Source organism: Aptenodytes patagonicus, chromosome 24 (assembly GCF_965638725.1).
Source record: "Aptenodytes patagonicus chromosome 24, bAptPat1.pri.cur, whole genome shotgun sequence".
Lineage (NCBI taxonomy): Eukaryota > Metazoa > Chordata > Aves > Sphenisciformes > Spheniscidae > Aptenodytes > Aptenodytes patagonicus.
This window is the reverse complement of record NC_134972.1, coordinates 1,736,504-1,880,682: the sequence shown is the minus strand read 5'-3', so window position 1 is coordinate 1,880,682 and position 144,179 is coordinate 1,736,504. Positions and strand designations below refer to the sequence as shown.

The following is a 144,179-nucleotide window of genomic DNA, read 5'->3' as shown; positions in this document are numbered from 1 at the left end:
ACACAGATCCAAAACTTTACCAACAACACCGGGAACTCAACTGCTGCACCCAGCTTCAGAGGCCGGGCTTGTTGGTAAGAGGAATAACCCACATGAATTCCAGCTTTCCCACACCATAAGGAAATCCTAGGATGATCGTAAAACCAGAATGCTTTTCAAGGTGCAGGCATGCATTTTGTAGCAGCATGATTTGCAATGCCATGCTCAAGAGTATGACCAGTATGCTGTGTCTAGTGCTTTATGCATTTCCACTACCACCTGCTGTTTATACATCTGGATTTCACTCAAAAGAGCAGGAATTTTCCTTTCCTCCCTCCCACCAAGCAGCACAAAACACCAAGCTAAGAGCAAAGATGGAGCACAGCATCTGCCTTTCCTTTCTGTGCACACACAACACTGTACACAATAGTTACCTTGGTGTAATGAGTAATAATTATATCGCACCCACGTAATTACCCTAAGCAGAGAGACCGCTATCCAGAGAGAGGATTAACAGTTTCAGATGTTCAGGTCCCCTTAATGCTCAGTTGTTACTTGGCAGCCTAACTTCCTCATGTTTATTTAAAAACTAATACCAATTTACTCATGTTCGTTAGTGGTATCATCTCATTGCTGTTATAATATAATCCAGCATAAACTGTGGAATAGATGCATGCATGGATTGAACAACGTATCAATCCTTATGTAGCAGTGAGGATAATTTCACTTGAAGAAAAATTGTCCTATTTCTTAGCCGCACGGCTTCTCTGATGTTCCTACTTGTTCTAAAATACTCATTGAAATAATAGCCTGTTCTTATCTCTGCAGGATCATAACAGAAACGAAATTGCAGTTGCAGCCACCATGGCACATGAGATGGGACACAACCTTGGCATGAGTCATGACACCAAAGCCTGCACATGTAGCGCTAAAGTCTGTATCATGACAGATACTGTCAGGTAGGAGCTTGGATAAAAAGGCGAGGGCATTAATGCACAGGGCAGTTAAGGATGGGCTTTGAATAAGCTGCCAGTTTCCAAAATGGAGTAGTAATTATTTTTATTCTCTGAGATTATTCCATTCAAATTATACAAAAAGAGAAAAATGAAGAAATTCCAGGCCCTTGTTAGATATTCCCAGCCGGATTACTCCCCCAAAAAAATAATCCAAAACAAAACAAAAAAAACTTTAGTCACTTTTGGATAACATTAGCTTTGCACATGTGGTGGGGTCCTTCACATTAAACCGTAAGTAATTTCTTCCTTACAATGATGACAGCATGAAACCGCTGTGGTATCTCAGATGACAGAGCTTCCCCAAGATTTACCTAAAAAGTATATTTTTGTTCTCTACCCTGAAGATGCCTCCTGTGAAAACCACACAAAGTGCTTGCACCTTCAATGAACACCCATTAGATAGCCATTTAGTTCAATTTTCATCACTAGTTGAACACCCTGAGCCTCTGGGAAACTTAGGGAAAACTCCTAATACCTTAAGCATCCAGGCACAAATTGTGTAGACAAGGCTGAAATCTTTGAGATGTGGGATTTATTATATGCAGTGTTTACATTTAGTACATTAATTTTTTCTGATCTGTTTGTTTCCACTTTTTTTTCCTGCTATAAGTAGGAGATAGCCATTGTATTTATTAATATATATATATTTGGAAAAATGGTTGCACCCAATAGTTTGGGGGATGGTCACTTGTTTCATTTCTCTTGTAAAGGGTATTGCTCCTCCTTGCCTATGCCGAGCCTAACGTAAATCCTCTTGCTTTCTCAATATAGTTCTATCATCCCCGAGAAATTCAGCTCTTGCAGTCTCCAAAGTTTTGAGAAATACATGTTGAGTGACATGCCAAAATGCTTAACAAACATCCCAGATGTAAGCAGCATCATAGCACCTCCATCCTGTGGAAATGGCTTTGTGGAAAAAGGAGAGGAATGCGACTGTGGTACTCCTGAGGTATCTGCATAACCAGGAATAAAATAATACTTGGAAGAGGCAAAGAGTTTTATTCAGGCTGTACAGTAGCTGGTTTCTGTTACTTTCTGAGGTGGCCAGTTCAAAGCTAGCTGAAATATTTCTGTAGAAACTGTGGTCATCAAATTGCTGGTCTGCAATATAGTCACCCCTATAAAGTGCCTGCCAAATAGTGGGAAAGATGACTGCATGGTTTGTCATGCTGCATTGACAGAGGACCTGAAAATGGGGAAAAGCCATACGTACGAAACCACCTCGGCAGAAACAAGCAAGTTCCCTGCACAACTTTGATCAGCACTTTCATAATCAAACACACTTTGTATTCTTTACGCGCTCGCTCACAATGGCTGGCATAGCTTCTAGTGAAAATCGTTTTCAAAGAAGCAAAGTGCAGGTCCAAGATATCCTTCCCTCCCTTGATAACCAAGTACAGGATGGTTCGTTGAGAACACAGTACAGAGGGGACCAAACCCTGAAGCAGTGTACCAGAGCTCTGATTGCTGATTCTGTCACAGGAGTGCACAAATGACTGCTGCGACCCCGAGACGTGCAAACTGACAGCAGGTTCCATGTGTGCACACGGAGAGTGCTGTGAAAACTGCCAAGTAAGACTCCTTTTTATCTCTAGCTTCTCATATTTTCCGGAGTATATTTTTTTTTTGCCCGTGAGAAAGCAGTAATACACCTTTCAAAAGAAACAATCCTCTTTACTTGTAATTACTGACATAGCACTGTAACGACAAGCACGCTTTGTCCATCCCAAACTACACCACAACTATCTATTCACTCAACTATCCAACAATCCAAAACTACACCAACAACTATCCACTCAATCTTTCAACATCCTGGAGAAATGAGCGTTTTGATTACCTGTTTTCTCCTGGAAAGAAAAGCTGAGGCACAACCAGGCAAAAATCTTGTCAATTGACATAACCAACTTTACATTAGATAGGGATCTGGCCCCTCATGCAACTTGTACAGTGAGGATGAGATTCGTCTCCCCTAATTTTAGCCCTCTAGTTCAGTGTGATTTTTAAGTGGCATGGAAGAGCAGTGTGTTAACCATGGCATTGCTTTCCCCCCACTTCAGTATAAAAAACCAGGAGCTGTTTGCCGAGCAGTTAAGCATGAATGTGACCTGGCTGAGATGTGCACCGGCTTTTCTGGAAATTGCCCAGCAGATCGATTCCGTGTGAATGGATATCCCTGCAACCACGGCGAAGGCTATTGCTACATGGGAAACTGTCCCACCCGAGATAACCAGTGTAAAGCTGCTTTCGGACCACGTGAGTACAAGTTGGCATTGAAAAAAATCAAGTTGCCTAGGTTAAAGGAGAGAGGCAGAGGTAGGCTTTGTCTGCTAGCAAACCATCAAAGACCTTTCGTAAATCAGGAACGGTGTATCTATGTAAATGAGTTCTAGTTTGTAGCATAAACTTTATTATTATTTTTATATTTAACACTGATTATAATAACGTAAGCTGAAGCTCAGAGCATAGAATACAATGTATTTCTAGAGAAATGGGAAGTGGCAAGTGTATTCCTCTTTTGCACAATGCTTTTAAGGTAACTTTGGAACGGAGAAGGGTGAATATTCTTTGCTTGATAGAAAGAGGAAATGTCTGTATTTCAAATTAATGTCCAAATTTAGCATGCCTTTATGTTTCTGAAGGTGCATGGTGGCTTACCCTCTTCCCAGTCCTAAACCATCTCCAGTTCTGACTATGTCCCTTCTCTTAGGCAAGGTCTATGTTTGTACTGGATAGAGAGAGAACACACAGGATAGGTTCTGCTGTGTGTACACAGTAACGTTACAGAATTAATGCATGAAGTGCCAGAGAAAGCCATTTAGGCCCAGGGTAACTTCACCGGGAAAGGCCATTTCCTACACAGGTAAAGGAAATTGAGTATTATTAGTTTTCACAGGCAGAGAACCTAAACTAATCCCATTGCATTTTCCTCTTTCACAGAGGCTACTGAAGGTGCAGCTTCCTGTTACCGGATGAATGAGAAAGGGGTATATTATGGATACTGCAAAAAAGAAAAAGGTAGTCACGTCCCGTGTAAAAAAAAGTAAGCACTGTGTTACAGAATTTGCTGGGATTTGGGAAGAGAGACCATTCTATTCAAATTAAGAGACAGCAGCAAAGAGCACACTATTTTAGATGGCACATATGTCCATGTGTCACTGCTTTTTGTTCAGTTTGAATATTGCGGTAAAGACAATTCTGAGAAAACTAGTTTCCAAATCATGAGATCAGTCTGAGAAAGAGCAAGCACGTACATATATATGTGCAAGCCTGCTTGTGAGGATGACTGCATGTGTGTGCATGCATGTGCAGGTAAGTACAGGGAAGAGATTTTTGGACAGGGAACTTGAAACTCAGGTGAACCTCAGAAGCTGAGGACAGGTCAGTTAAATACTCATTACTGCAAATTACTGTGGGCTCCCTAATAAGCTCAAGAGGAATTAAGAACCTGCCACCTTCTACTCACAAACTGACCTGAAAACACCACAAACCAAAATTCCTTTCTGCAGCTATTTCTTTGGAATTCCTGTACAGACACAACAAATTCAAGCTGGAGGAGAGACCCGCTCAGATAGTTTTGCCGTGCCATGTCATTGTTCTAACAGCTCTTGTTCTTCTTCCAGAGATTTAATGTGTGGAAAGTTGTTCTGTACTGGCGGGAAGGAGATGCCTCAGGACGGGAGTCTGGTGACTTTTGAGTCCTGCAAAGCAAGTTTTCCTAGAAATGGAGAAGTGGACCCAGGGATGATTCTTGATGGAACGAAGTGCGGGAATGGGATGGTTAGTAGAGAAAAGCTTTTCTCCTGATTTTTTTTTTCCACTCTTTCAGTCTTGCTTATATCGTTAGCTCTTTTACCAGACAAGAAAGATTTTAAACAGGGAAAACGGAAGTGGACACTACTGCTGATCTGATTTGCCATACCTTCTGCCTTACATCTATCGCAAATCAGTAGCAAAGCAAACGGGAACTGCTGTCGTTCCAATTTCCTTATGCTTGACTGTTGTCTTATTTTTCAGTGACAGCACAAACATACCTTTGTATGAAGGATCAAAAGATCATACATATATTACTATTTTTAATTATTTCCTTAATGGATGTGTTAGGCATCACTGAGTGCTATGTCCAATTTCTTTGCTATATATTTCTACTTGGGGGGGAGCGGGGAGGATGAAGGATTAAAGAGGAGCGGAAAGCAGTGATGTCTTGTACACCTTTATCACTCCCCTTTGCTATAAAATACCCAAAGGTCAGATGAAAAATTATATCCACATATCAAACTCCTAATGTAGGTTTATGTGATTTGCAGACCTGTTTCTATGTCTCCTTTTACTCTTCATCACTTTACACAATAATGTGCAAGCTCTGCATGTTCTGAAGGCTATAAAATCACTTTGGTAACATTTTCCCTGTACATTTCAGGTGTGCAGCAATGGAGAATGTATTTATGCTGAAGATGTCTTTAAATCAACCAACTGCTCTGCCAAGTGCACCGGACATGCTGTAAGATATGAGCATTTGATGCTATTAACTTAAAAAAGAAACCCAAGATTATGCATATCAGCTACAAACCTTATTGATGACAGTATTTAAGTCATTGGGATAGGAATTTGCAAAAGTTGTGAGTCAGAAGCTCCCTATATTTTTATGAAAGCAAATCTAACCTGATACAGCATCAATATTTTTGCTAAGGAGATCACAGATGATGGACAAAGATTCTGTGTCTGGCCCTGCCTCTGAGCCACAGTATCACAGCTATTCTCTTTCAGGTCATCTTCTGTTTTGGGAAGATAATTGTGCTCATCTTATCTGAGCATTCAGAGACCTACAGATATAAAGACCAACTCTGCTGCTTTGTGCCTTGTACTGCAGCTTTCACTGCAGAAACACCTGCAAAAGGCACATGGTAGCAGACAGTCAGGCCTGTCCTTTACTGTGCAAAACTGCTACTCTCTGTGCTAATTTTTGGTCCAAGTGAAGTGAGAGGGGGTTTCCCGATCTAGCTTCAATAAGCTTATCAGGACCCTGATCCAGAGCCACTGAAATTTTATAACATCACAGCTTCACTCATATTTCCAACCTGAAGATATTCCCGGCTTTGTGCTTCCTTAGGTGTGTGACCACGAGTTGCAATGCCAGTGTGAAGAAGGATGGGCACCACCAACCTGTGACAGCTCGTCGGCAGTTACCAGTAAGTGCTGTATGGCCACACATTGGGTACTGTCATTTGCTGGCTGAAGTGAGCTGCTTTAACTCCACTGAAACAGCCCTAACTTGCACTGGGTGCCAGACTGTTTCTTTGCAAATATTGCATATCTACCTCTCCGATTTCTGCGCATCTTTAAGTTGCTGAAGCTTGTATGAATGACTAGAGCAAGCTATTTTTCTTTCTAACCTGACAGAAGTGATACAACCAGGGCATTATTCAGAGTAGCAGGTTTTTCCTTTCTCCATTCTGAGATAACAAGCACACTGTATTAGCTCACTGTCAAATTTGAGTGGAGGCAAGCTCCCAGAGGTTTTGCTGTAAGGGTGGTGGGCATGTTCATTTCTCTATCATCTGCATGGAGCTGGCCTTTAACTGATCTACCTCTGAGGGAAAATACTTTGTGTACAGATTTTCATGTGTTTGGGAGAAAAAAATTTTAAGCCTTTGCTATTAAATATTTTTGCCCTCTCTCCACATTCACCAGGGCACTGTCAGCCTTCAACATTGTGGCTTGGTTGAAGCTTTAAAACACATTTGCTGAAGGAAGACTGTGAAGCCTTAGTTGTATACAATGCCAAAGGCCTGTGCCCAGTTTTGGGTAACACCCTTTGAGAAAGAGGAGAGGAATGACAATGAAATGATCTTTGAGGATGGATAGAAAGGGCTAGGTTTGTTTAGCCCAAGGACAGCTCAGGCAGTAACGACAGTCTTCAAATATGGCAACGATGGCAGGAATACAAGCCTTCCCATCACCATTTGTGGCAGGAGAAGCCGCCATAAGCTTGAGCAATAGTGAGGACAAATAGGGTCTAGACCTTGTGAAAAAAATTACTTTGCCAATGGTCGTGATGGGAAACTGCTTAGTAATAGCGGATCTTTTAAGAAACAGCAACTTGTGTTCTCTCACCCTGACAGGCTTCGCTATTGTTGCCGGTGTGCTGGTTGTCCTCGCTGTCACAGCAGCTGCAGCAGTGTTACTTATCCGCTTCCGAGTATTCAAGAAGAGGTAAAATGCTTACTCCCATTGAGGACAAAAAAACCCTAAAGCCAAGCAACTTGTGAATACGTTTTAAGCTGGGGTTTTCAAAGGGGGTGGAAGGAATTAGACACTGGAAAGCCAAGGAAGTTGGTCCATGACCCTTGTTCAGCTGTTTCAGAAATCCCATAGTTGGGAGAGGACTGAAGACTTGAAACTGTAGCTCTCAAGATTAATCCTAAATAATTAAAATAAGGGGGAGAAAGAAAGAAAGAAAGAAAGGAAGGAAGGAAGGACATGGTTATATAACACACCAATAGGAGTAAGGCAGGCATTCAACTTCAGCAGCTTTTTTTACTTCAGTCAGGGTAAGATTTACAGTTATATGTAATATTTGCATAGCTGCCAGACCAGAAGGGGACCTGGAGCCACAAACCAAGTCTTTGTGGATCAAGAACAAAGACACAGAGAACACCCTGTCCTGGCGGTACCTGCCCAAAAGGTAAGAGCAGGGAGGCACTGGGTCAGCTATAGTCTCCCTGGGACTGTAACCGAGGGGTCGAAACGTCAAAACTCATCAGCCAAAGTGCTCTGCATTTCCAGGAGGGCTTCAAAACGCTTGTCTAAGGCTGAGAGGACAGTGCTGTGAATCCCAGCACGAGGAGGGAGTGGAGAAAGCATACAACACTAAGTCCCTGAGTGATCTGCCTGCAGCTTATTAGGGGCATGCAAAGATAATACACAAGATAAGGGCTCCATCCAATTTAACTGTTCCCTGTTTTCAGTTGAATGATAAGAAACTTCTCCTTCCTGTACCTCCACTGCAGGAGAACAAACCACAGCTCCAGAGCGTAAGTACTTCTAGAAAATTTCTTTGCTTTCATGTTGGCTTTAGGGAAGACAGTACATACCAGTTCATGGCATGGTGGACTGCAATGACAACCTGATTCCAAAGGCTGGGGAAATCACTGCACTTCAGATAAGGCCCTGTATGTTCTCTCAGGGCCAGATGGCATAAAGCATCCCTGCTTCTGAAACGAATGCATCCTTTTACCCCAATTAATGCACTTTTTATATAGAACACAAGCCTGTACATTCCCATGGGAACATGTGGATGCACACATACATGATATGTATATAGGGTCAATATGTTTTATGTTCTCTTCTTTCACAGCCTGCCGTAAGGCCAAAAGGTCCCCCACCTCCTGTTCCTTCTACCAAACCAACCTCTTCTCACAAAGAAGAGATTTTTGTAAGTATAACCCTGCAACTTTTCACATCTTTCATCCAAGTTGCAAATGACTATCAGTTGCCAATTAGTATTTTCAGTTTCTGACTATGATTAAAAAAAAGAGTCACAGACATTCAAACCACGTATTCTTTAGGGTAGACATCACCTTTTTTTCCATGTAATCCTAAACTGCACAAAATACTCTTAATCTGTGCCAAGGAGTCCTGTACACCATCACAAGCACATCTCATTAGCAATAGTACATGGAGTCCAAACCAAGAGGGATTTCGGGTGTAAACACAATGCAAATGATGAGCATCTTTCTACTACAGACATCTGCAATGGTCCCTATATTGTAGAGATCTGGTGGTCTCTAAAGATGTCACCTGTGAGGGGATCTCCATCAACATACAGAGAGAGAGAGAGAATTCCTAAAAAAATTTCGAAACCAGAAGAATACGAATATTTGCCATTAATAAACCCAAAGCATCCTACTTAAATGAAAATGCCTCCCTCAAATATTGACCATCTCAGCATTTGAGCCCCCTGCCCACCCGATACAAGGACGTAGAAACCATCTTCACACTAGCAACCTAATTGCCTGGTACTGCCTGCGTAAAGAATGATGGGTCAGGACTAAATAAGAAAATAATTTTTAAAAAACCCACACGCATACCGGCTTGATTATAAAAACACATTTAAATCCCACTGTCTTTAGAGATGCTTTCCTCAACACACACCCTGAGCATATGATCAGCTTTAGCTTCCCCAGCAGTCTATTTGAGCATGGATACTTGAGATACAGATGAATTTATACATTGAGAATAGCTCAGTGGTCTTCTGAAACAGGAGATCTATACCCCTTGTGTATTTGTAATATTGTGCCTTCTTGTATGTGGACAGATTAATCTAATTCACCCCAGCTTTTCCACTAGGAAAATGCTGTAGTAAATATATGAGATAACAGTAGCAGCAGCTGAGCTCTAAGGAGGTTCTGCAGCTGCTCAGACAGGAAAGCCTAATGACATTTAAACTACTTTTCTGTTATAGGCACCAGAGAGAAAACCTGCTCATCTCCCAGTTCCCAAAGGCAAACCTCCACCTCCACCAAAGGTAACCCTAGTTCAAATGCGAACAGCAATTCTTTCAGGATGCAATTCATTGAAACTGCACTGGGCACACTGTGATTTAACTCTTTCTTTTTCACATAGGCTTTAAAACCTCCAATTAATCCCAGAGTATGAAGCTTCTGAAGTAGGGATGATCAAGACACCTGAAATTTTCAGGGGCAATTTGTTTGTCCTTTGATTACTCCACTTTTGGCAAAGGCAACCAAGATAGTCTTCCTGTTCTCTTTTGAAAAAGAACAACTGATTGACAGCTGCTTTGAAAGAAAAAGTTTGGTTTTCAAACAGCGAGGAACTCTTTGGTGATGACATCAAGCTACTGTCCAAAAGGAAACGAAGTGGAACTGCTACTTGCACTGAGGTGTAGACTGGGAGTAAGTTATGAAAGCTGCTTAACACATCCTAACTCCTAGGCCACCACTGCAAGGTGTGGCTGCACTGGGATGCCCTGCATCTACACTGCTTTTCTGGGTACAGACCTGAGATCAGGGAAAGTATGGCTACTGTATGTTTGTAGATTGTAAACTTTTTGCTACATTTCTGGATCTTTGCCAGTCCTCTCTTCAGCAACAGACCGGACCTTCTCTTTCATGTACAAGTTGCAAGTTCTGGGAAAAGCAAAATCCTTCCTGCCCTTCGGAAAAAAGTTTGTGTCCTCAAGGCCTGAACTAGCCTTGGAATAATAAGATTACACACTGGAAATGCATTGATTCTGGAAAGATCCTTTTGGATTGGATTCTCTCATTAATCTTTAGATTACCTGTTAAACAAAATTCCTCTGGTGAGTAGGTAGAACTGGAGATACGCTCAAAAGCAAAGCACACAGGAGTCAAACCACTTGCTGCTTGCAAGTGCTCCCGGAGCTCAGGCTGTGCCAGTTTAAAAAGACCTCCAGCTGCCACCATTGCACTTGGACAGAAAAATTTAGAAAAGCACAGTCAACAAAATCCTTAATCATTTATTTAATTTGCCCCTCAGCTCCAGAAATACCTGAGTATTTCTCCCTTCCAGGATATACACACCTTGGTGTTTTCATTTAATTGCTCTTGCACCGGGGTGTGTTATTGTAAAGTTGCTAATGAGAACTAGGCTGGGCACAGGAGTTTGTTATTGTGGGACAGCATCGCAGCATGAGGCTTTGCACACTGGTTTATTACTGAGGGGTTCTTCATTCGTTCTGGCCTGTTGGCATCAACATTGTTGACACTATTGGCCTGCTGGCAGAGATCTGCATGATACTGTTGGCATTGATGTTAATAATACTGTGAGGGTGCTGGCACTGATGTTATTGTTACCGTTGGCACTGATATTATTCATGTGGTTGGCATCAATATTTTTAAGTTAAAGCACACAGAAGTGTTTTTCAAGGAACAAAAATTTTACCGGGGGAAAAGAAAAAAAGAAAAAAAAGAGAAAGAGAGAAACAAAATTGTCCTGGACCCAAAGTACTCAAGATTTTATAGGGGTTCCAGTTTGAACTGGATTTGGGTTTGGATCACGATCAAAATCGATTACACTGTGGCTCAGGAAGGCAGTTTCCAGCCCTTGGGCATAGTGGCTTTGCTAGAGAAGACCACATGGCTGCCAAACTACCAAAACAAGATCTGGGGCCTCGGGCCACCATTGTGCATACTAACCTTTACCTGTACTTTGTTCTGACCAGGGCCTATTAGGACTTTTATAAAAGCCCGATCCTCAGAGGGCCTGAAACCTTCTACTGAAGTTCGCGAACAAGCACACATCTGCTGAAATCCTGATCCACGTAATCTTGTTCGGATACTGAACATACAACTGTACAGTTACTTTTCAAATGCAGAGCCTTGTTATTTACAGTGACTGCATGTTGCAGATCCATCATCTCTGATGCAGAAATGCATATAAAAAACCCAATTTCTTCTTTTGGGCTAGGCTTGCTTTGAGGTTGCCAGTCAAGTACTGTATGCTCTGCAAAACACAGATGTGATGAAATTACAGTCTTCAGTTTGAGGAGTGAGGTGGGTTTTTTGTTTTAGGATAGATTTTATTGGAAGAGCATAGCTTTTTCCACTTTGGATAATTGCTTTTTTATTTGAGTCAGTGTCGTGGTTTAACCCCAGCCGGCGACTAAGCACCACACAGTCACTCGCTCACCCCCCCTCCCTTGTGGGATGGGGGAGAGAGTCAGAAGGGTGAAAGTGAGAGAACTCATGGATTGAGATAAGAACAGTTTAATCATTGAAATAAAATAAAATAGCAGTAGTAATAATAATAATAATAATAGAATATACAAAACAAGTGATACATGATGCAATTGCTTGCCACCCACTAACTGATGCCCAGGAGCAGCGGCCCCACGGCCAGCTTTCCCCCAGTTTATATGCTGAGCATGATGTCATACGGTGTGGGATATCCCTTGGGTCAGTTGGGGTCAGCTGTCCTGGCTGTGTCCCCTCCCAGCTTCTTGTGCCCCCCCCAGCCTGCTCGCTGGTGGGGTGGGGTGAGAGGCAGAAAAGGCCTTGACTGTGTCTCAGCACTGCTCAGCAATAACGAAAACATCCCTGTGTTATCAACACTGTTTCCAGCACAAATCCAGCACACAGCCCCATACCAGCTACTGGGAAGAAAATTAACTCTACCCCGGCCAAAACCAGCACAGTCAGAAATGTATTTTTATCTATCTGTATTTGACTATGGTGTAAAGATTCAGAACTTATTTTTTATGAACTGTAATTAATGTATTTACAAAGATTTCTGTATTAAAAGTATTCTATCTACACTGGAGGTAGTTGTTTTGTTTTTTTTAAAGATCATCATTCACACATGAAACATGACAATAGTGTAAAGTGGGATCATTTATAACATTGCCAAATCCCTAGAACTCCCAATTTGGACCAAAAAGATCATTCACAGGTATTGCCAAACCCTGCCAAGTTAGCCAGTAAAGCTGAATTAAGCTTATAATAAGGGTTGACAAGATACAAGATCACAATTTTTCTGCCACCTTAAAAATCTATTTCTTCATGGTTTCCAACCTTTTCCACTTTGTGAGCAGTCAAGAATTTTCGAAGGATATAGAGATTTGAAGCAAGCTAAAGTCTAGAGTCTTGCTTTTTCTTCATTATCTTTCTAAGATTCAACTCCCAAACCATGGAGCTTGGGCTTACTTTCTCCTGCAGAAAACCAGCACTCTATCTGACCTGTATGGGCTCAAACCTCCTTAATATCTGAACACTTTCAGTAAGCAAAGCCTGCACCCCAGCACCCAAGCAGAGCACGAGTGCTATACTGAGACCAAGCATTCATCTTCAACAATGACTTGCAGTAGAAACCTAAGAAAAATATATAAGAGCACACATTTATAGCAGTTTATGATTTACAGCTTTTCTTGGCCCCAGCATCCATAGGACAGGTGATAGTATCTCCTGGATGGAGCACATGTTCTGTCATTCCAGCCAGGCCTTGCACAAAAGGGCTCGTCTGTAGCTACAATCCATTGTTCTGTTATGCAAACGTGACATCTACTGTTAAAATGCCTCTACTGCAAGAGGAAAGTGAACCCAAGAAAACTGAAGACATCTTCAGCACTCCAGTTGCCAAGAGCCTGCAGTACATAGCCCCAGAGGGCTACTGCATCATCAGATGCATTTCCCTCTGTAGTCTCACACTTTTCACCGGATTGCCATAGTTTGATCTGGGTCCAGCTGTTCCCTTATTCCTGGCTCAGGGCCCCTTGCTCAGCACGATTTGCCACACAGACAGTACAGCAGAGCAGCAAGCCCACCTGCTGGCATCATATAGTAAGATACAGAAGGGATTTTGGCACAGTGCAATCACTACCAGTGAACTGACACTGACTGAGTTTGCATTTGCTGTGCAGGAGCCACGTGCCAGAACCTTGTCTTGCTCCCAGCCCAAAAGCAAAGCAGTTTACCACTGGTTTTGGGGTGGATTTTTTTTTTTTTTTTTTTAGTATGAGTGAGCACTCCACTCCTCCATCTCACCTTACTCCATGGGAAAACAAAAATGTCTTTTTTTCCATCTCTTTTCAATCTCTGAATTTACCACCCTCTTTCATCCCTCTTTTCCCTCCCTCCATCTGTCTCTGACGGATGGTGCTACCAAGAGAGAGCAAACCTTTTGCTCTTTGCACCCCCAAACCAATCTTCACTGTGAACAGTTTGGAGGGGTTCTTGAAAATAAGGCACACACTGGACCATCACAACAGACCAATTTCCTCAGTAGGTCCTATCTGGCCCTCTGAATTGTTCATTTTGCCGTGCAAATTCAACACTGGCCATTAGAGGGCAATGGGGCTTGGAAAAGAAGTTTCTCTTGCTCGCTATCGGATGACTGCTATCACTTCAAACAAATCAATTCTGAATTTACTGCATCCTCTGACCTTGGGTTATAGATTCGGGAGACATTAACAAGGACGCCATCAGCCAGGAAGAGTGGGGAGATTGGAGCGCATTCAGATTTTCAGACACAGAGGCACCAGACAACTAATAAATAGGCTAAACCCAACCCTTCAAACATGACACCATAGACAGTACATGTTTTAAGCTCTACACAGCAAGAGGCAGTCCTAATTGATTCAAGTTTTACTGACCAGGAAACAAAACGTTGTCCTACCAGCCCTTATCAAAATGAATAAGTGTCACTTGTAACTTGAAATTAAGAATTTTCTTCCCCTTTTGCTTTCTTATGCCAGTAGATCTTTCATAGCCTCATAGTACTGCATAAATCATTACTGCTTTAACAAATAAGTGAATAAAAGGCTGCAGGTTGAATCCACTGATGTGCAAACCAGTGAAGACTCATGGAAATATTGAAGATTTCCTAGCTGATAGACCCTAAGAATTCAGACCTTACGATCTGTCTACCACCCAACTGGGCCTAATGGCTCGCCAGTGCTACGAAACAAATGGCTCTTACTATGACAGCCTTTGCCACTGGCTGATAATATCAGTAAATGTGAACCTCAGCCATCAGCTACTTTAGTGTTACTTACCAGTGGCTGAGAAGTGCCAGTCTTTAATCATCAGTTTATTGATAACTTCCTGAGTACGGCATTGCTGGATGCTTCTAATCTTCCTCTGGTGCCAAGGAAATGGGAGGCCCTGGGAAAGGAGCAGGGGTGTCTGTTGGGTTGCCAGCAATTGCCCTGGCCCCCAGATCACTTTAAAGCAATCTTCAGAGAAGTGGCACAGATATTAACAGGCTGTTACTGACATTAGATCCATAAATAATTCCACATAATGCATGGCCCTGGCCTTTAGAAGGTCTAGGGGGAAAAAAAGTAGAGGCTGAAATATTGATAGATGTGTCTGCAAGAGCTATTAAAAAAGGGAAAGCAGTTTCCATGGGATCAGTCTAAGCCACCGCACCCAGGAGCGGAGAGAAACCTTGGTCATATGCCTGACAAAACAGATCTGAGTGCACAGCACCAAGCAACAGGATAAATGAAAAGAATAACACAACTTCAGCAGGACTTCAGAAATGGAGGTATCCTCCTTCAGCAGTCAAAAACCATTGTGAAAGACTGGAGAACTTTTCCAGCAAGCCTCATTACAGGTGAGGACAGAGCTCAGGTGCGCTTACTCTGTGCTGAGATACAGAAAAGATCTCTTACATCTGTTCATGCATGGAGAAAGAAATGAGCTGCTCTCTGCCATACACTGAATCTATCCTTAAGTGCACTGGAGTAATGTATTTTCCATGTTACTTTTTAGAGCTATCACAGAGACATGTCTTTGAATCCCATCAGTGGGTACATCCCGTTAAAGTGCTGCAGTGAATCGCTAAACATGTTTTATAAATGAGCTCATCCAAAAATTCCTGCTATCCAGCCCCATTCTGCAATGAGGCTTCATAACAGCAGAAAACCCATGAGAAGACTTGAATAGAAGAGAAAAAAACCCACCGTATCGTGGTCTCCCAATCAAGGTACTGAAACAGATGAACATGATTCACCCCCTTCAGAGACACCGACTGAGCGCCTACATACTTTGCTGCAGGCATCTAACTCTGTTACTAGTCCACCCCTCTCCATTCTCTGCTTATGACGCCTTTGCTCCTGACACACACACCCCCAAGAACAGCAAGAAAATTCCCACTGCCTAGGTGACTGCTCATGTAGCTTCGAGCCAGATTTCAAGGCAACAGTCCCTCTTAGATTCTCAGATGGTGCTACGGGATTGACTCCCACACCAGTGGTCAGATTTCTTGGCGCTTAGCAGCTGCAATCAAGGGTTGGCTTTTCAGAAGAGTTTAGCATCTTCCACACACCCAGCACCTTAAGCTCACCCACCTGGAAATTCAATTCCAGCCTTAAGTTCCTTGTGCTTCAGCTTTGCATGTTCAAAATAAGGACACTGGCTCCTCTCTCCTCTCCCTGTCTGCCTCATCTCTCAAAACTCAGAGGCCCTTACTTGCTTCCGCTGGCTGCGAAGGGGATGTCCAACCCCATTTTTGGGCTGAGCCCATTGGGACCAGTTATCTAACCTCGATGCTGTTTGTACCTTTGTGGATCCCCACTCTCTTTTTTGTGCCTTTATAGTAGCCCACACAAAGGGGCCTGTGTTGGTCTTTTCTAGGCTCTAATAGCAAGAATAACTTGCAGTAACAACACTAAAGCATATATTAAAAACCTCTGATGCCACCACCTCTCTTAACACGCAGTCTACTGACACACCGCTCTGCTGGGATTGATCTTTGTTTGACAATCCCTATGCTGAAGCCGTGCAAAGGAAAACAAATATCCCTGCACAGGTCCAAGTACACTGCAGCAGCCAGGCACCCAAAAAAGGGGAGAGAGAGAAACCGCAGTGGGACCCTGGGCCTGACTCATCCGGCAATCACTGGACCTCCGGATAGCTGTAATTTGCTGTGAATTTTTCATGCTAGAATCAGCTGTGTGCTGCAGGCACGTAGCTGAATGGAAAATAAACCTGAAATATTAATGATCCACTGCAGAGTGCAGGCAGGAAGAGATCTACAAATGAGGACAGGGAACCTTAGATAGCCTAGTGGAATTGCTCCCTTTTTGTCCAAAACACAGGTGAATTAAAATGAACATGCGCTATCCCAGAGGCACTAGGAAGAAAGCTGGATTCCAGGTTTTGGGGTGTTCAGCAGTTGTTCTGTGCACCACGCTGGGAACCCGGGTTAGCTAAACCTTCCAGGTTGTCACTGGAGCTTCTCAGCCACGTCTTTGCCTGGATTAGCACACCATGTGCCAAAAGTAGTCTCCTTCCTAACCACGGGTCTGAGCAGCACAAGTCACAAGGCAGACAAAGCCCACAGAAAAGGGGAAGGGGAGGGTCATCTAATTGTGCGCTTATCAATATACCTCGGCAGCTGTCTAGACATTATAAACCAGGAGACAGACTTCCCTCTCTCGCTGATAAGACCTGACCCAAAACTCTTTAAATTTAACCAGAGTGGAAACACAAGACCACTGTCAGAAATGAGCAAGAGCTCTAATTCATACCAACATCATGATTTTTGTTTCCCTTGAATGATTATGTTACTGATTTCACACCTATTCCTTATTCATGTCACCATTTCCTTGCCTTAAAAGCCATCATGACATGGGGTTAGAGTCATTTATTTAATCACTGCCATCATTAGGAATGCTGCAATCAGAAGAATAGTGCCTTCTCATTACTTATTTAAAATGTGCTAAGCAGCATAGATGTTTGTGAGAGATATGCCAAATTATGCCCAATGGAAAGGGCTGGGGGGGAAGCAGTTACATATATGCATCTTCTGAGCATCTGCAGAGAGTACCCCATGACACGTAGGAGTAGCATAGAAGCTCCGATATTAGTTTAAAAAATTCATGGGCCAGCAGTTGCCTCTCTAAACCAGGAATAAACCTGTTAGAAAGCGTTACTCTGAATGAAAAAAGGTGGTAATATTTGGCCTGCTGAGCTTATGCGTCATGTCTTGTTAGGAAATTCATGATATGATCCCGGGTAGAGGAAACTGTCTCAAAGTTGCATAGCATCGTTCACTTGGATTGATTTTGACATGTTTAGCAAACCATATTTACGCAAACCGTATCTCAGGAGCTGCAGTAGAAGGCAGATAGTGGGAGGTTTTGCAAAAGCTGGGGATTTGGACCACCCTTGCTCTGTAAAGTGAGAGCTGCTGGTGCTCGACCCTGCTGTGAAGTGTGGGTGGTGCAGTGGGTCCTGTCACTGTGAATCTCGGAAGAAAGAAAACCCCAGCTGGCAATGCTAACATTGCTCATTTTCCAGCGAGCTGTGGCTGTCGCTAAGGGCAGACCCCATCCCCTTCAGCCAGGATTTGCTTTGCAAATCCACCCAATTTTGGAGCAGGTCTAATCTAAGACTTTGACTTGACCCATCTTCCTATCTGAAAGTGGTAGCTGCAAGAGAGAAATCAGCACTTGTCCGTTCTCTGGCAAATTTTCCTCTCCCTGTGCAGGATTCAACCTTTGACCACTCTCTGGAGCCCACAGAACTGGGCTGTGCCCTCCCCACACACAAGTGAATTTTAAGCTGACACACAGCGATACATGAATCATTGACCTGGAACAGCACAGGACTCCCTGAAAGCTGCAGTGTTCCCCAAAATGGGGTGGCAGGAGACAGCCCCAGCTGCACAGGCTGCTGTGCTGGTCCCCAGCTCCCCGCCACAGCCAGGAAAGCATCTCCTCTCCCTCCCAGGCACCGCTGGGCGTGCCTCAACCCTCCCCGCAGCCAGCAGGACCTGCCTGCCAGGCACCAGCTCAGCTCATCTCACCCAAGGGCTAGAACACACCAAGAGACACTTGCTGCTGTCTCTGTTCGTGGAATAAAGCAAGAAGTACTGCTCTTATTATTTATAAGTATTACTCTGTTCTGGAGAGTGCTGTGTATCCCCAGGGTTTGAAAGATTCAAAGGTGCATTATGTATTCATGTGGAATATGTATTCATATTTATGCGTGGACCATGAAAAGAATGCTGTGTTCATTCATAGAATACTTTGGTACATGAAGATGAAGGCTGCTGCATGCACTAACTGCGACATACACATATATAACTGCTATAGACAAAGACACACCTATATAAACCGTGTGGAACTGCACGTGAAAGTACAGCACACTGGGTATTTTAATGCCATCTCTACGTATAGAAGATATTAATTTAGAAAATATTTAACATAGCATGGAAATCTTAATTTCAGAATGTTTTTATAGTGCTTTGCTTTTGGGTCAACCTTATTTCTTTCTATCACATGTATTATTCAAGTTTTTAATTCCTCCTTTATAGCCAGCTACTATTTTTTCCAGCCAATCCTTTGAAATCTGGCCAGTGGGACCCAGTGTGTTTTGCACATGACATTCATAAAAATGCTTCAACAGAATTTATTTTAAATTCTGCATTTGATTTCTCTGAAAAACAAAAATCTATAATCAGTTCTAAACCTGATGAGCAACGGAAGTAATTGTTACACTTAAAAGAAAATGGTCAGGAAGTTTTCTTTACTTATCTTCCCCGTGTGTATGCTTTGGCTCACTATATTCAGCTGGACAAAACTTACTTTGTCTCGTGGTATTTCTGAAATTAATATGGCTACTGATTTTTATCCAGTGAAAAAAATGGTCCTTTTTTCAACATGACTGTTGAGGCATTTTTCAACTGTTGCAGACTTTCTCCATTTTGAAGGGAGAATAAGAGCAGTTTTATTCCCAGTTTCCCAGGCTCCTATATAGACACCAAGGAAAGGGAAATATTTCTGTTTGTTTTTTTTTTTGTTTTTGTTTTTTGGTTTTTTTTTTTTTTTTTTTTTTTTTTTTTTACACAAAGAAAAGAAAGAAAGGAGAAGGGAGGAAAGAAAAAAAAAAATAGAACAAAACTGACCTCTTTCCTCCTCCCCAAAGAGATCACTTTTCATTAGATCAATTGGAAAACTCTAAATATTTTTATGGTGAAGTTTTTAAAAACTACATTTCCTAAGTCTTTTATGCTTTCCCAACCAGGTCTAGAAACTCTCTAACACAGGTCTGGTTTCGCATTATGATCAGGGAAGCAGAGGTCAGGGAGGAAAGCTGATCTGGCATTACACCACAAACCCACTAGTAGAAAACCTGCACTGGGTGTCCATCTCTGCCCCATGTTATGGGGACTCCAATGTAGCCAATGCCCTTGCATCTTAATATATGCTTAGTTTTAAGCACATACTTGCATCTTGTAAGAAAAAGTCTTCTCATTCTGTACAGCATCATTGTTTTTACTTGTCTTACTTTTTTTCCTTGTCTTACAGAGCACCTTCAGCTGTGACTGTATCCTGCCAAGCCCATGGTCTTCATCACGGCCAGGAAAGCTACGTGAGAAGTGGAACAAACCATGTCCATCTGGACATACTCCAGTATCTCCAGAAAGAGCCACCAGAAACAGGCAAAGAACGTTAGGGAAAACATAAGCATCTTATTACACATCAAACATACGACTTCAACCATAATCAGAAATATTTGCAGTGTCATTCTTGTTTCTTCCCTGGCAATATTTGAAACCCAGTTCGATCCCTGCTGAAGTCAGTGGCAATGTTTCCATAGATTTAATGTGACCTTCACAAATTCTATTTGTCCCCCAACCAAAGCATTCATCCTGTTTTCTATTTTTACTGTAACACTAAAATTTCATTTTCTGACTGAGTTTGTGTTGAGCTGCCTGACAGACAATAAATATAATCACACTTAAGTTAATGGGCAGGACACCAAACCCAAAGGCTTTTATTTTCATTAAACATCATTAGATGTGGCATGTCTTTTATCAAATCTGTCTCCGATATTCACTTTGTTAAAAAGTCCATCAACCCCAGACTGCATAATGTAATCTGCAAGAACAGACAGTGAATTTATATTAAACATGTTAGCAGGTGGGGACACAGACTCCTGAGAAAAAGTAATATATTCAAAAACCCTCTTTAGAAAGGATCTTGAAAGGACATGCAAAATGAAGAGAAATTAATAATACACACACACTTTGAATTATTTTGCAAACAGTAAGAAGAAATGACCTATTTTAGCTAAGAAGAAAAATACTATAAAGTCTTACAAAATCCAAATCAAAGGTATTTAGATGAACATGGTAGTTAAACATTTAGATGTCTTTGAATATCCGACCACAGTACACAGGTTATAAGCAGCTTCCAATTCTGCAAAGTACCACACATCAACAGGCACAATCCAGGGCCCCAAGGATTTCTCAGGATGGCTACACAAGTTACACAAAACGGATGGCTGCACTGAAAATTCACTTACCCTCACCACGCTATGCTAGCTTTAGGAGCCATGGTTGGGGCATATAGAAAACAAAAAATTTTGTTTACCTTAGACTATACTTATGTTTTCAGCATTTAATTTCAGGACATGTAAAGGCACAATTTTCAAGGCTGCAGAGATGCTACTGATCTGAAACACTCTGGCTGGGGTTAAGGGTGTTCAGGGAATAGAAACTCCTCCTGAATCATGTAGCTCATTTTCTACATGCCTTTGTGACTCCAAAAGCTAAAACCTGACTTCTTGCAGCTTCAAACTGCCTAGATCTGCAGGATTGTTAGTCTGTCCACATACAGAGGGAGAGACAGGAGAGAGATCAGGAGAAATCTGACCTTCCGCTCCCAAACTCCCATAGGCACAGACAGACTCTTGGCTGTAAGATGTTAAGACTAGACTAAAGCTTTGTTTAGTTTTTCCTGTGCCTTTATTTAGTTTTTCCTGTGCAGCTTTAAATTCTGCACCTTTATGTTCAATTTAAAAGCCTTGGGTGCAGGTAAGGTAACAGCTCTTTGCAAGCACCCGATCTAACTCTAGCTTGGAAGAGAACACAAGCTGCAACATCCTGAGGACAGCTTCTTTCTCTGCACAAGCCAGCTTGTCACCTTCCACTCATGCTGATGGTACCATTTGCCAGTAGGCAGCACTGCCTCACACGTAAGCCTTGTGAGACCTCAGTCCATCACACCGGTGCTGCAAATCAGTGGAGCACATCATTCCCAAAGCCAGGGAACTCAGGCTGTGCTGCAGAGAGCTCTCCTGCAAAGAGCCCCTGAGGCTTTAGCAGGAACGAAGCACTCTGTACGTGGATGTCGCCTGAATGATCTCAAGACTGACCTTTCGGCAAGTTGTACATGCCACCACTCCAAATTTTCATTGTTTGACTTGGAGCAACCTCAGGAATTTCACTAACTGATGACTGCTCCAATGGGTGCAGGGAGATGCGATCTCGCACTGCACTGAGCTCTACACCCCACCTGGATTCAACCTGAAAAATCACAGATGCACTGATATAACGCAAGTCTAAGAAGCAGAATCTATTCTCTGTCATTTTAACTCAGAGATACAACTTCCAGAACAGAGCTGGTCTGTACTTAGATGACTTGGTGCCTGGGCAAAAGAGCTTGCATCTACCTGAGTTTGTTCACATCTGACACATGCAAAGGTTCGCCTGTCCATAAGCTTCAGCACGCTGAAGTGTAGCATTTGCTGCGTGAGCCATTAATTGCACTTGTGACCATAGACTGATCTTCAGGAAAATATCTCCATTCAAAAAACGCAATTAAATAGCATCAATCTGTTTTCACCGATGCTTTACTTTGTATTGTTTAAGAGCGTTAGTTAAAAAGAAAAGAAAAGACAGATTTTGCTACAAAATTACATTGTATTTCCTTCTTTGGCAAAAAGCAACGCCCTCATCTTTCCCTGTCAGTTTGCCAAAAAAAAATCCAAACCCAGTAACTCAAAAATTCAAAGCACTTCACACTCATGTCACAGTTTTTAATCTCTGAAAATCAGTTTTGTAAGTGAACAAGGATAATCTGTGCCAGCTTTGATTTACTTGACAAGCCATTTGCTGTTTAAAAACAGGAATGTTTTCATGGGAACTTGTGAACCAACCCTCTTCATGGAGCCCTTGCTGACTAATGCAGCAGCAGCCACAGCACAAGGCCGTTTCTTGGTCTGAGGAGGAGAGACAGCTCCTGATGCAAGACGTAAGCGTGACTCCATGGCATGCAGAAAACCTGCTGGACTCTGCATATGGAGGGATGTCTCCCTTTGGTTAAGATTAACCCTTGCAAGTCTGCCATGCATGGCCTCTTAGGAAGGATGCTATTATCTAGGGGACATTCTTTTCCAGTCCCACCATGAAAATTCAATTGAAATAATATCACAAGGATTTTATCACACAACTGTCAGAGCCTCAATTTATTCCACCTTAAGAAATAAAGTGCCCCAGCATTGCCTTTCTCAGTCACATGTGATAGCAATGTGGGCTTCTTCACACACAAGCTGGAACCCAATCAAGACCACAGGCTCTAGAAATTAAGTGATGATTTAGCAAGAGGAAGCTATCAAAAAACTCACTTTAGTCCTGAACCATTATGTCCTATAAACATCAGTGTAAACTGGGTGTGCGAAGAGAGAAGTAGAAACTACTGTGCATCCTGGCAGATGTAAAAAGTTACGAAAGAACAACTCAATAATGGAGTAGCACATATTGAAGAAATCACAGACTATTGCTCGCTTTTGCATTGTCTGACTAGTGCATGGGATTTACAAAACACTTTGAAAACATTAACTAATCCTCCAAATAGGCCTGCACAGTCAGCATGTTAGAGTTTAGTATTGTAGCCTTCCAGATGGGGAAAGCAAGGCAGCAACTTTATGCAATCTTTCCAAAATCACAAGGGAAGCAGCTGTCAAAGGCAAAATGGGAACTTGTTAAAACCCAGGTTTATGTAACTATGCCCTGTGCAGCCTGAGGAAGAAACCTTTCAATGCCAATTAAGTCTGTGCTCACAAGACCATCTCCTCTCCTCTTTCATATGCAGTCCCAAATTCTTGGTCCTTTGACCTGTGGGAAATAAGAGTCTATTCCCAAATCTACACATCTAGTAAGAGCAGGAAGGGTGCTATTTGCTGTTGCTTGCTTTCTGAGTTTGATTTAGAGTTATTAACATTAGTCTCTCAGAAAAAACCTTTACTTTGCGAGAAAGAAATGCCGAGTTGGGTATTTGCCTGGTGCTGTGTTTACCTGCAAGCACAGGACAAGAGGGTACTTTTCAGTAAGGTCAGCTCTTTGGAGAAATGCTGAACTGCACAGTAGCAGTGGTGTGACCTTTCAAGCCATCAGTTAAACAACCAACAAGGTGCCTATACTGTCAATTAAGGGGGTAATTTTCTGTGACATCAGCTTTCAAACAAGGTATCAGTGGTATTTCCTTGTCTGGAAAAAAAGAATGTGTCTCACTGTAGAGTTGATCTAAAAATGACTTAAGTTAGTAGAAGACAGCAGTAAATTTTTGATTAGACTCTGACAGACAGGAACCGAGCAACAGAACGTGTATTGTTTTCTAATCAGTTCAGGGAACTGCTAGTATTAATTTATTTTGTATGATATTAGTAAGATATTAGTAAGTGATCTTAATTGCAGGCATTAGTAAATATTATGAGTTAAGTAATCATAGAATAGTTTGGAAGGGACCTCTAAAGGTCATCTCGTCCAACCCCCCTGCCCTGGGCAGGGACATCTTCAACTAGATCAGGTTGCTCAGAGCCCCGTCCAACCTGACCTGGAATGGTTCCAGGGATGGGGCAGCCACCACCTCTCTGGGCAACCTGGGCCAGTGCTTCACCATGCTCAGCATAAAAAATTTCTTCCTTATATCTAGTCTAAGTGTACCCTCTTAGTTTAAAACCATTACTCCTTGTCCTATCACAACAGGCCCTGCTAAAAAGTCTGCCCCCATCTTTCTTAGAGGCTCCCTTCAAGTACTGATAGACTGCAAGAAGGTCTCCCCGGAGCCTTCTCCTCTCCACCAGGCTGAACAACCCCAACTCTCTCAGCCTTTCTTCACAGGAGAGGTCCTCCAGCCCTCTGATCATTTTTGTGACCCTCCTCTGGACCAGCTCCAACAGGTCTATGTCTTTCCTGTACGGATGTATTTAAATTAAAATACACATGTGCCATTCTTTTGATCTGCAGCACACTCTTGCAATGGAAGCCTTGTAAGGAAGAGTAAATACGTGTAAAACTCGAGCTGTAAACACCACCATATGGACAGAAGGGGAGAGCACTCTGCAGTGCACAAGGAGATACTGTGCCATTGTGCTGAATCCCGAGGCGTTATCTACAGTTAGAGCTAAACTAAGGGTGTCACTCTGCAGGAAGCCAACCTTGGGTGTTTCAAAAGTAAGTGCAGAGGCACCCTTCTTAGCAACCTCTGTCAATGCACTTCAGGATGGGCTCAGTTCACAAAGCTAAGTACATGCTTAAGTGCTCTGCTGACAACAGAAAGATGTCCAAGCATGAGACCAGGTTTATCGGCAATTCCCTGTTTATTACAGCCTTTATTCAGACTGGTAATCATCCCCAGGAACAGCCTTACAGCCTGCATAGGACTAGATCCTCTCAAAGACAGCCCAGTGTCAAATCAGCAGCAGGTCACGCTGATGCACCCTGCTTCATTTCTGAATGCCTCTGACCAAATGAAACCCCTGCTGTTATTCAAATCTAGGACTGCACACACCAACTTCATTTTGCATAACAGGACTCACTCGACTACAGAATCTATTTCCCACCTTGCATAACCTTACTACATTACTGCATGATTTGGTATAACTTCCTTCCGCCTTTTCGCTGATTATATTGTCAGAAAGAGGAGTATGAGTAGCTGAACAATCTTGTGATGAGGGGGTTGCTCCAGCAAAAAGCAGTTAGATCAGGGACACCTGAAAATAGAGGTTTCACAAGCAGCCTTACACCTCTCTCTCAGCAGATGTTTCAACTTCTACAGAAATAACACATCAGTCACAGCAGGAAGGAAAGGGCTCCAAACAGATGGTTTAGAAATATAAGGTTTGTCAGTGTACATTGAGTCTCAATCCTCGAAGGAGGCTGTAGCCAAAAATACTATGAAGATCAGGTCATTCCAAGAGAAATACAAAATCTGGGAAGTTAGACACCTGTGCAAAGCTATGCATGGGGACAACGAGGGACCATTTCACTGCAAAGAATTACTTAACTTCCTGAAGCATTCACTTACCATACATAGCATTATCGATCACACTCAAGAAAACAAGTACATATAATTTCACACAGCAGCGAATCCCACAGCTTCACTACACAGTATTTAAAATACAGTGCTTTGTCTGACATGATGTTCCACCCACCCATCTCAGTGACACATTCAGTGTTGCTGTCAGCGTGTCGGTAAGGTGGGAGCCACTATGTCAATCAAATTATCCAGCCTGGGATGTTGCCATGTACAATGGCCAAGCCCTGCGTCTCCAGAAGCAGCAAGGAGCCCTGCTGCAGGCAACGATGGAGTAACACACTGACAAGGAAAAAGTCTCCTCCAGTTCCTGATCGTTTTGCAGCCAACACACATGGGTGTGAATTCCAAGCAGCAGTCCAAATTTAAAATCTTCGTATTGTTTTAATTCCAGGTATGTTCATTATTTAAAATAAATGTCCGTTCTATGAGTAGCACTTGATCTCTACAGTACCTTGTGGCAAATCTCAGTAGAAAGAAAATTGATGCCTAATAAATCCTACACATGAAGAACTTCAGCTTTGGCAAAGCCAGAGATGTTAAAGTGGAGATATACTGGAGCTAATCCTCAGTACTTCAGTGAAGTGAGGAGATAGAATAATTGCTATTATCTTACAAGTACATCTGTAACAAATAGGCTGAGTGTATGTCCTATAAATCTTAACAAGAAGGTTCATCTTTAATGAAATGCCTGCTGCAGAAGGGGCATGCATACACCTTAGGCTGCTCCAGGTCTGAGATGGAGTGTCCCCTGCTTAAATCCAACACCTTAAGCCTCTTTATTAATGTCTCAAAATAGCATGATTGATGAGAGTCCCTCCACAGCAGGTATTGGAAACCATTAAGAACAGCAGCTGCTTCATTTCAAAGAATTAATCTTTCTGAAATTTATCACATTATGTGTCAGAGCTGAAGACATTTCTGCTGCTCAAAGGTTACGTGGTTCACCCTCCATTCCCTCTTGAAAACAGTTTCACCTTTTAAACAGGATTTTTTTACAAGAAAAAGTGATATGCAACAAATAAGACAAAAGATTTCTTGTTGTCATATAATTCAGACTTAGGGTGAAATCTTTGATTATTTTACAAGATTACATGAGTATTGTAACTTAGAAACTTTGGGTGAAATCTTTGCTTGTTTTGCAAGATCACATGAGTATTATAACTTAAGAAACAAAAAATAGGTTCCAAATAACCAAGCAACCCTTTAACACCCTCCAAAATAATTTCCTTTTCAAGGCACCCAGGGAGAGACAGGATTTCAAGGCAGTCTTGTCCTTCCTATATGCAGTAAAAAAAAAAAAATTACAATGTGACCTCAAGGCATGCACCTCTTATGTTAACCTCAGTATCTGCTTTATTTTCAGAAAGGCTGACTCTGCAGAAACATTCCCAGAGGGTATTGTAGATTACACTGGGACAGCTGACACGTCCTGCTGCCAAGACAAGTAATTAAGAAAAACTAACAGAAAAAGGGGGAAAAGCAGCATCAAGAAACTTCATGTCAAGGTTAAAAATAATGGATGGATTAAATGGAACCACACTCCAATTACTTCATTTAGAGAATTTATGGTACTTGATTTCACAGTGTAGAGTGATAGATGAAGAATTACACAGATAAACACAGCAGGCTTATTTTCCCATAATATTTGTTTTGTTTTACACATTAATCAAAAGCATGTGGACACAGCTGACAAATAGAAATGTTGGGAAACATTTCCATTTAAAAGACCCACTTAACTGGAAGCAATTTTACTGCAAACCTCTTTCAACTGAGCCATAATTAAAAAAAGCCACTTGCTTCTTTGCTTACAACATAAAGGCAACCTGTAGTATATGAATGGTCTGGAATTGCTTCCCCCCACCCTGTAACTGCCTCCTGGCCTCTTATTAGACAGCGGGCTCTCATTTCCCCCCCTAAATGGGCACCTGTGTCCCGTAAGCAGTGCCTCCATGCAGAGTGCAGCCTGCACAGACTGATCAACAGGGAATGCATTTATTCAACATGGCAGCACAGGGTAATAAAACAAAAGAGCTCAGATGCAGAAACTCATGTGACTCTACAGCAGACTCTGTGTGTGTGACTGGAAATAAGTCACTTTCTGAATTACATGCACTTTTCCTTGCCTATGAAATGAGAAATACCCTACCTACCTTCACTATCTCTCTGACAGAGGTGGTAAGGGCTTTACTTATGTTGGGGTTGTAAATGCAAAGCACTGGTTGCAAATATTGTCCCAGTTCCCTGAAACTGCTTGACAGTACAATTTGTTTTTAATCCTAGCTGGCTTTTCCATGAACACACCCTTTTCCTTGGGCTCACTGGTTCTCTCCTTCCAACCACATCCTAACCTTGAAAACAGACTGAGGTCAGTTTAGTTTTAAATTGAAACTTCTAAAGTCAGTGTAGTATCTTAGCATGAATTCAACTTTTAATTAACCAGTATCTTATCTCACCCACCCTGAAATACTTTTCTTACTGCATTTCTCCCACTTGATCTCTGCAAGGCAGAGAGATAGCAATGCACCAGCTAAACGATGGCATCAGCATTTGTCCCTCACACCAATAGGACAAATGACATCATATTTCCATAGTCTGACCTTCCTAAACTACTGACTATTCTCAAATACACAGAACAGCATTTTCTTCTCCCAGAAGCGGGGGGGGTGGGGTGTTGGAACCTACCGATGCCAAACCATGCATTAATATAAGATACTCTGCTTTATAAGTAGAGGACTACACAGATGTAAATTAATTCTGAATAATATATCATAAATCATGGATTTTTTCCCCCCCCACTGAGTTTTCTTTTCTTCTGCATTGCAGTTGAATCCTTGCTAGAACTCGTAACATTGCTGCCTGCAACTCCAGGCAGCCCACTCCAGCTGTTCATTTAATTAATAATATTCTTAATGGAATTTAGAAACAACACATTTTAATTAGAGGTCAATTATGAACAACCATTAACTCTGAAAAATACACAGAAGTATTTTGAAGTTCATGAATCAGCTGTACTATATACTCCAGAAAGCTTCAGAACAGACAGTGACGCCTACAGGACGAAAATCAACATTTACCTTCTAAATGCTCTTCTCTACGTAGGGATTGAACATTGTTACCCCTCTGTGCAGGGCCTGGGGTCCTACGGAATGAAACTGCTCTACAACAACTCTACAGTCTAATCTCACTTGCTGTGAAAGGCACAATTCCAAAATGAGTCTGTGTGTTCATTAAATCTTTACACACTGAGTCTCTACCTAAATATTTCCTCCTAGATTAGACTTTTCCTGTTTCATCTTTCATGTGCACATCATATTTACTATACTGAAAATAAATGCTCATGAGGATTATATTAAAAGCTACAATAATGAAGACATTGAAAGGCATGGAAAGATATGTGGGAGAAAACGTAAACATGGAAGGCTCATTATGACAATAGTTTGGACTGTATAAAAAGTGGTATTGGTTTAAAAACTTAAAGATTGAAATTTATTTTTAAGAAGATTTTGGGTTTAGTTTTCAATGTAGATCTGTATATATTGTGAAAGTATTCTTTTGTGTGTGTATATATATGTATATATAATACTCTTATTAAATAATATATAGAATACTATAAAGATACTGTCACCTGATTTCCCAGTTTACTGGGAAATCAATCAGGCTGAAGTAGGTGACTCCATTGCACCTCGGGCTCTGCCTTTTACCAGCTCCATGTGGGACCAGCTCTAGCTACCCTTGGCTTGCCTTTGTGTTGCCAAAGGGGATGGCCAGCTTTACCTTCTCTTTACAGTTCCTGGACACACTGGGATGAGAAATGCTATGAACAGTTGATCTTACGTAGTTTCAGCACAAAATTAACTTTATTTACCAAATACAGCTTAAATAGGAGCATGTTCTCTATTATTAACAAAACCTCCAAGTCCCCCACTCAGTTATTTCCAGACAATTCACAAACTATGAGAAATACAAATGGGGGTCAAGCACTAGCGCTGGACACTGTCATGCTTCCCTGCACGCACATGAGACATGGAGCCAAGGAGCCCTCAGGTGCCAAGTTTTTCTCTCTCTGACCAGGGTAAAGCAAACCAGAGAGAAAAGCCTCTGTCTTCTGCCTCCTTCACCATTTATACTGGCATCACGCCTAGAAGTGACCTGGCAAGGGACTGCTGCACAAAGCAATTCTACGGACTCACTGAAAATGACAGTCGCTGCTATACAGAAGTCACAAGCTGATGAGAGAGCTGGGAACTGACCTTTCTTCTCCCCATTCAAGGGGCAAAAAGCCCAGATAAACTTCAATTAGCACAAAGCAATACGTGTGCTGCCAACAGAGCAATGAGGTTGTACAGGCTTGCAAAGGCATTGTGATAACACACACTGAACTTAGCGGAGCAGCAACATACAGGTCCCCTTCTGCCCTACGTCACCAGAAAACAGATCTGCTTTGGCAGCCAGCACACACACTCAAGACTGAGACACCCGGGTATTGAGGTCCCAATTGTCCGTCTCCTGCAGTTGCTTCTGGACTTGCAGCTGCCCTTTGACTTTTTATTTTTTAAATGGATGGTTGCTGTCAGACATGCTAATGGTTTATGCTGGGGTCAAACCACTACTGGACTTCCCTGTCAAGCTGATTACAAGCTGTCTTGCCATCAGCTAGGGCAAATACATGGGAGCAGCAGAGTGCTCAGTGTTAAATCAACATGTCATTGATCATCTAGGTGGTTTTTATCATTCTCCTCTTGATACCTGACAAAATGGGCTGTCATAGATGTCGGCATCTTCAGCAAAAACACCTGCAATAAAGGACCAGGCCACTGAACAAGGGCTTGGGTTACCAGATTGAGCCCTGGATTTTCAATCCTTATATTTGCATTACTCAGCACTTTGGCCCAGCACCAATACAGATAAGAGACAGGCTCCCATTAAGGTCAATGAGAAGTGTCCTGTTAATTTTGGGGGACAGGATGCACGTCCAAAAAATGCATAAGCAAGCTGTAGGAGGTACTTTTAGTGCCATTCCTCTGGGAGACAGTGACACCCTTCACTCAATGCCAACTACCTCATATTCACCTGTCCCAGCACACGGCAAAATCCACATCAGCTTACCCAGTTATGACCAGCTCCTGTGCTCCAAGTCTTAGTTCAAAAGTAACTTAACCAAAATGCTTCAAGTCTCACCGGTTTTATGTAAAACAGAGTTGCCTAAATTCTATGTTAAGATGAAACAGTGCTGGACAGACTGAGGGGAGTGAGAACTTACCATCCTTTCAGAGCAGGTTTCGGCAAGCAACTTGCAGGAACAGAGCTTTAAAAGGCAAAGCAGACTGGAATCCAGTAAGTCTAATTTCACCTTACCAATTTTCTGCTAAGGGTGGTATAGGTGGTAAAGAATAAGATGTACTAATTTCCTTCACAAAACACGATCACAAATTATCCTTCTACTGTTTTGTCTTTCATAGAGAGTGAGATAGTAATTTACTGCAATTGATGATACTGGGAAACTTAAAAAACCTGTTCTGAACAGCTAGAACCACTTCCACCAAGTCATTAGGGTTTGTCTGAACCAGGATCCGAATAAGGAAATACCACCCAGATGTCTGGTTTCCTTTCAGGTCAATGGACTGAATGAGAGAATTTAAATACCAGGTTCTGTTTTACTGATTATTTGGTTTAACATTCAAATTTACTCTCACTGAGCTCTTTAGAAAAAGGAGGCAATTTTAGATTATATTCTATAAGCAATAAAAGATTATTTACTTATCTGTTTATTTTATTAAACTGCTTTAAATATATTAATGCTCTAAAACTCAATTATACTAGACACCATTTGTAAAGTGAGGGAATGTCACCTGAAGGGCAACTGCAGTAAATTTGCTATATGGGCCACATCAAGAAACTTAGAAAATCTTTGCCATTTCTCAAATAAGGGTTTCCAAATCAGTAGGAGTCAAGAGTAATAAATTTCATTTATTGGGCTAGAACTACCTGAAATTATTAGATATCTCAGTCCATACATGACAAGCCAGCAAGCTCAAAGCCACATACAACCCTACTGACAGCTATTTTCTCTCAGACACAGGAACCTGTAGTCTTTAAACCAAAAATAAGGTGAGAAACACAACCCAGCAATGTCTTTTACTCCAAAGCTTCTTGTAGCTACCTACTCTATTTGCATGAAGTTAAACGGTGACACTTTGCTACTATGACTGCAGAGATGTTTACACATTGAACTACGATTTAGACTGGCAGGAAACCGAAACCAAATGTTGCACACATTAGTAGGACAGCACACAGCTTTGTCCTACTTTTGGATACTCTTGACAAGCTCTTGAAGGTTGAAGAGATCTGTGTTAGACAGAAGGTCCAGCCTTATGTACAAGAACAGATGAATAATAAGCATTGGCACTGTGGCAAGGGAAAGTCTCAGTTGCAGGAACAGTTGCATATCGCAATGTTGTCAAATACATTAAGTTATTCTGTAAAAGTTCTCTCACTCGTAAGCAATCTGGCAATTTGTTAAAATTACCATGCAAAGTTGACCTAACACATGTTCAGACTGTGAAAGCACATATACCTCCCCTCTTTAAATTTAATTCTTATAAGCTGTTTTCACTATAAATTCAGTTAGACCTATTGACTAAATATCAACCTGCAAGTTCCCATCACATGAACACAGGAGTATGTCACTAGGCAAGAGAGGGGTTCAGCTAGTATGGGCTCTGAGAATGTTTTCATTACAGTACTCAGCAGAAACAATCAATTTCTAACAAAGTTATAGTGGGTATCAGAAACCATTATACTCCAGAGAAGCTCCGTGCATCTAGTAAGTTAGTTTTTTCAAAGCTAGCTCAGCTATCCTTGCTTGGCACTATATTGTGCTGTGTAGACAATAGCCCCTTTGTCTGCAGAGAAGCAGGAAAAACAATCAACCCTGCTAGGAAGCAAAATGGAGACTGAGCCTCAAAGATGAATTGAGCCATTGGGATAAATAGATGCAACTCTGCTGAAGACAATGGCAGCAAGCCCACAAATATCAATGGTGAATTTTGTCCCTATGTTGGCTTTTTTTTGAGAGAGAGCGCGCGAGTGCGCAGTTTCCCTAGTAAGGGCAAAAGTACACAAAAAAGACAGGCTTTCTTAGCAGAAACGAATAGCACATTTTGAAGACGTGGATGAATTAGACAAGCAATTAGACATGCTTTCCATAGCATTTTTCATTACAAAAGAGTTTGAAAAAGAGGACAAATTCTCTGCAGTGGAGAACATTTAAACTGAGTGGGTTATGAGACAGCTCGCGCTCTACTACAGTTGAAGTTATCTAAATTGGAAGGTTACTCAGCTAAAACAACAGTTTAATTTAGGGGTATGGCTTGTAATTTTTACACACAGCTCTGCTTCTTTGAGAGATAGTGCAGCAAAACATCAGGTATAGATATCAATTGATTAATGCTCTGCTTCTGCAGCTAATTTTAGCACATGGTAAATTGTGGCAAACACATCAAGGATATTTATAAAACAACACATTACAAACAAAGGCTTAGTGTATTTACAGAGTAAACAGTACATGGTATGGGGAAACCAGTCTATCAAACACTGAAAGAGGCAGGTAGGTTAGAACAAAGAAGTTGCTCAACAGCAATGCTGAAAATCAAATTATAGCCAGAAATGAAAGCAAGTTATATTCCTAGCCCAAACTGCAGCATAAATGTACTTCAGCATTCAGATCTGCAATTCATTTTCTTTACTTTTTATTCTAGTATCACCTTGGCCACCCCAAGAGCCATTTCCCATTCTCACCCGTGCCAGCAGTTGCCCGTCTTGTGGCTTCAAGACAGACCAGCCCACAGTTTTTAGTTCTTTCTAGTAGTGAAAAACATTATCTTGAGTTCAAACTCTTCTTTCCAATGCTTCTTACTGATGCTTGGATTTCATTACAAATATTTACATCAAACAATAATCCTAAATTATATTCCGTATTTCCCAGCAGTTCCGGGGCAACTAACGCTCACAGAAGATCATTTTTTCTTCTACTCTTGTTGGATTTTCAATTTGCACACATTTAATAACAGGACAATAATCCATTAAGGATGGAGTTAAAATGACTGCTATTAGTTATTTATTGATTTACTATACAGAGTAGCAGGGTATGAGAAATAGACTTTTTGCTTTTCACTGGCCCATAAAATTGCAGTAATAGTCTGAAACAACATTGCTTGAAGCTTTTCTATGTTCCTCAGCTATTCTGAAGCAGAGAATCCTCCCCATATCATTTTGTCAATGAGCAGTTTAAAAGACGCTGTATCCATTTGTTATCCACTTAACAGCTGCCAATGCTAAGTAAGTATATACATTAATATATATGTCCTAAAATGACCACAGAAATCATTCCTGCTATCAAAGGCAATGCAGGGCACAACTGAAAAGATAACTAAGACAACCTGCTCCTATTGAATTAACTTTGCCATTGCTCGCCACTGAAGAGCTCTTCACTTATTAATACAAGGAAACCCAGTCACTACATTGACTTCGATGCTGGTTCAAAATCTGTGCCACTGAGATTAAATAAAAGCTCCTCTACCATTTACTTTTATTGTTTCAAGATCCTTTCTGAAACTACAACCGGCTCCGTTTCCTCACCTATCCTGTCAAAGAAAGTTTATTCACTGCTATTTTTCATCTTTTTTAACCTAAGGGAGTTTTACAACCATGCCCTAGTGAAAACATCATTATTAAACATCTCTAGTACTTAACATGCATTTTATGGGGCATGAAAGTTGCATAAAGCAGTACAAGCAAAATTAGTGTTGAACATGTTGATAACTTGGCTATGAAGAACATCAAACACTTAATCATGCAATTAATAATTATACCAAGTACATCATAAGATAGCACAGCATTTATAGTATCTCCCTAAACTAAATGCAGATCTCCCCTGTGCTCACTCCTTTTATCTTCCAAGACTTCAGGGGAAAATTACTCCCCATGCAGAGGGTTTGTGCAATGCCTACAGGCCCCTTATTCTTGCTTTTTCATCTGCATTCACTGGGGTCCCTAGTCCATCTCAAGAGCTTTTTTTTAGTACCAGTTCCTCCCCAGCCCAATTCTGTTGGAAGTCAAAGCTTTGCCAATTTAGACAAACCAAGGAGCTGGGCGTTTAGGGAACATGAAAGCACTCAAAATTTGCAGCAGAGCACCTTAGTGCATACAACTAAGCCAGCTGCAGTCACGAAGCACCATCTTACGACCTTCCACATAGCTTATTCTGAAATAAGCCACATAATTCAACAGGAGGTGAGGATACAAAATCTTGCAAGATCATGTCTGAGCGGAAGTGCCACTGTTAAGACTCCTCAGCACTTCAGCTGCTCTGGACATGCAGGTTTTGTAGGCTCAGCTGCAACAAGCATTCTCTTAAAACAAAACATGAAAATCCCATGCAGATGTGCAGCAACGGCTCCCCCCCCCAGGGTTATAAACTAAGCTGATTTTGTTAACCATAAACCAGCTCCATGGTTTTACAAAATATCTGTTACTGGCTTGCATCACGAGTTACCTAGACTCCTCTGTGTCCTGAACAAGTCCTGATGGAAGGTCCAATTTGAAAATGCAAAATTAACTGGACAGAGCAGCAGGTTACACATGCTCTATAGTCACTGGAGAAAGAAAATGTTCATTCAGTACATTATTACAGTGCTCCAAAGATAAATTTGCTCAGGACAAAGGAATTCAACAGATTCTGAGGAAGCCAATTAATTATTTCTGGAGGTTTTCCAAGCTTATCAGGGGAAAAAAAAAAAAAGAGTCAGGACAAACTCAAAGACAAACCCCAGCTGAAGTTTTAAGATGTTATCATCATCTACTTCCTTAATGAGATAATATTTGTCTGGAAAGAACACAAAGTTCCAGGCAGCCTGAATTTCTCTGCAAGTGGCTTTTAAATCAGTCACTCTAACAAGAGACTAACAAGAGACTGAATGTCAGTGTTCAGCAAACCCTTCAGGCAGACCTTGCATGTACACCATCAGCCAGGCCTGCAGTTGCAGAAATTGGCCCATGTCCTCAAGTGCATTGATTTACACTCCTGGAGAATTGGTTTCATGGGCTTGGCTCTCCAATACGTTGCACTAGTATAATTCTGAGTCATGCCTGCCAAGCCCAACTAATGTGAGAGCAGCTAGACCCATCCTGACTAATAAAAATATGAAAAATCAGCCAGAAGGAAAAAAAATCAAACTCAGCTATTCAGTTAATAGCTAAGGAAGCTAAGCTATAGCACAGTGGTTCTTGCCAATCCATATTCAAGAGAGATCATTCCCAACACTTCATCACAGATGTATCATTACATTATACATTACATGTATCATGCGTGGATTCCAGTAGGCATCTAATGTTGCTGAACTGCCTATATCGCTTCACATCCTTTTTCAAACTTTTTTCCCCGCACTAGGTTTCCTTTTGATCTTCAATTTTTACTAGATTCATATTAATCCACTAGGATGCAATCTAAAAAACACCATTAAGATAATTGGGTGCACAGATCGAGTTCAAGGATCAGGAACCATGTAATCTTTTTACACTAACTTTACAATGTTAAGGGCTCATAACCATTAAACCGAAAGTATAGACCAGACAACCCCAGATCTATCCCCATTTGTTTCATAGACTTTGGCTCAGACTTTTAAACAGATAATACATTAAGTTTAGTGTTGAATAAGGCTCACATTGGTTTGCCTTCAACATGACAACCAAAGCATTTAAGTGGCAGTGCTGTTTTAAGATGATTTGATATTGCCCTTAAACCTACAATGCAGAGGCCAAGCTCTACATCAGCTATTTCAGTGGAACGTGCTTCTTACAAACACTGCAGTGATGAAATGAGAGTGTGATGTAACCACAAATTAATGTCACTTCCAAAACGATCCGCCAACCTGAGACACTGCTGTTATGTGGCTAAAACTTTAAAACTGAAGTACAAGCCCTGGCCTCTCTCCCTGCATGCTGTGCTGCTCAGGACTTGAACCTTTTCCTTCCAACCCTCTATCTGCTCAGTCCAGCAGCTGTCTGGCACAGGCACTGTGTTTGCACAGTTACTAGTGTAGCTGGGGTCTTGCTGCTTGGTATTTATTCTGGCCTCACTGTAAAAGCACTAGCTCTACTAGAGTTACAGCTATCTGCTAAGGGACTGAGTCCAGAGATAAAAATTTTCTTCCAAATTGAATTATTTTCAGCTCTAAAAATGCAAATGAATCACATGCTCAAAGTCATCTTGGTTGCAATAAAAAAAAATAAAAAACCCAACCTCTTCTATTGAGTGACTGAAGCAATAGCAGCCCCAGCTGGATGCTGTCATTTAGCATAATTCCCCTCTTTCCGCTGCAGAGCATCAGTGCAGCCTGTTAGGAATATGGCAGGGATGGCCACATTACCTCATTGACTGCTACTTTGCACACTTTCCAGATTCATACACCAGTCCTCAGGGTCTGATGCACCTTATTGTCCTTCAGATTGTACCTAAGCATATCCCAGCTGCCTCCTGTAGTGTTGTGGGGGTTTTTCTAATTGCATTTTGTCAGCAGTGGTGATCTCTGGGCCAAAGAAAGAACAGTCTTAAGGATTCCAGGTTCATTTTTTAATGTAAAACTGTTCCTGTTCCTATTAAACAGTTCTTGAAACAAAATGGTTAAACTCCAGAGTTGGGAGCTGGAGGACAGCACTGAAGGACAGCACTAGGAGCTTGCACAGAATCTGGGATTCCTTTGGCATGGTTTCCAGTTCTAAGCTCTGTGGTTGTCTTCGCTTCATATATAGTGAGCAGGACTGGAAATCAGCCCCACTGCAGCTCTGGGTATAAGCTGGGTTTTCTTCTTCTCTCTGCTAGCTCACTCAGCTCTAGATTTAGTTATAATTCCAAATACAAACTTAAGAGGGAGGCTGAGTACATAAAAAAACCCAAGATCCTGGGATGAGATAGTTGCTTAATTCCCATCTGTGTACTATGTATGCTCAGAACACATCTGCAGACTAGGAGCACTGCTTTCAAATGATTTTGAAACATCAGTCTTCAGTTCCTGCTGCATCTTGGCTTTGCCAAATACAACTCACAGGGGCAAAAGAGACTAAATTAATGTTCCATTATTGTCAGGGAAGCATCGACTGACCCACCGTAGCTTGGAAAGGGCTGATATGAACAGCCCTGTGCCTTGGAACACAGAAGCCCCTTAGTAGAGGGTATAATTGTAGCTGCAGCACACTAATTGGGAGAAAATTACTCATTACTAGTTAATAATCTAATCAGGTCCTTAATGTTGTATCTATCAGTATGGTATCTTCTTTGGGCATATTCAGCCCAATGGACTTTAATACTGCAAACTAGTTTGCATGTTTTGCGTTCGTAAGAAAAATGTGCTTCAATTAGTGAAGTTTCAGAATATGAAATGGAAAAAGAGTTAATAGTCACACAGCAAGAAAAGCAAATACAAACACTTCCAGAGTGGCTTAAAGCTCCAGGTTGAGTCTAGGCACTTTACTCTAATTGCATCTATTAAACAGATGCTGCAAAATTAGATAATCCATATTCACTGTAGGTCAAATTCACCCAAAGCCTGGGAGCCCCAGGTTATGTTAAGTCACAGTGAGGGGCCTTAAAGGGGAAACTAAAAATATGGATTGTTGCAAGGATCACCATTTTACCACCTTTTCACTGCTCCACAGCAGAAAGACTTATTTACCTGCATGCAGAATTAGCGGCTTCATTTTCAAGCCTTGTGCGCTTGGCACTACACAGCTACTTGTGCTTCGCACACGCATGATTAGTCAGGAGGCACAAAGGAACCATGTTGTTGTTGTTGTTCTACAGTTGCACAGCAACTGCCACAGCCTTGTCAGGCTGCTAACTCATATCCCTCTCCCATCCTCATCCCAAAACTCCCTTTCCCTCTTCCAGTACCCAGATCCAAGACAGCTACATTTCCATTCAGAAGTAATACTTACGCTGATGCCCTAGCTCTTGTGCAAGCTTTTCTGGACCAGTTATTGCTATAAAATTATGTACCTAATCCTCACATTGAAGCATGGGAAACTAAGATTTTTTTGTTTGAAGGACTCAAAGTCATTAAAGACAGATTTCCTGTTCGATCTAGACATACAGAAGCTACATCAAGGTACCAACTATTGCCTTCCTGCGTTTCCATTACTGGCATGTAATGCGCAATGCATTGCAAGAAAAATATGCTAATGAAAGTCTTTTACAATCACATTAAATGCTTTTATTCCCCTCCCCCCCCAACCATAATCGGGAAAAAAAGAGGTTAGAAGAAAAGTATTAGCATAATTTGCTAGCTGATCTTTAGCTGCCATCTTTTTCACGTCATACTGGAATTTCCAAAAGAGAAAAAAGCAAGAATAAAGTTAGTGTATTGCATTTATAAAAGCAGAGAAACTTAAAAATATTTGTCTCTTCATACAACAGAAAGGTTATGGGTTTTAGAAGGATATTTAATAATTTTTTACTCTGTCCTTCCACGGAGCTTTCTATTCCAATATACTTCAGAACTTAGAATTATGTCCCAATTTGCTCTCTAAATGTCATTTTTACTGCATTCAAGCACTGGAAGGTGTTCAATTCAGGAAAATAATAAAAGAAAGTACTTATAGTCATCTCTAGCAGAAAATAAAGTCTGCAACCAAGTCCTCAAAGACAGACCATTTTGCCCACGGGAAGCTAATGGGACTCTGCAGGGGAACAAAGGCTCCTCTGGACAGTAATCCAAGCATGTCACCGTTCAAGTGACAGAAAGGCACTGTCCAGTACTGGCCCTTGATTAAGAAACAGCCATCCCATCTGGCTTTGATTTATTATTTATCCCACTATCAGCATAGCAGCATCAGTCTCTGCAGTTTAAATCTGGCTCTGCTATTCTGCATCTAGCAGCAGGAAAAGATACCAGAATACCTCACTAGATGATCAGTACTGCTGAAATAAAACAGATTAAGCCATACTTGTTTAACAGATTGACATGAAGTCACGCAGGTTTTCCTGTATAGCCCGTACATGAGCATGCTTAAGTTTTTTGTGCCCAGATCCAGGCACGCCAGTATTTAAGGTCACTAGAAATGCAGACATCTCTTGCGGCTTGTTGAAAGGACACAGATATTCACCAGGTGAGACACATGGGTAGGATACAATCAAGACTTTCTGTACTGGAAAATAACGGTTTGTGATTAGAAAGGAAATGCTACCTAGACTGTGTGAAAGCTCCCTGTGGAAAAAATGGATTTTCTTCTAATAGGGAGTGTGACTTGGACACTAGATGTGAATTGCATTTCCAGAACTGCCACTGATCTGCAGAATGACCCTCAGCAAATCTTTTCACTTCTTTCTGCATCAGCTACCTTCCTTTCCCAGTCTCTGCCTGTCAGCTCTACTTAAGCCATAAGCTCTCAGGCATAATGTCTCTACCTTACTCCATTTTTGGATGGCCCACAGTGAAAGTATAACACAAGTTCCCATTCTATAGGGAATATAGAAATCTTTAATGTTTCCATATCACTTCAAAGCAACTTGCTAGGGAACATGACTATTCCCAGCTGCTTTAACAACATCCTGAGGGATGAATTTTGTCCCAAGGTACAATGTGGTAAATTAAGGTTAATTCCAGTGAATTATACCGATCTATAATTGGGCTTAGAATTGGGGAGCTTGAGTTTAGTTTTACCCTAGGATACATCAGGCATAATTCCACTGAGGCCAGCATAATTAGAATATTATAAAAATAGCACAAGTATGCAAGAGACAGCCCCTGAGGTTGTGAAAAGCACAGGAAATTGGAGAATTCAGAACTATATCTTAATATACAGATCTAGGGAAGAAAAAATTAAAATGTAGGCAGGGCCTGCCTGGCAGACAGGGGACAGAAGCAAGAAGTGGTATTTTGGTATAGATTTGCCAATTCAGGGCAGATTCATTTATAGAAGTAGACAAAGCAATTCTGTGGAGCTGGTGGAGTAGCTCTCATTAGACAGCAATGAAACTGAGCACTGCGTCTTGGCCACGGCTTTGTTGCTGAAAGCTCTTATCAGATAACAGTTTCATTTTTCCTCTCTGCATCATCATCAGCTTTCAGCTTCCTTCCTCTTACATCTCTCTGCTGGGTTTCTGAATTCCAGTCAATGCTGCATTAGCAAATATACAGTATTGGATTATATATATTCTCTACACATGAGGCATGGGAGGCTTTTCTGATGTAAAGAATGGCATTTTGACAAGACTGTCTGCAGAGGCATTTTAACATTTCTTAGAATTGCCATTTGAGAATAATTTTTTCCTAGTACAAAGAGGGGGAGGAAAGAAAAACAACTGCAGCACTGTTGATTGTGGGTATAATCTGCAGGCTGATGTCAGATCTGCTCATGCTGACCTAGATGTCCCAATGGACTTTCTAATTCATGCTGCAGATACTGCAGAGATATGGGTGGGGTTTTCTATATAGGGAAAAAAAAATCTACTGTACAATGAAGAGATTTAAAGATATAACCACACCACTGCCCAGTCAGAGAGCTCATGGGCCTGCTGTGCCTTTGAAGGCACAAAAGAGACTGCTTTTTTACTTCTGTTTCATTTGGTTCAAAATAAATTGGTAGCATTTCGCAAACAAGAAATACAACAGAGCATGCAAACGTAGTATAGCAACCCCATACATTCACCTTCTGCTACAAGAAGAAGAAACAGAACCCAACCTTGCTACAGTGCTTTCAGTTTTAATGCATTTTTAGTAGGGTTTGTTTGTTTTAAAACAAGTGAGGCTTATGCAACCATGCTGTGTATGAGCATAGCCCTAAAGCTGGCAGGTCACCTTGTCAGACACTAAAGTGTACACTCTCTCCAAAATAGCCTTGCCCAGGACTGGCAACTTATGAGTGATTAACCAGCAATTTTTCTCATGTTATTGGCTTATAATCTTTCTGTACTCTGGGATAAGGAAATGCATGAAGCACTCAGTGCCTTGGGTGCAAAGCATTCCTGTTTCCTCCCGCTTCTATGAACATTGCTCTCCTGCCATCTTGCCCAGATTCTCAGTGGTCCCAACTGCACAGTACAATTGTCATACCTCAAAACCAGACTGTCTAGGTCAAACCTAATTGTGAGTCCATTAAATCTTTTGGCCAGTTGGCAGATTTGGCAAAAGGTGCTTATTCCTACAAGTTTTCAACATAATGCTGGGCAGAGATGAAAGATCTCATTATAATGCCTACACTGAGAGACTGACTACAGTCACAAGAACAACCCTTACAAGATCTTGCAGAACCTGCATAAAGGCGCATGAAGACAACGGGAGGGAAACAGGCTTCCTTAGCAAACCAAAAGCCTGTGGTTTTTTTTTCATGTAGTAATGATTGTATTTCCCAAAGCATCCTATGAAAGCTGAACACAGCTTTTAGATTCCTTCAGCAGACCGGCATACCTCTTCAGGCCCTTCGGAATAACAAACCAAAACCCTTAAACAAGCTCAGTCTCGCTTAAGCTTAACTACTCACCAGAAACCCTGCCTGGGACTCGGTCCTCAGGTGCTGAGCCACAATCAGTGTTATCTAGAGCAATTATTGGAACATAAAACTAGAGGTATCTTCTACATAGTGTAAGTGTTCCTGGGATTGAGCACAGGTGAGCATCAAATTTAATCTCAAAATTTAAACTTCTTCTCAAAGCTAAAATTCATTTGTGGGCAACTTCTCCGTTTTTCTTGTTTTGCCAATGTTATTTGCTAGCCTTAAAGTTCTTCCCCCTCCAAGCTTACCTCCATTCTATATAGAACATCCCTTCTTATCCTTAAATTTCCTGGATTAAGTAAGCAAGGACTTGACGAGCACAGTTTAAGATTTAAGCTTTCCATAGAATAGGATCTCCATTCCCCTGATTTACTTCATAGCCCTTTTCTGAACCTTCTCCACTTGGTCTATGGAGTGAAGTGAAAGCAGCATACCATGAATATCAGTGACTGCAGGGCATGACCCAGAATTTGTTAGCACGAAGTCCCATCAGTTTCAAAAGGCACTGAATGAAGCTCTTAAAGCCCTCTAGAAACTTGACCGCCAGAAAGACATTGCCAGTAGAGATACGAGCAGGTAAGCAGAGTTTGCACCTTCTTATTTGGGCAATAGCAAGTTCCCATTTCTCATTCCCTGGATCAGTGTTCCAGTCAGGACTGTGTATCTCCTTTTACACTTCCACTGGCACCACACCCCATGGAACCAGCAGTGATTTACACCAATGCAAAGCAGAAATATAACACTACCTTCAGAATAGCAGCATCCAGCATTGAGCTTGGGTTTCATTTTACCAGACAAACAGAATACTACTCACTGACACTCAGGACCGATCCAAGCCCATGAGAATTTCTTGGCAGGACTGTGCAGTGTTAATAACTGTGCAGTGCTAATTACAACAACTAACGGGCTGACACCACACTGCCTTTGTGTTCCAATTAAATTCTACCACCACTTTGTTTATTAGCACATATATATGCACGCTGTATTTTGTTTTTTTTAAAACAAAATGCAAGCAAAGAAACAAGGCCACACCAAGATATGATGAGGAAAAAAATACAGAGGAAATACCATTAGCAAATCCCCAGTATCATCAAATGAAAACGCTACCTTAAAGCAACAGAATAACCTTACAAACTCAAGCAATATAGGAGCACTGCTGTTTGGTATAGTTTATTGTGACAGAGGCTTTTTCTTGTTCCACTGCAGAAAAGAGATCCTGCTGGAGTGATGCAGCAGGTACAGAACATGGTCAGAATAAACCAGGATGTTTCTCCAGCTTGTTCACTTTCTGCCCTCAGACCAGGCATTTAAAAAAGTAGAGCTTAGCAATAACTGCAATTAATGCAGCTGAAGCGATCACTCACTGCCTCTAGGATTGAACTGGGTTATTCATGTCTGGATATCTAGAGCCTTATGGAGTGTTGTTTCATTCCTTTATAGCTAAGTAATGGTAATTAATCACTGATTTTGTGTGTGTGAAAAAACTGGGCAGACAGATGAAAAGCAGTATGTTTGCTTTTTTCCTAGGTGCAGCTAAATCCTGCTTTGCCAAGAGAAATTATTTTTAAAAATTGCCATGCAAAGTCCCAATCATCCCCATGTTCTAATCCAGTGTGCAAATTGCCAAAAACATATGGTAGGAACAGATGGGAGGGAACTTCCTGTAAGCCACAAGGGGGAGGGGGGGGGGGAACTAAAGATAAAAAAAATAAAAACACTTATTGACAATTTACACTCACGAAACAGCTAAAAAAAAAAAAAGAGAGAAGGCAAGAAGACATCCATACATGGATGTGCAAGTAGAAGTTGCAGCTGTATATATCACAAGAGGGTGGACATACCCAGTGAACAGTGCAGTGAAACCCAGTCAGAGAGACAGGAATTTCATCTTGCACAATGCAGAAGACTTCTGGATTTCACCGTCTTCACTAGAAGCAGAAAGCTCTCATACCTGCAGCGTTAACTTCTACTAAAGCAGCTGATATAATTCTTACACTAACATAACCAGCTACCTCCCACCTTTGTATTTTCCACCTTAGATTGCTTTTTCTGGTCCTAAACTTCAGTTGCATAAAAAATTTAGGGCTAATCTTTGCAGATGTATCATCCTTTCTGTTGGCTAATAATATAAAAACTACAAAGCATGAGACCGCAGATCCATTAGTCCAAAACTGGTCACAGAACAAAGTAAATTATGCAAGACCTCAGGCAAGCCCCTCCACACTCTGGACAGGACAAGTGCTATATCTCAAGGACACAGTTTAAGACCACTGCTGACTCTCCAGGAGGTTTTACAATGATCCCGGGGAGAGGTAAAGATTGAAAACTGATGTTATGAGAATGAAGGTGACTTACCCAAGTGCTAGAGTTGGGAATGAACACAAGATTCCCTTATACCTGAAGTCACTGCTCTAGTCATTGAATTACACTGCCTCCGATTCATTTATTCATACACCCAAATTAGCAGAACACCATTGGATCCAAGGACTGACATTTCTTAACAATAAGTGCATCTTATAAATAGGTATTCTAAAAGATGTGCATATGACAGACTCCCTCCACCAATCTTACCACAAAGGAAAATAAGGTTTAAGATCTTCTACCCAGGAGTCTTTCCATGTATTGTCTCTTCATTTTGGCAGCTCTCATCCAAGAGAGCATTACATCACCTGGCTGGATCCTTTAGCCATCAGTATGGGAGCAAGCATCCCATAGATCTGAAAGTCTGCAATACCTCTTAACGGTGCCTCTGAATATGCAGTCTGTTCCCTCAGACTAAAATTAATAGCCTTATTGGCAGGATGACTCAGGGAGCTGTAGTTAGGCTTGTCTCATCTCCCTGCATTTGCAATGAGATTTCCCTGATTTATTTTATCTGCAGTAATTAAGGCAGCCTTCTCCCTCACTACCACTACACTGTGAAGATTTAAAAATAACACAAGAAACAGCAGTAGGCCAGACGAACGGATCAGCAAGAAAATTGCTCGGGGCAGTTAAAATTTCACCTTAATATACACAGAGCAATTTCTGCTGCTTAGGAGCCCTCCTTGCCTGTAAGACAGCACAGAGCTCGCTGTGCTGGGGCAAGGAAGCTGGCTAGAGCCCACCCTGCAAGTGGAACTAGCCCCAAGCAGCACTGCTTTTATTTTGGGGTAGCAGTTCTCAGCGTCCTGTTAAACAAGGCTGCTGTGCCAGGCAATCCCAAAGTCTGAGCCCTTTATTGCAATAGCAACAAAAAAACTTCAAGGTGTCGTCTACAAAGAGATACTCATAGGTTGTAATTTCTGCAGTATTACAAGAGTTTTGTCATTGTAGGGGAAGAGTCACTCCCTCCCTCTGAGGCAGCTTGATGCTGGGAAACCAGAGTTGCTGCTGCAGCAGTCACTGATTTGCTCTGTGCTTTGGGGAAACTCCTTTTCTCATCTTTGCAGCCCTGTTTGGAATACGAAATGCAGCACGAGCATGACCGAGCTGCCTGCCTCCCCCGCAGACACACCCATTCAGAATAAGGCTGCTTAGGTGCAGCTCCCACTGCACAGGACCTGGTGGGAACCTTGTTAGTAAGAACCTGCTTCAGCTTAGACCAGCCCTGGGACAAAAGTTTGCACAGCTCCCCTCCACAGACTTCTCAGAAGCAACGAGGGAAGGTAATACAGTGCAAGATCCCCAACCAAAGAGTACCGCAGTTGTGCTAAATTTTACACTGTGCTTAATGCCAGCAGTAATTTTAACCCTTTGCATGCTTTCTGGGCCACAGAGCCATATGCAATCCAGTGATGAGCTCATAGCCTCAAGGCTATACATTACAGATGTTCCTACTGCACCAAAGCCTAGGCAAAGCTCTGCAGGGCTGGATCCCACCAGGAAGAACAGGCATGTTTCTACCTGTTTTGCCTTGAAGATGGGCTCGGGATTTGTTTCTCTCATAGCCTTTTTCCCCCCATTAGTTCCTGCTTTCTGCTACTTTCTTCACTCTAAAAACTATTTCAGTGTTAACAATGCAGCTAATCATGGGAAAGAACCACACCGCAATCTCTTGTGCTAATGAAGGACTTCGTAGTTTTCTGGAACTCTGCTGTGAATGCTGCAGTATCCACTCCCTGTCTAGTATAAAAAAAACCATCTTCCTGGATAAGTACTGACTGAAACACACACTTGCTTATTGCTGCTAGTCAAGGTCAGGCAGACTGTAATAAAAATATAATCACCAGGAACTAAACAATAAGCACAAAATGGAACACCGTAGACTCACAAATAACGTTGCCTCTTACACTCTGCTCTGCCTGACTGATATTTCATATCCCAGAATAGACCACATTCAGATCTCCAAGGGAAAAAGGCACTTAGAGTGCTTGCCTTAATTTTCATACTGACTTCACAGACATATCCAAAGCGTCTCCAGGAAAGAAATGATTTATAAGGTTCATTACAAACTCCTCCACTCTGTGGAACTGATTCTTCACTGCTCTGCAGTTTGTGTTGTCATTTACACCAAAGCAATGTGCCATTCTACTAATTCAGTTCCCATTGACTCCCTCCCTACATGGGCTGATCAACTTTGTAGAGTGAGAAGACGGCAGCAGTGGCACCTCCAGACTCAGTCAGCTTCACCTGAGCAGTTTATGATTTTTAACACCCTTTTGACTCACCAAGATGCACATCCTGTTTATGTGACAGATGTGGCTGAAAGCCAGCATGCAGCAAGTCAGAGGAAAAGAGACAACTTCCCACCATTTCGGTTTGTACGACTCCACACCAAGCACTTTTTCCTCCATTTATTGTGCATAGCACTGAAGTGCAATTTTAAGTAGTGTATTAGCTACATGGGCCATCAGTTCTCTTGCTTCAAGGCAGAGTTGTCAGGAAGGCAATGCCTACCTTAATAGAGTTACATACAAAATTATGTTCAATGCCTGAAGGTCTGTTTGTCTCCAAAAGAGAAGCAGCAAGTCAGGTGCACAAGTGGAGTTTGACCCTGCCTTGATCAGTCCTCTGTGGCCAGAATGGTTATTTCTATTCTATCTATGCATGGAACCATACTAGAATTCAAAGCCCACGCTTTTACTCTAAACGCTCACTGCACCCGTACAGCAGAAAGCAATCAGGAACCAAAATAGGAACTGATAATAAATAGCTGAGTGAAATTATTTCAATAAAAGGGTTCATAACAAAGAGCTCTGGGTTGTATTTCATTAGTCAGCAACTAAATATGGATTAAAGTAGCAGCAAACTAAAAGATGCCCAGTATGTCATCAAGCAATCTCACAGGCTGCTAGAGGATTATTATCCTTTCATTACAGTAATTAGTTTGATACATAGAATAATTTAATATCTGCACATGTATCACAACTGTGGAAGGTAAGTGCCTGCCTTTCCTATTTCTTCTCTTTTCTTTTGCTCTACAGGTATTTCTGCTTGTTAATTTATAGCTTAAAAAGTCCAGAATTATCATGATGCATTTTGTTCAGAAAACTGACTTGCAGTATGCGTCTCTGATGATTTGCCAACTTTTAGAAACACAGATTCAGCTACAACATTTTCTAACCACTAAAGCTGTTGCCTCTGGCAGCTTCCCCATCCCTACCACATCAGCAGAGCCCAGACAACACCAAGAATTTTGTCAGCAGAGTACCCAGAACCACAGGAATTAAGGCCAGCAGAGATGGTGAGGAGGAACAAGGGATGCAGGTGCTTGAAGACTCAGACTGTGTGTTTTCAGTGAAGCAACATGAATATACCTTGGTCACTTCTCGTTTATTACTTTCCATCACAAAACAGTCCTCTGCTGGTATAAACTGATGGAAGTCCCTTGTGTTCAGTGGAGCTATATTACTGACGCCAGTCAAAGAAACACTTGTCTATATTTAGCCACTACAAGATGCAAAAGTAGTAGGTAAGGCAGCTAGGAGATTTATACCCAGCCATCTGCAAAGCATCATGCAATTTTTATAGCATCGATCCAAGGCTCTGTATTGCCTTTAGTACCCTTCCCCCGAGCTCGCTAAATTCTTCCAGGCTTTAGAGTATTTTTAATTTGTACACTGCAAAAGCACAAATGCTTTCCATGAAAGTTGTATTACATGGATTAACATTTCCTAAGATCACTAATGATGAAGTGAAGCATAGCCCCAAACTCAAGGGAACAACAGCCTCAAGCCTTCAAATTCCCATTACAAACCTTCAATTAGTTTCCTGGAATCTTTTTCTTCCTCCCAACCCTGACAAATAGCAGGAGTTAGCCCACTTACTGAAAAATATGTCATTGTAGCTTATGCAACTCTGAAACCTCGGATGGCAGCATTAATCTCTGTATGCATGGGAGACAGAGATCTGATGATGAACTAATCTGCTGAAAAGTGAAGCAGACACACTGGGCTGTGAAAAGGTACCCCTTAAATCAAAGGAATTATGGGGCCAGATCTTGAGACTAGGGATACCTTTCAAATCCCATTGACTTAAAAGGCATTTGAAGGCACTCCGCACTTAAGAGTAGCTTTACAAAAGGCTGATGGGTAATAAACAAGTAACTCCCTGCTGCTGGTGTTGTGGAGTTCACATAGCAATGCTTTGTTTAAATAAGAATTAAGCACTAGCCAGAAGTTAATGGTTAGTATGTAGAGCTTAGGACCATGCCTGCATTATTTTATCTGAATACATTGTTAGTGTTAATTGGCATAGCTACATTGACTTTAACTGTACAGTGCCAATTAATTCTAGCTGATGTTCTGGCACCCACATGCTGGGATCCAAGCAGATGAAAGAAGTAAGAATTAGGGTTGTCTGATCCGCATTTGAAAAATACACCTTTCAGATTAAGACTTTGGACGTGTAAAATGGAGGTTCGTGGGACAAAGTGACATTGAAGTCATTAAAAGGCAAGATTTAGACTTGTCTCCAATTTAGACTCATGCATTTGAAAAATGGCCTTGTTTATATTTGGGACTAAAGTAAATCAAGGCATAAAGATATCCATGGCATGTTGTATCTCTTTTCCCCAGCCAAATGAAATTAAACCTAAAAAGTCATTTATTTACAGTATATGCTTATCTACAATATCTATTTATTGTAACAATTACATCAGGGCTTATAGAGCAACAAATCTAGTGCATTATTAAAGCCTACAGGTTTGCAATTTCCATAAGTAAATACCATTCCAACACATATTACACGGACATTCGTTTGGGTTGTCACTAGACTTTGAAACTAGAAGGAACCCTATGTATTGGCAGCCTTCACAAGAGCTGATGAGAGAGGAAGCCTGTAAAACAGAACACAAAGGATAGAGCTCTGGCAGCACTGCTGGGTAAGATACATCATCATGGCTTCCAATAAGAAATACCTGCTATTTTGGGTTTTTTCTGTCTAAAAATATCCACTTTGAGGATTGGGTAGCTAGTAGAAATCACCTTTGACCATTCAGTCCACACTGTCTGAAAAGGCTGTCTGCCTATCCAGGGATACCGATAAATGTTTTTTTTGAGAGGTGAATATCAGATCATCTCAGAGAGGCTACTAAGAGGCTGTTAAGGACATACTGGAAACATGAAAACCTCATCCAAAACCATCAGCCGTAAATAGAGTAAAATCCTATTTTGCAGAATGCTGGACATTCACAGGGAGAGAGGCAAGTGCTGAGGTCAAGCGCTTACATTCAAAGACAACCAGATGAAGGAGAAAGTATTGTTATGCTTGGAATACAGAGGGGGAAATGGAACATACGAGACAAAAGGTAAAAAAGGATTTAAATACTAAAAGCTCATTGAATTTCCTTTAGATTACTTTGAAGAATTCTAGGCTAATGATTGATAGCTTGGGCAAGCTCAAAGCTGAACAAAATGCAAACTTACATTTGCACCAATATCCAATATTTACCTCTATCTTGCATAGTACAATTCAGACATGATCCTGGACTATATGCAAGTCACATGAAGCGTGGCTGATTACAATGTTACTGTATTTTCTTAGCCATTTACCTCTTAAATAAAGCTGTTTGTTATACAGCCTTGCCAAATAGCTTTACATACATTTTGTCTCTCTTCTGTGGGATACGTATGCCAGAGTTTCTTACACACTATTCAAAAAACCTAAAGAGAACAGATTGTGTTTGAAACGCAAAGCAAAACCAGATTAAGCCTTGATTTTTTTTTTTTCCTTTAAAATATGACTTGACCTAAAGGCCACCAGTTTACTGTGAATTGCAACTACATATGGTATTGCGTGAGCCATCCAGTAAGAATCCTCACAGCAGCGCATTTGAACCGAGCCCTTTGCTTGCTTTGTTTCAGAGCACCTCCAGGAATCTATGATTTTAATCCCCTAATGTAAGTGCCTGTCACATTTTACCAGTAAATTTGATTGATTGCATTTGCTTTGTTCTAATGAGCTCTCAGATGTGATAAAGAGATCTAAAAAGCCTAACTAAACATTTATAATTCATTCATAGCATACACACATACCTAGTACCCACAGAGTTATGTAGGTTTATAAATGCACACAGAGAAATCGACATACAGAATTAAGATTCACAGCATATGCAGACCTTCACATCCGATCACAATAAGAGAAAAGCTACAATTACTTCCTCTTGAAAGAGACTGGAGGATCAGGATCCATTTCTTAAATATATGGTGATTGCTGTCAGATACTGCTTTCTTGCTATACTCAGGTGAGTGTGAGAGTTTTCACATGCAGCATCCTCCAATTTTATGCCCATTTTTGACTGCAGTTAGAGCTTTTATCAACAAAAATACAGACCTGCAGTGGGCAAATAGGTATATTATTCCTAGTTGAAAATGTGAGTAAAGGATTAAACAATGGGCTTTAGGGCAGATCTCTACAGCAGTAGTTAGCACACAAAAAAAATCAGAAATAAATTGGTTAATTTATGGCAGCATACGCAACTTTTCCTTCTTTATGCTAATTTAATCAATACAGAAACATTTGAACAATTTTTTTCAATGATCAGATCATCAGCAAAATGCTCATGAATAGCCACCTGACATTTACTTTATCAAAAGGAACTGGCTACGAGTAAAACAAATTATTACATGACAGATCCTTATGGCACCAGAACTAAACGAGAATGATTGAATATGCTTGGGCATAGAGGGCAACTGCTAGAATGAGATAATTAGGTATTTCTGCACTCTAATCTGGGGGGCATCCATTTTCTTTCTCCACTGAGGAGCGGTCTCCATTACTGATCAAATTAGTAAGTTCCATTAAGTATTTCCAACTGTTGAACTAGTAATGATGAGACTTATCAGAGATAGCCTAGCTTCACCAAGACAGTCAGGATTAGTCAGATGAGCACCAGCTAACCTGCTTTTCTGCAGTGTTCCCCAATTTCCCCAATCCCCTGAGTTCCGGCATCTACTTTGTCTCAAAGTTCCAGCCAGATGACATATGACTCTGCCCCATTTCTTCTTTACTAGTGCAAATATGGACACTGGCACAGACACAACTGCACAAGTGAAAATCAGAAGTCAATCTTTAGGACATCGACCATGCCATGCTCACTCCCTATGTCTCTCCTATCAGTAAGCAAAAGGTAGTTTCCTCCCCAGTGAAAGAAAACAAGCTACCTCCCATCTATTGCAGGATAAGCATGTACACAGAATGGCTGACACTACAGATTTACCCCACATAATCTAAACATGCACATAAATCTGAAGCCCCTGAGGCCTGGGAAGATAATGCATTAATATATGGGAGTCTTGTTAGGAGCCTGCAGCAGGGACACGTGCCCCGATCAATTATACATCCCCAGCACGGAGCGGGCACCAAATGCAGAGGTTTCTCAAGTGTCCGTGCTGAGCATCTGCACACAGATTTGCTGCCTACAGGGGACAGAAGCCCAGAGCAGCATTTTCTACCTGAGCAATTTTACTTCACCTATGCAAACATGCCCTGCTGCTGTAAAACATAAATGTTTTATTGCATAAGTAAGTCAGAGCTCTAGAAAGAGGCAGTCACGCAATATGTCAGAGCCACTTAATCCAGACAGGCCTGCCTTTACCCTAGAAAACCCTGCTTGCTTTTTAAGCGTCAAAGTTAGGTTTTTCAATGTATTTGCATATTTTCTCAAGTTTGACTTGTGTAACCTGAGCTCTTAAGTTAAGTAAACCTTAAGAGACAAACCCCACCAGGACGTATCCATCTACACATGCAGCCCTCGTTGCCAGCATGCTGGGATACCTGACAGTAATGAAGGGATTATGAGTTTAGTGAAGAACTACTTGCGTTCTACAGATGAGGAACTGGCACAAGAAAATGAGGCAGGGAAAACCAAGGCCCAGAACAAGCCAAAGTCATCACCGATTCAGCTACGGAGCCAAGAACATAGACTTGGCAAGAAGAACTAGATCTATACTAGGAGGAGACCTTCCAAGTCAAATTTCCATTTGCGTTATTAATAAAAAACCTCTTAGCAAACAACTAGAAGAAAAATTGATTTCATCCTCTAGCAGAGTAAAATCTAATCAAGTTACACAAGGTGACATCTCCAAAAGCCAAGCATTTGATTACGAGGATGGGTGTTTAATTAAAAGGGCCATGTACTGCATCTGTAAAGTTGCAGCTCAAGGAAGAAGCTTCTGATCAGCGTCTCTGTGGTCAAAATAACCTTTGCTTACATTTCTTCCAGGACAAGCAGAAACTGGTTCATCATGGAAATAATGGGAAAGGACAGTGCATTTAGTAAACTCTTGACTTTGTTTCCACTTGTAAAGCCTTGGAAATCTCCTTTCATAAACCAAGTTAAATGAGCAAGTGGCTAGTATCTGGGTTGGTTTGTTTGAATTCATAGCAACATGGACTGTTCCATAGTAATACCTGTAATTATAACAGCCAGATGTCCAGGGCTTAAGATGAGATTAACTAATTTACTACACTGAGCAAGCGTTCATCTTCCAGTGTTCCTTCCCAAAGTACTATCCCTGTCTAACAAAGACCTTGACTATTGTACTGGTCCCACATATATTTAGAAAACGGCCACTGTGTTGTTACACTAGCAGTTGCAAACCCATCCCAGGTGGGTCTTCTGAAAAGGTCTGGATACCACAGTGATACATCAGAAGCTTGTACTGAGACCTCCCCAGATAGTATTATGTTGTAGAAACTCAACCAAGCTCATCCAATCCACATGCACTGCTGAATAAAAGTTGCTGAAAAATTGCAAACCTCGAAAGCTGTCTCTACCTGCCATTCCCTTCTCACATTCAACAATGTTTCTTTCATCTCTGCTGATCATCAGAAAGGCAACAGTTTTACAGTGTCACAGTATAGTAATACCCACAGGTCAGAGGATAGCATGACAGAGGGAGGCAAATATTAAACTAAAGAGCAGCAAGCAATGAAGCCATTAGACAACACAGGTTTATGATGCTGTTCTTACCACCCTGCAGCCAATGCTCCTAGAAAAAAAAACACTGTGGTTTTATAAGATAAGGAATAATCATGGCAAAGGCATCTTACTGTTTCCAACTGCGAAGAAGGAGAATCAGACCTATTTTATACTCCCACCCACACTGAGCTCCTTATCAGAGCGGAGGAAGATGATAAACTCACCAGGATTGTGAGTTTGCCCCCACTTGTGCACTTGGCAAGTACCTTTGCCATGGCCCCTGCAGTGCCTTGTCAGTATAAAAGGACGCAGAAAAGAGGATAAAGCAAAGGATGGGACAGCAATAGTGGCATTAGGACAAGGTTTGCTCAGGTCTGCCCACTGTGAATGGGTATGTGATCCCTCAGGATAAGAAATCAAAGGCAGCCAAATGTGGCACCAGCCATATCCCTGTCGGCTATAGAAAGTCATATGCTTTAATCAGACTTCCCAAAAGATTACTTTTCCATTGGAAAACTACAAACATTTTGATCAAAAAAAAAAAGCAATGAGTCCCAAGGAAAAAGCTAGGAGCTAACTCAGCTATACATCATCTCTGACATCTTGACCTAAATAAGACATCCCCTGTAGAGTTAACAAGGATATAATTTTATCATGTGCAGAGGCACACAAGTGAGCCTTTTAGAGATCCAGAAACAACTGTCCCCAGGCTAGGTTGATGCTAATGTAAGAAGCATTCTTCATTGACTGGATTATTTTAGTTAACACTGAGTTTCTCTGATGATCCCCCCCAAATGTTGAGACTAAAGGCAACATTTCCTCTGGAACTAAGCCACCAGAACAGTTTTCAATTAGAAATGAGTGTTAATCAGGATAGCAGATAGCATCCTTCATCCTTATTCACAGGGCAGCTGGATCCTTTAGAGAGGGACAAAGCAAGCAGTTTCTGGCTGCCCCTGAAGAGCACTATTTTGTTAATGCTACAGCGCAGCCCTGATGCTGAGTTGTCATACCAAGATATAGGAGACGCTCAGCAAGCTCCCAGCTTTACCATGCACACTCCTTTCTGATCTCAAGCCAGCACTAGACCTATGAAGTGGAAATAATAATCCTGCCTTGCTAAGCAATTTAGGACCTTTGCTTTTGGCTGAGGCAGGAGTGCCTATAGTTAGAAGCAAAAACTACTTTCTTCTTGTGTTTTTATTTCAAATAAGAAAGAAAATATTTTCTTCAAAACATTCCCATTCTAATACATCCTGTTTCTTAACACAATGATACTCTTCGGTATTTTAAAAGTAAAATTTAAACAATGACACATTTTGAGAAATGAGTGATGGAAGTGACTTTCGATTAAAAAATACTTTGAAGTGAAATTTCTATTCAACTCTAGCTGAAGCTTTCATATTCTAAAGTTACTGAAGCAACAAGCCTCAAAATAATGGTATGGGAAGCATAGCAGTGAACTCCCAGAGCAGTTCCTGCTGTCTACTTCGCAATCTCAATTAAAGGTCTTGCCCCAGGACTTCAGGAGCTGGTACTTAGAGTACTTTCATATAAACAGTTTACAGGATTAAATGATAAGATTAATGGGCATGGCTTTGTCTAGGAAAATGTAATCCACAACATTCACTGAAACAAGCAATAACAGCATTTTTGCAACCATGCAAAGTAAAATGAAATTAGAAAGTAATTGGCTGTAGTTCAAAATTAATAATTGCTTGAATGAACACATTATAAATACAATGTATAATCAAATCCAAATGACATACTATTTAGCATGAAAAGTAACTACAGAGACATCTTTTAAAGCTTTAATATTTTGCAGCAGCCTGACAGTCTATGAAGCTAATCTTTCTTTCTAAATTTCATTTTTAATACAGTGGGGTGTTGTGGGGTGTTTGTTTTGGATTTTTTGAAGATAATTAGAGGGAATTGCTTAGAACTCATCATTTGTACCCAAGCGGAAGTTATATAAATTTTGAAAACAACTATTCTATAAACAACATTTTCTTTCATTACAGCTCCTGATCATAACGTCAGTTTAAATGGAGACAAAGGAGAAGAGTCCAAGGAAGAGGAAGTGAGGAAAGTTTTATTCTCATTCCATTTTCTTCCTCTTGCCCACATTTCAGACATTGCTTAGAATACCACAGGGACCTGCCTTGAACTTGCTTCACAGTCCAAGCTTTCCTGGCAAACAGCTGATTACGTGAATGAAATGCAATTGGAAGAGGGCACGAAGTGTGCTCCTGAAGAGACAAGGGTGAAGGTGCTCCTGGGGTATCGAGTAGGTCTACTAACACTGGCTTGATTTGAGCTGGAGGACAGAGGTAGATCAGGGTGTGTGTTACCTCTGACCCCTCATCAGCCAGGCTGGCAGAAAACCGCCCAGCAGAAAAAGAGAGAAATACAGTGCATCCTGGGAAAGCTGTACGATAAGTAACAATCCTTTGCTTCTATTATTATCACATCTTTTTTTGTAGAGATGTAAGTACAGCCTTAGCATTAAGTGTGTCCAAGTTTTTTCCTGAATTGGTACTTTCGCGGGTGGTCTAGTGGGGCTCACTCATTTAATGGGAAACAAAATTACAGCACAATACCATGCAGCTGCAAATACTAAGTGAAACATCTCTGCATAAAATCTGAAAAATTACTCCTTGTAATTACTAATGCATCTTTATTATTTATTAATGATGACAGGATTTCTTCTGGAAAGACAATTTATTCCGCCAGCTACACATTAAGGCACTGAGAAGAACAAAATGCCGTGTCATCGCTTCTCAGTCACGCATATAAAGGTGAAATTGGAGCATAAACCTGAATGGTGATATACCCACTATGTTCCACCCCATATATTCTGAACTTCAAGACCCCCATTCCCCCTCAACCCTTGTCACCAAATCTCTCTCTAGAGGCATTGCTTGCGACATTAAACTTAGTGAGCTGTATTATCCAAAGGTCAGCAAATCTAACTGATACTTCCTCATACATTAAGATAACGTAGATTCTAATTATTATTTGGGGAGTGTGATATTTTCATTTTTCAGATGATGCAATGAAATAAATCAGTGTAGCATGTCTCCACAGCTGCTTTTGCCAATCCTACTTTAATTCTCTTAAGTGACTCATCCTAACTAGGAGCATCCATGGATCTCATCTTCCTAAATCACTCTGGTGTTTTCAGAAATCCTCAAACAAAAAGGATGAGTCAGTTGTCTAAATCCATCTCCTACTCTTCTGCAGGCTTACACTATGATCACAAGCATAGGAGAGCACATCTTCACCACAGGACTTTGCTACAGCTAAGATGCTTCGTATCCCATGCTTCCAAACCAGGGTATGGGAGGCAGCATGATCTGCCCTTCCCTTATACAAGGCTAACTTCACAACACAAACCTGCACTGGCAGAGGGAGGAGGCAGTGCCTGCAGTATTGAACAAGCACAGCGTCAGTCCCAAGAGAGTAGGTGGCAGCAGTGGGGAATAGGACATCTATTTGGAGAAAAGATGCAGAATTTAGCAGGCAATGCAAGAGCAAACTGTGATTTTTGAAAGTTTATTCAACTCGGATTTAACCATCTCTATCTCAGTTCTGGAGCTGGGCAGCCATTTGACATCCAGAAGAAGGAAACTGTGTTTTAACCTTCTAATTACAATGATTGGAGAAGTCACACAATTAATTTAAAAGAAAATGCAAAGCAGATTTACCACAGGATGTCCTACATAGCCATTAGCATCCCAGAACAATATTTAGTTAAAGGAGTTTAACAAAGGCTAATGCTTGATTAACGTGCATGTATCCTGCCTTCCAGCTGTGCTGGGATGGAAAAAACAGTTTATAGATCATATAACAAATCACCTCTTAAGGACACAGCAACATGCATTACTACACAAAATACCATAGTGTGACTCTGCTTTTCTTCTTAATCGGCAATTCTGCTTCTGCAGCTTTGGTACCTCATACATTTTTTTTTTAAAAGCTTCCGTCTTTCTCCTTCTGTGCTCCACATGTCTCCAAAATTACTTTCCAAATGCAATTAACAAGTGTATTAATTAATAATCATTATTGTAACTTCAGATTTTTTTTTTTTTAATATTTGCTCAGGCATATAAAACCAGAAGATTGCTTGTGGCCCCTAAACAATCACCTCTAGTCTCTGCACTGCTTTCACTTCCCCAAATCTCATTAAACATGAGCCAAAAAGATTCACTTTCAGGTGATGTAAACTGGTGCTATTCTGCAGCATAGCAGAACTGTACTCGCTTCTGCCAGCTGAAGTCTGACCCCTAAAGCATATTAAAGAAAACCAGGAGGCTTCCACATGCATCGAGTCTCAGTTTCATCTATTGCATACCAGCAGCAACCCTGCACTTGAATGCTTAATGGAGGATGAAAGTCTCTGCAGCTCAGAGAAGAGAATTTCACAAAGCACTTCCCCTTTTGACCCAGGGACAGGAAGCGTGTCCTCCTCTCTACTCTCCTTAGTCATATTAGCAAGGGCAGAATCTAATCTTCTGCCTGCCCTGTCACAAAGTGTGCCAAAATCCTGCTCTTAAAAAAAAAAAGCAAAGAAGGGACATAAAGACAGCTTTACATTTTATGTTTCCTTCTACAATGCCAAGTGCAGAATATGGAGGAATCGCAGATATTACTACAAGGCACAAGACAGTTGTATTACACTGACCATTGCAGAGTAAAGAAAGGAAACGGGAAACTCCAGCCTCTTTATTCCAAGCCAACATCAGCCCATGCTTGAGAGACTTGTTTTATCTTACTGTGAGATCATTCACAGTCCTAAGGATCTTTAATTGCTTTTTCTAATTTATGGTACTGGCTGCAAAAGCAGAAATGTGCAAGAAATGTTCAAATACTATAACAGCTACTGCTACACTGACTTTAAAACAGGGTCAATTTCCCTGCCACATCCATGGCAGTCTCCTTTGGGGATAAGAGGGATAGTTTCCTCCAGGGTCTGAAGGCAGGAAATCTTTTTGCTAAAGACAACCCAGGTCCTGAAATGCAACAGTTACAATCTGCAGACACTAAAAAATTATCATTGTTTGGAAATAGCTCCCGTTTGCTCACCTAACTTTAGATACTTTTCCACTGTTTGAGTACTTTAGTGTATTGCAAAGGAAAATCTGGCCAGCTTAATGTGGGCATATACTTTAGTTCTTTGGGTTTCAGTGGGACATAAAGTCAAGCACAGACTTGTTTGATTCAGCCAGCTCTCAAAGCTGTATAATTTCCCTGTGCAGCTACTATTGGGAGAATGAGTCATGCAAGAAAAGAACTCATTTTCCCATGTCTTCACTTCTAGTTTGATATGAAAGGTTTTTCTTTTCAATTAAGGAAATAAGAGCAGTTTACAGCTGTCTTGCAAGATCACATAGCTCTTGCGTACTCACCTTTGATTTTTTTTTTTTCTTTTTCTTTGCCAGAAGAAACAAGGGAATATTCAGGATTAAGTTACATCCCTTGTTACTTACACACTCAAGGCTTAAAAACACAATCATTCTACAGCCATGCTTAACCTTTCCTAAGGGCTTTACAAAGAACTGGACAAACATTAATGAATTTTGCTTTACAGGATTACCTAGGAAAGAAAAAAAAAAGAAAAACTAACAGCTTAAAGAACACAGTGCATGTAAAAACGAGTTCTCCAAACCCCTAAGATTTCTATCAAGAATGCCCTTCCCTGCTGCTCATGCATCAGATGTTACTGGTGCTCAAAACACATAACTGGGGCCAGATCAATCGCCATATAGCCATCTCCCTGCAAATCTGAGTTTCAGCTGCACGTACCCAACAAGCTGCCTAACCCTATTAATGGGCATCCTTCTGAAAATGCAGACGTTGAAGGCTTGCCTTTTTCCTTGATTATTAACCATGTGGGAGAGTCAGCAGTGTATAACCAGCTTATTGATTTACAGGGGTTCCAGGGCAGCTCCGAGGAAGCTGTGAGCCAGCTGTGTTCTCCTCCACTTCTGGGCTTTGTTGGAGCAAATTAAATACCACCCCTGCTGTAATGTTCAGGCTGCTGTGCTTGCACAACCGTTGATTCTTGGCTGACACCCATGGCTTGGCATGGCAAAAATAAAGGCAAGATTTGCTACAGCATCAGCTGAACAGCCAGGGCTCTATAGCTAGGGGCAAAACCAAGTCATACCCTCTGTGATTTGGAAAGAGAAAGGGACTTAAAATACACCTTCACCAGTGCGTTACACATTTGCTCTCTGCCAGACTCTTGTCCTTCACAAATCATAGCTGAAAAGAGCATAAGAGATAGCTATATGCCCTGAAATAAAGACATTAAGCGTGTGCTTTATCTTTAAGCAAATGAGTAGTCCCAACGAAATGGATTCACTTAAATCAGTGACTCCTAATACAAATGTCTAGTTTTCATTACTATCATTCATTATTGTAATATGGTTAAAATCCCAAACAAAACAATGAGCTTCTGCATCATTGTGCTGATAAGAACTGTCACCATTAATCCCAAATTGTCCTCATGAAAAATAAATATAATCTTTGACACCAGTCTTGCATGCCAATCAGAGAGCCATTTAAGCCCATGGGAGAATTCTACATTTCAGCAGGGTTTTGTGCAGGACCACAATTTTAATAGTGCTGCTTTGAGAGATTTGCATAGTGATAGCTTGTTTGGGCAAGGCAGCATTTCACCACTGTCATAACCTGCTGTGTCTGCCAGCCACTAGGTACCATTCACATCCATAACTAGAGAAAACATACCTCAAATGTTTATAGACTGAGGAAACTAGATGAACACAAGAGGAGAAAATAAGACTACACAGCATGTCAGGGCGAGGCCTGGAGCTGAACTGGTGTTCTAGCTCCCAATTTCCTGCATGTGCTTGAAAGCCTGCATTTGATACCCGTTACGTGTATAACAAAACACAGTCAGTAAAAACAAAAAGGCACCTGTGCGCATGTTTCACAGAAATAGCTGATCCTGGTGGGTTTCATCTTCATCATCACTTGTCTTTTCTGAAAGTAGCATTTTTCTGAGCCCATTTAAAAAAATATTTATGGCCTTCCTCAGCCATTCTCATGAGAATTCCTGAGACAGTGACATTGGCATTTATTAAATGCTTAAAGAGTTCACTTTAGCTTTGTATTTTGTGTGAATGAGCATTTTTATGCAAGAAAAAAATGCCATAGGAGCAGTCTCACTGCCACAGCTTGGCTCCCTCGTTAGACAGCCACTGGACTAGCAGTGAGGCTCTATATTACATGAGCCATTGGTGATAAGAAACAGGTACTGTTCATCATCAGTTACTGATGAACAGTCTGTTGACGGTGTGATAACAGATCACAGCTATAGCACCTCTTCCTGCACTGCCATCTCTGTATTGCACATTTTGAGCTTTATAAGCTTGGAGAAGCGGCCAGAAACCTGTCTGCTCTCTTTGGTCTAGCACCAGGCTGTACCCTGAACATCAGTTCCTGCTGAAAGGCACCTGATATACAAAATTAGTTTCTTGGCCTCACTCCAGTCTTGAAATGGTAAATGCTTTAATCCACAAGAGCCACTACGATAATTGGCACCTGTGTGTTAATGGAGAGCACACAGACCAAGCTAGTCACCTCCTTTTTTCCTCCTAAAGGTCATCCAGGAAAAGAGCTGCTGGGGAACAGCCCAAGAGAACAGCATGGGGGACCTTGCTCCCTGCCTGCACCCAGCCCGAGAACAGAGATACTGCCAGCCCAAAACCCTTCATCCGCCTTCCCCAGTCTTCCCTTGTTCAGCCATGTCTGCTCTTCAGGCACCCCAAACAAGGGGGAAGATGCAGCTCAGGCATTATCTATATACTAAATTGCAAACTGCAATTGGTTTAAAGCTGACTAAGACCAAAACAATGCTGAAGCACAAGCGTTCAGAAGAAACTGAGTTGTCTCTGCTATCTGAAGTTACCATGCAATCTGCATGTAATCTCCAGTCTTCTAATAAACCCTCCCCATCTCATGCACATGCACACACTCCCTGCTGTGCTGAGTTTTTGCAATGACAGCAGTGAAGACCTGACTTTTTTTTTTTAGTTGATGCATTGATCCCAGCAGAGTTCTGGTAAAACAAGAATGATTCCATTTACAGATGATAAGTAGCCAGTTAAAGATGAGCTTTTTTTGTCTCCGGCAAAGATATCAGTTCCTAGATTGTGGCCTGATTCATTATATAGAGTGGCCCTATGATAGGTCCCTTTAGGCTGGTAGCAAAAAAAAAAATCCATCCCCTGTTACAAATTAGTGTCACGAGCTAGGTATCATTCCACATTATCAAAGCACTGAATTTCAGCTGAATATTCATGGATGCTTTGCTCCATGTTCAGTATACTCCACTGTCAACTGAAATGGCATAACCCTCTCATCAGAAAAAATGCATTTCTTTTTCAGAAGGAAGGCTACAGATACTAAGAGCAGCTCTTACTTTGGCAAGGTATCATACAAGTCCACAGAGCTTAATCTTCAGGCAATGCTCGTTGCTGAACGAGAAACCAGACACAGCGCTCCCCGCTTGAGAAGTCAGAAGCAAAAGTCAGAGCAATCTCCCCAAAGCCAGATCTGAACGCCCTCAGGTTTAAGAAAATCCACACCTAGAGCTAAACAATGAGCTCAGATGCTCATGTTTAAGTCCCTGCAAACCCTTCGGGTGTCTGCTAAAGACAAAATTTCATCTGGCCACTTTTGCAAACCAGTAGGCAAAATGTAATACACAGTATGTCCAGCATGGGATTGTACATCAAAACTTATTCAATATCACATGGAGATATGACACTGTTTGACAGGAAAAAAAATAAACTTTTCATGATAACCTAGCAGAGAAATTACTGTGACAAACTGTATCAGGAAAAAATCTTCCCTGGAATATAATTGCATTCTTTGCATTAGGATGAAAGCCTATTTCCAAGCAGTGAACTGCCTGCTTTGATAGCCGAGTTTGAAGCAGAAATTGTCTAGTGACAAAAATAATTTAATACAGGGAGCAAATTTATATGTCTCTCCTTCTAATAATGCACATATGCAATAAGTGGAAGTCATGAGACCAATGTAAATATGTTGAAGAACCGGTGAATGAAAATTTTAAGAGCTCTGCGGTCACCTGGTACTGTGAGAACAATACTCTTAAAACTATTTTGTAGCTACACTGTAATGCTCTTTCACCATCTAAAACAGGATGTAGGTTGGTCCTTTATAAAGATTAGGTAAGTAATTTTACATTTACCAAGGTAATAACATGCACATGGACAGTTACTGAGTTAGAAGTATGCTATATATTACTGTAGAGTAGGTAAAGTTGTCTAAAACAACCTAGCTTAACATGCAGTGAACTTAAGAGCTGAAGTCTCACTGGATGTCATCAAGACTTTAAAGATTAGATTTTCAAAGACGCAGAGAGTTTAAACATTTTCCACTGAAAGCCAATGAAGTCAGGGAGAAAAAGAAAAAAAATATTAAGTTCTTACAGGTACAGATACCTACCAAGGGAGAACAGAGCACCAAAATGTTATGTGAAGCAAATGTTCCTTTGAGAAATACCTTTTCTGCCTATGTGACACGGGTAACTTTAAAGTGAAAAAAACCTCATGAAAACATCATCCCTCATCTGATGCAAAGGCCTGGTCTTATTGAAGAGAAGAGAATACCTACAAGGAAAGCAAGAGGCAGCCTTACATGTAACCCTGCTTTTCATGCATGACTGCTTAACTTGGCTACAGGGATACCCATCTCAATGCAAAGAGCCCATACGCAGCCAGAGATACTGGAATGCTACATAAGATCACAAAATTGGCACTGAAGTCAAAGCAGCTATTATATAATTCTAAGGCATTTTGTTGCACCAGGTTTTGTCCAGCAGTGTAGTATTAAAATCAGCAAGAAGAGGTTTCCATTTTATTTCTGAGCATGGAAGAACATGGGAGTTATCCTGCACTAATCAACCCCCAACCTACACGACAGGTTTTTTTACATGATTTTTAAAGAATCCATTTTGTTTTCCAGAAAGTAAGCCCATTTGTGATAGTTAGTAGGTATTGTTTTGTCAGCTCTCAAATGTGTGTGAGATTTAGCTAGGCAAAATGCCAAGTACTGATGCTTCCAGGCAAAGCCATCTATTTAGCACAGTGATGAAGAACTTACTTATGCTCCTGAACTTTGGTCTTTTTTTTTTTTTAATTGTTATACTTTTTTTTTTTAAATCAATCTCTCAAGTCTGTCTGTGTTCTTCCTCCAGATTCATGACAGAAAACTGAACTCTGTTCACACTGTATAAAACTGGTGTGACAGATTGGAGTAGCAGAATGGTGGAATTGCCATTTGAAGCTGTAAAGTCACATTTATTTTCAGCTGACTCCAACCTTCCCGCAGTTAAGCCTTCCTTCTTCTGTTTTTAATACGCAGTGCTGAGCTTTTATTATCAATAATGCAAAAGGTGCGAGTAAAGCAGAAGCTGGTCAAGAATGGCCAAAAGCTGATTAAGTAAATCTGCAGATTTACTACACCTGACACTCACGCATCACCTTTTACAGCCATTTCATGGTAATAGGCCAAAATATATTAAAAAATTGTTCTAAAGTATAGTTCAGCAAGAAGATGTACTGAAGCTGGACAAAGTGAGCCCTAGATTGAGAGTAATTAGTATAAGCAGAAAAGAGAAAGTGGAGAGGACTAGAGTTTCACTCAAGATCATTTCCAAATCCATTTCTTAAAATGGTGGAAACAACTTGGAGTAGCAGTTTGCAATCAAGATCATCTCCAACATGTCCTCATCAGCATTCACCAACTATGCTGTTATAACACCAAGAGTTTCCATTCATAAATATCACCACTAAGAGGAATTATTATGAGCATCTAGTTACTAAGACCGCATTTTTTCAACCTGTATAGAGATCAAAACGTCCCTTTCAGTTGGGACTGCCCAGAAAGGAAGCTGATCTTTGCAGGAAAAAGCAAAGCACCAGAACTCAACAGCTCTTGCAGATTAGGCCCCTTTTGGAAATTCATTCTGAAAAAAGTATATTAGCAAGTTCTCCCTCAAAATTGTTTTTGGACAAATTATTCTGGTTTAAATTTTCAAATGAGGTTATTTGCTCAGATCCATTCTGAAATAACTCTTTCGTTAGATTCACATCCCATCTTGCTCCAGGATAACTTCTTTATAACAAGTTCTTGGAACATTTCTTTAGCAAAAATGTACATGCTTTACATTCAAATATGGTAAATTATATTCTTTTCCTACACCACAAGTAAAATTCCCCCCCCATATGAAGAGGATTCAAGATCTGTGGGGATGTGCAAGATTGACAGCACTGGATGGTGTGCATATAAAGCAGTTTTCAATAAGAGCCATGCATACGCAGTAGTCCCTGCCCTCTCGTAATTCAGATTCTCCCCTAAATGCTTTTATAAAACTTCAGAAGTTCTACATTTCTCATCAGAAGGCAGTTTAACCTTCATTAAGAAAGGGGTGTGCTATTTACTTTCTATAGCAAAGTCATGTTTCCTCTAAGGCCACTGCTTAAATAATCAACAACTGTGTTTGTCAGGGAAGAAGGTTAAACTAGTTCAATTAACTATATTACTTTAAAAAATTCTTGCATGAATGAAGAAATTTGTACTCTGGGCCAATTCTGTCGATGCAACAGATTTCTGCATTCTTCACCCTTACAATCAATCATCCGATTGCAATGCCCTTGCCTTGACCATTGCTTTTCTCTGCTTAGCGTTGGACACTGACTGAACTCCTCAGCCCAGTGCTACGCAGCCCCTCATTGATTCTGTGCATATTACTATTCCCTGTAGCCATGGCATGATGTACAGTCACCAACGAGCCAGGATGCTTGCCCTAGAGACTTGAACAGCCATCCTAAAACAAGACAATAGCAAAGGTGAAACTGATAAAAAGAAAAACTGTGATAACTCAGCAGGATCCTGAAGATGTAGCTGTATATATGGATAGCAAAGCCATTCAGATTTATATCAGTTACACATGTTTTAGAGCGGACATAACCCCTACCTGCCTTAGAAATAGAATAGATAAGTAAGTGTCAGGAAGCAGCTTTTCCTGAGAGCAAGTCGTACAGATATTTCTCAAAAGACTTATTCCACTTTTTGCTGAAGCAGCAGAGAGTGACCACAGTCAGAGCAAGGGTATTGGACTAACTGAAGCAGCGCTTTGATCAATATGGTAATTCCTATCTGGCTACTCATTTTACCCAAGAAGAGTGCTAATGGGTCCACACAGCATTTTTTGATATCTTGAAGTGACAGATATTGTGGTTCATCAATTCAGTAATTTAATCAGGAGTGCCAGTGAAACAAATGCTTTCAAGAATAAACAGCGACCTGCTGTCTGTCAAGAAATTATCTAAATGTGAAACAGAAATGAATTAAATACTCAAAAAATCTCCCTTAAATAATTTTTATATCTCTTTGCACGATGACCTAAATATGTAGTATAAGATTAAAAAAATGCATAAGCATAGTACCAATTGCCCTAAGTATGTCCAGTGAATTTATATTACCAATGCAAAATGGTGTATGTATTTCGACAATGAGTATATGACATTTATGCATAGCTGATACAGGGCTTGATCCTGAATAACCCGATGAACACAAATAACTAATTGACACAGAATTTCAGTGGAACTAGAAGTTAAGCTCATACAATTAAGGAGTTGCAGGATTTGGCTCAGAGTGTAAGGGACAGATTTACAGCTGATTGAAGTCAAAAGAAATATTTCATATGGCTTCAGTGAAATTCAAATGGACTGTCGAAGCAGCCTCCTTTACTGAGATAGCTCAAACACTTTCCCATAATTTTGTCATTTCTTTAGGCCAGTGAGGGATGATACTGAAAAGGAATTAGTATCTCTTGCCACTTTGACTCCCAATTATTGAGAGTCAAATGAATAGGTTTCTGTAAGGTTTATACATGGGTGCAGAGCAGGAAGAGGAATAATGTAGTACATATATCTTTATTAAAAATGGTACTGACTTCAGCAATTTTGTATTGAAGTTGTTCATCCATGGGTATGGAATGTTAAGAATATATATCTATATGAAAGGATACCATACAATTAGTACTGAGTAATCATCTTTCATACATAAACATATAAATACGTATGTGCATGCATACTTACATGCTATACTGAAGCTGCAGCACCAGAGTCGGCATACTATACAGCATAAAAAGCGTATTTGGACACTTTATTGGAAAACACTTCTCTTAAGGGATGGGAGGTAATAGAACATGATGTGGGACTAAGGACTTGGGAAGCCTGTATTGATTTAGCTTGGCTATCTCTGGGAGCTATCCATGTAATCTTATTACTGCATTAAGGACTACATTATTTTTTGCATTGGGATTAAGTCTACATACATTATGGAAGTCATGTGAGAGGCAGGGCAAGTCTATGGTCCATTATAATGTGCTTAGACCTTAATGCTCCAGAAGACTATTAGCTACAGCCACTCATTCTCATTAACAAGGGAACTCGTGACAATATCTTCTTTGACTCATACCACCCTTTCCTCATCTCCCTTCAGGCTTGCTGTTATCATTGTACAACCCTTTCCATGTCATCTTTAGATTTCAATTGCTGAAGCTAAATGGATGGAAAGGAGCCTAAGATCATGCTTTGACATATCAGAAGAAGTGACAGAAAATAAGTCACATAACAGGGAGGAAAAGAAAAAAAACAAATTAGGTTTAAGACTACTATCTTTTCAGCCACTTCAGGAAGCAGAGTTCAGTAGGTAAAGAGAGGAACCTCCAGACAACAGTATGAGATCTTATATAGACTATCTTAGAATAGATTTTAGTGGAATATACATCTTCTCTGGCATCTAAGAGGGGACATGCCATTTCATTCCAAATACCCTTAGATTTCCTTCCAAATTATAACCTGTACAAATACAGCCTGTATTTTTGCCGTGTAGCTAGGGAACAACTAGATACACAGAAATATCCACTAACTGCAGTACACTGTTCCCCACTTCCCTCTGAATGGCCACCACATTCCAGACATGGTAACTGAAGTTTAATCAAATTCAACATAAAATATTTCCAGAGTGTTATAAGGACCTCCTGGAGGTGCTGGGGAAGAAAAGCAGCTTGGAACACTGCTAATAAAATGCTTTGGGCATAACATTACCTTCATTCTGTCCTTGAAGGTCACCGAGTATCACTCATGAGCATACTTTCTGTTCCCATTAACTAAATTCTGTTCCTCAGGCTAGATGACTATAGATTATCACCTTGCAGAGCAGACTTTGGCTTGATTTCTACTTCCTTCAGCTTTTTAATCTCCCAGAGGAATTTTCCCTGGCTACCCCTTGAGAGTGTGCAAATAAGCTCCAAAACATGTGGCAGAAACCCCATAATATTCTCTCACCTTCCAATGAGAAATGTTTCACTGATGATAGTTTGCCTCAGCTGAGAAGCCTTTGCAAATTACTATTTCAACCCTCAGGAAATCTCTGATCCTGGGTATTTCACTACATTGCTTATTAAAAGCATCTTCTTGACAAGAAAATAGAACACCAATATCCACAATTTTACCTGATTATCTGAAATCTCTGAAATTTAGCTAGGGTAAGAGATTTCTCCCATTTTTAGCATATTCACACTGAAGTGGTGAAAAACTGGGAGAAAACTGTTGCCATAGTTATTTAAAGATTCCCTGAAGAGCTCCTTTTCTATACAGCAAGTGAAAACTCAATGTAGAGACATGACTGAAAATCTCCGAGAGAGTTTTAAGAGATGCTACACAAGAGTTAGAGTTTAAACAACCACCCCATTTATAATCTTCTTTTCCTTTCCCAATAGTTATGGCCAGTGCAGTGGTGCTGACTTGGTGTTTTTCAGAGAATGGTGTCGCCAGCTTTAAGAAAACAATAGGGCTGATTAATTCATCACACCTCCTAATTCCACTATAGAGTTTCTCAGTTATACACCTGCGAGACATGGCTGAGAACAAATGTAGAATCAGCAAAGAAAAAGGCTTGGAAGTAAAATGCATGCTGAGGGTATTGTAGAGAGGTTTGTACAATGAAGTACAAGTCCATTTTTGGGATTGCTACAAAAAACATAGGAAATCATTAACAGCGGGCTGAAAGGGCAGTGTCTACTTCACGTAGGATGAAGACGGATTATATTTTATGGGCATAAAGAAAAAAACATATGGCTGCAGTTTGAAAGGCTTTATTTATTCTAGGGGAAGAAAAAAAAAAAAACCAAGCAAAAAAACCAAAGAGCCAGAGCAAGAATCTTCTTGAAATAGCACAATATAAATCTTGGGGACAATATGCTGCATCAGTTCTGCCTTGCACAAGGTAGCTGTACTGGAGGAACGAGCTTGTGTGGAAGTGCTGTAAAAAGCCACAGCACCTGTACACACAGCTAATATGAGCAGACCGCACTGTTGAGGGCTTTTCAACTCACTGCCCTGCCCAGATGAGCAGGCAGAGCACGAAGATGCACTACATAGAAAGCAAAGGGCTATTTTGAGCATGAGGATATTGATCCCTGTTACTGGTACTCTACCAAAGCAGACCTAGCTTGTCATCCAGTGGATGACAGACAGCGGAACCTTGGGTAGTTCCTTACAGCCTACTTGCACCTCTTTCCTAGCACCCCTTTTCTAGCATCTAAAAACACATTTTTACTTCCAGCTCCTTCTACGCCCAGCACAATGTGCTGTGAGAAGGATTGATAGAGTGCCATCTACTGTTACAATTTAAACTTTTCCTACAGTTAAAGGGATCAAACTGAGAAATAAAACTAAAATCCGGAAGAGCCCCAAAGCACGAGTAAGCTGGGCTGGGCGAGCTCCAGAAATGCATGCAACAGGCAGCTCAGCACACAGGCGACTGCATTCTCTAATGAACTCCAATGCAAATCAGGTAACAGTAGAGTAAGACTTTTTATGGCAGGAACTGAAAAATAGAAATGAGAAACTGGGGTGCTGGTTTGTGGTAGAAGTGAAGCTCTGGGCAACAGATCTGTTTCCCAAACCCAGCCTATTTAGGGTTTCTTTCAGCATGAAGTTTCCCAGGCCTCACCACCAAGGTTGTCCCATCTGATAGATACTTTCCTCGCCCAGGTAAAGGACAAAAGCTTGTACCAGGTGGGAGTGGTACAGATGGCTCCAAGTCAGAGACACACTTCTCACACTCAGAAAGCAGAAGCCAAACTAGGAACAGGTCTCAGGGCTGTCCAAATCACCAGTCCTTCATTAACTACACAACTCTGTCCATCGTTTAACTGCACTTCTCACTGAGATGGAAAGAGAGACGGAGGAATGAGACATGCTTGAACTAGAAAGACCCGTTCTCTAATATATATCAAGGCACAGATACATCTCCAAAAGCCTAGACATGTGATGCAGATGTTTGATATGGTTTTCATACCTCCAAAGGCAAATTTCCAATGGCTTAAACAGTGCCCTTGTTTTCTAGAAGCATGCCATGTCAAAAACAACAGCAGAGCATATAACCAGATATTGTGCAAACAACCCAAGACAGACCACTTCTACAACAGCTACTTATGCCATTTTGGGCTTTGAGGCTAGACAAGGCTTGCATAATTTCCATCCACTGTCTGGTCCCTCACTTTACCTCCTTTGCTCCCACTTAGGGACAAAACAAAGGAGCAGTTTAGTCATAAACAGTTAAGCACTTAGAGCAATGATGAGCCACATCACCAAAAATGCACATCTTGGCCCAACATGAACTGCTTTCAGCATAAGAGGAGATTAGAAGCCATGCGTGAAGACACTGTTCTCCACCGATTCTTATTAAAGCTACTTCATGTCTTGCTCAGACGTGCTCCATTTAATCAAATGAGCTAAATGATACTCTGCTGCCAGCATCAATCTGAAAATGATTTGCATGGCAAGATATACAGCTAAGGCTCTGAATACAGGAGGTCACAATTTTCATTGCCATATCTGTGTGTTGACAAAATGCTTATTTCCTGTCACAATTCTGAGGAAAACAGAATTATTTGCTAAGTATGAGAGAATCCACACCGGCAGGACATTCAACATCCTCCTTCCACCAGACCTTACTCTTTCTCTAAAAGAAAAAAAACAGGGTTAAGGTTCCCAGAGCTTTGAGACGTCTAACTGGGAATTTGGCTTGAATTCTGTATATTGATTTGTGCATTAATATGCCATTATCGCCACAATATATGATAGCTAAAATCTAGACAATGTTCAAATTTATTGCTGCCGCCTTTTTTTTTTTTAATCTTGTTAAATCACTCTTATTGTTTCTTCCATCTCCAGAGATACCTAATGAACAACCTTCAAGTCAGTCATTAAGCCTTGCAATCAGGAAAAATATGAACTGTGCAAAAAGCACTTTTTTTATATCATAATGTTATAAATCTTAATAGCCTTAAATGTTTTCGATCTTCAGGGTCCTTTGCCATTAATTTCAGCTCGGCTTTGAAATGCTCAAGAGTTCTGAAGATGAAGAAGCTGCACCTGTAAGGAAACCATGGGATGTTTTCATGGGAGGGTTGTAAGTGAATGGATTGCTTATTCCTAAAGTAGCATTTTGGAAATACCACTGTCATGATTGACCAGCAACACACAAGAAAAATATTCAGACTTAAAATCCAAAAAGGAAGTTTCAAAAGCTTCACAGTATAAAGTAGAAAAGTATCTACATCAGGACTGATTTACACCACCTTGGGATATGCCCCCTAGTATTTTAGGTACTGATTATATCTAATTGTTTCCAAGTAACCCTAGACATTGAATACGGCACTTAGATTCTGTGCTTTCTGCAGGTTCTATTAAATGAGCCTAATTCATTACAGATTCATCTAACTGCACATTACTCAGCCTTTGGCAAAGGGAAACAATATTGGTTAGGGCCTTTCTTTGATATTAGTCTTTCCTACCTCTACAGCCTCCAGTATGATTTTGGTCGTTTCTTTTTAAGTAAAACTGTCTTTACACTAAATGCAGTGAATTTTCTGAAAGAACGCTGAGTTTTGCAAGAGGCAGAAAAAGTGTATTGGTTGGATTGGGACTGTCAGCTGAAGACTTTTCTACTCTAGTTCAAAGTTTCTATTGAATAGCAAGAGCCTTCAATAAACCTTGGCTCAAGAGCTCACGTATGCATCTAGGTATATCATCAGTTATTTCGTTGAATTTACAAAACCATGTAGGCAACTAATTCCTGCAGCCTTTTCTGTTAAGTCTTACTACCTTTTTCATTTGGTACCTTTAAAAAACAGGAGACTCTGCCTCGATTTCCTCATCTAGAGTTGCTGAAGTGCTTTATGGGGGAAACTCCCGAATGGCCATGAAATTGTCCATTTATTCAGAGAAATGGATCCAAAGAAGGGCACAGAATGAGCATGCAAGACACCTGCCAAAAACCTGCCTGTTCTTCCTCCAGTTTAACAGATTTCTGATCACAGCCACATCCCTTACAATAAACACTAGCAGTCATGTGTCCACAAACCTCAAATATTAGCATAGGCAAAGGATTTCTCATTTTATACACCCAAGAGATTTTTGATTACCCTGTGCCTTTGTTTTTATCTCCTTTTTTAATCTGTGCTATAAAATAACCAGATTCATAAAATGCCGAGGTAAATTATGTACTGTGGCCACCTATAAAAGAGACATCTTGCAAAAGGCAGGGAATTTGGCAGTGGGCTATAACCTCCACAAATTCCATGACCCTGGTGATCGTGCCTACACCTGCCTATTTACCTGACTATAGGTTACAATGCAATCTTAAACAAGCTAGGCCTGAAATTCAAAGCTCAGTTGATAAGTTGATACAAAGTTCCAAGTCTGGACTATCTTGTTCCGGTTCAATTCTTTATTCAACCAGCTCCCAGTTTCCCTGTCACTAAACCCTGAGTCATTTCTTGGTTAACAACACAAGATCCATGAGCTCTACCATCTTACAAGCAATGCCATTTTAATCCCAGATTTCCACACTAGTTTAATATTCCTCTATTTTACCTAAACTCCCACAGCAGGTCAATGACAGACCGAGATGCAACCCATTCTCCTACTCCATGTTTAGGGTTACATCACCTCTTAACAGCCAAGCCAAAGGCAACACCCTCTCCGAGCACCTCCCCTCTGCTATTTATAAACTGTCTAATACCTTAATACCTCCCTAAGCATCTCAGTCAAATTCCTGGGACACCACAACGCCGCCTTTGGAACAGCTCTGTGTAGCACTACAGCAATCTGATTTTCTCACATCACACTCCAAGTGCTGGTCTGAAACTCTCAGTTTTCTATATCCTCATTAAACACCTTGGTGGGATGGGAAGAAGCAGGTCAGCTACCTAAACGCAGGTCAGCTACCTGAACACAGCTCAACAGCTTCCAGGCTCTTCACAACACTAAGTGGCTTTTCAAGCAGAGAGCTGTACTGTTTGGTGTTACAGTGACTAAAAGCCTTCCAGGGTTCAATTCCTTCTTGTTTTATACCTCATCCCTCCTCAGTGGGGAACAGCTGAACACACACTTGCTTTCTGGTTTATGCAAAATATTGTAATTAGGCATTAACATCTATTCACAAAATTTAACCCTGATGAGCTAGTGGGCAAAAGTCTCCCCAATTTTACCTCAGCTCCAATATCAACTTCTCTAAACTGTTTTTCCTTATCACTATGTAGTTAAAACAAAGTCTAGGCCTGTTATATCTCATGGACATTTGAAAACAGTCTTGATGAAGCCCACGGTATTTGCGCTGAGCTCTGCCTCGTCCCCACCACAAGCTATGAAGACCTATACACAGAAACTTTTTCTTTATTGCCTCTTTATTTATCACACAGTTTTAATATTAGTGCAATGGCACATAAAATGCAGCGAGGTCTGTCTCTGCAGCAGCATAAATTATAATATAAGACACAGGCTATCAGACAAACCTGCTTTATGATTTTCTACCTCCAACTTTTACCCTAAGTCCTCATGCTACAGTTTCATCAATCCCCAGAGCCAACCTACCCTAAAAATCAAGCTTATTTGGGTGGTTCCACACACTGTTGCAGTCCCATCTCTCGACAGCAATGCAGACATACCTTATGCAAAACAGATGAGAACAAAGCATTCAAATGGCAGCAGATTTGAATGCACAGAAGCAGCAACCAAAGATTTACATTTATCCCTGCAAACTATGTAAAACCTCAATGCTTGGGTAGCCTTTCATTTTCCCCTTTCTGTGCTGTATCTTAAAAATACTTCCACAGATAAACAGTGTCTTCTCATAGCTACTGTAATTTTCAGATAACCTCAACACGAAAAGTTTTCCTTCAGGTAAAGACGTGTGTCCTTTGGTTTTTCTCGAACACAGCAATTTCAGCACAGGAAAACATCAGTGGGCTAACGCACAGCAATCCAAGAGTTACAGATGAATGCAGCATTTTGTTGGGGCGGGCTGGTGAGGTTGCATCTATGCACAGGCAATCAGAATAGTGCCAAAAAAGGGCTGCACAAACTATTGATGCATTGCAGATAAAATGTAGATCAGCCGAGCTGTTTTGGCAGCAAGCCTGTTGGAGTGGAGAGCAGGAGCTCTGTCTCTGGGGTGGAAACACATATGTTCCTGCTTCTCCTCCCTTCCTTGTCCCTCATGGCCAACTTTTTTTTAAATACCAAAGACTGGCTTTAGAAAGTACGTGTGTGCAAGTACCCTGTAGCCACTTTATGGAGCTTGGACTTCTTGGATACTCAGTGCAGCTTTCCTTTCATATTAATGTAAATACTCCATCTTTAGAAGAGATATAATCATTTAATTAGACAACACTCCTATATAATTATATTAATTGTCCATTTTACCATTTATATAGCAGCTAATTGTATACTTCAGGAGACGGCATAAAAGTATCTTTAGCCCTATTGCACGCACAGGGAAACCAAGACAAAGGAATACAAGTGACATTACAGTCCCTTCCAGGGTCCCAGGTCAAACATAGCCTGAACCTGCTGTCACTGAATTCAGAGGCAAAATTTACTGACATTAATAGGAAGAATGTCACAGGAAACAGGTAAGAGAACAGATAACATGACTCACACCAGCTTTTCCATATGGTCTCTGGATCACATTGCCTTCCTAGCTAGAGTGAAGCCACTCAATAAGAAAGTGAATACAGGTTCAGCTTCTCCAGTGTTGATTGACTTGAGATGAAGACAACTTCTAGCATCTCTTCAACCCCTGTTGGCCCTAGGGAACACTGCTGCAACTCCACAGCACCTGGCATGAGCAAACAGCTTAGTGTGCAGTCAGGTTCCACTTACGCTTTTATAAATCAGACTGAAGCACACTTATTCACATTTGTTTGGGTCAGGGTAATTTCTTTCTAAATGCACTTTGCTTTCCTAACATGTAGGCCTGAGTAGAGCTTGAAAAATTAATTTCAATTAATTAATTTCTCTGCATCATTTCCACCCCAATTTTGCAAACCCCAAGGGATCCAAATATTCAAAATACTGTTACTTTCAAAGGAGAGTGTTGTCCATCAAGACTCTGGATTCACACCTGAGTGTAGCAGAGAGATTTTTAGGGCTGCTGAAGTGTTTTATATTAGTATTTTACTGTTAGTTTTTTTTTTTTTTTTTTTTACTTACTACTTACACTTCCTATGTGATTTTTGCCACTTTTCTTGATCAAAAACACATGAAACCTCAGTAGTCTTGCAAGATTTCAAGTTTAAGATAATAATTTTTCCCTAGAAAACATTGATGTACCCTACTGGTCTCAAATTAATTCAGGGAAATTCCGAATCCAGACCCACATCTAGAGGTCAGCTCTGCATTTCATATGTAGCACCACAATGTGCTGAAAGAAAACTGACAATCTGAAAACAGACATCCTTTTAATTTGCAGCCAGAAATGTTTTCTCAGGAAAAAAAAAGTCTATTCTTTCCTCACTTTCTACTTGCTTTCCTGCCTCAGGAAAGCAAATGAGACAGACTGAGAATTTGAGAAAAACAGATCTACCATTTAAAAAAATCTCTTCCATTTTGTGACACGTGTCAGAACTATTGTTTCATATGATCTGCAAACTCATAACTAAAGGCACTCGGATTTCAAAGATTACTATGACTAACTGGAAAGCCTGGCAAGTTCTGAATTTGGCAATGTGTGATGGTGGCGAGGTTTTTTGCCTAGTGTTTAAATCTCACATTCTGCAGCACAAGTTAATAATGACAGCAGAAGAAACGTTCACTAGCACTTCACTTTTTTTTCATTTGTTCAAACTCTGAACTCTCCTTTGCATGCAGAGGATTTATAGCAATTGACCCATCCTGCTATTATACCCTGAGCTCAGCGGTAGCCTTGACTCATTAAAAGCTTGAGGATTTAGCTCCTGCTCCTCCCCATGCTACCATGAATGCTCTGCTCCATGGATTTGATTTTATTTGTGTGATGTTCTAACTCAAGTTCACTTTGAAAACGTAAAAATTGCAACATCAACCCTTCTGTCTGCCTTTTCCAGTAGTCTATGCAATACCTTGTGCCAGATTCCCTTACCTACTGTCATAAAGAAAACTTCAAGCCTTATTTATGTGAATTCCTTGACACCAGCCAACTTGATACAAAGGTTTCTTGCAGTGTTCAAGCCTAGCATGAGCACACCAGACTGAGATCAGATTTAAAGCAAAAAACCCCCCCCACGCATCAGCAAAATGAGCTTTCTTTGAAATCACTTTCAACTGGCTGAACATCAGCTTGCCATAATAGCAATCAATAAAACCCTATCTCCCAGTCCTGGCATCCACAGGGCAATAAAATGTTGTAACCAGCAGAGAGATGTAACAGAACTGTAGAGTCATGCTGCTGCAATACATTAAGTTACATAATAGTGATAGCCCAGTCTAACACAGCTTCTCTTTAAAAACTCCCTTTTACCCAAAGATTGTTTCTATCCATAGCACGAAAAACTTACCTCCTAATTGCACTGGTCTGACAAGCTTTTCCACATGAGGATATTTGAGTTGCCAAGCCTTCACATGCTCCTGCTACACCAGAAGACCAGCTAGTATCTGCGCTGCATGGCACTGGGCACCATGTAGACTGCAGACTCAATTCTCATCACAATAAGGCCTTTTTCACTGCTAAACTGCTGAGAAAGGACCCTTGCATCAATAGAAACAATTGCTCTCCCAAAGAAAGGCCGGGCTAAACAGGTCAGAGAATTACAGGTGTGATGGGTAGGAGGAGTGGAAGATTATGAGGTCCATTTTACAGATAAAGAAAGTATAGATAGACTAAAGCTCACAGCCATAAAACTACTTTGGCTCTGAACTGCCACTGATCTCTTGAGTTTGATTACCAAAGAGTTCATGCCCCAAAATACTAAACTCTATAGGCACCACAATCTCATTAAAAGCCATGGAAGACAGAAACCTCTCTGGGACAGTTTTATAAATCTGGATTTAAGTTGCTCAGGATCACAAAGGAAGCTTCTAGCAGAGCTGATACCTGATGCTTAATTCCAGTGCTGCCTGTTTTAGGGATTTGATGTACTCCAAACATGTGCTTTGTAGCCCAAAATCCTGATACCTGACAATGTCTGGAAAAAAGGAATAAAAGTCTAGCCCTCATTACTGGACTTCAGTTCTCTGCAAAGACTCAAGTCTTCTGATGTACAGGGCACATTAGAGAAATTTGGCACTTGTCCCTGGGGAACAGTGACATGAATACTGCTAGAAAATGGATACTTTATGAGGACTTAGAGGAACAAAGGCGGTATGGCAGGAGTTAAATCAATTTTTTAGAAGGCTTTATTAGTTCTCACGTGTCCCTATCCTCATCTCCATATCTCTACAGGCTTGTTATCTCTTCTCTGTGACTGCCTTTCAGCCATTTTGTACCATAGCCAAGTACAAGCATATGGCCAACGAGCCATTCCAGCTGAGGGGAGATGCTGTGTGTCAGGAGGGTTGTGGGTGCTCAGCTTCCTGCCTGGTCCATGAACACTGGTACTGCAGTGTGGGGAGAGTGTTTCATACCTGCTGAATTTTGTGCCCTGCAAACCAGGAACACAGTGAAAGGAATGGCAAGAAACAGTGCTGGCAGCAGGTAGCGTATTTCCAGTGCCAGAGTAGTACTTCAAACATGTCTGCGAGTCTGTATTTATTCTCTTGGCTATCCAAATTCACCTCCTGCCCCCGGAGATGAATGAGCTAGCGCAGCTCCTAACTGAACTTCTGTGCTGAGGGCTCATTTGTGACAAGGAGTAGGTGAAAAAGGGGCAAGGGATAGATACCTTTGTATCTCGTCCAATATTTGCTGGCCAGCATAGAAACTCAGCGTACACAAGACAGCTGCAGTCTATTGCTGGTATTAATCAGTATTAAATTTCTACTCCCCTGCAGGAGCAGGAAGAAAGCTGAGAGGACATTGATTATAGTAGACAGATACACCCCATTTTTGAGAATGGCCCAGGAACAGGTTCATTGGCTATAAACTATTGAAATCCAGCACTGGTTCCTTGGAGGAGATGGTTCTTACTTTGCACCAGCTGAGGATTTTCCCCAAAGAGACATATTGGTTGGGAGCAGCTGGTATATACCTGTGCCTATTAACACTGCTGGAAATAAGTCTTTAAAATATGCCTAGTCAATAACATTGGTTTTGGTTTGACTCAGATGCTTCCTTATCGGTGATTGAATACACAATACAGAATAAACCCCAGACTACTTTCAGCTCTGACAGAAAGAACAGTTTTCCTCCTAAGATTCTCCCCCCACCCCACTCTTCAGAAAAACTGATGTTTTGGTCACTTTCCCAAATTACACAATTTCTATAATCTTGTTTTAGACTTTCTTACCAATGATTTCTGCAGATCACTTCAGAAGAACACATGTGCAATTGAGAATCTGATTTTGAATTATACATCTCAGGTTATTTCATCAGCTTCTTTTACCAGCACTAACACATTCTGGCCCAGATCCTCTCAAAGGTATTAGGAGAGCAAATCAATTTAAGAAATGGGTATTCTGCTACCTCATGTCCTTCCAGCTCCTTCAGGGAAAGTGAGGCCTGTAAAAGTCGTATTGCAGGATTTTTCCACCATTATTTCATAGGGCAAAGACTCTCCTTTTCCTCATTTTTCTCTCTTTCTTCTCAAAAGAAGCCTCCCCACAATCAAACAAAAGCAAAAGGTTCTGCAGGACCATGTTGGAATTGCTGATATCCACTGTTATCCCTCTATCCCTTTGTAAGTCATCTCATTGCAAAGTCAGAGGCCAAACCATGAGATCTGGCATTCATGACCTTAACAAAATTACACACAACACATACAAACATAATAACATATCGACCATGGCTAGCAGTCAATGAAGTTACCAAACCCACTTAGCTCAACACCACATTCTCTACCTAATGCCTTGAGGCAACCAATTCTCCCAATACATATTTAAGCGCTTAGTTCTCTGATCACATAATTACATGGTTTTTTTTGTTTTTAAAGGGCTTTGATAAACTGCACGTGGTAAGCCTCAAAACACTTGCATGGTTAGGCAGGCAAGTCGCGAGGTTCTGTTCAATATTGCACATGCACATAGGTAAAACTTTTTGCCCAAAGAAATATCTGATACCAAGTCCAAGGTAATCTTTCTTGGTAGAAAAAATATTCTGTGTGCTAACGAGAAAAATCATTCTAAAGGGAGTTGCTTAGCCACCCAAAATACAATACCAAAAGGAAAATGGAGACCAAATTACAGCATAGCGATATGACTACACTACTTAAAACATATAGCATTCAGTTTTGCATTCAAGATAACAACTACAAGAAATATAATCACCCAAATCCCCTTCTCAATTCTGATTTAGACCAATCCCTTTTCACAAAGTACACCCATATAAAACCCATGGTAAACGCAGTGAAGATGGTCCTGCAACACAGCCTGTGAAATATCTATCAATGCAGTCTGAAGCGTGCCCCAAGGAGGCAAAACTACCATTACCCTGCATTGTGCTGAGCTGAAATCCTTCAGAACAAAGGATTACACCAAAGGATTGGGGTTCACTGTGGGAAACCCACCCTTTGTCTGTCATATAACCACCCTGTCCACTGGTTTTCCCTTTTTGAAACACAATTATTCTCACCTATCACACAAGAGGCGTAACAAATATTCAGAGTGCTCTCAGACCTCTGGTGAAGAGGTGTTATTGCTGTATCATAATCACTTCTGCAATTCCCTGAAGATAGAATTTCAGATCATTCCAATAACCAACCTTATAAAGCCTTGTCCAGCCCTACTAGGGAATGGCACATTTCCTTCAGTACGGCCTCTGTTTTAACAGCTTGAAATGAGACACTTGACATTCAGTTCAGCTTACCCGTACTACTGTGCTGAAACATGACGGATTCAGATCACATTTAAATTGCTGCAGCTCAGTGTACGACTCCCAGTTCCTACAGTAGGTGTGAGAAGAATCAACCCCACAGATACAGCTAATTATAAGACTAAATAAGTGAATTTCACATTGAAGTCTGAGCAAGCCTCTGTTTTGCTGTTCACAATGTACAGACAAGAATTCCTGCCACAGGAACCAGGAAGAAAAATTCCTCTGGGAAAATACATCACACCATGCCCATCTTACTATTACTCCAGTCTTTGAGCCTGTGATGACAGCTTAGAGGTATCTACACTTCTTGTTAACTAGAAGTTCAAGTAACATTGAGAAAAAAAAAACACATAGGTGCTGTCAGACAGATATTCAGCTGACACAAATTGGTGTTGCTCTGTACATGAGTTGACCAATTACACCAATTGTGGATTAGCTCCTGGCATCAAGACAACAACTTTCAAAGTGCAGGAAGCCCCCAAGTGACACTTTAAGAAGTGTCAGGTAGCAAATCTTTCTAACAAAGGAGATGATATGCTAACCTGCTAGACATACCCACATTGAAATTGTCCTCCACACAAAAGGGATTTGAAGTCACAGATACTGTATGCTTACAGGGGCACAGGTGTTCCCTTTCACAGCTTCACCTCCTATGCATAGATTAACCTGCTCTTGCTCTCCTGACAGACGGGCAGCCAGCTCAGGATAGCAGTTACATAGATACCTTTCCAAAAATGCCTCTTGCTGAACCAAACAGGGCATGGTGCAAAAGCGTTGCCAGTTTGGCTGACTTATACACATTACGTGATCTAGGACCTTCTCATTTTGATGCTCTTATTTCAGATGCCTTTGAAAACTCAATAGATTAACAGAAACAAGTCAGCACTGGCTGGTGACCTCCCTTCCTCACTGCCTGCTTCATAAAATTGAATGACAAGCTGTCCAGAGGCAAAGCGAGAGGTGAGGAAGAAAGAGATGGCAGCTGCCTGTGAAGTAGCCCCAGAAACACTCCTGGTTGCTCTCATCAGACTGAGTCAAGCAGCTCTGGAAGGAAGTCCTCGGCTCAGCAGAGACCAGTGAGTCAGAAGCGTAGGCTGTGCTGCGTTAGCAAAACTGAGCTCTGAAGAGAATAACAATGGGCTTTCACTCACCTTCCTTCCCGTACCTAATTACGGCACCAAAGCGAAACCCACTAGGCCTGCATCCCTGCCCTTCTCCCGGTACCCCTCAGGCCAGACACCTGCTTAGTGCCGTTCTGCACAAGATGCCACCTGCAGGATTATTTCATTACTTTTTTAGACAACTAATACACATTCCGCCAGTATGAGAATACTCCTAACAAGTGAGCGTCTCAAAAACCCCTCCAGGGGTTAGCTGTAGCAGTGAGAGTAAATAAATTCGACAGACAGGGAGAGAGATAGTGCCTTATACCACAGGGTCCCCGAAAACATCATTGAACTGCAGTTCACAACAGCCAGGAAAGGAGCAGACACTTACATTCCAGCTGCAGCCGGGCAGTGGAAGGGCTGGAAAAGTGTTTTTCCCCATTTCACCTCTCTGTATCTGGTCTGCTTGCAAGTCAGCACTCTTCTGTGGCATCCACAGGGGTAAAGCCAGCTCTGAAGATTCTGGGGAACAAATGGAAACCCAGCGAGGCTGGACTTATGCAGGGCCCTTGAAGAGACTATAGCTTATTCTTCTGCCTCTAAGCAACCAGTAATGTAATCAAAGTAATTACATCAAAGCAGCAAGGATAGGGGCTGCTATCCATCTTTAAGCCTTTTTGGTCCACACAAAGAGGAACATTCAGGGAAAAGGTTGGTTCTTCAAAGCTGACCCAAGGTGTAACTAAAAGGAAGTCAGGCCAAACAAATTAGGACGGTACTTCCCCCCCCCATCTTATGTCCTTGTTTGGAAATTAAGGGGCAATTAAAGCCTTAAATAGCTCTTTATTAATCCCAGAGGGATGGGTGGGGCTGCTGAAATCATTGGGCCCCAATGCAGAGAAGTTAATTTGCAGCAGCTGAGGTTCTGGCCCTTAGTTACTGCCCTTTCTAAAACATTCAAAACAGATAAGCTGGCTGTATTGTAACTTGTCTTCAAAATTACAAACCTGTTTCCCCTGCAAAATGAAATGAATCCAGGGAGATCAATCAGCAGAACATTTTCTGTCAAACCAGTAACACCTTCGTATGTAGTTTATCTGGCTGCAGCCATCTTTGAATAAATTACCCACCAGGATCTTAAATGCAATGTTTGCCTTCCTATCAGTTTAATTAAAAGGCATCATATATTTTGTAAGCTAGTCAAAAGTGATTTTGACAGCTCTAGTAACAAATGCCTTCCAGATGGAGGCATGCCTTACCAGTTATAAATAGAGCAGCCTCGTCAGGGCGGGCAACACAGAGCCCAAGGGCCTGCTGAAGAGAGATTTTTCTTAACTATTGTCTTGCCTGGAGTCATACTCAAGACAATGCTATTTTATTACAGAAAACAAAAGTGCAGGAGTCCAAGAGACGGTGTAGGGGAACAGAGTGACAGACGACGCAGCTTGCAGCTGTCCCACTCACCTGCCGGCTCCCAAGAAGCTCTGCCATGCCCGGCTCTGGCAGACCCTGAGCTGCTCAACACCTCAAAACACCTACTGTAACTGTCCAACACTCTGCTGCTCCACACACCAACACCTCCGCTGTCAGCGGAGGCTGCCAGCTCCCCTGTGAGGAGCGGCCAGGGCCGGACTCTGCTGGATGCAGCCGGTTCCAGCCGGTTCCGTGCCAGCCCCGCCTCAGGCTGCAGCTGAGCCCGCCCGCGACGCTGGTGGAGCCTCTGTGAGAGTGTGTTCCAGTCAGGGCGAAGGGCTGCCTGGGAGTGCGAGGGGTGAGGGAAAAAGTGTGAGAAACAGCCCCGTGAACAGCGGGGTGAGAGACGGGGGGTGCTCCAGGCGCCAGATTGCCATTTGCAATGTTGCAGCCCCTGGAGAGGACCAGGGAAAAGCGTGAGGAGGGAGGAGAGGCAGAGAGGGGCTGTTACGAACTGGCTGCAACTCCCTTTCCCTGTCCCCCTGCGCTGCTCGGGGGAGGTAGAGGAATGGGAAATGAAGTCGAGCCTGAAGGGTGGAGGGGGAAGTATTTTAGTGTTTGTCTTTGCTTCTCACCATCCAAATCTATTTTAATTGGCAATAAGTACATTAATTTTCCCCGAGTCAGGTCTGTTTTGCCCGTGGTGGTGGTAGGTCGGTCATCTTCCTGTCTTGATCTCAACCTATGAGTTTTTTCATCTTATTTTCTCCCCTCGTCCTGTTGCTGGTACGCAGTCCTCGGCGCTGAGCGTAGGACTGCATTGGCCCTTCATCTCACACCTTGCCTTCCTCTTTGTTCACCATTTGCTATCTGGCGCTAGTTAAGATCTCGAGGAAAATCTTTTATGTGATTATTGGATTGCAAAACCCCTTGGACAAGAACATTGCAGCTGAGTTGATCAGTTTAACGTCCATGTCGTTTTCAAAACAAATTTAAAAACACATTAATCCTCTTGTATCGTGGATTTTTTGCAAGCTGCCAGCTCCAATACCTTGTTCATATAAGGCCTTTGCTAATTTATCCCAGATATAAACAAACCCATCACATTTAGTAGGTGGTGGAATACACATCAATCTGGTTTATTTCTGTTATTAAAAAAAAAACTCTTAGGCATTTCAGGATCACAGGAATTGGATAAATTATCTCTTTATTTCCTCATATTTTTAGAATCAACACTGGGCATATAAATGAAGGATGCTTTAAGATATTTACTTCTGGTAAGAGTTTTATCTAATGGTCTTAGAAACAATTACAGAAGCAATTACATCATCAGCTGCACTGGATTTTTGCATCCTGTGGCTGGGGTGGCTCATCCCATCTCACCCCCTACTCCCAGGTCTCAGGCACTGCAAGTCCTGTCATGATCTTCAATTAAAGATTGAAATAAACCCTGAAATATGAGATTTACTATTCCAAAAATGCATTTTTAAAAAGCATTTATCAAACCTCACTACAGTAGTCTAGATACTAATTTCATTTCATTTCCTCTGGTGCAGCACATCCCTGCTTTGAATCTATGCAGCAAACAACAGTCCAGTCCCCTCTCCAGATCCCATCAAGTCTTCATATACTCCTCTACTTCTGAAAATAATTTCTGAGGGCAAATGTATTGCTTTTGAAATGCACAACTATACACCAGTAACATAAACCTTTAAAGGTATATACCTTCCTGGTGAAGCTGATCCTGGAGTCCTAACAGAAGGATTTTAATCTCCTCCCATCACTTCTTGAAATATTTAGTTTGAACATTAGTGCTGGCAAAGACTTCTCTGAAAAGTTACATCCCATTTTGGTGTCTGATAGGACTCAAATCTTTTTAAAATCTAGCCCTAGTGAAGAAAGTTTGAAAACAAATTTGGCTCTTTATGCATGATCTGACTCTTAGTGAGGCATTCAACACCTCAGTGAGACCAAGACCTGGCCCATGGTGGAGAAGTTAACAGATCCCTGCTGTGGATACGTGGAACGTCTGTCACATGAAGTCAAGGTATTCTCCTCTTGATGGTATTCTTTTTTGCCTGCATATTTTTCTCAGGCTTTATATTTAGTCTCCGGCTGCTTCATGCCTGACTTGTTCTGATATTTATAGACACTCTTACACAGATAACCTGGGAGAGAAGAAAACAAAGGAAGATGTTAAAAAAAAAAAAGTTCCCTTTAACAGTGCCCTTCAAACCCTTGAATTCTACCCAGAATAAAAGAAGGGAGGAACAAATAAGATAAATGCATTAGGGCATGGCTAGGATAGATACCACCCAGTCTTTTATAACAAAGTATTACAATAGAAGTATAACATTGGGAAATGATTTGCCTTAAGGTTGATGTATTTCAACTGCTTCAATAAGCAATTGAGTTTAGGTGAGTGAAGGTTTATGGCTCTAATAAGAAAGGCTAGTTTCCTGGCACTGCTAAGCACTGGAGACTTACATTAGCTTTTTATAAAGAACATCAACATTGTAAAAATCTTTGCACCAAATTCTACACAGGAAAAAAAAAAGCTTTTCAATATATGTGCATTAAAATGGCCTGTTTATGGGATATTGATATAATTTGTTTACATTTTGGTTATTCTTTCAGGTTAGGTGTAACAAAAGAATCTATAGGCCTTCTAAGAAAACCTAACGTCACATTTTTCTAGATCTCTGTATTTCCATGCCTTTTATCCTCAAAATTCCTCATATAGCCATGGGACCCCCAATCAGATCAGGATCCCACTAGGACAGAATCAGTTGTGCAGATACTCCATTATATGTGTGTTCAACCCCACGTGATCAGATAAGCAGTATGCAGAAAAGAGGACGATAGCAACTACCACCTACTAAGGGGAAGAGACAAAGACAGTCCTACTACAGTGATTTTGTTTAGCGTATAGGGATTTCTTAAAGAAGTCATTCATACAAATCTGCGTAACACCACCAACTTCAGAAAGCCCAGTTCTGAACAGAAGGAAAAAGCCAGCAGATGCTGAACCGGTATAAATTGCTGTGATGCTGGTTTCAGTGCTGCTGGATTTCCAACAGCTGCACTTAGCATAAACCAGTGTCCCTCAGTAGAGCTTCCCCAATCTGTGGCTGCTGAGCATCAGTCCCTCAATGCCCAATTTATTTCCTTGGAGTATGACACTGTTCAAGATAGATGTTAGGACACAGGAGTTACCAGTGTGAGCATGTTTGAGAGCGCACTGGGGAAATTGCCTGTAAGGGTGAGGAGAAAAGTCAGTTATCAGTCATTTCTTATATCTCTTGCAGGCGTTAATAATGCTAACAGGGCTGATGGCTTTCTGCCTGTCCACTAGCAGCTAAGTGGAGAGGTATCAAAGAAAAATCTAGGTCACAAATAACCTTTACTTATGCCTTTTCTTTAAGACTGTTTGAACAGGACATACAGGTATGCTCCTTTATCTGGGGATCTATACCTGCGAAAAATACAGTTCTTGTAAAGTCTCTGGAATATCAGCTTTACTTCTTTACAAAATGAGGACGCCTGAGTCTTCTTACTTTCTTTTCTGGTTAAAAGGACACCAGTTTTTATTCAGCCTGCACAAGTTGGGACAGTATCAGTTTGCAGGAAAACAGCCAAGGACCTGAAATTCTAGTAGTTTCCTAAGAACAATTCAACTGCAGCACAAATATCACTCAGTCTTTCAAGTGTTGAGTAACGCTGGTTGTTTTATCTGACTTCAATGGATATGCAGTCACTGTAAGAATAAAGAGCGAGGATACGCATTTCTGCCTTAGTGGGACTTTGAAAACTTCTAGTGGTTTTCAATCATTTATATTTCAGCAGCAATTATGTTTCCAGATCCGGTAAAAATTATTTGGCAGATATCTGGCATATTAGCAGAATTATACATTTAATGTCCATACATCAAATCTCAGTAAAAAAGAAAAAAAAAAAAAAGTAGTGGGATTTCTACCACTAAATATTCCAGATAAACAGAACTCAATCTTCAGGATGGACTCCACTATTGAGCAAAATAAAAACAAAAAACAAAAAACCAGTCAGAAAGCAACAGTTTCAAGTTTTATTCCTTTTAAAATTTCAGACTCAACACACTCATGTTAGACAGCATTAAACTAGTGTCTTTAAGACTTGTTTTTGTTATAGTTATTTTCAATTTTTGTTGATATTTTTCTTTTTCTGACAAATATTTGGTCTTCTGTGTACATGTAAAAGTTACATAGTTTGCTGCAAAAAAAAAAAAAAAAAAGCAAGATTTATTCCTATCTGTGCCACCAGTTTTCTCTACAGCACCCCATGGCACCTACAAAAAGTATTCATCATTATTAGTATACTGTAACAGCCTCAAAACTTGTAGTAGATAGGGTGTTTAGGACCAGCATTGGCAACTGCTGCAGTAGTTTTGCAGAGAGTGATGTACAGGAAACATTAAGCATGTTCAGCTGATACAGCGTCACCGACTGCTGACGCCGCACCAAAATCCACGAGCTCTGGATCTGGCCCTTGGGTCGGACTTATAAGCATAGCACTTCAACAAGCATGAATTAAGCACAGCTCCAGTGAAACACATGGTATTACTTCAGACACTCAGGCAGTAAAAACTGTTATACCCCAGGGTAAGGAAGCAGCAATAAACATTTTATACAGACAAAAATCTGTGACACTCAAATGCCTCCCATGGCTGCCGCCATCTTGCTGGAGCAAACACACCAGGTCAGGCTTTAAGCTTTAGCTAAAAGCATGGTCTAGTCCTGCTTGTTTAAAGTTTGCAGCAGTCTGTTTTCTGTCTTCATCCTCCTTTTCTGCCATTCTGTATGCATGCTGCTGACTTTTGCCTTGTTATATTACTCTATATTCAGTTTTGCAGTTTCCTACCTCCGTAAATTTCTACAAATCAAATTTTGCTTTCACAACCAGAGCTATATTCAGCAACAGACCCAGGGTTTTTCTTCATCTCGTGGTTCAAAAGGTTTATTTTTCCTTCCTGTAAATTGTGTCCCGAGTCTGAAGATTTATCAGCCCTGAGTCACCCATAAGACACTTATCACATTGTTGTGCTCTCTGCAAAGACACTCAGAGTAATAGCGGTCCAGCCCATGCATAGCTTTGGTGATAACTCGTCAAGAAGCAGAATATTAGTGTCTGAGTCTGCATCCACTGAAAAACAATTGCAAAATTACTTCTGACTTCACAGGGGTACAAAAATGAATCTTTCACTAATGTTACTTGTTCAGCATCATTTTTTTGTTTTTCACCTGTTAATCTAATGGCCTTTGTTGTTAATCTCTTCTTGCTGAGGCAGGAAAAACTTGTGTATTTAGAACTATCATTTTTGGCATTTCTTTTGCGAGCTAACTCCCAGCGGCACTATTTGCCTCTATCACTATATACTTTCTTCTGCTACTCACTGTTCCTTTCAAGGGCTTTTATTCCCCTGCATCAGACACAGATCAATCTAGTAGCAGCTAATGTCTGGTTATAGGAAAATCTGATATTGAAAGCCTTGAAGTGACTTGTAAAAAACACCCTGCACTTTCTCTTCTGTTTCTTGCCCACCAGCACTCAACCTCCCACTCCAGACTGTAACTCCACACTGGTTTTCTCCTACCACAAACAGTTCGTTTCAGTTTGGACCCTACTTGTTGAGTAGCAGCAAGGTAGCACGTGGGTTTGTTCTGCTATAGCTAAAGTGGTCAAGCATGTGATTTTTCTGTGTGCAGCACTACCCAGAAGTTTAGTTAAGCTGGAACAGCACTACATACTAGTAGACTGCATCTTTACATAGATATTGATCACTTTTGGGGAACAGCAATAATTTTACTACACTAAATTGAGGTTGTTTGCCCCTAATTGCCTTCCTCTCTGAAGTTTGCTCCACTGACCTCCCCAGCTCCCCCTCCTGCTCAGTCAGAAACTGCTTCCTTTGCAAAACAAGTAGATAGCTTGTGTGACAAGGTTTATCATTTAAAAAACCTCATTTCATTGCTTCTTTGACTGGAAATACAGTTGCATTTCTATTATCCCTTCCATCTGTCAAAGGCCATTAGCTAGAAATCTCATCATAATTCCTTGCATAGTCCATGAAATGAATTCCTTTTCAAGGTCCTGCAGCCTGAACATTTCTATTGTAGTTATGCAAGACAAAGAAAAACCATTTTTAATAATCTCTTTCCTATCTCACTGCAAAGGAATGCAATTCTGCTACATCCATTCGTTTTGCCTCCTGAACACTCCCAGTTTACACGAGCTATAAGTGAATTTTGCAGTCAGGTCTCTGTTCAGACCTCAGGGCTTTGCTGCAGCTGGAACTGTGGTAGAGACCTGACTCCAAACAGCAGCCCCACACAGCCTGTGATTTGAATAATCTACCAGCTCTTTCAGAGGGGTATGGACTATGCCACCATGGTCCTTAGGTCCTAGAGGACTTGCCTCACCTGTCAATATCCCAGATTCGTAGGAATAAGCAAGTTTGGATGACCAATTCTAGCATTCCCTCAAAGCTAGGTTTCTAGAAAGTGCCAATCACTGCTCCTAAAAACCTTGCGAGTTATATTTTTAACGAAGAAGCACATTGAACACATTCTTATTTCTGCTCATTCCTAAGGAGTTCTCACATAGACACATCAGAAAACTACTGGGCCCCTTAAATATCACTTCAGCTCCCAAATATTCAGGTTTTTTGGGAATGGAAATTCCTAAGCCACTGAGAAAGAATTTTGAACAGTTATACCAAACTCTCAGCTGATAGCAAATGTAGGGGTAAAGTCTCTGAAGGAAAATCCTTATTAAGCTATTTAAAAAAGAAAAATCAATAGTACTTCCTGCCTTGGTTTGCTATCCAATTTATTTTGCTGTAATTTTCTTGAGCACTACCAGCCCAGTCACTTTTAATCAGATCTCCAGACTGAAGCACTCCAGGAGTTTAACTTGGAAGCCAAGATTATCTTAAACCATGTGCACAATTCTGTGGCTGCTTCAGCATTACTCAATGACTACTCCAGTGACTCGTATCATTTGCCGTACACACAGCTGGTTTGTCAAAGGCCGTCTCCAGACCCTGTAAAAGTGTTTCCAGCTCTGAGAATCTGTACGTGTTACACACTTGAGATACCTCAGACATCAGGTGGTTACATTTAATTATAGCATGCAAGTAAATACGTAATGAGGCAGGACATGAGGATTTTGCTCTGGTTGAACCGGTTCTTTAAGATGAGAAAGCAGAAGGATCACCCTTGCTGTGCTCTTAGCAGATGTGCAGTCATCCATGTACTTTTCTCTTCGGTAGCTGAAACCCCATAGAAGATGAGGTGCAGGATACAGAAGCACTGTCACTGGAAGCTTCCCCAATACATCTTCTCCCCCTGGGTTTTTGCATTAGCTGGGTGGTGGCACCGAGTGTTTTCATAGAGAATCTGGAATAGAATATTGTTAAGGACTCCAAAGCTTTTGAGTAAGACTTAAGACATCAGGATCTGTCTAAACTAACTACAGTTTTTGCATTTCATATTTTACAGAAGAATTCTGCCTGCCAGATGCCTGATGAGCTTTAAGAGCTTGGCTTCATGTAGCAGTTGGCTTTATGCAGCAGAGACTGAAAACAGTCACCAGACTTAAGAAGGGTTTTTCCAGTAGCAAGAGCTTTTCTGAAGACTTCAGTACATGCTGAATTCCATACATCATAAGATTTCTTCAAGAACTATCTGCACAAGTATTAAAAATACAATATCCAAAGCCAGTCTCATGTTCCAGTTTATTTTCTAACTGAGGGCCTTCAGAGGCTCATTGTTTCTGCATGTGCTTTTATGGAAGTATTTGGAATTGTATGCTTGTAAGCAGGCTTGGATGGCTTTCGGTGCTATTACTGTCCTGTTCTGAGGCTATTACAGTGGCCAGAGAACAAACAAGATAGTCTGTTACATATATGGACCAGGCCCATCCCCAGATCCCCATACAGAAGTTTTAACAAACCACTCATGTTTGGTTTAAATCAAAACTGAGTTCACATGGCCTCTGATTAGACTGACAGGTAGGAGGAATTGAAGGAAGAAATCAAAATAGGGTCTAACCCCACCCAAATATTGCGGCTTAGAATCCTCTAGTTCTTATTGCCATCTCCAGAAGTTATAATAATGTCCAGGTGAGTAATCTGTTTCAATTCTTCTTTATCTGCACAGCACATCTAAATTCTACATCATCTTGATGACACCTCTGGATGACAGCAACATAAACTCCCTTGAACAGCTCATGCCTGACATCTTCTAGCAGATTTGCTAATTAGCAAGGGGCAAGGCTATTTGCCATGCAGGGTTTATTTCATTATTGACATGTTATCCGCTTGCCACGGTGAAGCGTCTTTCAGAACTGCAATTAAAATACATGAGTTGGCTTACCCTTCTTTCTCTTTCCTAGAAGAATTATCCTGCTGTCTAGTGTTTTTCTGCTGCTTATACATGCCACTCACAGTTCTTGCAGAAGGGAAGACCAAATCCATCCAGAAACAAAACAAATCCATATTGCATTCTGGCAGCATGGATTTATTCCATCAAATAGTTATTTCTATGTCAACACTCAAGCCCACATGAGACCCTACTTCAGTCTGAGTTGTCCGGGGTATCTTGGTATATTTGAAGTTTCTGATCATCGAGATTAAGCTTTTCACTAGAGATTTGAGTGCCCATAATGTGCAGGGAAGCATGAAGCAGTCGCTCTTTGGATTAGAGAGTCTGGGACTTTGAGGACTTCATTTTCACCTTAGCATAAATTAAGGGCTACATGTTTTAGCTACACTTTGTGATTAGAAATATATTGCAGCTGAAAAGATAGGATTACTATAATGGACTGTATTACAGTACCTGTCCTGTCTTCAGTGTTAACAGGTTCTTCCAGAAAGGTAGACATTGCCGTCTCTTGCAGAGATCAAGGACTATGCATCTCCTGAAGTTATTTCTGAAGAAATTACATGCTCTGAGACTCCAGAACACTCAAAACAGTGTAGTGCTTCCTATTTTGATAAGGAGAAAAGCTCCAGTTGCACAAATAACCTTTGAAAAATGGTCCAATAATGAGTTAGCCTGGATTTACTCCCATATACTGCATTTGACCTCAGTTTGTAGGTAGAGGACAGAAAGATAACTAAATCACTTAACAGCATCCAGATACACAACACTACTTGAGATAACATCACAACAGAATGCTTCCTGTTTGCCTCAACGAAATTAATTCATAGCTTACCTAATAAGCTAGGAAACAGGCCTGTCAAGACTCATCCGTTAGACTGCTGACTGAAGAGTTTCTGTTCCTCCACATGTCATTAACCTAAGTATATAAAGCCCTTTCCTGGGGGAAGAAGCATTTGTTTGCCGAGAAGTAGCAGAAACAGCCAGAAAAGATCAATTTTACACTTCAAGATTTATAAATGAATTAAAGAAATCCTTCCTGAAGGCCATGTCAAATAAAGACATCAACTGTAAGTCAGTTGAAGCAAGCCATGAACTAAAAATAGTCAACTTTATGAATTGGTATATTTTTCTGCATGTTCAACTGTTACTGCAGGTTCCAAATATGACATACACTTTCATGAGGGGGAAAAAAAAAAAAAAGACTGCAGTTCCATTCACCATTTTGAGCAATACTGCAGCAGCCTATTTTATGTATAATATATATTTTATTGGCTAATGAAAGAGGTCTGGTCCTTCAAGTCTCAAGTGAGAAAAATACTATTGATGCTTGCATTTTGCACAGTATGTGCCTCAAGCCAAGTACCTAATTCTACAACCAGTGCCCAAGCTAGGGCAAATCAGTGTTCAAACATACAAAACATCTACACCTGGCTTCATCTGAGTTCCTTTGCTGATCCATGAAGGTCGGTACCCAAACATGGATAGGTTGCTAGTGTTAATTTACTACCTTTTTCTTAGACTGGGGCCTCGTTTGAGAACCAAGACCAGCATCTACACATGAACATTTTGCTTGACTCACCATATGCAAACTGAGAAACACCTCATCCATCCTTAGCATCAGTATGATCAGGAAAATAAACTGATGGATGATCCAGAAATAAAAAAACATCATTTATCAGCTTGCCTCAAGCCTGGGATTTTTTTGCTTTTTCCGTAGCTAATAATCTGTCCTGACAAGAAGCTTTTGATCAACTGCTTAGACAAAAGAAAGCCCTAATTTGCACTGCCAGCAGTAAAGCTGTCTGTTCTGGAGGGCCCACACTTCTGAACTCTCCTGTATGATGTCCTTGCTGAGATGGTGGTAAAGGAAGGGCTGGCTTCTGAAATCCCCCTAGCTTGCCTTGCTAAAGAGCCATATCCATCAGCTGTGATCACAGTTGTGGCTTTTTACTTTGAACTAGAGTGTTAAGCATGTTTAAAGACTGAAATCAATGCAAGTTATCCTGCTAGCACAAAATAAGGCAAGTTACTTTTAAGCAACCTCCCCTAGAAAAATAGTGTGCCTAAACAGAGCAGGTGGGAGAATAATTTGGATCCTGTAGACAAAATACAGTTTGCTATCAGATCCTCAACTGATACCATCTCAGACCACCCTGCCAAGCTGAAATGCAGAAGAGAACTGTCATTGCAGCAAGGCAATCCTTGAGCTCTTGGCTTCCAGGAAAAAAACCCCACCTTTCCCCCCCTAAAAAGAACTTGAAACAGATTTATGAAACAGACTCCTGAAGATTATCATAAACTGAAGAAATGGAATAAATCTCTGGATAGACAGGTTGCTTGTGTGTGCCAAGCATCTGTTTAGGGATCATTTATTTTTAGACAACTGCTAGTCTCAGGCAGGACCCATTTTAGATCACACTGTGAATAACCACCCCTTATCTCCCATGGCTACTTTTTAATATCTCTCCAGGATATTGAGCAGGAAGCCATGCCAATCGCTTCTGCAAGAAGTTACTGTAAGAAGATTCAGAGCAGGTAAAAAGAAAGCATTATCAGATAAATGGAAGCAGTTTTATTCAACCTTCAGGATGTCTCACCTGAGGTGAGCACCAGGGGCTAAGAACATAAGGCATCTTCACAAAGGTGTCAGCAGTCTTAAGCTTCACAGCTGCTCTGTCAGGGCAATAGCAAGCCAAAGCTCTAGGAAAGTTTGGATTCAGTCTCAAATCCAGTGACTTTGCGCTTACTCAGATCTTGCTTTGTCACCCCTCATTTACTGAAGCCTGATCAGACACTACTGTGATTACATTAGCACATTTTCAGAGGCTTACAGCTCCCACCACTGGGGCACAGCAAGTCTCCATTTGCAGGCTGAGAGCCCACAGCAACACAAATGAGTTAAAGCCAACCTCCTTCTCAACAAGCTGCACCATGCACACATGGAAGTCACCGTCTCTCAGCCAAAAGGGCAGAAGCTCATTAAAATATGCTAACAAGGTCTTCTTTCTTCACCTTTAATCTAGGAAGGAAGTTGCTTCTGTTTTCTCAGTTTCCCTTCGAGTCAGTCACTCCTGCCTGGGAAAGTATTTGATTGATTGTTGTATCTTTCTTCCACCATCTTTTAATTTCTTAATGTTTGATTTCTGTCTTGGTAAAGAGAGAAAAAGCCAAGTTAAAACAGACAGCAAGCATTTCCCCAGTGACCTGTGAAAGAAAGCTTAATTAACACTTGGAAATCCCTCACATATCTCAAAATCACTCAGCACTTGTGAATAGGCTGCTGCTCACAGCTGCCTTAAACACAGGCTTGTGAGTTGATTGTTACAGCTGAAATTAGTATTAATGTGTCTGTTAATAACAGCATCCCAATATCCCTTGTAACCAAGCTAGCATTGTCAGCACATTTACTAGGGCTGAACACAGAAGCAGAGCAAGTGCCAGGAAAGCAAAATAAAGGCAGAAGTCTCTGGGTCCTGCTGTGACATCAAAAGTGGTATTGATCAATTTTTTGGCCTTTAAGAAGCCCATACCTCCAGCATCTAGCAGGGTGAGTTATTCCTCAAGATCATAAGCCCATAGCTCCATTATCCTCTGTTCTCCTGCTACAAAAATCAGAGATGACCATTAGCCACCACCTAGGCACTGCTGAAGTGGTGGCTGCCGCTTGTTTCCAAGCTTTTCCCTTGATGACTACCCACATGTATGTTATGAATGTCACCAAGCTAGAGATTAGGCTAAACATTTCAAACTAGACTTCAAAATTTACACTATAAAAGTTACCCACAGATTACCCAGACACTAGCTCACCCAAACACCCCAAGGCACAAAGGCAGCTCCTTCCTTGCCAGCAACACCCTCAGGGATGCTTCACAATTAGCTGCCTCCTATATTGTGTGGCACTGCCAGAAAAACCAGGCTGCTTTAAGGCATTATAGCTACTCTCAGGCAACAAACACAGAGAATCACCTTAGAAAATTTTGACCACGCTTACTGATTGTGCAGCATCCCCCAAAAAACCCAGAGCTCCTGAGACCACAGAAAGAAATGAGCTCCTGGCTATGCAGGGGGATTAAATACCCTGAGAGCAAGGTGTGGCTGAGCGAGATTGGCCGGGAGGGAGAGCACTGGGGAGGTAAGGTTGGGCAAGAATAAATGCAGGCAGTAATGTAGGATGTAGTATCTGTCCTGGCACTGGGTTGGGGCTAAACACCCAGATGATAAAAATTGGTATAGTTGGTTTGAAGATGGGATTGCAGTTTTTATACTGAAAGGATTATGAAAAGTAAACCATAAAGAATATCAAGCACTTCATATGAACACTTTTAAATTGCTTTAAAATACAAATGTCCTTTATATGTCTTAAGAGTCAAAATTTGAATTTTTATCCTGGAGCAGGTTTTTTGTCAAGGTCAGAAGTTCATTTATGATCTGAACCTCCTCAGAAGTGCGCTTTGTTCTCTTCTCCGTCTGTAATCACTTTTGTTAAAGCTTTCATGGCTCAGTCAAAACACATTGTATTTTAAGCCAGACCAAACAAGGGAGGAGATAGAAAAAGCTACATTCAGGAAGTGGCATTCATACAAATAAATAAACAGAGAAGACTGCAGCTGACTTTCTGTTTTATTTCCTTTTGATTAGTTTAGAAAACAAAATAAATGCAGTATGTACAAAGCAATACAGGCTTTGTAAACCTCTTTTCATTCTGATGGTGTAGTAAAGGGTGTCACATTTTCCTTTATTATACTGCTTCTTCCTGGACTTAAAACTTGGATACAATAAACAAATCCACTCGGAACTGAAAGCTGAATCTTGGCAGACAGAAAAGATCAGTTTAATATTAAAATAAAGGATTTTGGCTTGCTGGATAAAGAGCAGTGCGGACAGAATAGGAATGAATGTGTCTTTAGCTTGACTTGCATTTCCACAGTCCTGAAACAAAATGTTTTCAAAGTTGCATTTTCCAGATGATTAGTATAGTTAATTCATCATGGGGTAGATATCCAGGGCTTCTCCATAGAATTAGGAAGAATCTGAGTCTTTAAAGACACTGAAATTCAACTGAAAGTCACCTGGAATAATAAATGAAGTGCAAGGAGCACTTGAGGCTTTCTGGCAAACTTCACGTTACTGTTCAGGGGGTGACTGATCTGGCCTTACACTGACCCAATAGTATGTTAAAAGCCCACCAAGGACTAGATTTGGGCTTTTGGTCTCGAACAGCCGAGAAAGTGCATCTGCATACGCAGCCCCCGACTCTCTGCATCTCTTCTGCTTTTCACGTCCTGTTCATTTCTCCTTTTCATCTCCAGGGAAAGGTTATGAGCCTCATCCCCCTTGTCAGTGACGATTTTGCTATGGCCCCAAATTGTCAGGGATAAATGCATTTCTTAGAAAGTCCCTGGGCTCTTGTTCCAGCTTTCCAGTTGAATTTGTGTGGATTGAAATCAGGTTCTTCAGATTATTCTAATTTCTGGTCTTTCTCCTTCTGTGACTTGCAGATTTGTCCATCATAAAAATGGCAGTGGGGCGATGAATGGTATTAATAGAAGCAAATGGTTTTACAAGCTTCAAAAAGCGCGATAAATCTAATCCTTAGAGCTAAATTTTCATAGCAGTCAGAGTGCAGTTACAGCGGGGAAAGCGACTGTAAAAATGAACCCTTTTTCCCCAATAGGTTTGCTCATGGAGGATAAAATTAACACCTCCAGAGGACCACCTCTCAACAGAGAGCTTGAGTGAGGTTTTGTAATATGTGGTCCTTAAATTGCAGCCGGACTCCTGATCACCCCCCATTTGATGGCCCCTGTTGTTACTGGGCTCACGTTGTGTTTGGTGCTCTGCAAACACAGACCAGCCTCTGGCCAAACTCGTCACCTGCGAACACAGACCCACGAACAAGCTCCTGACGGTGACATCTTACTGCGTGCCAGTGCCAGTCCATATGGGTTTTCTTACCCTTTGGTGCCTTGTGCTAAAAAAGAAGCAATTTACTTCTCTTTTATGGTATAATCCCCCAAATTGCCGTCAGGAAAAGGCCCACCACAGGCAGTTGCAGCCCCTGAACACAATCTGAGATGCCGGCAGACCCAGAGAAAGGGCCACATGGAAATTAAGTGGCAGCGCAGGTCAGCATACAGATCACTGTAGCACAGCACAGAGATTATTCTGCAGATGCTTTAGTGAGAAATAACAGCTTGATTTTTTGTCTCCTGAACAGGAGTGAGACTTTGGTGTCTAACCCTTGATGCTTCTATTTACAACTCAATTTTCAGGATGTCTTGTGTGTACCAAAATACTTCCAACTGCTTTTTATTTGTCTCCTGAATTCAACACATCAGACAAGTCAAGAACTGGGAAATAAATTGCTGAAACATCCTTGCCGCTTGAAAGCTGTAGCATTTTTACCTTCAACTTCATTTCATGAAGGCAGTAAATACTTTCCTATTCCCATCAAGCCTCTGTTGAAAAGCAAGGCTGGTGCTCCATTAATCACTAGTGTGATGGTTAGTCATCGGGAAAGCTAACATTTCTCTCCCTGTTATAATCACTGAAACATCAGGGGACAAATGGCTAATTGGGAGGTTCTTACCAAATAGTAAAAACCACTAAGTGGCTGGCTGTCAATTAAAACTCTAATTCCATCTGAAAGTCATATTGTTAACAAAGCTGATTTTGAATAGCAAAGAATTTGAACTAACAAATTAAGAAATAGAATCCAGTAGGAGACTGACTGGGTAAGGAGCCTGGTTTGGAAATCACAGCCTCCCGCAGCCTGGCTACGGCTTCCAGCAATTTAACACTGCTGACGGGAGTTTTCTCAGCTCCTGATCCCAAAATGTTTTACAAATATGATGGAGTGCTTGCAAACAGAACAGCTGATGCACAAGAAGGGGATCTGCCTTCCTCAAGGTCAGATAATAAGCGGACGATGTCCAAGCACCAGCAGCAGGTGCCAAGTACTGTTGGGACTTCACTTCAGGATGGGCACTGAATTACTCCAGCTACCCATGTTGAATAAGTGATGTCCTTTTGCTCTTGCATGACTAGCAGAACGTGTGCGACCATGCGGGGTTCCTGGGAAGGTGCGGGGAGAGGGCTTCAGCACGCGCTTTCACTTTGTTCAAGACTGAGCGGCTCTGCATGGGATTTTTGTTTTGTTTTGTTGAAATGCCATCTTTGAGGTCAGATCGCCTTGATGACATTTACTCTTTGCCCCTCATTTTAGTTATTCTGCAACTGAGCGGTTCTCTATCAGCCATGAGTCTAGTGGGGACCCACGGATGGTCCCAAATTTGTACAACACCACTTTGAGATTTGAGACATTTGGAGAAAAAAAAACCCTTAGTTGCCGTTTACTCCATGTAGGAACTTTCCCTGTTCTGCCACATGCTGGCATTTCTTACGCTCCAGATTTTCAGCACAGTGTTTTTTGTCACTTTGCTTCAAAAGAGCCCATATTCCAGAGGCGCTAAATGCAGACGGTTTGTGAAGCTTTGTGATCAGAAGAGCACCGAAAACAGCACAGAAACCCCTGCTGTCGACTGATGTAGCAACAGGGGACAAGTAGGAAACCTGTGTTGCCTTCAGAAACATCCCGCTCAGTGTCATCTGCTCCCCAATTGCAGGGAAGCGTGGCTCCACTGTGATCTGCTTGTTTTCTGGCTTTACAAAAAAAAAGAAAAAGCAGCGTAGCAAGCTGCAGTTTGACCTTCAAGATCTTACTGTGGTTGGGACCAAGGTAAACAGTTACTTTGATTGAACGTCAGTCTTTCCCATTAGATTTTCCAAGTGAGGTACGCATGGACTAAGCAATTCTTTTCTATAGAGGTCAAGCTGCCTCTGACCCAGCCTTCTTTTTTAGAAAACCAGAGATATTTTTGCACACAAAAGAAAATCAAGGAATGCAAAGCCTGACACAAACACTTTCTAATCTCTTTATTTCTATAGCAGTTGGAATCCATTGCCTGTAGAAAACAGACCGGTAAGAGGCTCCTTTCTGTTGGAAGCCTAAAATGCAAAGCTGCAGATGAGCAGGTTTCATACATTTTCTCTTTTTTTATGTGTGATAGGGAAAAAATAGATGCAGGCTCCAAAATACAGGTCGCATTTGTTCATGATAGGTATGAACTCACTGCACTTATACTCACTTTCTGTTCCTGACAGTAATCCCTGTATTTTCAACAACCAGAGCCAGAATTAGGTTGTGTGTTTTGCAAACACATTTATTTTTTTGTGCTTTATATGCTCCCCATGCTGAAGACTGAATCCAACTTGCATTAATATTTATGAAAAATCTCTTACTGATGTCAGAAGTACCTGGACCAAGCACGGGGCTTCTTGACAAGAGAGGTTTGCATTCTTGTGTTATCCTTTGCAAATATGTGACCTAAATAATATAAAGTGTATTATAGTGTTTACGCCACATCGTACACCAATAGAAATATAGGATTCCTCTGTGCAACTGCACATACATGAGCCTATATAATGAAAAGGAATATTAAAATGTGAACATCAATTCTGGTGATTAACATTTAGTACCAAATAAAAATTTAGATTACCAAGGATATGGAGTCTAATGTGTAAAGCTGACAGTTAAATTAACTTGGCAAATAGTTGTATGAGAACTGGAACTGGTATTTGCAAACACTCTTTTACCTTGACTTTTTTTTTTTACATTCTTACTAGGCATGAATCTAGGAAGCAAAATTTTAAAACAGAAAAGTCATTTAGGAGCAACTTTAATGCTTTATTTTAAACAGGTTTTATAATAATAAAAAAGAAAACACATTTTGAATAGAAAATTTGGAACGTTTCACCCTCAATGTTTTGCTCTTATTCACTTATTTTTATCTACATGGGCTTTCAGAGACTCTGAGGTTTCTGGGAGTAAGCAGCTCTCCAGAATAACTAGCGAATGTGGAGATGAGGTCTGAGAAGAAAACATGCCGTAAAAATCCCTGTGTGATTTTTTTAAAAACACGTTTTAAGCAGGAAATGTGAGTTTTAAGTCTAACTAGACTATTTTAAAAGTCAGTGGATGAAACCAGCCACAGTAAATGCCTCTGGGCGCAGTGCTGCATCCACTGCAGTGCTTTGGAGTGGCAGGGAAATCTCCCCCATGAAAATTTCCTTAGGGCCATGAAAGACAGGAGCGGGTAGCTGTGTTCGCAGGTCACGCCATCCCCCAGCAGCTATGGTTCATATCGCTGTGCGGCACCCGGCCAGCCAACACTTACACCTAGCAAAGGGGGGACCCGCTACCAATTCCCCAGGGCAGTCCCTGGACCTCGTCCTCCTGCCGTGGGAGTCGGTGGTAATTCCCAAATTCAGCCGACTCGGGTGCATGGTTTCTGCCTCCCGCGGAAGTGAGGGCGGGAGGAGGCTCGAGTGCCTGATCAATATTCTTAGTCATAGCTGGGTTATTTAATTATCTGGGGATGGGTTTGTTTTAAACCAGATTTTTCAACTCAGGCTATTAAAAAGCTCTTCCTATAAATATCCCTGCTGTACGTCAAGACCCAGGGGAGGGTCCCTGCACTCTCATAATCTAATTTGTGGGAGTGGGAGTTCAGCAAAGAAATGCATCTGAGCAGGAAGCTTTTCAGCCTGAAAGCCACCTTGAACCCCCCTTACCCTAAAAAGCCTCCATTTAGCCCCACCCTACAGAGAAGGTGCCTCCTTTTCCAGCCTCCTCCGGGCCAGGCGCCTCCGGTGAGCCGTGAGAGCGGTGATCCATCTCCCCTCGGGAATGTGGCCCCCGGTACGGGGTTGCCTGGAAGGCTTTCAAGAGCCACTTTGGCTAATTGCAATCCTGGCTTAAAAGCATCAAGGGTGCAAAGCAACAGCAACCTAACGCAGGACCAAAGGTTAATGCACAATTACACGAAAGCATTTAATCTTACAGAAAAGGAAAGGAGCATTTATTTATTTATTTGCTTGGTTTTGCCCCTTTAAAAGGAAAAATCTGCTCCACAACCAAGTAACAGCACATTAAAGAGGAAACATCCCCTTTCTCCTGAGCTCCTGTGTTCCCTGGCAGATGCCTCTGCTTTTTCTGCAGTGTCCTTGGTGGCGTTACAGCTGCATCTCCCATCGCAGGGCACGCTGACGCAGCCCTGAGCAGACATTGCCTCACCGGGCTCTGCCCCGAGCTCGGGGGTCCCTGCGGAGCCCAGGGCTCCCGTCAGGCTCTGTCTCTGGACAGCATACAAAAAAAAGCAAATGGCAATCAGCTACCAGGCTGCAGCACAGAGGAGACTGAACTATTTTGATTAATGAGAGCTGATGCACATCCAAGCCACACTTTCTCACCGAGTGATGCACAATAAAGAAAACTCCCTGCCAACAACATGTCAGGGCAGGAGGGGGAATGAGAATAATACATCAACTCAGCAGCAACACTCAGAAAGGGCAGCACGCCTAAAGTGCAGGCGAGACCTTTAATAACAGAAATTTTTTCCTGTGCAGGAGGCTTTTGCTTTTGTGACGGCCCACGCCGGGAAGGCGGCAGGGAGCCGAGGGAAGTTGGCTCCTGGGTGAGGTCTGATTGATAATGAACGATGCTGGCTGCAGCCGGCAGCTCTTTTGGGGACCCGCCACCAGGCTGGGCAGTGACGTCTGAGCTGCAGCTCCTAAGTAGCAGCTTGGCTGCTGCTCTCCTTAAGGAGTTTATGGGTGCAGAGCCTGATCCAAAACTTAAGACTCACCGAGACTGGCAGCTCACAGAAGTTGGTCCATGTGGGCTTGATCTTCCCCTGACTTAAAACTGGGAAGTCCTTGGAACCGTAATAGATTTGCAAACCAAAGCTGATTTTCACCAGCTCAGCATCTGCTACCTCCAGCAGATCTGCCTTCAGAGGAACCGGGCGAATTTATGCTTTCAGGGAATCTGACCCTAAATACATAGGGGGTTTCTGAGGCGGCAGTCATTCCCTGGTATCAGGGCACTGGTCTGTCTCCTGCATTCATCTTAAAACCTTACCTGCTGTGCCCATCTGCTCCAGACATCCGGATCAATATTGTCAGTGAATAGCATTGAGATTTGCACACAAAACTGTGTAATCAAAAAGTTTGTAGAATTGTTTTTTCTCCACCCCTTGGCTGTTGAAGTGCCTGGAGGGTGTTAGCAATGGCTAAAAGCACTGACCTCTCACTTCTGCACAGCTGTCGTTATAATGTGAGTAGTCTTATTCACCTCCCAAAGGGCCAGAGAGCCATATCGCATCAAGGCAGTGCCTTGGCAGCACTGGGCAGGGGGGACCCAAGAGTCAGAGGCGGGAAGGACGGCTTTCTCAGACCCTCTCAATATCAATTATTTAGTAAAAGATGAGGCCCAGCAGTACAGCCAGGGCAAATCTTGTCTGATGAAAAAAGCTGTAAAGTTTGAAGAAAGGAAAACTCCACGTGGTGCTCAGCACCTGGTGGAAAAGGAGATGCAGATGGCACAACACGAGCCGGGCTGCAAAAGGGAGACAGAAACACTCTGTTGCCTTGAATTCAGTCTTGTGCCTGTTTCATCCTCTGCCCTAACTTACCAGTCATTGATTTGTGCCCCTGTGCACTTAAAGGCAAAGTTTACCTGAGCCGGTGCCAGCCCTGGAGCCTTCCTGCAGCTGAGTTTTTCATTGTGGTCAGCACGCTGAGGATGACTAAGACCTTTCTGATTAATGGGAGGGGGTAGAGTCTGCTCAAGAAAGCAATAAAACACTGAGCCAGGAAAGCGAGTTTTGGCCTGACACATGCTGTAATATTTCAAGTGGTGATAATCTACAGGAATGAGATATACTGTAAACCTGTGATGGGCTATGTAGGGAACTCATTATAAAAGCAAGTAGGATTCAGCGCCTTCCAGGGCATCTGGGGTCCAACACTGTCTAATGCATTTCTCCTCCTGGTAACTCTCTAAGGAGAGAATTACTGTTACCCGCATTTTACAGGCAGAGAATTTATCCCAACGAACATGTTGAGCAGGACAGAAAATGAAACCTGTCTCCTTAACCAGAGCTTGGTGTCCTAGAGACTGAGCCATCCATCTTTCGACAGGTGTCTGCAGAGAAAGCAGAAGGTGAGCAATCTGTGAGCAAACTTTACATCCTTTCCTGCGTCTCCTTTGACCCTTCACATCCAAAACACGAGCAGCACATCACGGGGCTGGTGGGAAGATGCCTTCCCAGACACAAGGTCTGATACATCAGCTGCATCCGCTGGTGAGCAGGGCCACCAAAGCCCGCAGGGTGAGCAGGGGCTGGCACCGAGACTGAAGGTCTGCGGGATGGGCTGCAACGTTCCCGATTCCCCATTTCGTGACTGATGTAACAGAGCTGCCTTCAGGCAAAACACAGGCACTTAGTGGCTCAGAGTCCACTGGGTCTGATCCTCATCTACAGTAATGTAATTTTACACCTGCCATTGTGTCTGGCTACTTTAAAGATCTTGCCAGAAATAAGAAAAATCCAATAGATACTGTTCGTAAATACATATCAAATCCTGTCTTTTCCCCATATCTGAAATGAATACTACCCAGCTAAAAGCCAGAGGTTGACTTCCCCTTGAAGATCTTGGCAGGTACCGTGCTTGCCATTAGTGAAACATCGCTTTTACCAATAGATTTCTCATCAAGACCCTCCCTGCAATGCCGTATCGATTGCCAAGCAGGCGGAGGGGCCGGGGAGCACCTGCGCTCCTCGTCTCGGTCCCTGGGGCTACGGAGCCTTTATTAGGATGGATGGGAGAGGCTGTTGATAAGTGATGTCCGGGAGCCAGGCAGGCCCTTGGCTAATCGCACCGGGCGTCAATAAAGCTGTTCTAGCAGCACAGCTGCCATCTCCCCGGACGGTGACCGCCGAGCAGCGAGGCTGTTTCTGCAGGGGGAAAGGGGGAGATCAGCTGGGCTCTTTTCCTCTGCGGTGCTGTCAGTGGGTCATTTTCTATCAGGGCATGAGGCTCAGGGCACGCGGGGCAGTATTTCCCAATGGGCAGTCACTGAAACAAAGGAGGCTCCTGCAGTTTCAGATGAAAGAAAGAACTGAGCCAGTTTGCTTTAAAAAAAAAAAAGAAAAAAGACACACTTTTGTGGATAGTCTGGTTCTAGAGGTGCAAAAGATAACAGCAGAGCCATTACGCCCACACAGAAACGCGCAAGCCACCAACAGCCGCCGATGGGAACAGACTGCCCACTATCTACCACAGAATGACTGTGATTTCATTTGTCTTTATTTTTAGGCTCTCAATTTGAAACAACTCAGAGAGAGACGACTGCTGGAAGGAGAGCACTTGGGGTTTTCTAAAATGCAGACCTCTTTAATAGCCACAAAAGGCACCCACCCAATCTTAGCAGCCACCTTAGCCCTGGACCAGACCCAGATAAAAAACATGATGCTGGACATCTCTTTTAACCTCCCAGCTCTTCTCGGAGCCCACAGGGCACCCAGCACTGCTCCATGTCTGGGGGGAAAAAAAAAAAGTGAATCAACGAGGAAGAACAGGGTGACTCTGTCATCTATATATAGCCCATAAGTGGTGCCAAGCCAAATGTAGGTTACTATAACATGTGAATCATCCCGCTTTGAAGAGAAAGGATGAAAATAAGGGATGTGAGAAGGGGGTGGGGGTAGAAAAGTGGTTATAAAATCCTGCCTTGATTGACTACAAGTTGTGGTTTGCCAACAGCCTCTAGACAGGAGTATGTAGCATGTGATGCGCCTGTTCCCACTATGTTGGAGAGGATCTGCCTGTAATTCCCAAGCAATGTGCCAGCAAAGTACTGTAAATATGCCAGCACTGACAAAAGAAATCAGAACAGCTTATCTGGTTGAATATCTATGGCTGATTCCCCGTAAAACAGATGGAAGGGTTTCCTAATGGGCAGGGCACGAGACTTGTACGGCTCATTTCTTTCCTAATTCTCGTTCTTCTCTTAGCTCCATCTCTGTGTCTGTGGAAGGAGCTTAAAGGTAGTGACCCTCCTTTTAAATCTCTTTGAGACAGAGTAATGAAAAATGCAATAGAAGGAGGTAAGTACCACAAGTAGTTAGTGTCAGTGGGTACCAGCAATGCTAAGAAACAGATCCAGAAATTATGAGCAACTTGGTATTTTAGCTTAAATGCACCCCACTGCAAAGGGGCAGCAACCGCTAGGGACCTCGTGCAGGTCTCAATGCCACGATGTGATGCATTAGGGAGTCCGTTCTCTTATGGATGTTTTATGACCCATGTGCAAATGAGGTGATGCAGTGGGTTGCTGTGACTGTTACTGGGAGTCTGGGGCTAGCAGTCCCTGCTCGTGGTGCTTTCTTAAGTGGCATAGTCAGTAATACATAAATGTGTGTGCTTCCTCCCTGCTCCTCTGGCTGTGATGTTTTTCACACTTAGCAACAGCATAAAGGTCCCGGGAGCTTTGAGCACTGCTATAAAGGTAGGAGAGAAAGACAGCATACAGAGTTAGCAAAAATAGTGGTGATAAATGAGAGGAGAGTTTCTTACAGGGAGGCAGGAAGGAAGGGAAGAAATTGCAGTGCTAATGCGCCAGAGCAATATAGTATAGAAGCAGAAGGAAAAAAAAAGGTCGCTGCATGAGCAAGTAACATCCCCTGCCAGGAGCATCACTGAGTTTTCAGAGAGGTAAAACAGAAAGGTCTGCGCCTTGCCTGCAAGAAAACTCGCACTGAAAAGAAACCAAGAGGCAGAAACTAGGACACAAGTTTCCCCTTCAGTAACATCTCGTACGCGGAGGAGAAAGGGTAGAGCAGAGACTTGCTAACATGCGGGGGCCACCCGGCTCCCGGTGCCATGCGGTCCCCATCACATCCCTCCCACTCACCGCGCTGCTGTGTGCTGTCTCCTGCTTCTGCAGTGCAGAGGCCTCCGCGTCCCATGGCCGTTTCGTTGCCTGGGGTTGGTACACGGCCACGTCACTCGCTCAGGGTATGTTGGAGTGTCCCCCACAAAGCATCACTGATTTAAAGCTCTTCCCCTGGATTTTGGGATTGTTTGTTGCCAGAGTCTCCCTAACACAGAACTGAAGAGACATGCCGGGAGAAAGGACGGACTGTATCTGGGAGAAGAGAAAAAGAGAGAAAGAGGGAACACATTTGGGCTAAAAACACCCTCTGGAAGTGAGGGTTAGCTCACATTTTTATATCACAGCTCTGTTTCAGGAGCGCTGTTGAAGCGAGCTACTCTTAGGGGCAGTGAAAGAGATTTTTGCTCCTTGGGGGACTCCAAGATGTAGGCCTGCTGCAAACCCTGTGGCTTTTGGCATTTTCCTTGACAGCTGCCCAACAGCTTTCCATGCTCCAACCTTTAGGGATCAATCACCCACTCTAATGTTTAAGGTAATTCTGTTCCTGCTTACATCAAGGAAGGTATGCCATTAATGTTGCCAGGTCCAAGGACTTAATTAGCATTTGCTCTGCAAAACCGAAGTCATCTAATGCAGCTGGTGCTAAGTCTGAACTATTATTAATCCCATCTCAAGTTTTGGTCTTTAGGGTCGTTGCAGAAGGGGATTGTTAAATGCTAATGGTCAGAAACCTGATGGCAACCATCAACAGAAAGGCAAAAGGTCTGAGGAGTCTGATTCAGGCACCAGAAAAGACGACCTTTATGGTTATTCATTCATATCACCTGCTTTTCCTGGACTACTTTAGCCTTCAATTATTTGTCTCACACATTAATTTCCATACGTATTAATAGCAGCTCACCAATCCAGCATGATCTTCCTCTGTGTTTGGAAGACTCTGCACCTCGTAGTAAGTGCCTTTGCCCCAGTGGGATGGTCTGAGGAAGGGAGGAAGAAATGCAGTCTTGTGGTCTGCAATGCAATAGCATAGTAATGAAAGCTCTTTCGGGCACGTTGTCTGTGTGAGGGACCAGCACTCAGTACCTATTTTTCAATTAAAAAAAAATAAAAATCTCTTCAGCCCTGTGTAGTCTTTCCATAAATAAATAGGAACCCTTGCTTGCTAACATACAGTCCCTTGAGCAAGGGTACAAATGATTAGCACCTGAGTTTGTTTTTTCTAAAATTATATGAAATTAAAGTTCTGAAGAATTCAATACAACAAAAAAAGCCCATTCCTCATAATATTCTCATAAAGCTTTATGCCCATTTTTCTTTTGAAAAAATCATTAGCCCTACACATTAGACAGCAAAATTTAATGTAAGGAAATGCTTGCCATAGAAGGGAAATAGTCTGGAATACAGATGGTAAATAGTCATGGGAAGTTGCTAGCCATGACATATTTGGTGGAAAATATACAGAGAGCATTAATAAATTTACACCCAAGGAATACAAATCAAGGGAAGTAATAAGTATTTGTGCAGTCTAGCTGGAAGTATTTCATGATACAGACACATGCATCTTTCTCTCCATGTCTTGTTACCAGAGAAGAATTATTCCATATCTATAAATATCTGGCGCTACCCGGCCAGCAAGGGTGGCAGTACTGCAAAGGTACTACAATACAATCACTCGGAAGAGTTCTAACATCACTGCGCATGGGAAAATTATGTTTCCAGTCTAACGATGGCTGTAATGAATCATGGCTAGTGCTGCATCAGAGATTTCCAGCCCCAAGAGCATCCCCATCTGCCATCTGAGCCAGAGGGAAGGCTCCTCTCCCTTGATCCTTCCATAGACTGAATCCTCAGGGGACCGCTCTTAGGGAAAGCGGCACAACCAGCACTGCCAGAAGGGCACAAACCGATGAGTACTCGCAATCTCACAACCTCATTTTACTAGTTCCCTCCTCACAGCTGTTGGTTACTACCTCCTCCCTGACATTTCATACCCTCTACAGAACTCCTCTTTGGGTTTTTTTTATTATTATTCTGGCTCTGATCATCTTTGTTGCTGGATTTCAATGCACAAAAAGAATTAAAATTTTTAGCCATATCAGCTTAATGACACTGCCAGGTAGATGGAGCATCCCTCATTTGTCAGGATGTGAAAAAAATTAGGCCACGCATTTCCCAGTCCCTGCAAGCTTCTAAAGAACAAGGTTTTTCCGTAGATAAAATGCATAAAATAACTGCATAGTAGCTCCGATGTCTAGTCCTCAGAGCTTAAAACTTCATGTCTTAAAAAAAAAATCTATTTTTGTATCTGTCTTTCAGAACATGTTCTTTGCATTACACATAAATGCTATCCATTAACATTAATTATGCTTCAAGCCCATTATCACTTAGACATCCATTATCATCCAGAACATCCTCCACACCGCTCTTCTCACCGCCTTCTGATTCACAGATCTCTTTAAGATGTGCAGCAGCACCACTCAGCTGTTCAGTTCAGGAGTTTTTCACAGTTTCTTAAGGATAAAATGTATAAAATCCCCTCCTGTAACCAGGAATTTAAGAATATGCCGCCCCACACACACACACACCTCTGCACGTAGCTGCCTTTCTTCTGAAATCAGCATTTCCCTGTAACTTCCATGTTCACAAACCGCACATCAAGGATTTCCCAGTTTCTGTCTAGTTTTCTGAAGGTGGAACATAAAAAAAGCCTCGAAAGCAGTCTAGTGGAGAGCACACTGATGAAACGAATACTTGGACATGTTTAATTCATCAAGCAGCAGCTGAAATTTTTGGAAGGAGAAGCTCCAGCACAGACTGTCTTGCTGACTCACGTGAGTCTGGCTTAAGAGCATTTCAGGTTTATACCTGCAGAGGCACAAACAGGAGAGGGAGAGGAGTGACCCATATATCCATCCTCAGTGACAGCAACACTCAAAGCTATAGAAAGGAATCAAGTGGGTTTCTTGCTGTTGGGGGTGTCCCTTGACCTGAACCTTGGTAAAAAGCCCTTTTTTTTCCCCTACTCCCCCTCTACAGATAAAACCTAGTTATTTTTTATGTTAAACATAAATTGCCTTAAAATGGCCTGATACAAAGAGGCGTCTTCAGGTAGGGGGAGTAGGGAACTCAGACGCTCCCAGGAAGCGAGCTCCTCTGACGTGTCACATGTGGGGACATAAAATTCATCTCTCTCACCTGAACCTGCTGGGCAAAGCCTCAGGTCAAGCCTGAAGCCTGAAGCCCATCCGTCCTGCTAACTACTGCAGGATGCCATCCTCCGCCAGAATGCATTTCTACTTCATGAACTTCTCTGGTTCTTGGTTTTATGCGGAACGATCCTTTTGCCAGCATATTTTAATCCTGCTTTTCAACCAGCCATGTTAAGCACCCAATTTGCTCCAAAATCACCCAGCCTGAACAAAAGGCAATAAACCCTTCCAGACCGCTCCGTTGAGGTAGCACAATTACCTGTAGCGAATGGCAATGACTCTGCGAGAGAAAATTGCTCTGAAAAGGGAACTGTGTTGGGATAGTCTAATAAAGGTGTAGAAAATAGAAATGAGCCCCCGGCTTCTGAAGAACAGGAGGGAACAAGCAAAGCCGAAGGACAAGCAGGGTGAACAACAGGATTCCTATCCAGTGTTCAGGCCACGGGTACTGGCTTACCGGTTGGACTCGGTCAAGTCACTTGTCCTCTGAGATTTCCATCAAGTGCACGAGTTTTTGGATGTGCAGCTAAGGGAAATGTCTCATCTGTGAAATGCATCTCTAATCACACTGGCTTGTAAGGGGGCTTTGCTAGCAACTGTCCCGTTTAAATATCCTAAAGTACAGATAAAAAAAACCCCACAGTATTCAGAGAGAGAAATGTGCTGCTCTGCTGTGTAACAAAAGGAAGGAGAAAGCAAGGCAATTCTTTTAAAAACTTCCCGAGAGCATGGTATACTGTCAAGTCATCACTGTTTTGCTTAAGGGACTGGCAGTCTCTCACGCACCACAGGAGTGCAGTGGTTTGCCGTGTAAAACAGAGAGGCTCCAGATGCGGGATGCAATGATAAAGCTGGCGCTGGCTCCCATGGAACGAGAGCTCACCCAGCACGGGAGGCTGTTACCAACCCCACTTCATTTGTCACTGCTGGTTTCACACGCATTATTTATTTAGAAAGAAAAATTTAAAAAGCATGTAAGTTTTTTCCTTGACCCCTGGAACCTATTGATTGCTGCTCTGTAAAAGAAATTAGGCTCCATTTATACTTACAGAATATCCCTCTGCTACTGCAGAACAGCATTTGAAGGTTATATCGGGCCCCTACACACACAGAGTTATCACACAGAGCTGCTCCAAATGAACCTGCCTCCATTCCTTTTCATATTGCTTTCCAAACATCTTCATCCTAATTAAAAGACATTTTTCACTAGTACGCAAGGATGTCAAAAGCTGCAAACGAAGATAAGATCTGGCATGTAGAACGTTTCCTTTCTATGTTTAAAGGAGGTAATGCAGTTCCTGTGGGTGAAAAATAACAATTTGAAAAGAATCCAACCCCTTCTGCAGAAGGAAATTAAAAAACAGCCGTTCTTGGCTTTCATATTTTAACGCTAAGAGTGGCTATTCTCAGCCTTAGTCTACAATGTCTGTCAATAAACACGGGATCTCTCAGCACGATCCCCGGTCGAAGGCAGCAGGGGTTATCTCTGCAGGGCAGGCGGTCCTGACACCCGCAGCCCTGCTCCCCGGCCAGCACCGGTGGCCCAGGGACTCTGCTGGAGCTGCACGTGGAGAGGACCACAGCTGCATCAAGGACAGAGGCAACGTTTAAAATGGCGCCAGCCGTCACCTTTTTCTCTTTTATTACTGGCAAAAGGTATGGGATTAAGGAAAGCGCCAAGAACTGTCAGGAAAGAGGATGGGGATTCCTCCAGACAATAAATAAATATCATTAATCTATTTCTAGAAACAGGATTCAGTGCAAAAAAGAAGTTGTACAAGCGTCTTGGTCGCAAACTGGGAACTGAAGGCAGCAGACACACACTTCTGGTGTGAAACCAATCAGCCTGACCGACGCAAAATGCTATTAAGGCTTCTTTTGGAAAAGGCAAAATGCTTTGGCGTTAATCCCAGTTATTTCTCCTTGTGACCAGCCTATATCAGGACAAAGCATCAGAGAAGCCAGACGACTGATGAGAGTCATTACAGCCTTTCATCTTGACAGCAAACTTCATATTGCATCTTTTGATTTAATGACCTGTTCAAACAATTAGCTGAAACAATTAAAAGCAGGGACTAGAAGGAGTGTTTTTGGCTTATGATGGAAACGTGCTAAAAACTCAATCCAACAGATTTGTTCATCCCCCTCTTACAAAAGTTTCCAAAACCACTAAACTCACAGTGGGAACTTTCTTTTAATATTGCTATAATTAGGGTTAGCAAAGAGGTGGAGAACATTAAGTTCTAATAAATGCACCACACAAGAGTAAACAAATTACTTTGTTGGATGCTGCGCAGTGGAGTTATTAACTCAGCAGCCCCAGGGGCAGCGATGCGCTGCTGGGAATGCAGAATAACAGAGCAGCAATTTCTTGGGGCCAGCTTGAAGCTATACTGAATCTGTACTTTAAGTATAGATTTTCTATACCATATTTTTTTTGTGTAAAGTAACGAGATGTCTGTTCATCCGTACTTCTGATGGGAGCAGTGGGGATGATGTAATAATGTTACCAAAATATTCAGGAGAAAAACCTGGTTTTTAAATACCGACTTTATTTTACACAGCCAATGGATCCTTAGCAATCATTTTTGGTCTAAGCTGAGAAGCATTGGGAGCACCAGTCTATGTTCATAACTGCGTTCATGTGGTTCTACAAGCAAGTTATGCAAAAGGCAGCACCTCTGATGTGTAATCCAGTCAGTGTAAGAGAGCAATATTGGAGAGATGACAGAGACGTGACATTTCTTCCAAAGGAAAACTGCTAGGGTTGTGAATGTGTCTGATAAATCCAATAATATTTTAAACATTTCCTTTTTCTTTATATTGCACGTAGCAGCCTTAGCTGAATGGCATAGTTACATACGCCTTTCTAGCACAGGTAGCAGTCAGACCGTGTGGTTGCTTTTCTCTGAGGCAACTCGGTTCCCGGAGAAAGGGCAGATAAGTGAGCAGAGGAGAACCAGAAGGCCATTCCCCCTGCGCCATCGCTCTGGGCAGGGATGTCTTGATGAACTCAGCAGGAGCTCTGCACACGAAATGATGGCAGGTTACGGCCCATAAAATTCTCTTTTAATAACACCACGCTAAGCTATCCTTGGTTTATTGAAAGGCATTTAATCACCGGAATGGACACCAGCATGGCAGCCAGTTCTGCAAACCCTACTCAGAGAGAGTAAAATTGACGTTGTTGTAGGGGATCAAGACGAGACCGAGCTACAACTTAAAGCAGAGAATTTCATACGTGAGTTGTTCTCATTACTGAGAGATGATAAAAAACACCTCCCTTTTGTCTGGTAATTCTCGTCAGTGGATCTCAAATGCATTGCAGCGAAGATGGTTTCATTAGTTTCATTATCTCCATATTCATTAGGCAGGAACAGAAGCAGAGCAAGATGAAATGCTGCAGCCACAGTTCCCCAGCGAACAAGTGGCAGAGGTGGAAAGAGGGGCCACATTCGGAGACCATGCAAACCATGCTACCTCATCACTGGATTAAAGATTTTATTAACAAGAACTACAGTTATTGACATAAGAGCTGCTCATAGAAAAAGTTCAAAGTCCCACGGAAGAACAAGCAGGCTCAGTTACTTTGCACCATGCACATAAAAAATACTCCACAGATTGCATTTGTGTTGTACAAATAACGCTCATACCACAAACGGAAGGAAGCGCACAATTAGGCCAAATTACAGCCCACGGTGGGTGCTGCAATTAAGCAGCTACGGTGTGCAGGTAACACAAAATATATGGAAGATGAGACTAATCTGTGCACGCACAACCAGGCAGGGTTTTCTTTCAGCTTCAGCAGCAGCTGATGGGGAAGGGTGGCTCTGGGTGCCAGCGCAGTGCTGCAAGCCGTAAAACGGGCCATAATTTGCTATATACCTGACGGGGCAGACCTTGCCCTGGGCTGGTGCCTCCAGCGCTGCCACCGCTGTTTATCTGTGGGGCTCAGGTAGGCTCCCCGCATCCCACACCCACCCCACGGCACGACTGTGCTCGGAGTTAGTGAGTCAGGCCCACGCGCGCGTGTCCTGGTTTCGGCAGGGATAGAGTTAATTTCCTTTCTAGTAGCTGGTACAGTGTTTTGGATTTAGGGTGAGAACAAAGTTGATAACACACCGATGTTTTAGTTGTTGCTAGGTAATGCTTACACCAGCCAAGGACTTTTTAGTTTTCCGTGCTCTACTGACCGAGAAGGCTGGAGGTGCACAAGAAGCTGGGAGGGGGCACAGCCAGGACAGCTGACCCCAACTGGCCAAAGGGACATTCCATACCATGGGACGTCACGCTCAGTACATAAACTGGGGAAAGCTGGCCGGGGGGGCCGCTGCTCGGGGCCTGGCTGGGCATCGGTCGGCGGGTGGTGAGCAATTGTACTGTGCATCCCTTGCTTTGTGTATTATTATTATTATCATATTATTATTATCATTTTATTTCAATTATTAAACTGTTTTTATCTCAACCCACGAGTTTTTCTAACTTGTGCTCTTCCAATTCTCTCCCCCATCCCACTGGGGGGGGGGGAGTGAGCGAGCGGCTGCGTGGTGCTTAGTTGCCGACTGAAATTAAACCACGACAGCGCGCGCAGCAAACAGGCGCTCGGTCTTCTCGGTGCCCAGTGAGGAATGAGCGGGAGTGTAGAGCAAGTGGCGGCATTAGGGAGTGTGATCTGATGGGGAGAAAAGGGCTGTAGCGGAAAAAGTAGGGAAGCAAGTTGGGGAAGGTAAACCATGTGGTGTGTCCGGGGTAAGGTCCTCATCCAAACCTCGCTTAAAAAGGAAAGTTATTTTCCTTTCCTTCTCATAAGGGGGCTAACGAGGGCATGCCTTTTCCCTCCCTATCATTGACTCGTCAGGCTCCCGTGCTCCTGGAAGAAGCCGCCCGGGCAGGAGGCTGCTCTCATTTGCACCGGTGCCACTGACGTTAGCAGCCAACCCCTGGGAGTTTGTTCTCTTTCCACTGCGGTTCTGCAGCGTGTCACTCCTGGCAAGGGCATAAATTTACTCCTGACTTTTCCCTGGGATGAGCAGGAAGAGCCTATTCTGATCCTCAATGCCAAAGGCAGGTCCATTTGTGACTGCTCTTTTGCACGGTGTGATGTATCACATCCCTTCCTGAAGGGTATGTTATCGCTTGCTCTGGGATATTATATTAATGCCTCTAACAAAATAGCGTGTAAAGATTGTGTTCCCCAAATGACAGTGACAGCAGAATAGATAATTTCATTTAGAAAAATCTTTTGAACAGGAGGAAAAGCTAGTTAAGGAGACTGATTTATGGCAGTGAAAGATCTGCCATATCAGAGGTGAGTCTTGTTGATGGAAAGGTCCATTAAAATCCCAGCAAAACCTCGCTAGCTGCCCGAGGAAACTCCCATTGAATTCTATTCGAAGGAAAAGCTGTGTAAGGCTGCCCGGTCCGTGCCGCCGTCTGGCTGACTTGGGCAATCAATACCATGCTGAGGACAAACCAGGGGAGCTGGTGATCCGGGGAGAGCCGTGGGTGAGAAATGTTATCACGGTCAGGCTGGATGGAGTTTTCTATAAACTGGGATCACAGCATGATCTCTATTTCATATTATGAAATTATAACTATTGGACACAGCTGAAATAGTAGGACATGATTGTACTTTATGGGGCACTAAGAGGACACAGCAGCATCTACAGAATGGATGTTGTTTCTGCCCTTGATAGGAGAGGACGTTGCATAGAAATAGGGGAAAAAAATCAGTAGAAAAAACTGTGAGTCAGTGGAACAAGTTTGTTGCAATCTTGACTGCTGGCATAATGATGGAGGGGTCACTGCGAGGCAGAGACGTAGGGGAAACGGATGCATTGAGGTAGAGGGAGCAGACTGTGGCGTATCAGAAGCAATGAGATTATTAGATAAAGCTTCCTCTCGTTCACCACAAACATTGAATAATTCCCATTGGCTATTTAAGAAAATTGGGTTAAGAGATCAGTTGAGGGAGTTTTGTTTGCTTTAATTTTTAATTCTGAAACCTACAGACTTTACATTTGACAAAATTTCAGACATAGCCTGCACTGCCAAGGCAAGGAGCATTTCAAATGATGATGCGGAATATTCTGACCTTGAAATTTACAGGTGATAACTTTTAAATTCTTTTCTCGAAGTGTTTTCTAAATGCATTTAATTGACATGGAGTCAGCTGATGAGAGACAATGCTAATCTGAAGCTTGGAAATTTAAAAAAAAAAAAAAGCGATGCAACAAATTCCACCGAGTTTGCATGTCATGGTCTTGCAGCATCACTGTGACCACAGCATTACTGAAGGTCACTTGAATTTCTGTTTATTGATATCTTTTCTATCCCTGTAGGTCCTTCTCACACTCACCTTTGATGGGGGTAAGAAAGAAAGAAGTCTGAGTGGCGAACGTGCTGATAGAGGATCAGCTAGACAAGTACAAAGCAGAAATGTTGGAGTCTCAAAGCAATGAAATGCCTACGGGACTCCAATGAATATAATTGTTTCAAGGAATATAGAATTACATTTTATACTGGCAAATTTAGAAAAACACATTTTTGATGACCTTTCCTCCCATTCCAAATGGAAAACAAGCTCCTGTCTTACCACAAACTTAGACAGTCACTGATATAATCAAATGTACAGCACACTAAAAATTACCTTTGTTCTTTCCATTTTTAAATCACATTATGGAATCATTTCAGAACTGCCACAGGCAGCTCCCTATAAACATCTCTCTTCTACTTTATCCCTTCGGGACGGATGGCCTTCCTAGCCTGTCCTGTGTGCATGTTCTGTACGCTCCAGCTTTTACTTGGTATAATCTGACACCATTGCTTTTAAACTTGTTTAAAAACATCTGAATTTTACTCCAGCTGAGGACCTTGAGACAAAAGGAAGACTTACAGCTCCCGCTTAATCAAGACTTCAAAGGAGCTATATATATTTTCTTACAATAAAATGAGTTTGCAAAATGTATTACTAAAATTATTGATTTTTCTGCTGTGAGTGTCTGCAAGATTCGATTTGATTTGTATTTATTGCTTCCCTCCTAATCAGCTTATAGTTATTTCTACTAAGAATATTCTTTAGATGTTAAGACTGGAGAAATTGAACTGACATTCCAGCCAAAAAGCAGCTCAGATTTCTGTATGTAGCTTTAAAAACATAAGGAGTACCTTACAAAGCAAGCCCATCCCGATAATTCCTTATCCAATTCAAGCAGAGATCATGAGCTTGATACACAGAGTTCACGTTTCTATCACAAAAACCACAGGGCAATCGTCTCAGACCACGGGCAGTTTCAAGAGACGATGCAGTAAAGCACAGACTCTGTTGTTGCATTTTGTGACTGCGTATAAGAAAGTTGGTCCAGTTGCTACAACGAGCAATCTGTATTTAACTAAGGCCCTCGTGCAATTCTACATTTGCAGCTTAACGTGTGGTTCTCATCCAGCAGTATTGGATAAGCTCTTGGAAGAACATTTGAATCTCGCATTTGTTTAGGAAAAAAGCTGAAGCAGGTCATAGCAAGGAGTCCTAAGAGATGCAATGCCACCATGCTATCGCAATTCCAAGAAAGGCGGAATGACTAGGTTGCCCAGGCTCCTTCGAGCTCCTTGGCTAAACTGATAAGATAATTCATATCACGAAATTCTCAGATTTGGCACCCATAAAGCCTTTGCACGAGGGAAGCCCTCCAAGCAGGACTACTTTAATATTCCCCTCTTTCTTAAATTTGCTGTAAAACAGTCTTACCTGAAAAACTTCTTCAGCTCTGTTCAACATTTACCTTAGAGGGCTACATCAGAAAAATAAACCGTCTTTATATACAGCATCTAAATAATAACTGATCCCTCAGAGACCTCAGTAGCCTTCTGCAAGGTAGACTCTTCCTTTAGCACTAATTAAAAAGAAGAAGAAGAAGGAGTCATTGCAGTTATGTAGAGCCGTCACTGAGCTGCAGCCTTTCACTGGCTTTCTTTACGCAAATCAATTAAACATCCAGCATGAGAGCAATTAACCTAGATACCAATTAGACTAGCAGGGAGAACATGTTTCCTTGTATCAGGCCTTTTATTTTAGAAATAAGAATCATCCATATTTAAGTGCACTTTTTGCCTCAGTTAAAAACAAGTCAATAAACGAAAGAAAAGTCAATTGTCACAGGGAAGAAGCAGGATGCAGCTGTCGCTTTGTGGGTAATAAGTACTAAAGTAAAGCTGAGTGGAAAAGCAGAGTGACAGTGAACAGAGGAGGTAAACACAAATGCGTATGGAGGAGCCAAGCCCACAAACAGATCCGTAACAGCTGCCATATAGCGCCTAGTAACTGCCTGCAGAGTTAGGTCCAGGCGTTTGTAAGCATAAATCCTCATCGATTATAGGGTTTATTCCCAACTAAAGCAAATGTCGGTATCCCTCTGAAATTAGTGGAGCAGCACTGATTTAGATTTGCTTTCAATTCACCCAAGAGCTCCCCACCTCCGAGCCTCGATGTTACACAGAGCTCTCAGCCCATTTACACGATCGGCAGTTTTGCTGTGTTAAAATCCACTGAGTTTCAGGTTATGTGTCCGGCCCAGGATATTCTGAGCAAGCTAGACCAGAAAGGAGGTATTTTAAAAACTGATCCTAAACATGGGTGTGGTTTGCACATCAACCCTGCGGTTAAAACAGCAGGCAGGGCTTCTTGGCAAGCCTTCCCCCGTCCACGTGCTGCCACTGTACTGAGAAATGGGACTTCTGTCCCAATAATGCCTCTAACTGCTAGCGTGACGTATGTGTTGTGATAACCGATGTCAAAGTTAGCCGTTGCCGTGGCTAACTTTCTCTGATTTCCAGCCTGCAGTAATTTTTCTCCATTTTTCCTTGGAAGGAGCACTCTAGAAATAGTTTTGCCCTATGGCAGCGTTGTCATATGGTATGTACGACTCCAGGAAAAGTGGTCATAAAAGGAAGCATTGTGGCCACTTTTCAAAGTTATATTTTTAGAAAAGGAGGGCTAGGAAAAAGCCTCTCAAAATGAGGGAGGAAGAGCTATTTTTGATCACTTTATCACTAGAAGATTGCTATCCTGACCTGTGCTATTTTCTGGATGGCAACTTTCAGGGTAGTTCAGTTTGAAACGTCAGACAATACACGCAGGAAAAATGACCAGTGAGCCATAAAACCAAGCAGAGCACAGAAGCATCAAGGGAACAAAGCCATGTTACTTCCTTTGCTTTTCATCTAAGCCAATTAAATCTGAGTTTTTCTTCGCCTGGGCTGTGGCTCAGAGCTGATCCTTTGCAGTGCCTGGTCCATTGTGTGCCTGAATCTGCCAGTTCTACAAAAGGCAGAACTGGGTGATTTAATACCTTGAATACAGACAAATTATCCAAGAGAGACCAGAAAACCTGAAATCAACCATTTCCTAACCATTGGTTAGAGAACATCAGTATGTGATCCCCTCTCACTCCTCTGCCATCCTGCTAATCCTACAGTTTAGTTATGACCACAGACGACAGGTTGCTGCAGACTGCGTTTCCTCAGCACGTACGGTTCCTGCTAGAGTTACAGCTTTTAAAAGTTGTCACATGTGAAATTCAGTATGTAGTTCGGCATGGGATCAAGAAATTCTGATTTGAGTTTTAACCAAACAGGCAAGGCAATTTAAGCTAATGGACCTCAGTTGTGACTTCCAGACCCGACGCTATTCCAAGCCCAGTCTAAATGTACAGTAGTACCTTGACTGACCCATTGTGTACCCCCCCATCAACTCCAGTTCTCTCTGACAAATTCATTTGCAACAACCCACTGAAACTAGTTTTAAACCATGTAAACTCTGCAGATCTTTCTCTGCGATGAACCCTTTTTTCAGTCCAGGGATAAATCAGTACTTTCAGTCTCATCAAAGGCAGTGTTGGGTATCCACTGGGCCTGAACCGCCATCTGAAGCATCGGGACACTCTCCACACTCGTTTATGCCGCACCTGGATCCACTCCTCCCGGTCGGCACGTGAGTTAATTCTACTGAGGTATTTGGCTAAAGCTGGCTGTGATGAAATGGTGCTACTATGGTTGAAAGACAGTGACATTAACAGAAAGGCACTGAGCGTCATTGTGATTGGAGCCCTTAGAGCGGTCTTATAGCTGCTATGTTTTTTCATTATTTGCTGATACGCGGGCAGAGGATCTAACTCCAATACTGCACCCAAACCCATTTACATCACTCTGGGATTGTAACAGGGCTATAGCATCAGAGGTGCACCTCTGTTCAACTGATGATATAAAAGAATGGTACCAGAAAGGAAACTGAGGCTCAGCGTCTTCATCTAAGCTCATTCCTTTTCTTGAGTAGGTGCAAGTTTGCTTCTGACTCTATTTCATTAACCTTCACCTCCAAACTCTTTCTGCCTAAAAAAAGCTGCTCTAGGCAGTTTTATTTCTGCTTTGTCAGGTTTTGGCTTCTCGGGTATGGGAATCTACAAAGCAATTCTCTGGTAGGAACCAAATTTCCAATATCTGTCTAATGTACATGGCCATTGCTTCAGAAATGTTGTCATTAAGAAGGGTCACAGTTCGTTTGTGTGCTGAGTCTGCTTTTCACATAGCAAGTTCATCACACATCTATAGTTAATTGGTCAAAGAGCAGTTTAAAGAAGCAGTGGAACTGAGTTCAACATCCAGTTCAAGTAGCGTGGACAGGGCTTTTGCTGGCCAAGGACTCAATATGTTGCTTGAATATATTTGTGGAAAATCAGAGACATGAATAGCTGTCATGGAGATGGAGGCACAAAATGTCCCTTTCCTTCTTACCCAAGTGAATACCATTATCCCATATAATGCCAGAGAAAGCTGCAGTAATTTATAGCAGGATCTGAAACTTTTCCTGAATCTCTCTCTATTATTAATCATAAGACTCTAGGCTAAGTCCTTCACTGGAGTAATTCAGCATTGCTGGTCCTTTGTGAATTCACACAAGCTAAAGAATTGGCCCTTTGAAACAAGGCAGGAGGTGGCCATGAAAGAGAACATTGCATTACAGACGTTATAAAATCAGTGTGCAATGCAGCGTTTTAAAAATGCAAGGAAAACATCACTGAAAAATGTAGGCGGTATGGTAAATGTTTAGCTTTTTGAAGTTAGTAAATGACTGAAGTATGCTTGTAGCTGTCAAATTCTTGGTATTGACATTGAAGGAAACAGGTCTGTACATTTATCTTGCAGCAAATAAATCGGGGAAAGCGAATCGCAGCAATGAGCTCGGGGGTGAGCTGTAGGAATTTGCAAGAAATTTTCATTCACTGGTAAACTGAACGCAAATGCTGCTTTAGGACTGTGCTTTCAGAAATTTATTATCCTCAAATGCAACACAAAGCATTTCTGCATGAAGAAAGTAATGCAAGTGTCTGGACATGTTTGATTTAAGGTCCTGCAATATGACCACTGGCTGAATGGGAATGATGAGAAGTGGGACGTGTTAGGAAGATGTTGTTGTGTTACAGTTCTGTCTTGAGAAAGTCCAGTTTAGAACAGAAAGAAAATGAACATATAAATTTTTGAAAGCACAAGCGTTCCCCACTAGGACCTTTGTATTTTATGCTGTGGCATGCTATCAAAAAAGCTGGCGTAGCTGCATTAGTCGGGCTGCCCGGCCTCGCCACCGCTCCCAGCAAGTCTGAGACAGACGGAGGTGAAATGCCCACGGTTCAGTCCCCTCCCCTCCGCTACATCCCCTTTCCTTCATTGTACCAGCTGTGTCCCCAAACGATGCTGAAGATAATTTGTGAATGATCATGATAACCCATCATTAGACCCCCCACAGAATCTGATGTTTCAAATCTCAAGATCCTGAACAGATTACAAAAAAGGAACAAAAAAAGTAAATCCTTTTAGAAGTTCAGCTTCCCATGAAGCTGGACACTAGCCCTGCTCCTTCACGCGATGGCCCAATCCTGCAGCGTGCTGTGCACTCCTTCTGTGCGTGCTGCTCACTTCATGGCTTCCTTAGGAGAAGGAAGCTCAAGTTGGATGCTCAAGAAGCATCCAACATCGTACAGGACTAGGCCCTTAGTGCATAAATCTAAATGTTTCCTTCCATAGCTGTCGCTATGTAAATATTAGGACATCCTCAGCTGGACTGAAATGTCCGTCCTTGCTCTCTTGGCTCTGCTGGAATGAGACCAGTTTACACCAGCTGATTATCTGGGCCATTATTTATTATAAGTTTATGGTGCCCAGATAAGGTTCTAGGACGTCAAGGTCTTCAGCTGACATAAATCAGTGTAACTATCTTGGCTTGGAGAGTCACACCAATCTACATTACTCTGTGGTGTGGAACATAAAAAGCGGACCAAATTCTGATTTCCTTACTCTCTTTTCACTCTGACAAAATTCCTTCTGATGTTAGTGTTTGCCCTCCTTGCATGGATATCTCTAAGACCTATTCAGGCTTAAATTGCTTAAGCTTAAGCTTAAATCAGGCTTATATTAAAACCAGGCAGCCACTTACCAAGAGAAACCCCCTTTAAGCTTATAAATATTTTTTTTAATAGTTCCAACCAACTGCATTATATTATCTGTCCAGTTGTCTTCATTCTACTGTCCCTATGTAACATAAAAAAACCCACCCAGAACCCCCTTTTCTTCTACTCATCCGATTCTATAATTTCTTAAAAGATATTCAAGTTAATTCATTATCATCGGATATATTTTAAACTCCTTTATCTGGAAGCAGTCAGGCTGCTGTGCAACTCCACCTTCTGTATTTTCTTTCCTTTTTTTTTTTTTTTAAGGAAGCTGCAGAATTCAGTCTCATCCTCCTACAGTATTTCTTTAATGCAGGTTTGTCAATAGTGTATAATCAAGATTAAAATCAATGCCGCTGCTTTTCGATTCTGTGGGAGTGCCTCTTCCTTCCCTTCTGCTTCAAAGCCTGAGACATCAGGTTGCTGTTTGCTCCAAAGTAGCGACGCTTGTTTGTTAAACTTTGAGGCAAAAAGTTCCCTATAAGCAGAAATATTAGTCTGCATTTCAAAATCTCCAAAGTGGGTATTGAGAGAAAGAAAAAAGGGATTAGGTGCTCATCAGAAATAAGGCAACCTTTTAGACTGATTTCCCTGACTCATTCTAACCTTCAGATCACCTTCAGGATAACGTAGCAGGAGTATTGTCCACCTGCATCTGATTATAGATGAGAAACGAACATTGCAAGAATGTGTTTTAAATTAAAATGATGTATTTTATTTCAGAAAGATTTCTGTACGCGCTTGTAAATGCCTCTGTGAATGCAAACTTTTTCTCATCTAAATATCCTGATTTTTAAGGTAATCGATATGCATTATGAAAATTATTGTATTCTATAAAAGTTTGCATTGCTTGAATTTCAGTATTAAATAAATAAGTCAGATGCTATCACTGCTTGATTATAAAGCAACAATTTATTTTGCATACTGGGTAAATGGATTTAAAACAATCCATGCATCAAGGTATTTAAGGAAAGGGGGTTCTATTACAAAGTTCGGTGTGCCCCTCCTTACTCGCTGTTCAACACCATTCGCTTGTTTTCTGAAGATTAAAAGCATAATGAAAACTCCCAAGCACTTCTGTTAACCATATGTTTTCTTTTACAGTAAGTTTTCCGTATGTATAAAACCATGATCTGTTCCTCCCTCCCAGTCTTTACTTAACAGGGAAGAAAGCAGTTATAAGCCAGACCGTAACATATCTTTTTCCCTAAAAGGAAACCAAATGCAATGCCATAATAGACAGTAATCTTGTTTTGCCTTCCAATTAAATCCAAAGGGATGCTTTCTGCCTACAGAGAAAACTTTCAGCAAAATTAATGGAACAGATTTAGAACCTGTGATTGCTTCAATTATAAGAAAACCTTTTCTCTACGTTTATCATCTAAAACTCTGGAGAGGTTAAACAGCGGATCTGACCGCCTATGTTTGCAAATACAGTTCAGCAGATACCTCGGATAATTCTGACTTCTCCGCTGACTGCAGTGCTGCAGTCCTATGACAGCATCATATTAATGAGCCAGCAGAGGTACGATGTTCCATGTGGTTTGCAAAGTTTAACCCTGTCCCTCAGACTTCCCTGGCTCTCCACAGTGAAGACACAGCAGCAGCAAACCCAGGAACCGTGTATGTCCCAGGTTAAAGGCAAGAAGGCGATCTTTGAGAAGGATTTTGCCCGTTAACAAGATCACCTACTTAAAAATTCGCAGACTGCTGAACACAGGCAGACACACACTTTCAGCACCTTTCTGAATGAGGAGTTAAAATCGCCCCCCTCAGCGTTCCTTCGCTTTGCAATGGGAGCTGTAGCAGTGCTTTTTCTAGCACCAGCAGGTTTTTTTTTCTTTGCAGCTTACTAATCAATTGCCTATGTAGCCGTAACCCATCCGAGAGGAGTTCAGAGTCTGGATGTCAGCTAGTCGCTGTAATGCAACCCATACAAAGTATATCGTACCATGTAAACATCATTTTTAACAAGGTTTCAAAGAAGGAGAATTTATTTCTAAGCAATGCACCAAGCGTTAGATTAAAATGTGAGGGTGGGAGGAAAAGAGAGGAAGACGGGGGGGGGAAGAAGTATCAAGATCAAGCATTTTGGATGCCAGGGGGGTCTTTCAAACTCTTGTTCACCGCCCGGCTGCTCTAGCACTGCAACGGCTGCATCCAGCCTCCTCCTGCAGATCCCCCTGCCCGCGCCCGTCCTCCACCCCAAACGGAGGCGAAGCCTTTGCAGGGAGCTCTCCTTGCCGCAAAGCAACCCGGCGAACCCACCCAGCCTCCCTTCTCCGCCCGCTTTTGACCTTCAAGTGTCAGACCCCGCCTGGGGAAGGGGGGATGCGGGGGCTGCATCTTGGGACCCCTCTGCCCCCTGCTCACCCCCGCCCGCCCCGGGACTGCCCGGTGCAGGGCGGCCTCCGGCGCGCCCCGCTCCCCGCGCCCGGCGGGAGCTGCCCGTGGTGCTGCAGCCGCCGGTGCCACCCCGGCCCCAGCCCCAGCCCCGGCCCCGGCCCCAGCCCCGGCCCCGGCCCCGGCCCCGGCCCCGGCCCCGGCCCCGGGCCCTACCCTGCGGGCTCCGCCGGGCGCTGCTCCGCCGCCCCCGGCAGCGGCCCGGTGCCGGCACCGCGCTCCGCTCCGCCATGGCTGCTGCGGGGCGGGGAGGGGGGGGGGGGGGGGGTGAGAAAAGAAAGAAAAGAAAGAAAAGAAAGAAAAGGAAGCAAAAGAAAGAAAAGGAAGAAAGGAAATAAGAGAAAGAAAAGAAAGAAAAGAAAGAAAAGAAAGAAAAGAAAGAAAAGAAAGAAAAGAAAGAAAAAGAAAAGAAAGAAGAGAAAGGAAAGAAAGAGAAGGAAGAGGGTGATGGCCTAGGGAAGGGGGGAGAAGGGAGCAGGGGCAAGAGGGAAGGAGCAGGGGAAAGGGGGAGCAGGGGGGAGAGAGAAGGGAATGGGGGGAGCGGGGCAAGGGAGAAGGGGATGGGAAAAGGGGAAGGAGGAGCAGTGGCAAGGGACAAGGGGGAAGAGGGGGAAGGGAGCGGGGTAAGCAAGGGGAAGGGGGAATGGGGAAGGGGGGATGGGGAAGGGGCATCGGGGGGGCATCGGGGGCTGGAGGGCCGGGAAGGGGGAGCGGGGAAGGGGAGGGGAAGGGAAGGGGGAGCCGGGGCAAGGGGCAGGGGCGGGGGAGGCGAGGACGGGAGGCGGAGCAGGGGAGGCGGGGCCGGGGCAGGGCCGGGGGGAGGCCGCCCCCCGCACACGTGTGCGGGGCCGCCCCGCTGCCGCCCGGCGGGGCTATATAAGGGGCGGCGGCGGCCGGAGCACCGTCGCCCGTCGCCCCCGAGTGCCCCGCCATGAGCTACACCATGGAGTCCCTGGGCAACCCCTCGTACCGCCGGGTGACCGAGACCCGGGCCACCTACAGCCGCGCCAGCGCCTCCCCGTCCAGCGGCTTCCGCTCGCAGTCGTGGTCGCGGGGCTCGGGCAGCACCGTCTCCTCCGCCTACAAGCGCCCCAACCTGGGGGCGTCGCGGGCCGCCTACGGCTCCACGGTGCTGAGCTCCGCCGAGAGCCTGGACGTCAGCCAGTCCTCGCTGCTGAACGGCGCGGCGGAGCTGAAGCTGAGCCGCTCCAACGAGAAGGAGCAGCTGCAGGGGCTGAACGACCGCTTCGCCGGCTACATCGAGAAGGTGCACTACCTGGAGCAGCAGAACAAGGAGATCGAGGCGGAGCTGGCGGCGCTGCGGCAGAAACACGCCGGGCGGGCGCAGCTGAGCGACGCCTACGAGCAGGAGCTGCGGGAGCTGCGCGGCGCCCTGGAGCAGGTGAGCCACGAGAAGGCGCAGATCCAGCTGGACTCGGAGCACATCGAGGAGGACATCCAGCGCCTGCGGGAGCGCTTCGAGGATGAGGCGCGGCTGCGCGACGAGACGGAGGCCACCATCCGCGCCCTGCGCAAGGAGATGGAGGAGGCCTCGCTGATGCGGGCGGAGCTGGACAAGAAGGTGCAGTCGCTGCAGGACGAGGTGGCCTTCCTGCGGGGCAACCACGAGGAGGAGGTGGCCGAGCTGCTGGCGCAGCTCCAGGCGTCCCACGCCACCGTGGAGAGGAAGGACTACCTGAAGACCGACCTCACCACGGCGCTGAAGGAGATCCGCGCCCAGCTGGAGTGCCAGTCCGACCACAACATGCACCAGGCCGAGGAGTGGTTCAAGTGCCGCTACGCCAAGCTGACGGAGGCGGCCGAGCAGAACAAGGAGGCCATCCGCTCCGCCAAGGAGGAGATCGCCGAGTACCGCCGGCAGCTGCAGTCCAAGAGCATCGAGCTGGAGTCGGTGCGCGGCACCAAGGAGTCGCTGGAGCGGCAGCTCAGCGACATCGAGGAGCGCCACAACAACGACCTCAGCACCTACCAGGTAGCGGGGAGGCGTCCCGGGCCGCGCCGAGCCCGGGCGGGGGGGCGGGGGCGGTGCCCGGGTATCAGCTCCGCAGCGAGGGATGCCGGGGTGCGCGCAGGGGGGGGGGGGCCGGAGGCGCTGGCTGCGGGGCTGGGCCCCCAAGGGCGGGGTGGGTTGGGGGGGGAAGAGATGTTGGGGAGGGCGGTGGGAGCCGGGAGGGTCCCGCTTGGATCCTGGCACTGCCTCCCAGGGCAAAGAGTTTCTGAAAGTCCCTTTTGAGAACTTTTTCTGCTCTGTCTCTGCGTGCAGCGTGTGTCTGTGTCACAGAGGTTTTCTGCGTCTCTGTTGCAGGACACGATTCATCAGCTGGAAAACGAGCTGAGAGGAACGAAGTGGGAAATGGCACGTCACTTGAGGGAATACCAGGACCTCCTCAATGTCAAGATGGCCCTGGATATTGAAATTGCTGCATACAGGTACAGTGGGATCATTGCGGACATGTCTGGAATACTAATAGCACTGCAGATGTTGCTGGCTTGGGCAGCTCTACCACAGATAAGAAATACCTGCATGCAGTGAACACAAGTAAAATTAGTGCTTGACTAAATCATTACAACCGTTTCAAAATCTACACAGACCATGGAGCGTTTGCAGTAAGAACCCGGAGTACATTAGGGACCAGCTCTCTGGTAATCAGTGGCAAAGCTCCCAGTGAGCTCAGTGGGCACAGGATAGCATGACTCAGTGCAGAAGCACCCTGGTGCCGCATTCTGCCCTTGTTTACAAAAGCAGAAGATGCAGTAAAAGGCAAGTTTATTTTTAATTCCTGTTTACTTTGCTTTGCATATGCCAAGCAAGCGGTGCTTGTCACTTGAATTCCCTTTTATCGCTTGAGAGACAGTGCACTTGCTTGATCATGGTTTCAAGCAGGGAGTGCTAATCTGCTTGTCACAAACACTTTTGCTTTTCTTGCCCAACTTTCCTTTAAAGGCAACCACTCTAATCTGGAGCAGGAACACTGCTTGCTATTGCCATCACCTGGCAGGTTTTTTTTAGTCTCCTTTGCATCACTTTACAACTCTCATCAGAGAACTGCTGATTTTTCTGGGTCACAGGCTTAGAGGAAAAACATGCATTTGAATATAAGAAAAGTAAAAACAAAAAACCCATCTCCAGATCTGCTTAAATTCCTGAGGTTGTTCAGACAAACACACAGATACCCTAGGGGTCTATAGCTGTTTGCTGCCAAAGTTGGCTGAACAAAAGTCTCTTCAGTTTTCATAGCAGCACAAGAAAGGTGGATGCCCAAACTATTGAACTAGGACATATGCTCTAATTGGCTTTGAATGTCTCAGCCACAATATTTGATTTGGGTCTGTTGGCTGTGTCAAATTCTCAGTTTGCCTAAGTCATAATGCATCCTGTGAAGTTAATTGTTCTGCCATAATGAAGTCTCTGACATTAAGGATGAATTTCAACTGAGCAGCTGAAGGTGTTACACTTGCCACTTGCAAACCAAGCTAAAAGCTGTTTGCTGAATATGAATTTTGCAAAAGAGCTGATTCAAGGAAAGCCGAACTGGGGCTGAGAGAGATGGATTATGCTGATCAGCTCTAGCATATTCCACATACAAACTGGTTTCATCCTGCTGACAGGGAAATATTCTAATAGCTGTCCCTTACATTGGGTTTCTATGCTCATTTTTTTCCCTCCTCCTGATTCCCTTAGGAAGCTACTGGAGGGTGAAGAGACAAGATTCAGTGCCTTCTCTGGAAGCATTACTGGACCCATATTCACACACAGGCAACCATCTGTCACAATAGCATCCACTAAAATTCAGAAAACAAAAATTGAACCACCAAAGCTGAAGGTCCAGCACAAGTTTGTAGAAGAAATCATTGAAGAGACAAAGGTAGAGGATGAAAAGTCTGAAATGGAAGATGCCCTAGCAGCTATTGCAGAAGAAATGGCAGCCAAGGCCCAGCAAGAAGAACAGGAGGAAGAAAAAGCAGAAGAAGCTGCTGTAGAGGAAGAAATTGTTTCTGAGAAGGCTGCTGCAGAACAAGCAGCTGCACCTGAGGAAGAAGAGAAGGAGGAAGAGGAAGCAGAGGAGGAAGAAGCTGCAAAATCTGACGCAGCAGAAGAAGGAGGTTCTGAAAAAGAAGAAATAGAGGAAAAGGAAGAAGGGGAGGAGGCTGAGGAAGAGGGGGAAGAAGCTGAGGCCAAGGGCAAAGCTGAAGAGGTAGCAGCAAAGGTAGAGAAGGTCAAAACACCTCCTTCGAAGTCACCCCCTAAATCTCCCCCTAAATCCCCTGTAACGGAGCCGGCCAAGGCTGTCCAGAAAGAAACAGCTGCAGAAGCAGGAAAAGAACAGAAGGTGGAAAAAGGTGGTGAGAAACCAGCCAAGGAGGAAGAGAAAGCAGCATCTCCGGAGAAGCCAGCAACACCAAAGGTAACCTCTCCAGACAAGGCAGCAACCCCAGAGAAGCCTGTGACGCCAGAAAAGCCTGCAACCCCAGAGAAAACGGCGACCCCGGAGAAGCCCCGTTCTCCAGAAAAGCCGGCGACCCCGGAGAAGCCCCGTTCTCCAGAAAAGCCGGCGACCCCGGAGAAGCCCCGTTCTCCAGAAAAGCCGGCGACCCCGGAGAAGCCCCATTCTCCAGAAAAGCCGGCCTCCCCGGTCAAAGATGAAAAGGCTGTGGTGGAGGAGACCATCACTGTCACAAAGGTAACAAAAATTAGTGCAGAGGTAGAGAAGGAGTCCAGGAAAGAAGACATTGCAGTGAATGGTGAGGTGGAGGAGAAAAAGCAAGAGGCAGAATCCAAAGAGAAGGAGGTTGAGGAGGAAGACAAGGGAGTTGTCACCAATGGCCTAGATGTAAGCCCAATTGATGAGAAGGGTGAGAAAATTGTAGTAACCAAAAAAGCAGAGAAAATCACTGGTGAAGGTGGGGACAGTACAACCACGTATATCACGAAGTCGGTGACAGTTACTCAGAAGGTAGAGGAACATGAAGAAAGCTTTGAGGAGAAATTAGTGTCCACCAAGAAAGTGGAGAAAGTTACTTCACATGCCGTAGTAAAAGAGATTAAAGAGACCGAATAAAATAAATCATAGCTAAATTAAAATAAATTAAAGAGCTTGGGTTGGTGCAAAAGGTTAAGCCATATGACAGCTGCAAAATGCATGTGAGTGACGGCTTCAAAGCAGAACGGGTTCTCTCATGGAGGCTCCAGACACACAGTATTTTACTTTTTTGTGCAATATAGGGGAGGGGGGGGGAATGCATGCAGGCTCAAGATGTACTCCCTCCACAGAGCTTGGGGATCTAAAAAAAAAAAAAAAAAAATACTAATAATAATGCATGAGACGAAATGTGCAAAGGAAGCTTTTGAATTTCCTGAGCTGTTGGAGGGACATATCTGAGGAATGACTTAAGATGTATTATGCAAAGAACCAACTGAGCCAAAACCAAACAGAAAACAGTACTAGAATATTCATGAGAACCAGAACTCTCCTAGCCTTAAAAAAAAAAGCTACTTATAAATAATTATGTTTACCTCACTGGTGCAATTAGGGTGGACTTTTGCTCATGGGAGAACCTAGTTGACATGCACAGTACGCAACCTTTTGTTGTTTGATGTAAAACAGTCACAGCAGTTCTTGCTCAATAAAGGTCAATAGTGAAAACATGACTTGTCTGGTGACTTTTTTTCCAACTCAAATGTTTCCCTGAAGTTTGATGCTCTGTCCTGAACAGGAACACAGTTGCATGGGTTGAAAAGTTGCTTGAGTTTTTCCTTAGTGTCCTCATTTAGAAAATGAGTTTGTATTGGATATGATGAACAAATTTCCTGTAACACAACACAAATACTTGAGCTAGCTTAAACAAACACTTAAGAGCCCTATCCCATGCTTTCTAGAGTAAAGAGGAATCTATTGAATTCTGCTGCCTGGCCTTTAGGTGCTTAGAGGGGTTCCAATTGCATTTGCTAGCAATGGGATGGTCTCTTAAGCCATGTGCTGCTAGCATCACTTATCTGAGCAATCCTGCTTGTACTAAGTGTTAAACTCTGCTGCAAGTGTAATTTTCCTCCCTGCATGCTAGTCTCAACACATAAGGAGAGCCTTAAAGATGTGGCCATTTCCAGATCGTTCCTTGATTTTCCTGTGAAGATAGCCTGTCTGTGAACCACAACTGGTCATGGTATCTTCTATGACACTAGTTTGTCACTTAAGTGTGCAAAGACCCATTAAGTAATCTCAACCAAGATGCCATGTGTTCATCAAAATGGGGTAGCTTCTGATTATTTTTTTTTCCCCTCCTGCCTTAATTACATGGGAACATCCTTATCAATTCTCTGTCTCAAATGATCAACAGGTGCAATCTGCCTCTAAACACAAAATTCCAAAATCAAGAGCAAATAAATTCCTGGAAAAAGGAAACTGTCCCAGAGATGACACTGGTATCGTGTATCAAAAATATTCCCAACTCATTTTTTACATATTTGTCCATTTGAAAATAGCTGTAGAAATGAGACCCTTCCAGAATCTGAACTGAGGCTGGGTAGGGCTCAGATTATACCTGGCATGACTGACAGATAAAACCAAATTAAAGCATTTTAAAATTTCCAATAGAAAGGTCTCCTAAGCATTGGCCTATGTCTACTGCCACTTCCAGGTTGGCTTTATTAAGAAGAAAGCCAATTAAAGGGCTCCCTAAAATCCCCCTAGATGGAAAATAAATGGAGGCAAATGAAACAAAGGGAAAAAGAGGAGGGCTCCAACTCCAATTTGGGGAACTAATATGTCTTATTAAGGAATTAATACTGTGTTTATTTCTATCACATTTCAAAATGAAAATGAAGAACACTGCTACTGCCTTACCTCCCATAACTAGCAAAGAAATGCAAATACTTTTTAAGCCTGGGTTCAGTACATGGACTGTCCTGAAATCTGTTGACTAATTGAGGGTCTGATCAAAATCTATGATTTGCATATGCCTCACAATTCATTCCCCCTATCAATAATTGAAGATCAAGTAGTTTTTAATTGAAGGGGTTCTGCATGTTCTTCACTGGAGAAATTGTAAAAAGTCCACAGCCGATAAGCCTTTCAAATAAATCTGAATGTCTTTGTGTAGCAAAGTAATGAATGTTTCTCCTGCTGATATCAATAATGGAAATCTGTGCTCAACAGCTTGCTGGTTGAGTGACATTTAATTACAGCAGCGTTAGCAAATTAAATGGCAGATTCTCTGTAGCGAGCTTATTTGTGAAGGTTACCTGTGTATGTGACACAAAAATAACTATACCTTTATGAGTAAGAAGTTAAGTAGCCCAGTCACACTCACCTATTGTCAGTAAGTGTTTGCACCAAGTTCTGTTGAAATATCGATGTGCCCAATGGTTTGTGAGCATTGAAGCTATCTTTCTCTTGGGTCTAATCAAAATTTTCAAGAGACCACCACCAGTAAAAAAAATAAAAACTAAACCAGAGACCAATATTTAACATAAAACTTTCTGTTTACGTGCTTCCAAATAAGTTCTAGAATCTGCTAAAATGTCACAAACTGCAAAGTCAGTGGGCTACCACCCCTCAGCATAGAAAGGCATCTTCAGCATCAAGACGAAGAGGGGTCACCTTGTACAGTGAACTAAATTTCAATGTCAGCGGGAGATTAACTCTAACCCTGCTGAAACCAGGACAGAGACTCAAGAACACGTTGTTAACGTGGGCTCCCACAGGTGCAGGTGGGATCCCAAACTGGCTTGCTATTTTTCAAGTTACGCTTTCTTTGCAGTTCTGGTAGGATACAGGTACAAGGACCTAGAGATTATTATTTGTGGTGTTTTGATTCTGCTTGCACATTGGCAGTGCAACCAGGATTGCAGTTTCTTGTACAAGGGGGCTGTATCAACACCTCCGCCCAGGGTACATCGACCTTCCTGAGTGGTTTTGGGAAGTCGCTGCACAGCCTGCGTGCGAGGCAAACTCCTGGGCTACCCACTGGCATGGTGTATTTCAAAATATCCTCATTTCCCCTCCTTTTCCACCCAAAACATATTTCAGCCTTTAATTAGTACCCAGAACTGCATTTTTTTCTCTGCTCTAACACACAAATTTGTGATTTAGTCTATTTCCTACTGCAAATGTTTCTGTCAAATCCTAAGAGAAATAAGCAACTGGTTAACACATTTCTAAATATTTATAAAACGATAAGAACCGATTAATATTTAATGTTGCCAAGAGGTTTTGTCTACTGACATCTGCAATCAAACAGTTTCAAAAGATAGCATAATTTCAGGGCAGAGATGCATAAATAGTATATTATTTGCCTGTTCTGCACCAATTACTTCTTCAGACTGTACATAACCAGTGAAGGGATTAATTACTTTCAGACACAGAAGTTCATTGATCAATACGAAAGACTCCACGAAGGGAAAAAACAATAATTAAAGGAAGTTACTGTGAAGATTTACACATCTTATTTAAGGCGGACCACCAAGGCCCCTGCGACTTCAGGAGCTGGAGGGCTCTAAAACAGGATATTTTTACTGTACCGGCTGGTGGAGGAGCTGTGATTAAGAGATTTTCAGCATCCCAGAACTAAATTCCAGGTGGAAACAAACTGGGAAGTGTTACAAAACACAAAGAGGTTGCATTTGCCAGGGAGCTGAGTCAGGCACTAGAATTTTCTCCGAGCACCAGGGTCTGTGCTTTTCCCATTCACACGTGGGCTTTCTTCCTTCTCTGTTCAGGATTAAACTACCGTTAACTAATCTAGGAAGGCAGCAAATGATGAATTGTCAATTATTTAGTTACTGGAAGGTAAATTCCTAGAATCTGGGTATTGTATCTGTACAACTTTTCCTCTTGCCGAGTGGAAGGGGAGTGTGTGTGTATGTCTATCTCAAGAAAAGCATTCAGGATCTCCTTCTATTTGTCTTTCCCTGTGATGAGATCTCAGCCTTATCCAGACCCAATCTGCCCCAACAGCAAGAGAAAATTCAGGGACAGACTCGTGGCTTTACTTGCCGCTGCAACTTGGGTTAAAGTTTCTATCGTGTCTCCCTCTGCCTGCTTTTACTGCATTGCGTCAAAGCGAGCTCTGGGATTTTCAAAGGTAAAACAAATGCTGCCAGTAGGATCCCCACAGCCCTGAGAGCATCTCAGCACGCAAACATACGCTTCTGTCCTCCCTCCCAGCAGTTTACCTTAGCAGCAAGGCAGGACTCGGGGTGACAAACCAAGCTGGACGGTCACTGCAGCTTGTCACTCTCTGCAGCTCATTGCCACGGCTGTGACTCACACATTTCCTGCAGAGTCGTGAAATTTCTCCTCTAGCTGCAATACATTAAAAACAACATAAGGAGTGGGGATCGGGCTGAGATACACTGCAAGGAGAAATGTGTTTGCTGGTATATCTCTAAATGTGCTGGTTTGAGAGCGTCCCTAGCAGCCTGGTTGCAACACTTTGGAGAGCTGCAAGCTGTATTGCTTCCCAGAAGTGAAAAGGATACAAAGGACTGGACAAAGAAGGAGTTTATCTGCAAGAAAGACATGAAAGAGGAAGCAAAATCAGGTAATTGCAAAGTTAAAAGGAGCTCAGAGTGCTTGCAGAAAGGCAGGATGGGGGCAGTGGTTTTAATATACGCCAGCCTATTTAACAGTGGTTTGGCTTTAATGGCTGTGATGATAGTTTCTAATCTGGTGCATAACATGTTTTTTGCTGTGTAGGAGCAGAAACTCTCTCCCAACCGAAGTGCCGTGCTAAGCATTTTCTGACAGGGCACTTAGGTGACTTTCCAAGTACCTTCTCTTAGGCTCAATATTCTGCTGTGTTTGAACTAGGGTATCGCATACCAAAAGGAGCGGGTCTCCTGCAATCCCATCAATAGCTTTTAAAAGCGCTGAGCAAAACAGCGTGGTCGAGTCTCTGGCCCGTGGTACTGCAAGCAGCCCCCACTGCTCACCGCCACTTTCCTGGAGACAGAAAACAAAATCTGCTTTGTAAGAGTAAGTCTGCATGTAGAAAAATCTCCATTAAAAGCAGAAGGGAAACATGAAAAGAAAGACTTGTAAGAAGAGATCTTGCTGAAGAAAGGGAAAAGGAATTTGTGTGTTTGCCTTCTAGTTCTCGAAAGCATCAAAAAATACAAAAAAGTAGAGGAAAAAAAAAAAGTGCATTTAGAAACGATACTCGGACTCCCTGAACAGGAGTTACTGGAATTACTACGTATGAGTACAAACTCTGTTTCCTGAGCGGTTTTACCAAAGCTGCTTTCTCTTTCTCCTGCTGTTTTTCCTGGGAACGTGTAAGGAAAGAATGATTTTAAGTGCTTACCTCATCCATCATCTTCTTTATAACTCTTTCAACACTGAGAAGGGAGATGCTTTTGGAACGCCCCTAAAGTTTGTATAAAAAGACACTTCCTTTCTCTCTGAACATAGCCATCGAGGAGAACCAATGCACATCAACTGATACCATGAATTCAGTGTAAAAATTAAAAGTTACCCCCAAGTCCTACGCAAAAAATCCATCTAGCTGTAAGTGATTGTGAGAAGTTTTAGGGCAGCCACATAATGCCTGTTTTAATGTGGGTTTCCATGGGCTTAGTTTATTTAAAATGGTTTAATTTGCAGCATTAGTCTAGTACTTGCCCTTAGCACAAGGTTTAATTTTATGCATCATATGCAAAGGATACGGCTTTCAGAATTGTCAGGCTTTGCTGCTCTTTGATCTGTTCCTATTTTGTGCCTTACCACAGACTGGACCTTTCTTTGGCTCATACTCAAAACTTTAAATGGCCCTGACAAATTCTCAGTAGAAAATGAGCCTCTTCAGTCCACAGTGGATTGACTTAAGATAGTACCCTGGACAGGCAGCTCTTTCAAGTAGCAGAGAGAACTCCCCACACGTTGTCCTTCCCTCTAACACCTCACCCCAGCTTTTTTTTTTTTTTTTTTAAAAGTATACAGGCATTGCTCCAAGCCTCACCCATATCAGCAGTCATTCTTCTCTTTCATTGCTGAACTGTCAGACATTGAACAACTTCCTACCAACATTTAACAGCCATGTTTGCATTTTGCTTTTGTATTGGTTTGTTAAAACTCCTCCTTTTTTCGGAAGGCAAAAGGGAGCTTGTTCTTGTGTGCATACAACAGCCCAGTGAGACCCATCACAAAGCTAAGAGCACATGCAGACTCCAGTGTATTTTTACCATTGTAAGATTTCCACGTGAAATTTTACAGCCCCATCAAGAAATTCTTTGTCCACCTATTAGCCCCCCAAGCGTACCAGCTAGAGACAGAAACCAGTATCCCATATCCTGTTACACAGGCTTGAAAGATGAGTGTGATACACCACTTTATCAACCTTTTAAGTGCATTAGTGACACGACACATACAAAGAATCTGTGTAAGCATTTCTGTAACTTTATTGACTAGCTTTATTGCACATACTTAATGAAGCCTCCATTATTTTACCCACCCAAGGTTTCCATAATTATTTTAAATGCAAGTTAAAGATAACTTTCATTCCCATGACTTATTTTTTTCCCCCCATTTTAAATTTTAAGGTTCTGAATCACCCAAGAAAGACATAACCCCTGAATTCATACGTGTAGACCATGCAGCATTCAGGGAGCAAGCCAGTGGGTGCTCTGCAAGCATACTGATACTCTGCACAGAGAGAAACATCATAGATCATTAACTTTAAACCTCAGTAGTCACTGAATTAAATATGTGAGACTGCAATTTTAGCTCAGTCAATCATTGTTTATTCTGTTGACCTGATGAGAAAGCTAGACTGCCTAAAAAAATCAAGCCTTCTTTTTCACTTCACTCTCTTCCTTTCCTGCTGCTTCTTTCTCTTCCTTCTCCTCCTCACCAGTTTCCTCAGCAGTTTCCTGAGACTCCTCCCCTTCTTCAGCTGCTGTTTCTTCCCCTTCTCCTTCCTCTTCCTCGCCCTCTTTGGCTTCTTCAGATTCTTCCTTAGCACCTTTGAAAGACAAAAAGAAATATTTCACATCTATGTACTGTTCTAATCCCAATTTAACAGGAGCCAGCATACCTGCATCCTTCAACCCCACACATTTGGATGGCAGCCAGATAAACGTGACAAGGCTGGCAACTGATGTTGCATGAAAGCAGGGACATTTCTCTAGGACTTGCAAGGGAGACCAACAACACTACACAACCCACTTATCCTAGATTTCAGAGGGAGTGAAACACTTTATAGGTCTTTTCAAAATCATGGCCTTGAAAAATACTAATTGACTGTGGACTCATTGCTTTAAGCCTTATCTGAAGACTTGAGTTCAAAAAGGAATCTTGCCATTGCTCTCCGATTGGCTCTTTAGCTATAATTTCATTATAATTAATCTTTACACTAATAAACTCCTAGAATAGTTCAATGGTAACCAATGCATTTCAGGTATGTTTAGGTTAAATCCTTCAGAGCTGTGCAACTGAAGTTGGGAAAAGCAACTCTGGATAACATTCCTTTTACATTGTCTTTAAAATGCGAGTTTGGTAAATAAGTTGTGGGGCAGCAAGGAAGTGGCATATACTTTGATTGAACAAGAAAACTACCTAGACCTCAGGCAACAGATACAGCTATCCACTGAACCCAACAGTTACATCCACAAACATCAGCTGATGTTCCTATTATCACGAGCTACTCTCTGGGAATTAGTATTTAGCTCAGAATGTCCTTGTTCCTTCTTTTTGAGAATGTCTGTAATAGCCAAGTACTGTTTGCTGCCATATGAATATAACATTACACACTTAAAGTATTATTTGTGTTTTTGGAAACTTGAATGGAAAACACACCCAGCGATTTCCAATGGAGTATCATCAGTCCTATAATCTGCCTGATATTGAACGTTTACCTTATCTTCCATTCAATATTAAGGCTTTCCTGCTTAAGTGCTGTGTGCTTAATCCCACGATCCTTTGCTCATGTGAGCAGACAATGAGAGAGGTCTAATCATTAGACTTAGTCATCAGGATTTCTGGGGTTTACCCCATATAAGCAGGGTGAAGCACGAAAGAGAGGGATTTGAAAGTAACCGTAAGTACCTTCCTCCTCTTCTTCAGCCTCTTCACCTCCCGCTTCTTCCTCACCTTCTTCTTTCTCTTCCTCCTCACCTTCTTCTGCAGGGGCTGCCTTGGCTTCTCCCGCTTTAGCAGCCTCAATTGTTTCCTCTATTTCAATCTGCTCTTCCTGGACATGACTGGAGTAGTACGTGGGGAAAGAACGGGCTGTCATCAAGTAGGAGCTGGACTGGAGACCACTGTAGGCAGACCTGCCAAAAGTCGGGGCAGTCTGGGTGTAGCCACTGGTGATGCTTCCAACACTAGTGAAACTGAGTCGGGTCTCTTCACCTTCCAGCAGTTTCCTAGCAGAAAAAAGCAAACAGAAACGACTTAGTTATGCTGCAGCAGTACTCAGCAGATTCAGCTATGGACTAAGATGTTATTGTGCTTTCAGCAGCACAAGCCCTAGAGACTGCATACTTCTGAGTGCAAAAACTAGCCCATAATGAGTAACTACGTGGCAACGCTACCCTATCTTCTTGGAATACTTTAAAAGTTTCAGAGGTGTGCATTACTGGTGAATTAATACTTTTCCTTGTTAGAAGAAATAATGGGGAATAAACCTCTAGGATCAGGTTCCTATAGCAGGTGAAGTTAGAGGTGTATTTTGGTAGCCTGTAGGGTTGCAGAGAACAATGCAGATGTAACAATTTGATGTTATGTTTAGCTATTAGACAAGGTTTATAGCTACTTTCTCAATATTCCCCCTTGTGGCATTCACAGAAACTGTTTTGGCATTTGCAGTTTCTAACAGTATCTGGGACATTAAACAGCTATCTAGCAGCAATTCTGCCGTAAAATATTTGCTTTGCAGGAGATTGCTTCTGTGAGTTAGAAATAAAGCCCGTTCTTAAAAGCATGTAAGGGATTTCCAATTTTGAGAATATAGCCATCTGTATTAAGAAGTTCCATTGGTACAAAATCTCTTCACTCTAAGTACAGTACAGGTATTTTTATCTGTAAAGATGGAGAACTGAGATCACATATTGCCGAGCTGAGAGTTCTATATGCATATACATACATACTATTATACTCACTGAAGTTTGCTACACTGAAGGTTTTGCTTTCAGCAAATATTTAAAGCACTCAAAAGCATTGCTCCTTCCAATAGCAAGACAATGGAGAAGACCTGATTAAACTCTGACATCTACCTATGAAAGTTTCTGCTGGAGGAATGGTAAGTAAAATGAATTCTCTTGAAGAGAGAACAGGAATCCGATTTGCATTCTGACTTACTAAAACATTCCCTCCATCATACCTATATGCTGCAATTTCGATGTCCAGGGCCATTTTCACATTGAGCAGATCTTGATATTCCTTCAAGTACCGAGCCATTTCACTCTTCGTGGTTCTCAGCTCATTCTCCAATTTGTTAATAGTATCCTGTTGGAAGGAACGGTATTGACAGCGTAAAATTCTTAATTCTCCCATGTCTAGCAATAACACCTTGCAAGGAATTTCTCCAATCCTATTAACTTAATCTTGCTCTAGCAGACAGAGAAAATGAACAGCTCCAACTCCACCCTCAGCTAAAAAGGCAGCATTTACCAAATCCCACCTTCCCTGGCAGGATTTTCCCACCCCTACATCTACCGCTATTATTCCATCCCTATTTAATGTTAAGAGCCCAATTTTCTGCTATCCAAGGACTAAAGTGTGCATGAAATTTGTGTATCGCTTCATTTTGGTTTTAGCCTCTACATGCTTTTTCTAGTTTTAGCTTAAGGCTATCTTTTTTTTTTATAGTGATCTAGTTAAGGCTTTACCGGTGTATAGGTAAGCGATATATCACACATTATAGCTCTGTGGCATTCCGCATTATGGTTTTATGAAGCCTTACAGTTTAGATATGCAATATAGCTACAGCGTGAGCTAGAAGCGATGCCCCCGTTTCCAGGACGCCCCCGACAACCTCCTCCTGCAGACCCCGACCCCCTCACCTGCAGGGCGGAGATGTCGGCGCTCTGCTTCTCTTCCAGCTCCTGCAGCTGCTTCTCCAGCGCCTCGTTCATGCCGCGGGTGGCCTCGATCTCCAGCGTCTTGGCCTTGAGCAGGCGGCGGCTCTCCGAGACCTCGTCCTTGGCGGCGCGGACGGCGTCGGTGTTCTTGGCGGCGCTCTCGCTGAGGACGGTGAAGCGGCTGCGGAACCACTCCTCGGCGTTTTGCATGTTGCGAGCCGCCAGCTTCTCGTACTGAGCGCGGATGTCGCGCAGGGCGGCGGAGAGGTCGGGCTTAGCCGACACGTCCATCTCCACGGAGAGGTGCGCGTACTGGATCTGCGCCTGCAGCTCCGCCAGCTCCTCCTCATGCACCTTCTTGAGGAAGGCCAGCTCGTCCAGCAGGCTGTCCACCCGCTTCTCCAGCTCCGCCCGCGCCAGCGCCGCCTCGTCCGCGCCCTTCCGCACCTCCAGCAGCCGCGCCTCCGCGTCCTCCCGGCTCAGCACCTCCTCCTCGTAGCGCGCCTGCAGCCCGCGCAGCGTCTCCTCCAGGCTCTCCCGCTCGCCCTGCAGCGCCTGCTTCTCGCTCGTCGCCTCCTCGGCGGCCAGGCGCAGCTCGCGGATCTCCTGCTCGTAGAGGGCGCGGAAGCGGGAGGGCTCGGCGTGCTTCTGCCGCAGCACCAGCAGCTCGGCCTCCAGCACCTTGTTCTGCTGCTCCAGCTCGTGCACCCGCTCGATGAAGCAGGCGAAGCGGTCGTTGAGGTCCTGCAGCTGCGCCCGCTCCTGGCTGCGGATGGACTTGAGGTCGTTACTGATGGCCGCTACCTGGCTCAGGTCGAGGCTGTCCACCGAGTGCAGGAGGGAGCCTGAGGCGCTGGAGGTGGCATAACTGCGCCGCACCGACACGGAGGAGACGGGCGCCGACAGGCTGGAGTACGCCGAGCGCGCCGAGCTGTAGCCGCCGCTGCTGCGCATCGCCGAGACATGGAGCCGCGGGCTCTCGGCGTACCGCCGCTTGTAGGAGGGGAAGAACGGGTCGTAGCCGTACGAGCTCATCGTTGCGGGGGGCCAGCGGCTGCTCTGCGAACTGGCGCCGCCCGACCGCCCCTATTTATCGGCGGGGAGGGCGGGCAGGAGCAGCCGCCGGGCGGGGCCGGGCCGGGCCGGGGAGGAGCGCCGCCGCGCTGAGGTACGGCCCGCGCCGCGCCGAGCGTAGCTGCGCACCTCGCCGTGGGCTCGGGGGGCTGCGGCCGGGCTGGTTAGTGCTGCCTGTTAGCTTGCTCTGACATGGCCCCGTCGGGCCCGTCTCGGACCCGCCTCACGTCGCCCTCTCCTCGGGCCCCCTTCGGGCCCGACTGGGCTCTGCCTCGGGCCCCCTTCGGGCCTACCTGGGCCCCACCTCACCTCAGGCCTCCCTCAGGCCTTAGCTGCTGCCCCCCCCCCCCCCCACCTGCCAGGGTTGTGCGTAACACCCCTCTTGCCTCATCCTCCGCTCCCCCACAAGCTGCCCTGGCAGAAACCCTGGGGAGGTTGTTGCAAACCCCATATTGTGGCTGGGGTCTTTGGGAGGCCCAGTGCCTCAGTGAGGCTGGGGTGCACGCAGCCCTCACTGCACCTCAAAACCCCCAAACCGCATGTATAAATAGTATGTTTTTTCCTTCAGTTTGCAGTTTTCACAGGGTGTGTGTGCTCTTCGAGCTCCTGCTGTCCTCACCATGTCCTTTGTTACAAGTGGTTCTTAATAACCAGGTAATTAAATGAATGAAGAAACAACTACGGGGCATGGTTTGCAGTCCTAGCAGAATACATTAATATCTAGTTATCTAGCTTTACCTCCTCTGTTCCTTGCGATTGTCTAGAGGCGAGTCTGTCTGAGACTTGGACCATAGGGACTGAGTATTCTCGTGTAATCTGGCTAATACAGAGACTAAAGCTGGGCAGCTGCATTGCAGCTACCTCTGACCCACATTAGCCACTGGTTGATTAAAAAGCCCACTATTTACGTAGTAGAGATTTATCAGAAGTAAGCTAGGAATATATTGAGCACAGACTTCATTGGATGCTCAAAAAGGCAATGATAATTTGTCTCTGAGTCAGAAGGGCAAATACATTACAAAACAAACTCTTCAAAGTTTTCTTGAGGAAGGAATAAATGTAGGCGCGGGTTGGGGGACATTTATTAAGAGAGATACCACAAAAATGCTTAGTTGCTTCCTAAAGAAAGGGGAAAGACTTAGTAATACACATAAATTAATCTGTATGCCTGTCACTAATTGCATAAGGTACTTAAGTATTTCTGGCACAAAGATACATTTGCTTAAAACCAGTCATCTACTAAAGGTAGAGCAGGGTTGGTTTAATCATGTTTCCTACTATCTTCTAGTCATCTGAAACAGAACATTACCTGTTTTGTGGTATCATTTCCATAGGTTTCAGGGTACTTGAATATGAGGGATATTAAGCTGTGAAGGGCAATGGCCTATCAGAGGTACCGAGCTGCAGTCTCTTTTCATCTGAGCTCATACTAGATGGCATGAACTGTACTAAGAGCTAGTGAAGGTGTATGCATCACTATATCGCAGTAGAGCTGATGAGAGGTTTTATTTTGCAAATCTAAAGTGTCCCCATGAAGATCAATGGAATTGCTCTCGATTTACAAGCACTGCAAGTGAGGCTTCTGCTCAAAATGTTATTCAAAATTTGTGATTTAAATTTCAGTAGCAATTGTATTAATGCATGTTAGAGCAGCTATCCATTATTCAGACACTGAATATGCAAAGTACAGTAGCACAGGTATAGTTTTATGTGCTAATACATTTTAGTTTTAACAGAGATTGGTTTTGACTTCTGCCCAAAAGAGGTAGTTTGTGTAGCTTGCAGAGCACCCAGGAAAGAAATGAGCAATATAGACGTTATAGCAGATGGAAAGATTCACAGTGGGCTTGGTCAGAGATTCAGTGAACTTCTAAATGCAAATTGTTCTGGGATATTCAATTAATGCAAACTGGCATACCTTATTTCATGCCAATGGGTTTATGCTAATCTCCTCTACATTCAATTGAGTGTAAGATTTAATTATTAATGGTATCATTTATTATGCCATGTATTAATAAATGAATATACCTCAGCTTCTAAAAATAACTCCATATCTGAGGAAAATAAGCTTTGTAATTGTAGGCTGTTAATATTCTTTCTCATATTTTTTTAGAGATGGAAAATGAGTGGAAAACCCCTTCCTCCCTGCCAGCAGCGTGTGCCAGGAAGATGGGAAAGTGTGTCTGCAGACAGCCCTGCAGTGTTGAGTTTCAGTGTGACTCAGAGGTAAGGATGAAGCTTTGTTAAAAGAAAGCTACTACTGAAGGCATCCTACTTTGGAAACTTGTATTTCCAGGTACAGGGTAGTGCTATTCCTATTTTCCCTATTTTCTTTGTCTCCCTTGTGTTGCTTTTTGCCATAATGCAGAGTATAATCTAGCCCCTTGATATATTATTGTTAGAAAAATCATTGAAGTAGTAGTGAACAGAGGAACAGGATAAAGACTGGCTTCCAACTAGAATGAAATGGTCTGTGCCATTTGTCTCATCTTTGTTTTAAGACCACGTTGAAAAAAGCAGGCAGGCAGTCGCCAGAGATAAGCTGAGTCACCCAGCAGCTTAGCATTATGTCCCTTTCCATCTCCTGAAGCTAAAGCTGCTCTCGTGCTGTTTTAGTTAGGTGTGAGTCTCATGATTTCGTCTAACAAACTTTCGGTACAAGAATCCCAAGGCCAGGTTCACCCCTTGAAGACCTCCCCTAGGTTGGTTACCTAAATAATGCAAATTATCATGATGAGTGATGCAGAAGTAACAGTAATGACATGATAAAATGGCAGCTATGCAGTCACATACTACTGCTGCATAAGCAAAAGCAAGCAACTCCATGACAATACATTCCTGTTTGTACATTTTCCTCTGCTACATACTATGTAATTAACATGTACTCAGTCTAGGAATGGCATTTCCTCAAGGAAGAATTTAGGCCTAAGCCCTGTGCTAGGGCCTCACTGAGCACCAAGAAGTTACTAGAATGCAACCAGAGTCAGTGGAAACTCCCCTACGCTGTGAAACACTTGGGCATTGAAGCCTAGTGGGGTTTGCCTTTTTTTTTTTTTTTTTTTTTTTTTTTTAATCACAGAATAGTCTCCCCAGCAGAAAGTATAACAGGTATGTTTGGGGTTGAGGTGGATGGCAGAATGAAGTCTTCATTGTCTGCTCCTGGTCTTATTTCAGAAGCATAAAAAGAGCTGTACCTGCTTAGTTTGAACTTGCACAGAAATTGAGCAGTTGTAAGTCAGAAAAGCAAAAGCATTGTTTGTACTTGTTTGGGTTGGTTTTATTGTTTCTACTCTATAAAGGCACAGCTCTGAGAGAGTGGGGAATCAGGCACTCCCACTATTGAAAATGTGACATAGCTCTGATGTGTTGTCCATCATATTTTTTATACAATACGTAAGATGGTAAGAGCTGATCTATGCATGGTACCTATACTCACAAAACAGGCAGCTGAGAGATGCTGTACATAGTAAAGTATGATTAAGCTATTTCCTTTCCCAGTGTTCTGTAATTGTTAATAAATTTACTGCAAATTCAAAAATCAACATATTGGCATTTAGTGGCACCGTGTTTTATGGATTGATTGATTTTTTTATTGATAAGATTGATCAGAACAGTTCTGAAGGAGAAAGGGGAGAGCTGGAACAGGTCCATGGTAGCAGTTAATGCTTTGTGCCAGTATTTAGTGCTATGGGAATGCAGTAAAGCATGCCTATGGCCGAGCTGTCCCTATAGGTCTGTTTATTGATCTTACCACAGAGAGGTGTGTTGCAAAAACTGAAAAAGAGAATTCTCACTGAAGCCCCTGGGAGCTACATCTGAGAAAAGTCTCGTTCACGATTTTGAAGTTGCCCCACAATGCTTTCTGTGTTTGTAGCTACTTCTTTCTTTAAAACGTCTAGGAGGGGGGAAACCCTGAAGAACTTTCTTTGGGTTTATTCTCATGTGTGCTGGAATTTCTACATCTGTCTGGGCTGGTTTTAAGTTTTGACCCTATGCTGAACACACGTGAAAGTTGCTGTTGTATGTCACTAATACTCTACCTATCAGGAGAATATTTTGAAAGTCGTAAGCAGGAGTAATGGGTCCCGTTTTCTTTCCCTTGTCCTGAAGTTAGGAACCCAGATCTTATGTATACATCTAAAATTAAATAAAAATATCTGAATGAGTTGAATTGAAATGTGCAAATGAAAATACCCTGTTCTACTTAAATTCTCTTAATCCTGCTGTATTTTCCTTTTATGAATCGGAATGAATCTTACATTTTAGGAAGTCTGCTTCCTGTATTCTAAACAGCCCTTTTAATATGAGATAACACTAACATGAATTGACAAAGCCCATGTGGAATTTTGTCTGCAAGGACTGAAATACGGTTTCTGGAAG

At 42.5% G+C, this 144,179-nt stretch overlaps 3 protein-coding genes and 1 long non-coding RNA gene across 10 annotated transcripts in view; 2 read left to right on the top strand and 2 right to left on the bottom strand.

Moving 5' to 3' along the window:
- Positions 1-10,910, top strand: part of LOC143170513 (zinc metalloproteinase-disintegrin-like ohanin) — a 22,711-nt gene extending 11,801 nt beyond the window's left edge. For 2 of the 3 annotated variants that reach the window (XM_076358866.1, XM_076358865.1), the window contains 14 exons: positions 808-938; positions 1,767-1,944; positions 2,478-2,567; positions 3,053-3,248; positions 3,933-4,035; positions 4,616-4,772; positions 5,413-5,493; positions 6,103-6,181; positions 7,115-7,205; positions 7,578-7,677; positions 7,961-8,026; positions 8,350-8,427; positions 9,457-9,519; positions 9,618-10,910. In XM_076358866.1, coding sequence (XP_076214981.1) covers positions 808-938; positions 1,767-1,944; positions 2,478-2,567; positions 3,053-3,248; positions 3,933-4,035; positions 4,616-4,772; positions 5,413-5,493; positions 6,103-6,181; positions 7,115-7,205; positions 7,578-7,677; positions 7,961-8,026; positions 8,350-8,427; positions 9,457-9,519; positions 9,618-9,650 — 1,446 coding nt within the window. In that variant the 3' untranslated portion in view covers positions 9,651-10,910. The remainder of the gene's footprint in view (positions 1-807; positions 939-1,766; positions 1,945-2,477; positions 2,568-3,052; positions 3,249-3,932; positions 4,036-4,615; positions 4,773-5,412; positions 5,494-6,102; positions 6,182-7,114; positions 7,206-7,577; positions 7,678-7,960; positions 8,027-8,349; positions 8,428-9,456; positions 9,520-9,617) is intronic. The other variant, XM_076358867.1, reaches the window with a different exon arrangement.
- Positions 10,911-83,584: 72,674 nt separating this feature from the next.
- On the bottom strand, positions 83,585-123,914 carry LOC143170522 (uncharacterized). 5 transcript variants are annotated; one of them, XR_012997061.1, is made up of 7 exons: positions 123,845-123,914; positions 106,478-106,587; positions 105,595-105,828; positions 93,789-93,919; positions 91,230-91,418; positions 89,608-89,789; positions 83,585-84,524 (listed from the first exon to the last, which is right to left on the bottom strand). It is a non-coding gene; the product is annotated as an uncharacterized LOC143170522 (long non-coding RNA). The 5 variants fall into 5 exon arrangements; XR_012997060.1 differs by lacking the exon at positions 83,585-84,524 and having other exon boundaries at positions 86,418-89,789; positions 93,789-93,923; XR_012997057.1 differs by lacking the exon at positions 83,585-84,524 and having other exon boundaries at positions 86,418-89,789.
- Positions 123,915-124,547: 633 nt separating this feature from the next.
- Positions 124,548-129,359, top strand: NEFM (neurofilament medium chain). Its single transcript, XM_076358992.1, has 3 exons — positions 124,548-125,681; positions 126,015-126,139; positions 127,392-129,359. The coding sequence occupies exons 1-3, from the start codon at positions 124,620-124,622 to the stop codon at positions 128,767-128,769; spliced, it is 2,565 nt and encodes an 854-aa protein (XP_076215107.1). The 5' UTR covers positions 124,548-124,619; the 3' UTR covers positions 128,770-129,359.
- Positions 129,360-135,080: 5,721 nt separating this feature from the next.
- Positions 135,081-139,782, bottom strand: NEFL (neurofilament light chain). Its single transcript, XM_076358985.1, has 4 exons — positions 138,708-139,782; positions 138,026-138,150; positions 136,750-137,069; positions 135,081-135,667 (listed from the first exon to the last, which is right to left on the bottom strand). The coding sequence occupies exons 1-4, from the start codon at positions 139,758-139,760 to the stop codon at positions 135,489-135,491; spliced, it is 1,677 nt and encodes a 558-aa protein (XP_076215100.1). The 5' UTR covers positions 139,761-139,782; the 3' UTR covers positions 135,081-135,488.
- Positions 139,783-144,179: the final 4,397 nt, after the last annotated feature.

Coding starts and splice junctions, on each gene's coding strand:
- NEFM (XM_076358992.1), top strand. CDS start 124,620: ATGAGCTACACCATGGAGTCCCTGGGCAACCCCTCGTACCGCCGGGTG. Junction 125,682..126,014: donor ACGACCTCAGCACCTACCAG/GTAGCGGGGAGG, acceptor TCTCTGTTGCAG/GACACGATTCATCAGCTGGA. Junction 126,140..127,391: donor ATTGAAATTGCTGCATACAG/GTACAGTGGGAT, acceptor TGATTCCCTTAG/GAAGCTACTGGAGGGTGAAG.
- NEFL (XM_076358985.1), bottom strand. CDS start 139,760: ATGAGCTCGTACGGCTACGACCCGTTCTTCCCCTCCTACAAGCGGCGG. Junction 137,070..138,025: donor ATCGAAATTGCAGCATATAG/GTATGATGGAGG, acceptor TTTTTCTGCTAG/GAAACTGCTGGAAGGTGAAG. Junction 135,668..136,749: donor GGCTGAAGAAGAGGAGGAAG/GTACTTACGGTT, acceptor TGTCTTTCAAAG/GTGCTAAGGAAGAATCTGAA.